The 144,179-nt window shown below is 43.5% G+C and overlaps 4 protein-coding genes and 1 pseudogene across 6 annotated transcripts; 1 reads left to right on the top strand and 4 right to left on the bottom strand.

The window, feature by feature from the left end:
• Positions 1–7,893: 7,893 nt before the first annotated feature.
• LOC120059440 (acetyl-coenzyme A synthetase, cytoplasmic-like) lies at positions 7,894–32,176 on the bottom strand. 2 transcript variants are annotated; one of them, XM_039008485.1, is made up of 18 exons: positions 31,224–32,176; positions 29,547–29,742; positions 17,061–17,256; positions 16,733–16,805; positions 16,030–16,105; positions 15,491–15,602; positions 14,984–15,031; positions 13,284–13,421; positions 12,894–13,064; positions 12,248–12,381; positions 11,715–11,847; positions 11,435–11,491; positions 11,257–11,337; positions 10,998–11,106; positions 10,753–10,821; positions 9,558–9,734; positions 9,300–9,374; positions 7,894–9,181 (listed from the first exon to the last, which is right to left on the bottom strand). In XM_039008485.1, the coding sequence occupies exons 1-18, from the start codon at positions 31,348–31,350 to the stop codon at positions 9,054–9,056; spliced, it is 2,100 nt and encodes a 699-aa protein (XP_038864413.1). In that variant the 5' UTR covers positions 31,351–32,176; the 3' UTR covers positions 7,894–9,053. The 2 variants fall into 2 exon arrangements, with proteins under 2 accessions (XP_038864413.1, XP_038864414.1); XM_039008486.1 differs by having other exon boundaries at positions 14,984–15,028.
• Positions 32,177–43,024: 10,848 nt separating this feature from the next.
• Positions 43,025–50,588, bottom strand: LOC120059439 (microtubule-associated protein RP/EB family member 1-like). The gene is made up of 7 exons (XM_039008484.1): positions 50,351–50,588; positions 49,503–49,626; positions 49,155–49,300; positions 45,677–45,869; positions 45,238–45,347; positions 44,957–45,109; positions 43,025–44,484 (listed from the first exon to the last, which is right to left on the bottom strand). Exons 2-7 carry the CDS (start codon positions 49,621–49,623, stop codon positions 44,434–44,436), a joined length of 774 nt encoding a protein of 257 aa, XP_038864412.1. The 5' UTR covers positions 49,624–49,626; positions 50,351–50,588; the 3' UTR covers positions 43,025–44,433.
• A 3,323-nt stretch (positions 50,589–53,911) lies between these two features.
• LOC120059438 (DNA (cytosine-5)-methyltransferase 3C-like) lies at positions 53,912–60,903 on the bottom strand. The gene is made up of 4 exons (XM_039008483.1): positions 60,773–60,903; positions 59,128–59,213; positions 58,026–58,095; positions 53,912–56,226 (listed from the first exon to the last, which is right to left on the bottom strand). Exons 1-4 carry the CDS (start codon positions 60,785–60,787, stop codon positions 56,092–56,094), a joined length of 306 nt encoding a protein of 101 aa, XP_038864411.1. The 5' UTR covers positions 60,788–60,903; the 3' UTR covers positions 53,912–56,091.
• A 7,748-nt stretch (positions 60,904–68,651) lies between these two features.
• LOC120059437 (DNA (cytosine-5)-methyltransferase 3B-like) lies at positions 68,652–134,107 on the bottom strand. 2 transcript variants are annotated; one of them, XM_039008482.1, is made up of 22 exons: positions 133,955–134,107; positions 127,890–128,000; positions 120,897–121,032; positions 119,848–119,939; positions 118,310–118,486; positions 116,787–116,954; positions 116,072–116,230; positions 112,654–112,761; positions 105,322–105,463; positions 104,342–104,464; positions 104,013–104,057; positions 103,000–103,079; positions 101,163–101,275; positions 97,106–97,289; positions 96,795–96,879; positions 96,516–96,661; positions 88,361–88,451; positions 86,692–86,840; positions 86,368–86,453; positions 85,978–86,047; positions 78,542–78,660; positions 68,652–70,821 (listed from the first exon to the last, which is right to left on the bottom strand). In XM_039008482.1, exons 2-22 carry the CDS (start codon positions 127,947–127,949, stop codon positions 70,680–70,682), a joined length of 2,475 nt encoding a protein of 824 aa, XP_038864410.1. In that variant the 5' UTR covers positions 127,950–128,000; positions 133,955–134,107; the 3' UTR covers positions 68,652–70,679. The 2 variants fall into 2 exon arrangements, with proteins under 2 accessions (XP_038864410.1, XP_038864409.1); XM_039008481.1 differs by lacking the exon at positions 133,955–134,107 and adding an exon at positions 133,822–133,931.
• Positions 134,108–142,882: 8,775 nt separating this feature from the next.
• LOC120058720 overlaps positions 142,883–144,179 on the top strand; it is a 10,318-nt pseudogene continuing 9,021 nt past the window's right edge.

Genomic DNA, 144,179 nt, shown 5'->3' with positions numbered 1-144,179 from the left:
GACGTGCACTACATTAACATGAAGAGTATATATTCACACACACACACACGTTAGCACGTACACACACACACACACACACACACACACACACACACACACACACACACACACACACACACACACGCCGTCAAGTCAACCACACATCCATTTGTGGATTGACTCTAATGAGGAGGAGTAAGGCAGCAGTGATATGAGAGGCAATCAGGGAGTAAAAACACGATGCTCGTCTCTCATCTCTCTGAACCACTGCGTGATCATATGAGAGCAATATGTAATTGCCCATATGGCTCTTCCATGTGTGTCATGATAACTGGGTTGCTTTACCCCTCGGAGATGGTCTCTGGTGAGCAGGATTAGGAAAAGTGGGTTAGCGGGGGGTAGATCAAGAAGAGAGGGCTAGATCAGGTGGTGATAACAAAACTACTGAACTGAACTGCCTCTGTGTCTATGGTGATAACCATGGATCAATCATCGAACAACCACGGAGCAACCAGTGTAGAACCACTGGTAAACAGGTGGATAGTGAGGAAAAAAGACAAGCTACATACAGAGAGATACAGAATGATACTGTCAGATTTGAGACTGACAGTTTGGGATTTTTTTTACAGCCACGGTTGACAAGGGACAAACGGAAAGTTGAAGCACCTCGACACAAACAACCTGGAACAAAAGAAGAGAGAGGTACAGGAAGACACACACAAGTCAGAGGACAGCGAACAAATAAATCAACGGAGGAAGAGGAGACCGATATGAAGAGCAGGAGCGGAGTACGCTACACTCCTTCAGTCGACTCGTCTACAACTGTACTGATTGAGGACCGAGACTGAACGTGAACTAAGGTCTGCTAACCATCAACAGTACAGAAGAGCTATTCAACAGCTTTGCATGTACAGTATCTTCTCCAACTATTCACCAGAACCATAGCGCCACACATTGGTTGATGTACCGTATGTTGCTGTACGAAGATGCCACTAATGGCCAAAAAGGTTATGGCCTTAGGCAGAGGGGGATATGCAGAGTCAAACCAACGGATGAGGTGGAGAGGAGGTGGGCTGGGCAGACCATTGAGGAATGGGCCTCTTTGGTGACTCTGGGTGTGTAGATCAGAGGACTAGGACAGGCTACTTAAGTCACACTCATTGATTCTATGTTGCAGAGATGGAATTACTTACTAAGTGACTGACTGACTGACCGACAGACAGACCATCTGCAGTGCTGTATGGGAGCAGTATGCAGCAGGGCAGGGCAGTGACGGCTGGGAGCTGCAGCATTAGAAACAGAGTATCTTAAATAATCCCACAGCACCCCTCCATGGCCTGCATACTCACCAGACATCACCCGTTGAGCATGTTTGGGATGCTCTGGACCGACGTGTACGACAGTGTGTTTCAGTTCCCGCCAATATCCAGCAACTTCGCACAGCCATTGAAGAGGAGTGGGACAACATTCCACAGGCAACAATCAACAGCCTGATCAAGTCTCTGCAACAGAGATGATTTCCTTATATGAACTGTAACTCAGTAACATTTTTGAAATGGTCGCATGTTTCGTTTCTATTTGTGTGTAACACCGGCACTTGACTAGTTTCACCCTTACTAGCGCTAACTCTGCTGATAGCTACTTTATTCTGGAAAAATGTACTTAGTACGCCTGCGATGTGATTGTCTCAACCTACCTATCTTACTGTAAGTCATTCTGGATAAGAGCAAATGACAAATGTAAAAGATAAAACAAAACCAGTTAGGGCTGTTGAGGCTGGCGGTACCAAACGAGGAGGGGAGGAGCCGTTAGCTAGAGAATCGCTGATAACCCTGAAGGCTGCGGGCAGATGGTGCTACTGCTGCTTCTAATTACACAGGATAACTAGTGTGTGTGTGTGTGTACATACACACCTACGTGCGTGTCAAAAGGAACCTAAGCAAGATGTCACTCTATAGCGAACAAGTCAGATTTAGCAAGAACGTTACTGTGAAAGAATGTATTGTTTACACTATATACCCTTATCAGGGGTATGAGTTTAGGATAAGCATAGCTTTGGGTCTTCTCTGGTGGTTCTAATCTTGTCTAGTGGTTACATTTCCCCACTAAACATATTAAACAGAACTGTGGCATCCCAAATGGTACCCTATTCCCTATTGTATGTAATGCCTTAGTATTGACAAGAGCCCGGTTCAAAATGGTCACCATCAGTCAGCTGATTCTAGCCATACTTCCTGTTAGTTCTAGTCGTGTCCCATTCAGAGGACCCCCACCTTTTGTTAGGCTGAACGAGATGACCAATAAGACACTATGAGTGGCCTTGATTCCTGGGACTTCAGTTTCAGTTAGTCTATGACCCCAGTGCGCTGTGTGGTCAGAAACATGCTTTCCCCATCCTGGTGAGCATTTCCACAGTTTTCCCCCCTGCTGAACTTTCCCTCCTGTGGACTGAATCCCTCATGCTCACTGTATTTATTTGATGCATTATGTAAACATTTCAACATTACTGTAATGTTTATTTGAGCATATTTGCCTGAGTTTCATGTGTACAAGTCCAATAGGTTGTTTAGTCTATTGCCATGTGACAAGGCCTTATGCCTGCTGTAGTGTATATCCCTTGCGGTTCATTTATTTGTATGTTATTTAACTAGGCAAGTCAGTTAAGAACAAATTCTTATTTACAATGACGGCTAACCCCGGCCAAACTCGGACGACGCTGGGCCAATTGCGCGCCGCCCTATGGGACTCCCAATCACGGCCGGCTGTGATACAGCCTGGATACGAACCACTGCGATGCAGTGCCTTAGACCGCTGCGCCACTCGGGAGCCAGGTATATACACTTACCTGTGCTAGCTCATGTCATTCATATTATAGCAGTGCTATAGCCTGGGTTCTTTCTCTGCTTTCCTTTCAGAACCAGAGTTAATGTCAGTTCTCACTGGACATGATTCTCAGTTATCTGACACAATGAGTGGTCAGATGTGTGAACATCCTTCCATTAAACTCCCCTTAACCTGGACATCCGCCTCATCCATGTTCTGACAGTACATTCCGTAGTGGTTGCTACCGGCCTTAAGCAAGCACCTAAGATTTCTTATTCATTCATGGTCCTTCGATTCTTGACAACCCTACCCCTATTTTTCAAGCCCTATGGGTCTTTGTCAAAAGTAGTTCACTAAATAGGGAATAGGGTGCCATGTGGGACTCAGGTGAGAGAACTTCAGATTATTAGAAGGGATGTAAGGTCCTGGGGTAGACGGAAGGTGACACTGAGGTAGCCCAGTAATGACTTTTTAAATTGCATTTGTTCCCTGAAGAACGCCCATAAAGTTAAACTTTAACCCCACACAAACACATTTGCCCTTCATGCACCAGTGGGAGGGTAGCAGTGCCTGCTTTTTCCTGATTCAACTCCAGTCTGGATACAATCTGGTTTTTACTTGTGAGTAAACACTAGCAGATATGCTCACAAGCAAATATGCTCACAAGCAAATATACATGAACCAGCATAATTTCCAACGCGCGCACACACCAATTAGGTGGTTGGTTTATGTTGCTGTGTCATCAACTTAGCGAGAGAGCTCTACTACTTCTTAGCTCTAGGAGCCATGTATTACTGAACTACATTTTCCTGTCAGATGTCATTTTATGATACTTACTTATTATCCATGTGCTGTGCCTGATGCAGAACAATTGCATACAAAACACTTGATATGTTGTAGGCAAAAAAACGACAAAGTGCACAGTGACTCTTGGCTGACTTCTCAGACTTGTTCATCTAAGCCGGTCTGGGTGCAGGTCAGCTCTAAATGGGTGTCTGAGCTGTACGGAATTGGCAGGTCACTCCAGTCAGATCAGTCCACTGGACAGGCTGACCACAGACACTGTGACAAGAGGCTCATTCCAAAGTTCTGATGTGTTCTGGTCATTACCGAAGTCGGTTAGAAAGACGGACGGACGGGGGGGGGGCAGAGAGAGAGAGAAAAGAAAGAGAACAGAAATAATTTGAGAGAAAGAAAAAGAGAAGAAAGAGTGATTAGAAACAATTTGAGAGAGAGAGAGCTGACAGAGGAGAGAACAACAGAGCTTCATTGTGATGACAGTCATAGGGGTTATTGTGTGGAGATGAGGCTTCACATTCCTCCTTCATCTGATCTGTAATAACATGGATTTACTCAGCCTGGGCCCACACAGATCTCTAATTTACTCAGTATGGACACACCCTTACATGCTAGATCGGAATGTAAAACCCCAGCTAGAGAGGGAGAGACAGACCGACACAGCTAGGTAGATGGAGTGAGTGGTAAATCCTGTAATTTGACCAAATGAGAGAAGAGGGAAAAAGTAGGAGAGGTAGAAACAGACAGATATACCATTGGTCAGATGGATAGATCGGTAAGGAACGATAAAAATACAACATCTGTTCTTATACATTAGTCTCATGGCATAGTAAACATTGAGCTCAACAGTGAGCTTTGAACAAACAGAAAGAGACTTTTCCCTGGAGGCAATCTGGTCAGTTGATCGTAGTGCAGATCTCTAGCAGAGATCACCACCTGCTGTCTTGTCTCTGAGCTGCTCAATAGCTTCTGCTCCTCACCCACCCGACCAACCAACCACCACACTCAAATCCCCTTGGACCAGAGCGCACAGCCCAGGGAGGTGTGATGAAGGGGGTGGGGGATGAGGAAGAGAAGAGGGACTTAGGGAGAGGTTACTGGCTAGTTCTCTATTTCCCTTGCTGTCTTCCCTCCTTCCTCAAGCCCCAGGGGCTGTATGGAACATCCAGCCTGAATGAACCATGTCCCATAGAAAGGGACTTTGAGGGGAAAAGTGTCACTAAGGTGCTGGAGTAGATTTGCCAGGCCATGATCAAGGCTAATCAAGCCTCTCTTTCTCCATCTGTTACTTATTTCCCACCCTTTGTTTCTTTCTCTAGTCTCTTTAGACAGACGGGTTGCTTCCGGCAATGTACCAATGCTCCAGCTTACACGTCTGTAGAAGTTCTGGCGTAAGTTCAGACATAGAGGACGAGTCGGAAATGGGAAGCACATCGGCGGTAACGTCACTGCCGTATCCGCTTGTCGACCTTGCGTAACATGAGCACACTTCCTGCCCACATGTTAAGCACTGCCTACCCAAACTCATGATTTGTTGTTGTCTAAAAGAGAACCCTCCCAGGATTTAAAAAAAAATGTCTGAAAGAAGCAGACATCCTCCCCAGATCTTGAGCCGTTGCCTAGCTAGCTTACGTTGCTCCAAGGCATGGGATGTCTGAGACTACTTTCTCCCTCTCTATATTTGCTCCTCCCTTCCCCACTTTCTTTACCTACATCCTCAAATTCTCCTGTCTTACACCACAAATCTAAATTTCTCTCATCACTTTCTCGGTCATATTCTTTAGCTCCTTCCAGCTCTCTGAGATCTCAAGATCCTTCTTTCCCACCTGTCCTGTGCAGTCTCCTCCTGTCACGGTTGGCCCACTGCGTGCACAAACAACAGCGGCCTCTCCACAGCACATATGCTCACAGGGGTCAAGCGGCTGAGACAGCTGGGCCAACACGCCCAGGCAGCACACCCAGGGGACCCCCAGGGCTGTCCCCTCATTCTGCCTCCCATCAACAGGCCATGATGGGGGTGATGTAACTGACTCTGCTCCAGTCCTACAATTACACATGTATGGGTGCAATACACCCAAGTACACAAACAACCACGTACAGTAACGCTAAGGCTGGGAATTACCAGGGACCTCACGATACGATCACAATACTTAGGTGCCGATACGATATATTGCGATTCTATATATCACACACACAGAACGATTCAATACTGCAATTTGATGTTCCAAACTTATTGCTCACTATAGAGATAGATATTTTTTTTGATCAGTCAGGGAAATATGTGCTGAAAACATGTTGCCTCGCTATTTCAAAACATGGAGAACAAGCTATAGAATGAAAAATACTAGCGTTTTAGCGCAGATACAGCCGACTAGTGCCAGCTAATGCTACATACAGTAGGAAATAAATACTTAAAAAAAAAAATTTTTTACACACACCGATAATTGGAGTCAAATATCATCCAAAAATAATATTGTGATGTGTAACTAATCGACCCCCCCCCCCCCACACACACACACAAATGCACAGTGTGAGAGGGAGTGTCCTATGATTTACATAATGTCTCAGCAGAGCTGCACTTACTAGTCAGACTGCAGCACAAACAAGAACAGCTCCATCCCTTCACAGAAACTGCAAGTAGGCAATATAACTGGATAGCCAGGGTCTACCTTTATTGACCTGAATATATCTATCACCATGCCCAGAAGAAGGTTGCGAGGATGAAAGGATCAATCTGAGATTGCTCAGATTTCATGTGTGGAGGGAATGCTCAGAGAACAAAGCATAGAGGCAGATACTGTAGGACCCATGCTGTTCATGTGCACTAGTTATGGATTCTGATGCACAGGAAATACAATAACCTGACATAAATGGGGTGTCCCTGACACTTTTCTTTCACATGCATGCGCACACAAACCACACACACAACCCCCAAAACAAGGACAAACCCCTTAGCTTCACCTGTCCGTGTGATTAACGACCACGGCGTCGTTAGTGTTGTTCGCAACACTGAGATGGAGGGGATCGAGAGAGACATGAACACACATGCTACTGGCTGGCCCAAAAACAAGCACAACGCCATCAATTATTCAGTCCCAGCCATCCCCATTGGCAGCAGATGGCTCATCTTACTGAGCAACGTGGCAGATCATACAAGTGCATATTTAATTTCTATACTAGATAAGCATGATTTCTAGTACAAAGACGAAATGGAGACATCAGTTGAAGAATCAATACCAATATATTCACAGTATATCCTCTCTCCAGTCTACACACAATGACAAAGGCTTACCAAGTCTTATCGATGCTCCAACACTGCCAACTTGAGGGTGGTACTGGTTCCATTCAAAACAGATAGTAGGTTCCCTTCTAGGGGAAATCTAAAGAGGAATCAAATTGAACACAATGGAGGGGGTGTGGATCATTAATATATGTATTCATCCTAGAAGATATGGTCTGGTGGCTTCCAGTAAACTAGGCAGTTGATGAAACACAGAGCATCAACAACGAACATTTGGGCAGCTACTACAATTCAACAAGCCAGACAATACGCTTTTTATTTGACCTTTATTTAACCAGATGAGTCAATTGAAAAAAGAAAAAAAAAATCTCATTTACAATGACGACCTGGCCAAGATGCATGTACACACACACACAATCTGCAAAATTATTTAAAATTTACAGCAGCAGCATACCGGTATTCTATAATACATTCACACTTTTAAATAATACACGTTATTTTCTGACCAAGTCAAACTATATGAAAAACGGATGCCATACAAAAACAAAAAAAAACAGGGAACGACTAAGGACTTTTTAACTCATCTTACGATAATGTATCCAAGTGCACTCGGAAGAAAAAGAATGCCAATTATCGACAAGAAAGATAAGTCGTCCACGGATTTGTTGACAGGCAGCAGAGCATCAAGTAGTATTTCTGTGATACTCATGTCTCCTAGAGTATTCTGCTTCTAACTAAACAATTCCATCACATCCATGCTATGCATCATGTCACGTTCAGTCAGACACTGAACGTGGACACATAACTGGACACAGTATAGGTCTATCATCGTGTGCATATAATATCTGTCTGCTGACTGACAGATCAAACTGGCTATACGGAAGAACGCTACAGGGAAAAGACGTAGTAGAGTTGAGGAACCTGAGGATTTCAGAAAACATGTTACAGCACCATCTACTGGAGAATGTAAGCAAGGTCAAGACAAAATGCACAAAGAGGTGCGAGATGAGAGATGCAAGTGAATGAATAAGATGATTTACAGCACTCCAACATGCCCAGGACAGGGTTGTATTCATCTGGGTATGCAACAGAAAACATTTGAAACATTTTGCAAGAGGACAAAATTGAGCATTTCTTATTGGACAAATAAGTTTGTTCTTAACTGACTTGCCTAATAAAATAAAGGTTAAATTAAAAAGTCCTAGTAATCCCTCTCCGTTTGTTTTCTACAGTTTAGTGCCTAGTGAATACAACTCAGGTTCCATTCAAAATAATGACCACTAAAACTAGATGAAGTAGTCAAGTCAAATTAAAATGAGTTATTGCATGTCGCTTTGATACAAAGGGGCAACAAAAAGATAAAATTGCAAAGCGTAAAAACATTTTTTGCCCAGGCCCTAATACCAGAAGTTATTTCAAAACAAAACACCTACACGATTATAACATCCAGCTTCAAAGTTATGTTGGCACATGAACACAATGATAGTTCTGTTATTAAAAAAATTATTATAATAATAATAATCTAAATGGGTCCTGCATTTTATGTTTGGTCCCACTTTTAAATAAACAACAAGTCTTCATTAGAACTACAATCATGTATAAGCGAAGTCCTATGACATAAAGGACAATAACAGGTCCTTGCATCTATGCCAAATATGTCCGCCCCGCCCCCCATGACATTTGTTCATGAATGACAGCAACGTTCTACCACAGCACCGGGAGCTGAAGTCCACTAGGTAGGCGCCATAAAAGGTTTGAGCGTCCATAAGTTGTTTTTTCAAAATGTGACCTTTTCTTTCTAGTACAATCATCCCACACTCACAGACTAAAAGAGATGTACACACTAACAAACTCCCTCTGTCTCTAGATTACAGAGGGAGTAGAAAATACATCAATAACTTAAAACATTACAAGCATGCAGACACAAACACACATAGCGATCCTGTCAACCTGCAAAGAAAATAAAACAAAATGACAAAAGTCTACATAGTTCAAATGAAAAAAAGCAAACTTTGAATCTAATAGTACATCAACTGTACTTTATAACTGGGGAGAACAGAACTCCTGACAAACTAGAGGGATGTGTTTCCTCAAACCCAGTTTTGGCTTGAGCCGTGAAGGCTCTACAGTTCAAAGCATGCATCTCCTTCTGCAACTCTTCCTCCCAGCTTTGCCCTGGCAGGGCTCTCTGGCTCCCTCTGCAGGTGGAAGCTCACACTGCGCCACAGCAGTGGTTCAGGAAGAGCTGCTCGATGACCGAGGAGTCAGCTAGCGTGGACAAGTCCCCCAGGTCCCGCTCGTTACGGGCAATCTTACGTAGCACGCGCCGCATGATCTTACCTGTATACACAGAGAGGAAGAAAGGCAATTTGGTCAATAACGCAATTACAAGCTCTCATTCAGAACGGCTTTCAAAATCATAGTGTAAAATGTTGCATCATATGTGCTATTCTCTCACCTGATCTGGTCTTTGGAAGGCTTGGGGCATTCTGTATGAAGTCGGGGGTGGCAATGGCACCAATCTTCTCTCTCACTGTCACAACAGATAATACACAGCATTAGTCATCTGAACATCCTCAATCCCAGTTATAATTCATCTGCTTCAACACAGGAACCTATCGTCTCTGAGATGCATGTAAACAAGGATGGTGCCTTCGAGGACAATCCCTTTAGTCATGTTCAGCGGCAGTACTTGGCCTAAGACGCATGCAAACACCTTGTTTTTTGAGCTCGGCCTCCAGGGTACGGTTGAAGCCGACTCCATCGGTGAGCGTGACAAAGCAGTAGAGACTCTCCCCCTTGACAGGGTGCAGCCGGCTCACCACTGCTGCCTCGGCCACCGCCGCGTGCTCTCCCAGGGCTGACTCCACCTCTGCCGTGCTCAGCAGATGGCCTGGTATGTGTTCAGTAGGGAGAAAACCTTTAGAAACGGGGAGGTACTAGCTAAACTTGTCCAACACAGATATTAATTTTCTGTTGCAAAATTTTGTGCTACGGTGTGCCCTACTTAACATGACCCAGATATGCATAAACTCCATTGACAGGAATATAGTACAACAGTCTACTTATCTCTGAATCATATTTCAGTGCTGGAGCATGTAAGGTAACATTCTCTATCAATCAGTCAGACCTTCTTGGAGGACTAACTTTACCTAATATTTCACAACAGCAGAACACTATTCATGATTCTGAAAATGAATCAGACAATGAGGAAATCCTTGATTTAGTTAAAAACATTTTTCATTGAACCAGACATTGTAGATTCTTCTGATAACAGCTGTGGGAGGAAACTGTGCCGTTGTCACAGGAAAAGTTGGCCCGAGTTTCTAAATCAGTGGAATGCCCAGCGGAAGCAGAGAGGAGTGCCATATGTGGAGTGTCCAAACGAGAACGCAAAGGCTGTTATATAAAACACCTGTCTCCGGATTACATCTTCAAACTAAGGGCATCCGTGACAGAGGGGGAGAACTGGCAACTCTTAAAAATACTAGTTCAAATCACGACGTCAGAGATCTATCTTCAGGTCGGAGCTCTAGTTCCCGAGTTGGATGACCGTTCAAATAGATTTTCCCCAGTTGGAGCACGTTTTTTACCCCGAGTTCACAGTTGTTTTGAACGCACTGAAGTCGGAGATTTCCAAGTTCACAGTTGTTTTGAACTCTGCATTAGAGTTGGAATCATGGTATATTGTTTAGCTAGCTAGCTACAAGTCTAAAACAAAAGACTCCACTATGCAAGCAACCATTTCACTGTACAGTTTACATCTTCTGTATCCCGTGCATAATGTAATATGTCCTACAACACAAAGGGGAAATCCACCATTAGCAGCAGGGCAGAACAAGAGACCACATAGTACAGACATAGCAACACTACGCATTACATTTCACAGAGCTCCAGCTGATAGTACTGACCTGAGACATTCAACATGTCATCCATCCTCCCTGTGATCCAGTAGTACCCATCCGTGTCCCTACGACAACCTGGGGGAGAAACGGTAATACATAAGTGCCGTTTACAGAGGGTCCTGATTTAAACAAGTATACATAAAACAAATTGGAAGTCTATAAAATGATGCCACTTAAAGAATACATATTTGTGCGGTATTCTAGAAACATCAGTCATGATGGTGCTCAGGACCATGTTAGCCTCATCTTACCATCACCGCTGACGTAGTATCCAGGGAATTTCTTGAAATAGGTGGTCTCAAACCTCTGGTGGTTCCCATACACAGTCCTCATGACTCCTGGCCAGGCCTGTTTGAACACCTGAGGAGGAGGACAAGATGCAAGGATGTCCAAAGTCAAAAAAGCATTGAAAATCCAATTCATCAAATGCCGACAACATATTGCATATAAGAGAATTAATTACTTTTGCCGCTAAATTAAAGTACTGGGTAATTTCTACAGTTTTCTTACTAGGTAACCCTCGCATGGTCCCTCCAGCTCCTCCCCAGACTCATTCAAAATGGCTGGGACAACTCCAAAGAAAGGGAAGGTCTGGTGGTGGAGGGGAAAGACCAGAGAGCAAATTAGCCCGACTCGGCCCTCATAATGACAGGAATGGAGAACTTGATAGAATCAACGTAACACTTACAGCAGAGCCAGGCTTCATGGGCGTGGCAGCGGGAAGAGGAGTCAACACGTGGCCACCCTGAGAGAAAAACAAATGGAAAGAGAGATTCAGTCACACACCAAAAGGACAAAATGAAACTACCTTTCAGTATTTACAGTGACAGAAACAGAGGAGACATGTCGATGCCGCAAGGCAGCTACCGTGGCCCGTTATTGTTTTCTATTTTTACTAATAGAAACAGCTGTGTGTGCTGAATTCAGAGAAAGACCAATGCATTAAAAACAAACAAGTGGGTACTGACGGTCTCAGTCTGCCAGAAGGTGTCGACCACGGGGCACCTCTTCTCCCCCACCACGCTGTAGTACCACTGCCACGCCTCTGGATTGATGGGCTCCCCCACCGTCCCCAGCACCTTCAGAGACTCCCGATTGTACCTGACACACACACGGGGAGGGAACGTGTTAACCTGGAAGACACACTCCCATAGACTCACACAAAAGGACAAAACCAAACATGCAGGCATTTATGTATATAGCAGTATATTGAGAAGGCAAAAACAGACCGTCTACTGTACTTAAAGGATAATTTAAGCAGATGGAACACTCAATAGCCCCATCTGTAGACACTGACCCTTTTTCTGTATGAAGTCCTGTCATATTCAGGTCTAGGTTGTGTTCAATGGGGCAGAAATGGTTGAAACGGTGTCAAACCATGAAGAACTGTCCAACTAGAACAGTTTTGTTTTCTGTTGCAAAACATTTTGCGACAGTGTGCCCTAATGAACACAATCCTGGTTAGGAACAGGGTGTATGAGCCAAGTGTGTGGAGACTCACTTCTGGACGGGCTCGCTGCCATACTTCATGAGGAGGCGGATGGCTGTGGGCGCCGTGTAGAACTTGGTAACTTGGTACTTGTCCACTATCTCCCACATGCGGCTCACATCCGGGTAGGTGGGCAGACCCTCGAACTGGACACCGATCAGATTCACATCACAACAGAGTCAGAGGCAGTCACAAAATGAGGCAGATTATGTCAAAACAACTCTATGATCATAAACTAAGTCATAATTGGCTGTCTGATATCAAAGAGAATGCCGTCTCAACTACGTGAGGAAGCAGAGGTGGAAAATAACATCTCCTTTGATCGCTCTCGTCCGGTTTAGACAACTTTTTTTATGAAAAGACATTTTAATGAGTCGCTGTATGAGATGAGTCACAATAAAACCATGACTTGGTTACAACAAATATCTCTATACAGTTTGTCAACATGGACTACGGAGGTTTTTGACACCATTTAAAATCATACGATATTATAAACCTGTTGCACAAAACTTGAAGCGGAAGACCAGAAAAGCAACAAGTTCCTCATAATTAATCACAAAAAGCATCGGTGTCTAACTGGCACCCTACTCCCTATATAGTGCACCACAACCCAAACGGAACTAATGACAGTAGTAAGCCTTTGGGGCCCGCCACTCACCAGGACGCTGGTGGCGCCGTTGGCCAGGGGTCCATATGTGATGTAGGAGTGGCCCGTGATCCAGCCGATGTCGGCCGTACACCAGTACACGTCGTCAGGCTGGTAGTCAAACACCAGCTTGAAGGTGGTGGCCACGTAGAGCATATAGCCACTGACGGTGTGTAGAACACCCTGACGAGAAGAGACACACATGATCATGACAGCAGCACTGACGTGCATGTGAAGAAAGACAAAAAAGCAGAGTGCAAAAACCTAGAAGACACAGAGAGAGGGGGAGGCCAACAAACTGGAAACGTGACCGAGAAAGATGAAGACATGTACTTTCGGGTTTCCCGAGTGGGGACACACAGACAGAAACAGAGTGTAATTTTTGCGTGTGATATTGTGCACCTTGGGTTTCCCCGTGGATCCGCTGGTATACAGGATGAAAAGGGGGTCCTCAGAGTCACACCACTCCGGCTCGCACTCGTCAGACACGCCACTCAGCAAGCTGTGCCAGCACTGATCCACCTCAGGGTTCCACGGCACCTGGCGGAACCACACACAGAATAACTGACTGGGTGACACGGATAGCTGAATGTTCACAGCCCTTGCGAGAGACCGCATCAACAATAATGATTAATTCAACTGATTCTATTCAGTCAAGAGCAACATCCAAGCCTAACAGACAACACTCATATTAAGCAGTAGGAAGAAGTATTAAATGCTTTTAAAATCGCTTAAATCAGAAGTCAGCTCAAATCAAACCTGCCGCTTCGACGAGAAAGAATAGAACAAACGAGAGAATAAGAAAGCGAGAGGCCAGGGAATCAGCAGTGTTTACACTTGAGCAGTCTGTGAAACAACAGTGAGAGAAGTTAGCAAATAATGTAACTTCCAGAATTCATCATCAAAAACGCATCTCCCAAGCTGCTGTTCTTGGGGGTTAAACGTCACTGGTGGGGTTAATGAAATATACTGTACAGATGTTCTGAAACTATGGGTAGGGTCCTGCGTTTTCAGCCAACTTTTATCGTCGTAGCATTTCTGAAAAATGCCATACATGTGCATCACATTGATAGCGTTGCACATATACTGATATACACCGAGTGTACAGAATATCGGGAACGCCTTCCTAATATTGAGTTGCATCCCTTTGTGCCCTCAGAACAACCTCAATTCATCAGGGAATGGGCTCTACAAGGTGTGGCAAGCGTTCCACAGGGATGCTGGCCCATGTTGACTTCAATGCTTCCCACAGTTGTGTCAAGTCAGCTAGAGATCCTTTATGTGGTGGACCATTCTAGATAGACATGGTGAAACTGTTGAGTGTGAAAAACCCAGCAACGTTGCAGTTCTTGACATGTTAAAACCAGTGTGCCTGGCACCTACTACCATACCCCATTTAAAGGCACTTAAATATTTTGTCTTGCCCATTCACCCTTTGAATGGCACACATACACAATCCATGTCTCAATTGTATCACGGCTTAAACATCCTTACTTAACCTGTCTCCTCCCCTTCATCTACACTGATTGAAGTGGATTTAACAACTGACATCAATAAGGGACCATAGCATTCACCTGGTCAGTCTGTCGAGGAAAGAGCACGTGTTCCTAATGTTTTGTACACTCACTCAGTGTATATTGACAGTGCTGCACAATCACAGTAAGAGAAATATTGCCATTATCTATAGCAGGAAACGAAAGGCCCCACTGACGGCACGAGAGATCAATATTGATACACTACATCTACATGGTGAGTCAGGGGTCAATTACCATTTGAAATCTTCTAGTCATTGTTGATTCTTCAGTGTTGCTTTCAGGTCAATTCAAACCCAATGATCTTATCATCTTAAGTATAGGTAAAAGTAAAGGCTCAAGCCAGGCAGAGAAGGTAAGGGACCCCAGACCAGTTGTGAGCAGAGTGCTGTTAGTAAGACCACTGACAGAGGGAGACCCTCTATAGACAGCAGTTAAGGTGTTAATATCGGTGTAACACAGGATCGAGCCCAGGGTTAGGCTACCGCTGAGAAGAGGATCAGACAGAAAGGTGTTTAAAAAACAACAACAAGGAAACAAGAAATTCAAGCTCAGGGAAATCTGAAATACCTGAGGGACGGGACGGATTTTCTTTACGCCGTCTTTCTGTTTCTCCTGCTAGAAGGGGTTAATAGAAACGGTTATTTCAACAGACATAAAAAAAAGGGGGGTGGCGTCATGTCATTCGAACTGTGACATCTGAGACAAAGCCGTACAGGCTTTGCAGAGGGACTATCTATACTTCTCATCTTATACAAACATCAAGGAAGAAGGCAAAAGCGTCGACTGGTTCAGGAAATACAAGTGGAAAAACAAAACACAGGAGGGAGTTAACATTAAAGGGATAACGACTTAAGCCATTATTAACTAAACAGTAGCCCCCGTAGCATGTGGTAAAGTTGATAGACCTGCCCTATGAACAAATGGGTCGTATTCATTAGGCACCAACTGGAAGAAAAGGGAGGGACTACCTGAACTTCTTAATAAGCGACACCCATTTTTATTTTCCATTGCAAAACATTTTACTATGGTGTGTCCTGATGAATAGGACAGTGGAGCTTCTGCTGCTGGTCTCACCTGCAGGTCAGGACAGGGCCGCTTGGCAGGGGGGGACTGGGAGACCAGGGGAGTGGCCTCCGCCTCCTTGGACAGATGTTTCAGCATGATACACCTCTGAACTGGGAAACTCCTGGCAGACGGAGAAGAGGGGGGAGTAGGAAGACGAGGAAGAGAGAAAGAAGAGAGAGTCGTGATTTTCACATGAACAAAGTCGTCACAGCCCTCTCTAGGTAAACACACAAAGGAGACATCTAATGGAGGCAAGCATGGGCATGTGTTGTTGTAAATACCAAGACAAACCATCTCTTCAGGAACGGCAAACGAGTAGAAGTGTGTAAATGCGACTAGCTAGTCCAGAGGAGGCTGCTGAGGGGAGGACGGCTCATAATAACGACTGGAACGGATTGCATAGAAACCATGCGTTTGGTGTATTTGATACCATTCAACCGATTCCGCTCCAGCCATTACCACCAGCCCGTCCTCCCCAATTAAGGTGCCACCAACCTCCTGTGAGCTAGTCAGATAAAGCAGTGCGTCATGAAAAGCTTGGCCCTTACTGGTCCCTGCATTTCTTCAGCGCGTCGTCAGCGATCACCTTCAGGTTGATCAGCTTATCTCCTCTGTAGAAACCATCTGAGAGAGAGGGGGGAGTTCAGAATGGATGAGGTGAAAGGGTGCACACCGAACAATGCCATAGACAGGACGTTACTGGTACTGTAAGATGTGACTGTCAGTGAACTGGCATGAACCGGTCACAGCCTGGGAACAATCTTCATCTTGATATTTTGAAACTGACTGACTATGAAAAGGAAATGATTCCGTCTTAGATTATATGTATAGCTAAGTGGCAAAACATTTGAGTATTGAGGGATTTCAGATGGCAAACAATCCCAAAATGCACATCTAGGGTTTTAGTATAATTTAATAGTAAAAAAAATAAAAAATAAAATAAAAACTTATAGTCCCCTTAGCAACAGTCTTTATTAGAGGGGAGAAATTGCCAATGACCACCCCACTGGCGCACACAAAGGAACCCCATCTAAAGAGGTTATGGTTATAGCGGTTATACAATTAAGATTAGCGTCACTCCAGATCAATATCTGTAGAGTGATGCGGCAAGCCTATACACTGGGCTCTCTATGAGAAAAATAAAGCAGGGCTAATTAAAACCGTGGATTAGGAGGTCATGGGATAATCTATGGCACTATAATCCAGCTAATAAGAGTTTCATTATTACTGCAGTTTAGTTTGCAGTCTCACCGGCCGTGATCAGCAACGAGCACTGGGAGTTCAGGATCCTATCGCACAGCGACTCTGCCGAAAAGCCTGCAAACTGGAAAGCACACAAATAAAAACACAAGTACACTAATCAAATACACTGTGCAGTGTGTGCGTAAGTGTTTGCCTTGTAGGGTGTGGGTAGATAGATTTGTTCCTTCGAAATCTGTACGAGGAAAAGCTGGTAAAATGGCTATTCCATCCATTTAGCACTTAAGTGACTTAAGTCGGCGTCTAAATCAGGCTGGTATGATATGTACCTAAAGGCCACATCCAGACATGGTTGAGATGGTGGCTGTTAGCTACTCACCACGATTGAGTGCACGGCACCGATGCGGACGCAGGCCAGCATGGCCACCACCAGCTCCACCACCATGGGCATGTAGAGGGACACGCGGTCACCCTTCTTCACCCCCTGGGACTTGAGCACGTTGGCAAACTGGCACACCTGCTGGAGCAGCTCTCCGTAGGTCACCTTCATCATGTCGCCAGGCTCATTCCCTTCCCTGTGATGGGACCAACAACAGATGTATCATACATAATGTTTGTAGAGATGTTTTCCCGACTAAAATGACCATAGTTTTAGTCATGTTGCCGGGATGCCAATGTCCAGTGCTCAATTTAACCACTGGCCGATTAATTAGGGTCGATTTCAAGTTTTCATAACAATCGGTAAATCTGCCTTTTGGACGACGATTATATTGCAATCCACGAGGAAACTGCGTGACAGGCTGACCACCTGTTATGCGAGATGACCTTGTTATGCAAAAGGACCTTGTGGCTGCAAGGAGCCAAGGTAAATTGCTATCTAGCATTAAACTTATCTTATAAAACAAATAATCAATCTTCACATAATCACTAGTTAACTACACATGGTTGATGATATTACTAGGTTAACTAGCTTGTCCTGCGTTGCATATAATCAATGCGGTGCCTGTTAATTTATCATCGAATCACAGCCTACTTCAACTTCGCCAAACGGATGATGATTTAACAAAAGCGCAGTCGCGAAAAAAAGCACAATCGTACCTAACCATAAACATCAATACACAGAAGTATATATTTTTAAACCTGGATATTTAGTTAAAATAAATTGATGTTAGCAGGCAATATTAACTAGGGAAATTGTCACTTCTCTTGCATTCAGTGCAAGCAGAGTCAGGGTATATGCAGGAGTTTGGGCCTCCTGGCTCATTGCGAACTGTGTGACCGTAATTAATTTGCTAGAATTTTACATAATTATGACATAACATAGAAGGTTGTACAATGTAAGAGCAATATTTAGACTTAGGGTTCCCACCCATTCAATAAAACATGGAACGGTTCCGTATTTCACTGAAAGAATCAACATTTTGTTTTCAAAATTATAGTTTCCTGATTTTACCATATTAATGACCAAAGGTTCATATTTCTCTGTTTATTATATTATAATTAAGTCTATGATTTGATAGAGCAGTCTGACTGAGCGGTGGTAGGCAGCAGCAGACTCATAAGCATTCATTCAAACAGCACATTCCTGCGTTTGACAGCAGCTCTTCGCAATGCTTGAAGCACAGCGCTGTTTATGACTTCAAGCCTATCAACTCCTGAGATTAGGCTGGCAATACTATAGTGCCTATAAGAACATCCAATAGTCAAATCAAATGTACTTAGAAAGCCCTTCTTACATCAGCTGATATCTCAAAGCGCTGTACAGAAACCCTGCCTAAAACCTCAAATAGCAAGCAATGCAGGTGTAGAAGCACGGTGGCTAGGAAAAACTCCCTAGAAAAGGCCAGAACCTAGGAAGAAACCTAGAGAGGAACCAGGCTATGAGGAGTGGCCAGTCCTCTTCTGGCTGTGCCGGGTGGAGATTATAACAGAACATGGTCAAGATGTTCAAATGTTCATAGATGACCAGCAGGGTCAAATAATAATAATCACAGTGGTTGTCGAGGGTGCAGCGGTTCAGCACTTCAGGAGTAAATGTCAGTTGGCTTTTCATAGCCGATCAAAGGTATATGAAATGAAATACAAATGGTATAGAGAGAAATAGCCGACACGTCATATTTCCTATAATAACTACAACCTAAAACTTCTTAACTGGGAATATTGAACCACCAGCTTTCATATGTTCTCATGTTCTGAGCAAGGAACTTAAGAGTTAGCTTTTTTACATGACACATATTGCACTTTCACTTTCCTCTCCAACACTGTTTTTGCATTATTTAAACCAAATTGAACATGTTTCATAATTTATTTGAGACTAAATTGATTTTATTTATGTATTATATTAAGTTAAAATAAAAGTGTTCATTCAGCATTGTTGTAATTGTCATTATTACAAATATATAAAAATCGGCAGCGGCTTTATTTGGTCCTCCAATAATCGGTATCGGCATTGAAAAATCATAAATCAGTCGACCTCTACTCAAAACATTCCCTCATACCAACATGCTCACAAAGCTCGTGCTCACGATGGATCTATTCTAGCTAAGTCTCATGTGCCAAAAGGTTGAAGTAATAAACTGACATTTTGCCTCTGCTTTACTCAGCAATGTGCCTGAGCTGTGTAATAATTTATCTCTTGAAATATCCTCTTAAAACGAAAAACGCATGACTGGCAAACTAAGGACAAGCCCACTGATTTGGTTTGTTGCACCACAGTTTACAGGGAACATTTCTCACAGGGCGTTGGCTAGTTTATATTGTCAGTTATTTTATCATCAATTCATCGAGCCTTGTGTAATATTAAGCAATCTAAGTTTCACAATCTGCTTTCCACCCCCCGTAAAAGTATGTTTTAGGATGGCACAGTGATTGCTATCCTTAGGCATGGAATGTGGGATAGATGGGTGAAATTGATAAGTGACCTTTGCTCTGACTTCTCAGCAGTCTGTTGGGGCTCCTGTTATGGGCCAGTGTTCACACAGAGGTATGACATGGCCAACTGTGTTAGGAGGGACATAGTGCTTTAACAGAGAAACAAACTTGCCCAGTAACCAGACTTTAAAACAGAATTGGTCATTTTTTTGTTGGCTGAGGAGCGCATCGGAGTAGCCTTGTTCTATTTCACTGGCACGAGCGGTCTTTCCATCACCTGCAGTCCGAGAGTACTAGTAGATGCGCATCTGAGATCACATAGCATTTTACATTCACGTCATTTAGCAGAAGCTCTTATCCAGAGTGATTTACAGGCGCAATTAGGGTTAAGTGCCTTGCTCAATGGCACGTCGACAGATTTTTCACCTAGTCATCTTGGGGATTCGAACAAACTACCTTGCGGTTACTGGTCCAACGAACTTGAACACTAGGTTACCAGTGTTCTTGTAGAAAGCAATGACTCCCCCATTGCTGAGTAAAATTTGCTATAAGTGGGCTAGAAACGAACTAGCAAATAATATCAACAAATGTGCAAACTTGCTTTCTACAAGAACACAAATTTGTACATAGTCTATGAAAAGCGAGCTTTTGTCTTAGAAGGGCAAAAAGTGTCCTATTTTGAGACCGGCTTGAATTTGCAAATAAGCCAATAGGCAGATGGTCGCATACATTTTTGTATGATTCTCTGTATGGTAATAATACATTTAAATTTGTAATAGAACACAATAGCGCAATTTCAAGTCACCTATAATTTGAGCTTTCGGACAAGTAAAACATTCATACAAGGGTTCATGTCAAGCCACGCATAACGCTAAAAAAAGAAAAAGTGTAGGCCTACATTGAACATCACACATTGGCCATTGTAAGCCATCAAAGAAGTCAACAGCTATATCCATGTGGAAATGTTACGGCATTTCCTCCATTGGTTTTGTTGATAGGCCTTCATCAGGGATGGGCAACCTATGGCCCGCGGGATCAGGACAGAGTTTGAGAAACCCTGAGTTAGCTGGCCGCTACACTATCTAAACTTGTAGTAAGAATGGTCAAATTACCAAAACTGCAAACATATGGCAAAATGTGAAGGAATTGCAGGAACTTTGCTGTAATAATGGTAATTGTTCTATCCTCCCCATGACAAATTAGTAGAACTGCATGAAATTACTTATATAACTAAATATGTTCTCTCTTCGCTGTCATGAAGGGGGACGCTAAGATGTTTTGCTAGCAAGGCTAGGGCAGGCTCTGACAACATGTGTGGATGTGGGTACGCAGACCCACAAGCCACTGCAGCCCCTCGATGAGCTAGATTTTTTGGGCCCCCACCTAGGGCTGTGCTGGTCATGAAATTTCGTCAGCCGGTGATTGTCAAGCAAATAACTGGTCGGCCTCACGATAATTGACCGTTAATTAACATAAACACATTCGGCATCTCCTGGCTTCCACACAGCCTACAGGCCACTGATGCAGACCTTTGGAACATCTACATTTTAAAAAGTCAAATAAATACATGGAATATAGCCTACACCTTCACAATAAATCCATTTTTTGTTTTAGACAGGTCTAAAGAAGCATGATATGAAGAAAATGTAGTCGATTTCAGAAGAACAGAATAGCATACTCCGAGTTGTCCTTATGTTAGGCCCTGATCTAGCGATGCAAAATTGCTGTGGGCTACACTAGTTCATTTAGAATTCCATGACATTATTTTATAGTATGAAGAATACAACAAAGCTGAATAAAATAGGAAGGATATTTTCTCCAAATGATTTGAGGGAGTGCGCAAATGCAGCTATTCTTTGTTGACTGGTTAACAAAGAAATAGGTACCCGTATATGCTTCATTTAGAGTTATGTAACTTTAGATGGAATACAAACATTGGGCTATATGTTTACATTTTTAATACATTGTAAGGCTGCATGATGCGACTAATGATTATTTGAAAAAAGTCGCTTGAAAGGCATGAGCTCTGCTTTGTTTTTTGTGCAGGCTGTACACACTTCATCAGTCTCATTCACAATTTGACAAGCACTTGCTAATGCCTCAAATTTCCTGGCGGCATTCCCCTTTGTGTGACCGTAATGCAGCCTAAAAAAATCCATGCCTTTTGCAGCCAGCAGCCGTTGTGCCCTTGGTCTGGAGTGCTGCCTTGTGCCTTTCTCCCTGAATGCTGCCTGTTCCGAAGCACCTCTCACTCACATAGCTCTCCGTCACGTGATCAGGTATTCCTCACAGGCTACAAGTGAAGACAGATATCAGGGACGCAACTGCGGACATCCTTATCCAATTCCCGAGGTGCATATTGAAGATATTGGAAGAACTGTTCACAGTTACTTTGTCAGCCAACAAGATGAGTAGGCCTAACGAACAGCAAAAGCACTAGCCTGTCAATCTACTGTTCCCCATAGTACAAAAGCTGACCTATTCTGTACGAGAAAGAAATATTCCAAACATAGTCTGGGACAGTTGTGGGATGTGATAAATCCTAAATTAATACAACCACTAGCATCAGAAAAACATCTTTATGAAATGTGGCTGACGCAGCAGATCAAAACATTTAGCTTAAAACGTTGATAAACTATTAGGCTATTTCTTCACATTATAAGCACAGCAATGCGCACGTGGCAGTATGGCTATATGTGCAAATGTTCCACTAGCGGGAAAACATCATTATCAAAAGTGACCGCAAATGCGATTATAGATGTAATGATTTTATTATAAAAAAAGGTGCATTCTTAAGGTGAAAATGATCTTCCCCAAACTTGAAACTCACGTGCTGCTTATGTATGCCAGTTAGGCTCTACACCACTTGTAAAGCAGATTAATCTGCTTAATTTTAACAAGTTATTTGGCAACTTCAGTTATGATACAAACCTTATAAAAACATATAGGCCTATGGGCTAGGCTACACGAGTTGTGCTACGATTAAAATATTTGGCAAAAAAAAGCCATTGTTTCTTACCTTATGCTGGGCATCACTGACAAGTGAATTTATCATTCACAAGTGATACGCTAATATTATCACCTATCAGACTACTTTTTATTTAATCGTGTCTTTACATATACTAAATAATGTGTGAAATTTGTTTTGACTTTTTTTTTTTTGCCAACAAAGGGTATATAACAAAGTATTGAGATAAACTTTTGTTATTGACCAAATACTTATTTCCACCATAATTTGCAAATAAATTCATAAAAAATCCTACAATGTGATTTTCTGGATTTTTCCCCCTCATTTTGCCTGTCATAGTTGAAGTGTACCTATGATAAATTACAGGCCTCTCTCATCTTTTTAAGTGGGAGAACTTGCACAATTGGTGGCTGACTAAATACTTTTTTGCCCCACTGTAGCTACAGTTGGTATTAATCCTGTATTGAACACAGATCATCCCGTCTTCAATTTGATCGATTATTTACGTTAAAAAATACCTAAAGTTGTATTACAAAAGTAGTTTGACATTTTTTGGCAAAGTTTACAGGTAAACTTTGAGATATTTTGTAGTCACGTTTCACAATTTGGAACCGGTGTTTTTCTGGATCAAACGCGCCAAATAAATGGACATTTTGGATATACACTGCTCAAAAAAATAAAGGGAACACTTAAACAACACAATGTAACTCCAAGTCAATCACACTTCTGTGAAATCAAACTGTCCACTTAGGAAGCAACACTGATTGACAATAGATTTCACATGCTGTTGTGCAAATGGAATAGACAAAAGGTGGAAGTTATAGGCAATTAGTAAGACACCCCCAATAAAGGAATGGTTCTGCAGGTGGTGACCACAGACCACTTCTCAGTTCCTATGCTTCCTGGCTGATGTTTTGGTCACTTTTGAATGCTGGCGGTGCTTTCACTCTAGTGGTAGCATGAGACGGAGTCTACAACCCACACAAGTGGCTCAGGTAGTGCAGTTCATCCAGGATGGCACATCAATGCGAGCTGTGGCAAAAAGGTTTGCTGTGTCTGTCAGCATAGTGTCCAGAGCATGGAGGCACTACCAGGAGACAGGCCAGTACATCAGGAGACGTGGAGGAGGCCGTAGGAGGGCAACAACCCAGCAGCAGGACCGCTACCTCTGCCTTTGTGCAAGGAGGTGCACTGCCAGAGCCCTGCAAAATGACCTCCAGCAGGCCACAAATGTGCATGTGTCAGCATATGGTCTCACAAGGGGTCTGAGGATCTCATCTCGGTACCTAATGGCAGTCAGGCTACCTCTGGCGAGCACATGGAGGGCTGTGCGGCCCCACAAAGAAATGCCACCCCACACCATGACTGACCCACCGCCAAACCGGTCATGCTGGAGGATGTTGCAGGCAGCAGAACGTTATCCACGGCGTCTCCAGACTCTGTCACGTCTGTCACATGTGCTCATGTGCTCAGTGTGAACCTGCTTTCATCTGTGAAGAGCACAGGGCGCCAGTGGCGAATTTGCCAATCTTGGTGTTCTCTGGCAAATGCCAAACGTCCTGCACGGTGTTGGGCTGTAAGCACAACCCCCACCTGTGGACGTCGGGCCCTCATACCACCCTCATGGAGTCTGTTTCTGACCGTTTGAGCAGACACATGCACATTTGTGGCCTGCTGGAGGTCATTTTGCAGGGCTCTGGCAGTGCACCTCCTTGCACAAAGGCGGAGGTAGCGGTCCTGCTGCTGGGTTGTTGCCCTCCTACGGCCTCCTCCACGTCTCCTGATGTACTGGCCTGTCTCCTGGTAGCGCCTCCATGCTCTGGACACTATGCTGACAGACACAGCAAACCTTTTTGCCACAGCTCGCATTGATGTGCCATCCTGGATGAACTGCACTACCTGAGCCACTTGTGTGGGTTGTAGACTCCGTCTCATGCTACCACTAGAGTGAAAGCACCGCCAGCATTCAAAAGTGACCAAAACATCAGCCAGGAAGCATAGGAACTGAGAAGTGGTCTGTGGTCACCACCTGCAGAACCACTCCTTTATTGGGGGTGTCTTACTAATTGCCTATAATTTCCACCTTTTGTCTATTCCATTTGCACAACAGCATGTGAAATCTATTGTCAATCAGTGTTGCTTCCTAAGTGGACAGTTTGATTTCACAGAAGTGTGATTGACTTGGAGTTATATTGTGTTGTTTAAGTGTTCCCTTTATTTTTTTGAGCAGTGTATATCGACGGAATTAATTGAACAAAAGGACCATTAGTGATGTTTATAGGAAATATTGGAGTGCCAACAACAGAAGCTCGTCAAAGGCATGAATTATATTTTTATTTCTGCGTTTTGTGTCGCACCTGCAGGGTTGAAATATGCTTCTCTCTCTTTGTTTACTATGGTGCTATCCTCAGATAATAGCATTGTTTGCTTTCGACGAAAAGCCTATTTGAATGCTGAGATGTTGGCTGGATTCACAACCAGTGTAGCTTTAATTTGGTATCTTTCATGTGTGATTTAATGAAAGTTTGATTTTTATAGTAATTTTTATAGTAATTAATTTGAATTTGGCGCTCTGCATTTTCTCTGTCTTTTTGCCAAGTGAGACAGTAGCGTCCCGCCTATACTCAGATTTTTGGATATAAATATGAACTTTACTGAACAAAACATACATGTATTGTGTAACATGAAGTCCTATGAGTGTCATCTGATGAAGATCATCAAAGGTTAGTGATTAATTTTCTCTATTTCTGCTTTTTGTTACTCCTCTCTTTGGCTGGAAAAATGGCTGTCTTTTTCAGTGACTTGGCTCTAACCTAACATAATCGTTTGGTGTGCTTTCGTAGTAAAACCTTTTTGAAATCGGACACTTTGGCTGGATTTACAACAAGTGTATCTTTAAAATGGTGTAAACTACTTGTCTGTTTGAGGAATTTAAATTATGGAATTTCTGTTTTGAATTTGGCGCCCTGCAGTTTCACTGGCTGTTGAGGTACCGTCCCACATACCCTAGTGAGGTTAAGCAGTGAATGGAGGACACATTTCCAGTGGTTCATTTTCATGTCAGCCCAGTAGGCTATACCCCTGGTGTAAAGCAAAGCAATGTGCTTAATATTGGGAAAGTTGAGAAATAAATACAGTAGGCCTAGCCTATGGAAAGCTGATGGGATCCTCCTCTTTTTAATAGAGGCCATCCCTCAGTCCTCACGCAATTGCATAGCCTACAGAAATGTGGCGCAACGTGTGCTCATGGGCTCTCATGAATTGTTTGATTAGATTTCCTATAACATTTGCATTGATGTCAGAGTGATTAGAGGGACAATAGAGTGCTGATTACCAGGCAGTTAGCAAGTTTGGAATGCTACTAATGACCAACAGCAGCATCAGAGCTTGGAGAAGCCTAATTACCGAGACTAAGCGGTCACGTGGAATTTAACTGCCTCCATGACTGACGGTGTGGCGGTAATATGGTCACGGCAACAGCCCTACCCCCACCTCTGGCCTACATTATGCTCAAATAGCCTATTAGACACAATAGCCGACCTAAACCCCCAAGAGTTGATTGACTCATGGGTCAATCTAATTAACATCAGTTAAAGATTCCTCAATCTGTGTTTAAGTTAGAGATGTTTTTTTGTATGGTCTGTGTCTCCATCCACCACACCCGCCGATGTCGGCCTTCCGCATCTGTGGTGGAAAGTGGCAGAGCTAGAGCGCTGTTTGTCGAAAAATTGGTCTTCTCACATCTGTAGCGTCCGAAAGGTTTGGCCTACAAATTAATATGACCACTCTACGGAATGATAAGACTCACGAACAGATGGTGTTCTCTGTTTTGTTCTACGACCCCCCACAAGTGTCATGGGACTCGTCTGAAGTCGGTACCGCTGATGTGTCAACTTCTGTCTATAGCGTCCGAACCGTTTGGGCTACAGACTAATGACCCCACAAACACGATGGCATCCTCCATTTCTCGTCTGAAGGTAACCCGATACCGATTTTAAAATGAATGGAAGTAGTTGTGACCCCCCCCAAAATAGGGGTTAAATATGTGTAAAACTATTTTTACATAATTCCTGAGCTTTTTCATATCTCCTAGGTATAGGACAGACAAAACCTTGTGATTTAACTGAATGCCTCTTTTGCCAGAACGGGGGGGGGGGGGGGGGGCCCACCTACATCAGCACAGAATAAACATAACGAACTACAGTAAAAATTAGGGCATTTAGGGACAAAACCTATTAGGCTGTGTGTAATAAGAAATCTAAAGGAAAGAGAGCACTTCTGGGTCTGGCTGTGAATGTAGATTGAGAAACAATGGGCCTGCCAGATACTGTAGAGGGCCACTGTTGTTATCTCGCAACTGTTTAAGTGCAAGCACGAAAAGACCCATGCAAAGCTCTGCTTTCACACAACATGGATTTCTCAATAGACTGTACACTCCTCCCTTTTAGACTGATGTTTATTTATGAGCTTCACTCTACTCTCTGGTGGAGTCTCACACGACTGCTGGCAGATCAAGGTCATCCAACTAGTTCCCCTCCCCATGGTGGTGACAGTGTGACTAAACACACACAAGTCAAGGCAGCCAGTCCTATGAATACACTTTCAGCACTCAGTCAAGATGATGAAACACTCCACTGTTGTAGAGGTTGGCAGAGGACAGGGAAAAAAAACATGCCTGCCTAGCACCTACATCAGCACAGAATAAACATAACGAGCTACAGTACAAATTAGAGCATTTAGGGACAAAAACAGCTAAAGTAGCCTAGCAACAGACGATAGGCTTTCCTATTACAACGTCAGTCCGAGACAAAAAAAGTAATTCCTAAAGAAAGGACATATCCATTGGACTGAATAAGATAAGTAGCAGGGCCAAAATAATGGTATGAACAGGCTGATGGGACATGGGAACTGATGGGACAGACATTTCACACTTGAGAAGTCATGAGCACAGAGAATGGCATTTCAAGCTACAGCAATGTAAGACAGAACTTTGGACGTTCTGCAAAATCTCTTCTAACTTTAACCAATGTAATGAGTAGCCCGTCAGTACGGAATACACTTCAAAATTCTACGAGTGAGAACTTCTCCTGTAGTGAGAAGTCAGTTTTCTAAAATCAGAGTTGAGACCTCAGTCACCATTGTACAAGTTCTGTGTAGGCCTAATGTTGTTCATCATTAGCCAATATCTGCGCTACAATTTGCAAGACACGCAGACACCTAAATTAATTCAACTTTGATGTGACTGGGAGCTTGGGTGTCCGTAAACCAATGCATTGAGACTACAGAGTTGCAAAGAAAAAGCCATATCTCAGACTGGCCAATAAAAAGAAAAGATTAAGATGGGCAAAAGAACACAGACACTGGACAGAGGAACTCTGCCTAGGAGGCCAGCATCCCGGAGTGGCCTCTTCACTGTTGACGTTGAGACCGGTGTTTTGCGGATACTATTTAATGAAGCTGCCAGTTGAGGACTTGTGAGGCGTCTGTTTCTCAAACTAGACACTAATGTACTTGTCCTCTTGCTCAGTTGTGCACCGGGGCCTCCCACTCCTCTTTCTATTCTGGTTAGAGACAGTTTGTGCTCTTCTGTGAAGGGAGAAGTACACAGTGTTGTATGAGGTCTTCAGTTTCTTGGCAATTTCTCACACGTAATAGCCTTAATTTCTCAGAACAAGAATAGACTGACGAGTTTCCGGAGAAATGTTTGTTTCTGGACATTTTGAGCCTGTAATCGAACCCACAAATGCTGATGCTCCAGATACTCAACTAGTCTAAAGAAGGCCAGTTTTATTGCTTCTTTAATCAGAACAGTTTTCAGCTGTGCTAACATAATTGCAAAAGGGTTTTCTAACGATCAATTAGCCTTTTAAAATGATAACTTGGATAAGCTAACACAACGTGCAATTGGAACACAGGAGTGATGGTTGCTGATAATGGGCATCTGTACGCCTATGTAGATATTCCATTAAAAAAACAATTCAAGCCATTTCCAGGCACAATAGTAATTTACAACATTAACAATGTTTACACTGCATTTCTGATTTTATGTTATTTGAAATGGACAGAAAACGTGATTTTCTTTCAAAAACAAGGACATTTCTAAGTGACCCTAAACTTTTTACAATAGTATGTATGTATGTATATATCCTTTATTTAACTAGGCAAGTCAGTTAAGAACAAATTCTTATTTACAATGACAGCCTACCCCGGCCAAACCCGGACGACACTGGGTCCTATGGGACTCCCAATCACGGCCGGATTTGATACAACCTGGAATCGAACCCGGGACTGTAGGACGCCTCTTACACTGAGATGCAGTGCCTTAGACCACAGCGCCACTCGGGAGCACTGGCACTACAGAGATCAAAATTAAAAAGTGAAACATTGTTTCCCGAAATCAGACAGCGAGGCTTGTATTGATTAAGCCCCGCTGTACCAAACTAAATGCTAGGTTGGAAGCAAGAAGAAATAATCCACGAGATGAGATAAATACAAGAGAGGATTCGGACAGGAACATATATTCTTATGGCGGCGCAGTGATCATTTTCAGATTTAACTATTAGCAGGCATAGGTCTGCAACGCTAACACAGAAAGGCTTGGAACGCTGCTCGTCCAATCAGCAGCCAGGATCCAAACAACCAATTTTATATGTGTATTTTTGCATCTCAACTTCAACGCTCACTTATACCAACATAACACACAAATAGCTAACACATCCCTAAATAACCCATCCAGCACTAGAAGCCCATTCGTCCTCATGGATTCACTATTCATTCATGGGGACATCTTTGAACTGAGGCTAGCTTTCACAAAGGAGGGGGGAAAAAATATTTGATGTGAGTAATGCGCAATGAGGCAAGAGACGAAGGACCAAGGATCACTGTTGAACCATTTAGCCTCCTCTCCTAGCATTCCATCCCATTGTTCCTGAGGGACACCCCCTCTCAAGCAGAGAACCATAGAACGACCAACAAGAGAGTGCTTTGATAACCTCCGTAATCCCCTTGACACACGCACACACTGACCAGTAGAATGCCACTTTGTCCCCAAGCTTCCTCTCATGAACGTTGCGGTCAAGGACGTTGTAGCAGATGTTGGTGGTGGCCCCCTCCATGCACTTGATGTAGATCTCCCCCTTCGTCACGTCAAAGTTGTAGTCCAAGAACTGGCCCGTGTGCTTCGACTTCCAGTAGAAGTCTTTCGCAATGTCACCCCAGAATTCTGGAATAAGGAAACAATGAGCCATTATGATGACCACTAACAGGTGGTTGAAAGGGACAATCATGCAAGGCCACCTGCAGCCTCCACCACCAGGAAGAACAGAAATGTCAGACAGATGCATTTCTTGTGACATTTCCAAATGTGTAAACACTCATGAACTGCCATCCATGTTATACAGATAAAAAAAACAGTATTACTGCATGATGTTGGCTAGCTATCCTTATCCACCCCTGCAGATATGAGAGAGCCTGAAGCGAGGCAAGTAGGGAAGGGGTGTTTTATGCACATTAGCACAGAAATATTAAGGATATGCTGGCAAAATGTATACATTGTTGGGTCCCAAGTAAAACAAGACCTACTGGCATAAGTTTAGTTTATTAGGATCCCCATCAGCTACTGCAAATGCAGCCGCTACTCTTCCTGCGGTCCACATAAAACAAATACACAAAGTACAGAACAGCTATAGACAAGAAGATAACATTCAATTCAAAATAAAGTCACAAAGAAACATATAAACTATTTACACACTATTCATATATAGAGTATAGTTAAATATTTTTCTAAAGAGTATAGGCGCTGTGATACAAGATGTTTGTTTTTGAAAGCTAAACTGGCTTTTTGACTGAGTAACCTCTGGCGGCAGAGCACTCATGGCTCTATACACAACTGAGCGACTCATTAAATCTGTGTTTGGTTTGGGTATCGTGAAGAAATCCATAGTGGTGTGTCTGGTGGGGTATGTATGTTTGAAGTGTATGCAAATACATTATACAAGGGGTTAGGCATTTACACATGTTTTTCTTAAAGACTAGAAGTAGTTAACTTCTCCTCACCCATGTAACACGGTCATGCATGGTTGTTATTTCTTGGTATGCAGTTAAGGGGAAGGCGTGCTGCTAGGACTTTTTCTGCAACTTAACATATTACTGGATTGTAATCAAGATGGGACAAGATCAGGGCCTGAACAACTAGCTAGTACAGTTGCTCTATGTATCAAAAACACAGATCTATGTATAAGCAGACTTGACTTGACCATGATAAATGACCATCCAATGTTACTTCTAGTTCAGTTTCTTCAACTTGTTCAATGGTCACACCCTTTATACACAACTCCAGGTGAGGTTTAGGTCTAAGAGAATGCTTTGAACCAAATACAATGTTTTTGGATGTAGAGGCATTTATGAACAGTTTATTGTTAATTACCCATTCTGAAAATAACTAATTTCTATGAGTCAGTGAGCTCACTGGCAGTAGGTGCTGTGTGGAGTGTGCAATCAGTATACATTCATTTTAGCTTCTTGTAAGACAAGAGGCACATCATTTGTAAAAACAAAAGTGAAAAGGTGTCCGCTCATGCAATACTTGTACTTCCACAAGTTGTTGACAAGGCTTTGATACGCGTATTTGTAGAAATCAAATCAAAAATATGGGTCACATAAACATATTTAGCAGATGTTATTGCGAGTGTAGCGAAATCCTACCATCTGGATTTTCAATGGATTTCAGGTAGAGTTCTTTGTAATTTTCAAAGTTGGGAACATGAGCATTCTTCTTCAAGGCTCCTCCTGCATGAAAAACGTCCTCCTTTGGTGCTTTGTCTGGAATCATTTTGCCCTCGAGTCAGCTGCCTAACTAGCTAGCTATCCTACCTATCGATTAGCTGTCGAAATACGAGACAGGTGGAAAGTTACCTAGAATAGTTTGAGGATAAAATGTTGATATTTGCTCGTGCCCAATGCAGCTCTAGTAACGTACAAATCTAACCAGCCTCCAGTGAGTCACCCTCTCATTGGTCTGGCACAAAAACAAGGGCTAGTTAGCCAAATTAATGTACTTCCTTGTTTGACTGCGGATGCATCTTTAGCCTCCTACTAGCTACTTCCACGTTAATGCTTGGAACTATGGTAGCTAAAGAAGCATAATAAAGCAATGTAGTTAGCTACTGAGAAAAAGACAGCTAGCTAACGTATTACTAGGCAGTGGAACCCGAAGAAATGAACTAGCAGCGAACTACCTACATCAGCTAGCCATCTCTAGAAAATAGTTAAGTTCAAATATAAAATATACTTTTTGGCTAAGAAAAATGTTTCAATGTAACTGCATTTTGAGTTTGAGCTGGCTAGAGTTCAAATCCTTGTAAGTTTTAGCTAGCATACAATAGCTCCCTAGCAGCTAGGAAAGTAGCAAGCAAACAAGATTCACTGGGACTTGCGAGACAAGGCCTTTCTGTTCGACGTGCTAGGTCGAACACCACTTGACTTGATATGCCCTTCTTCCATTCAAACAAAATCTATTGCGTTCATACTGAAATATGACATTTTTATCTGCAAGGGTATCCGTTTTGCCCTGAAGTGAAAGTGGTCTACCGTTCGTCCAAAAACCTCGTTCGTTTAACCGCAGAAACAACGCTAAGGTAGAACGCATGGGAGCGCAGAGGTGTACTCCGTTTGACCCACAACCACCGCAGTCGATCATATTTGAGCAGGCAGGTTTTAAAGGGACCACGAGTCAGAATTTAAGATCCACGGCCACTTATTAACTTATATTTTTAGAAACTCAGTCGGGGTCTCAATTTACTATTGAGAGTAAAGAATAGTAGAATAAACCAGGTTAAATTTCGAAATTTGGTTGTGTAACAGCAGTTTTTCTCTTATGTCAGTCACTGACAGTCCCTCAATTAGCCATGCTAGCTAACACTTTTTGGTAACACTACTTGACGCCTAGCATCATCACACTTTATGGCAGGGTCATAACCATGTCATAATATCTCATAACAGCTGACATAACTTGTCATAACCTTTATAATATGGTTATAACACTGTCATGACATATTTAGACCTGTTGTGCCATATATTGCATTGTTTTATGGCTGGTTATGACACCTATATAAGAGTGTCAAAACCCACAAAATCTACCACACAAGGCAAAATATTACATTACTTACACCATAGCCTACTTGTCAACAGTATGTTCATGTTATATAAAAAATTTCTGAAATTGACCATATTAAATTATCATTGTAATTGCACACATCGTTGTCGGATATGCACCTACCCCAATGCTCTGTTTCTGATGACTGGGATGAATGCAGGAGCATATTTCAGGAGCAGGACATTCTTTTTAAAAATGTATTTAACCTTTATTTAACTAAGCAAGTCAGTTAATTACAAATTCTTATTTACAATAACGGCCTACCCCGACCAAACCCGGACGACGCTGGGCCAATTGTGCACCGCCCTATGGGACTCCCAATCATGGCCAGATGTGATGGAGCCTGGACAAGACACCCCCTTTGTGACTGATGACTGACATAAGGGCATGTACCTGATAGGCCTATCTGGCTTATATGATTATGATGGTCATAAGGCTTCTTGACAGTGTGATAAAGTGTATTTTCTTAGTCCAAGTAAAGTGACACAAGATGGTCATAATGCTTCATGACATTTCATAAGGTGCATTTTCTTAGTCCAAGTGACACAGGATGGTCATAATGCTTTATGACAGTGTCATAGTGTATTTTCTACAAGTTATTTAAAAAATCCTAGGGTCGATTGACGTGCCGGTGCTTCAATCTAAGTAACACAATAAAAAAATCCCCATTAAAATCTGTCAATTTAAGCTAGAAACATCTGTTGTGCCTGGCAGGGGCACAACTTTGGTTTTAGAAGTGGGGGAACATAATATATATATTTTTTTTTATCCAGTTGGATAAACACTCCAAACAGCATACCCAACCGCTTGGAGGCGTCCGCATGCTCCTAAAGCACACCGTTGCCTCATTTTGTATCACATTCCAATGATAAAACTGGGCGGGACAAAAATGCAATTTCAGAATGTGGGGGGGATGTCCCCACACTTCCCCAGTGAAAGTTGCGCCCCTGGTTCCTGGATAAGAACTACTATGTAAGCAGGGGAAGCATACTGTATTTTATCCTTCTGAGAGTGGGGCACAATGGTGAGCACTAGTGAAGTTTGGTCAGACGCACAGCAGGTGGCGACGGCGTTCAACTCAGGTAGGAAGCGGATCTGATGGCGGGTGGGTGGGTGGGGGGGGTGAGGCACGAGAAGAAGAGATACAGTAATACTGTGAGAATAGCTACAACATGGGTGGGATAATGAAAACATAGGGAGAAAAAAATACAAAGAAATCAAGACCAAGGTAATACAAATAGGCAATAGAGTAGTATAATGAAGGCTGTTGAGAGGGAAATGAAGGTGTACGTGGTCTAATGGAAGTAAGAGGTCTACTGCAGTCAGTCAGTCCATCTTCTCTCCTCCCTGCCATGCATTAGCATCTCCATCCTGTTCATTATCTAGGTTGAAGATGACAAAGGTTAAGACAACAGGATTCTAATATCTCATATCTATTTGAAACAATGGGACCAGCTATGCTAGCTAGCAAATGTGCTGTTAGTTTGCAACGGCGCTGGTCCCAGATTTGTGACAACGTGGTCTTAACCTGTATATTTTCAACCTAGTTCAGTATGTATTAGTCAGTGATAGGGGATACGTCCCTTTCCTTTGACAACTCTATTCTATTTCCTTCCTCTCCAACAGGCGAACAAAGAGCCAAAAATAGTTTCGCTACCAAAGGAGATGTAAAGCTGTCGACTATTATAACAATAGATAGCTTATCACTGACGTTAAATCCTTTACAACATCTCTGCTAGACTCTGGAGCAGGAAAGAGGTCCACCCAAATCTCCACCACAGTCCTAATGATCTACTGATCATATCAGTTTGCAAACAATGTAATATATGATTGAGTTAATAAAGCCGCATACAAACATGGTCTCTTTTTTGTTGTCTTGAGTAAGCAGTTCCAAAATGCAGGTGTTTCAGCCTAGTTCCAGTGCTTTCTGTGGTGGTGGGGCAAGCCAGCAGAAAATACAGAGCGTTGCGCTGTGATTGGCTCAGTGTTCTGTCACTCATGGGGACACTACGTAACCGGCAAGTCTAAGGGTAGACTTAAAAAATTCTAGACCCTTGGGTGCTGCCATAGAGCTAATTAGAAACGCCCATCCAAGAAGGCTAAAGGTCATTGGACACAGATAAAATTAGGTCAAATCACGTTATATCTACAGTAGCTTTGATTGGACTGATCATGTCAACATCATACTTTCAAAATCTTAGCTAGCAGTCATCATGAATCAAGTCGACAATCTACTGGCAAATCCTTTTTAATCCTTGTCATATGAAGAGAAATTATGGATAAAACATATCGGTGCTCATCGGCCATTGGAGATAAACATTACACAATAAGATGGAAATCGCAAATTCAACAATGAGTGGTTTGGAAGGAATCCATGGCTAACTGCAAGCAGTGCAAAGCAATCATTAGCCTGCTATTCCATAGAGTGGCTGAGTGGTCCCAAGTCTAAGATTAAGGGTCTATTTTCCTAGTTTAAAATTATAAACATTCAACATTGGCCATGCTGTCAATGAAGCATTATTTGTGCCCTGCTCAAAACAACTTAACTCTGAACTGCAAAATCTGACTTTAGTGAGTTCAAGACATCTGGAAACTCAGGAACTTTCATCCAACTCAGAATTGGAAATCAGAAACTCAAGCATCTTTCTAGAGCTACTACCTAAAGATCACAGACGTCATCATGATTCACCCCCCCCCCCCCCCCCCCCCCGAGTTCCCAGTTGTCCCAGTTACTGTTCAAATGAGCACAGCACAACAAGGTGAGTCCAAAAATGTCTTGTATGCTGGTGGATAAATTATATAATATGCCAGGAAGATATGTATACTGTAGCTAAAAAAGTAATACTAAGTTTATGTTGTGTAGTAAGCTGTTAGTAGCCCATGTGCCTCAGCCTAATAATTTGGTATATTTTCACCTCTTAATTTCAGCTACTGTTCTGACTTGGCGGTGCACATGTAGCCTATAACCTGTTTTTGAGAAATGTAATCATTGAATATTGTAAGAGCTTTCATTGTCTGCTTATACGCCCCCTTCATTTATCCTACGGTTCTGACTTGGTGTACAGGGAGAACACTGTAAGAACGGACATATTCTGTCGCTGTACATTTCAAAAGTGCTGAATAAATAGTTATATTGACTACGTCCACTTGTCGTCCACCTAATGCCATAGTTTGTACATCTCAATTGTCAGTAGAAACCAAATTTGTTTAAGTAAGTCAGCCATATCAGTAATGCTTTTCAAACGGCATTAAATGAGGCTGAATGAACAGACAAGGCTCCACTGATAGCCAAGTGTAGCAGTAGTAAGGTGTTGGGACTGCTGTTGGGACTCTGCTGTTGGGACAGCTTTATGTAAGCCCTAACAGTTTGTGGGTACCGTTTGTCACCATTATAGTGCAATTAACGTATTGTTTAGTGTTGTGTTGAGTAGTGGCTTTGCTGGCATGCATCCCACTTTTTTTTTTTTGCCCCACCAAGATTTACATGCTAAAAATCACCACTGGTGATGTTAAATAGGTGTCCTGACTCTCGGTGGTCACTAAAGATCTCATGGAACTAAATGTCCAATCTGGCCCTCATACCATCATGGCCAACTAATCATCCAATTGGCTCATTCTGCCCCCCTCCTCTCCCTTGTAACTATTCCCCAGGTCATTGCTGTAAATGAGAATGTGTTCTCACTCAGTCATTTCACCTGGTAAAATAAGGGTAAAATTTTTGGGGCAATTGCTAATATCAAATCTGGTCTGAGGCATGGACGCATCTCTGAACAAAGTGCCGGACGTAATTTGCAAACCGAGTGTAAACCGATTCAACATCTAGAAACAGGTGAACATTTTCGGTCAGTCAGACGACTACCAGCAGGTGGTCCCTAAAACACACCGCGCAAACAGCAAGCGAACGAACAGTGAACAAATGCTTCAAGTGGTCCAACTAATGGGGGACAAACAGAGGAGGAAGGTCAAAAGTCAAAACCTGGTACAGTCGACCCAGGACCATATACCTATCTTATACCTATACAATCACAGATCTACAGTACCAGTCAAAAGTTTGGACACACCTACTCATTCAAGGGTTTTTCTTTATTTTTACTATTTTCTACATTGTAGAATAATAGTGAAGACATCAAAATTATGAAATAACACATATGGAATCATGTAGTAACCAAAAAAAGTGTTAAACAAATCAACATTTATTTTATATTTGAGATTCTTCAAAGTAGCCACCCGTTGCCTTGATGACAGCTTTGCACACTCTTGGCCTTCTCTCAACCAGCTTCATGAAGTAGTCACCTGGAATGCATTTCAATTAACAGGTGTGCCTTGTTAAAAGTTAATTTGATCATTTCTTTCCTTCTTAATGCATTTGAGCCAATCAGTTGTGTTGTGACAAGGTAGGGGGGGGGGGGGGGTGGGGGGGGGGGGTATACAGAAGATAGCCCTATTTGGTAAAAGACCAAGTCCATATTATGGCAAGAACAGCTCAAATAAGCAAAGAGAAATGACAGTCCATCATTACTTCACGACATGAAGGTCAGTCAATCCGGAAAATTTCAGGAACTCTGAAAGTTTCTTCAAGTGCAGTCGCAAAAACCATCAAGCTCTATGATGAAACTGGCTCTCATGAGAACCGCCACAGGAAAGCAAGACCCAGAGTCACCTCTGCTGAGTTACCAGCCTCAGAAATTGTAGCCCAAATAAATGCTTCACAGAGTTCAAGTAACAGGCACATCTCAACATCAACTGTTCAGAGGAGACTATGTGAATCAGGCCTTCATGGCCAATTTGCTGCAAAGAAACCAATACTAAAAAACACCAATAAGAAGAAGAGACTTGCTTGGGCCAAGAAACATGAGCAATAGACATTAAAAATGTCCTAAATCTGGTCCAAATTCGAGATTTTTGGTTCCAACCGCCGGGTCTTTGTGAGACGCAGAGTAGGTGAACGGATGATCTCCGCATATGTAGCTCCATCCGTGAAGCATGGAAGAGGAGGTTGGATGGTGCTTTGCTGGTGACACTGTCTGTGATTTATTTAGAAATCAAGGCACACTTAACCAGCATGGCGATCACAGCATTCTGCAGTGATTCGCCATCCCATCTTGTTTGCACTTAGTGGGACTGTCACGGCCGTTGAAAGAAGTGGACCAAGGTGCAGCGTGGTGGCGTACATATTCCTCTTTATATGAATTTCGCAAACAAAACAATAAACAATACAAAACGACCGTGAAGCTTAACAGGGCTATGAAGCCTCTAACAAAGTTAACTTCCCACACTGAAAGGAGGGAAAGGGCTACCTAAGTATGGTTCCCAATCAGAGACAACGATAGACAGCTGTCCCTGATTGAGAACCATACCCGGCCAAAACATAGAAATAAAGAAACATAGAAAACAAAACATAGAATGCCCACCCCAAATCACACCCTGACCAAACCAAATAGAGACATAAAAAGGCTCTCTAAGGTCAGGGCGTGACAGGGACTATCATTTGTTTTGACCCAACACACACCTCCAGGCTGTGTAAGGGCAATTTGACCAAGAAGGAGAGTGATGGGAGTGCTGCATCAGATGACCTGGCCTCCACAATCACCCGACCTCAATCCAATTGAGATGGTTTGGGATGAGTTGGACCGCAGAATGAAGGAAAAACAGCCAACAAGTGCTCAGTATATGTGGGAACTCCTTCAAGACTTTTGGAAAAGCATTCAAGGTGAAGCCGGTTTAGAGAATGCCAACTGTGAAAAGTTGTCATCAAGGCAAATGGTGGCTACTTTGAAGAATCTAAAATATTTTCATTTGTTTAACACTTTATTGGTTACTGCATGATTCCATATGTGTTACTTCTTAGTTTTGATGTCTTCACTATTATTCTACAATGTAGAAAATAGTAAAAATAAAGAAAAACCCTTGAATGAGTGGGTGTGTCCAAACTTTTGACTGGTACTGTACATGGCTAGGAAGGAGGGGCTTGGAATCTAGTTGGAATTGAGGGAGAGGGAGAGTCTGGCCATTGAGCTTTTAATTAAAAGCATTATGATACGTTACATGCTGTTTATAGACACCTGGCTGGCGCTTATGCCGATTGGATCACATTACTGAGATGGCATCCAATACACGATTAAGAGGGTTGAGAGATGTTGCAACATGAGATGTTGCTAATCTCAGTCAGGCTTTACAGAAGCACAGAGGTTAACTGAGAGACCATGGATAGACTCGAGGTAATCCGCCTGACAACTGTGTCCACAGCGGCCCACCCTACTCAAGCAGGTGCTAAGTGTAGCGCCCCCTGTCCCCCGCGGAGCTGAACTACGTGGTCTGATTTATTGCCATGACAGGTGTCTACCATATATCCATGGATGAGTCATAGTGGCCCACTTTAGAAGAGACTAGGTGGTGACGGGACATCCATCCATCCATCCGTCTCTATGGAAGCGCAGCATTGACTCTCTCCTCGCTGAATTCCTCTCTCCTCACTCAGTCCAATCCCGAAAGTGGAGTGTTCTGGTGTTTTCAGTGCGTGCACACTCATAAAGAAGAGAGTGTACACACACAAGCGCTAACACACACACACACACACTACACAGATGGCCGCGCGTGTCAGTTTGAACCTCTCGCTCCAGTAGTTGAGGATGCCGTCTCGGCTGATGGAGAGGTAGCATCCCAGCTGGGTGCGGGTTTTGGGCACGGCCCTGATCCCTGTTCCTCTCCGCCTGGGGTGTCTGGAAGGGGTAGCACTGCAGCCGGACGATGGGCTCACTGTGGGCACTGCAGAGAACCAGACAGAGAAATCGCACAGACCACCAAGACATCAGTCAAAGAACAAAACCTGTGTGTGGATAATGTGTTGGACATTTAAGAATCAGAATATTTTTTGTTGGTCAAAATCCGTATGTGAGCAAATGTGGCAAGCTGCAACATTTCTAAAGACCTATTCTACGATGATTCAATTAGATTATCTTAGCCAAGTCTAATGATCCATGGGTTTCATGAGCAAGCTGCCTGTGGATGTATTCATATAAGATAGAAGACTGTAAAATCATGGGTGAGGAATGATGAATCATACATATTATTCCATGTGAAACAGAAACAATGGGATCATGTATTATTCAAATAAGTCCCTGTGGATGTTGCATTCCAGTCTAGTAGAAGTCTGGCATGTATCAGTGTGTGTGTGAGTAGTCCTTCAGTCATTTCAGATAGGAGATTCCCACCACAGTCTTCCTCTGTGTCTCAGCACACAGACACCCCTGGTCGAGCCCTCTCTGTCTAGTAACAGGGCAGGGATCCTCATAAATAATCGTTCTGGGTGGCGGCTGGGGGTTTGAGTCAGAGGGGGCTCACTGTCTTGTGAGGGACACAAGTGGCGTTCTATGGGACGCGCCCACGCAAGCATTTCAAAAGCCTGAGGACAGAAGGATTTGAAACTCTATTTATCCCCGTAATTCTAATTACCCACCAATTAACCCCTGCCCTGAGCAATAAAATAGACAACAGCCTTTTTCCAGGATCCTCAAAACTACCAGCTTGGCCAGACAGACACCCACCTAGTCCACACCGCCGTCACAGTTGGTGTCCACCTTCATGAAGATGATGTCCACATCTTCATCAATATCACCCATCATCTTCTTGATAGCCTCGAGAAACTCATCCATATACCATCCTTTGAGAGAGGGAGAGAAAGACAGAGGTGGGCAGAGAGAGAGAGAAAGAGAGAGCGAGGAGAAAAGAGGGTCATTAGGATAATATAAGAGAGGGGTAGAGGTGGAATCTATGTAAGGTTTTCAACAATGGACTTTCACGGAAAATGATTGGCCTTCCAGAAAAGCTAATGCCCTTAATGTTACAGCAGTGGAATTCCAATCTGAAAGTTTGACCTGGAAATGGTGTAATGTGAATTTCACATTCTGAACTAGGATTGTGTTTGTCAACACAATAACCTTTTCTGATAATCTTCACACATGGCACCTTTATATTAGAGATAAAAAGAAACAGCCAACAGAAAACATTTACATGGAAATACTGTTTTATTGTTTGTAAGAAACTTGATTCAGAAAATAGGATAAGAAACTAATTAAGAACAAAATAATGAATTTCCTGCGAAAGCAACAAAAAAAGAGAACAAAAAGGCGGCACAAGGCCCACAGTGTACAAGAATGTCAGCACAGATTGTTGAGAAAGTCACAGTGGATATCTGATGAGCACCACTGATCTTTTGCACCCCCAAAACATAAGGGCTGCTTACAGTGTGTGCTGTGAGTAACATCCTTCCAATAACCACTCTAATCATTGAAAATATCAAAATAAACCATTTTAAAAAATGGGAATCAAAAGGCAAACAGAAACTTGATCGAAGTTAGAGGTTAAGATTGGCAAAAGGTTAGATGAAGAGACCATTGAGGGGTTAAAACGCACTTTACAAAGACAATGAAAGCGTTCCAAGTTGACTACATTGTAGATGCATGCCAGACCTCAGAACGCCTGGATAGGTGTTTATTATCAGCAAACCACATCATATGACATAGCAAACTGAAGCCCGACTGCGCAGACGATGACGTGGCACACAACCATTAGTTGATGCAATAGAACACCTTTAAATGCAGTCAGCCTGGAACAGACCAGTGTTTTTAAGATTTGTCTTGGCAAAACCCACATACCCACAATATCAGCCATCAGACTAGTTTAGTCATCAAACCACAAGCTAGATGTGTTTCAAACAAGAGAATGTGAAGTTCTCAAACTTTCAAGCCTATATCACTCAAAGTTGTTGGAATTTTAGTGCGGAGATACTAACCGAAATTTGGGTTATTTTTCAGTTTTAAACAACTAATTGCCCGACATCGCTTCAATTATTTGAATTACATTTAGTTTGTTTTTCTTCCTTTGATCTCAACGTGCACATTGCAGTTTCTCTATAAATAATTAACGTGGTAATCAACGACAATTATCCATTGCGCATAAACTTGTCCGTTCTGTTTCTTTTAGAATGCGCGATCGTGAGGGATATTGCGCAGCTGTTGCTTCGAGCAGTATTTCTACCTGAAAATACATGATCCGAGTGATTGATAGTTGGTATTCAGCGGTCAAAGTATGCCTTATTTACTTGGAATAACTACAAAATAGTGATTTTTAGACCGCATATGCAGCAGAGCTGAGATGACTTGGAATGAAATGAAGTCATCAAATAAAACCAATGTAATATACACACACACAACTGAGATATTTAATTAAAGGAAAGTAATGTTAATTAAGCAGTAACGCATGGGGTGTGGTATATGGCCAATATACCATGGTTGAGGGCTGTTCTTAAGCAGACGCATCGTGAAGTGCCTGGATACAGCCCTTAGCCGTGGTATATTGGCCATATACCACAAACCCCTTATTGCTATTATAAACTGGTTACCAACGTAATTAGAGCAGTAAAAATAAATGTTTTGTTATACCCGTGGTATACTGTCTGATATACCACAGCTGTCAGCCAATCACCAGTCAGGGCTCGAAATAACCAGTTTATAAGTGATAAACAGTAATGAGCAGTCACTACCATCATGGGACTTAATTGTTTTATTCTGTGTTGTTACAGGATTCAACCCAAATAATCAAATCCGAAATCTGTGATTGTTTTCTAATAATCGAACCGACCCTCAAAAAGCTCTAAATCGCTCAGCACTATGGATTCTGCTAAAAAGGATCGTCACAATTAGCATCTCTGTGTATCAAATATACACATTCATGTCCCAGTACGTTCCGGTAGTGGATTTATGCCAAAAAAGTTGACACATTGAATTAGGGTTGGGATCCTGATTAAGCAGTAGACAAACATAACAGAAAATGATAATTATGATACCAGGCATGCGTAAGGATTTTGCATGACATTCAAACTTGGCCTGTCAGTGTCGAAGGCATAGAAAGGGCCTGTTTTAGTGCCAGATAACTGAAGTACCCTGCAATGTTAAAATGTGTGCTGCTCCCATGTGGACTCCAAAATGGGCAACTACCTAATCAGCATCAGAAAATCCCCATCATGAAAAGCGAATGTTTCCTCGCTAAGCGCAACCAATTGATCCTATTGCTGCTCCCATTGTCGCATTATTATACAATTTAAAACTCATTATTTAACGAGCCCTGCAAGGAGGCAATACCTTGGACTGAACAGTTATGTATTGCTAATCATTGGAGGTGTCATTTCTACGAAGGTATTTCATTCAAAAGTTGGGCGGCACCAGTTAGATTAAGTACACCAATAGGTTCATAACACATCAATGAACCATCAACGGTATAAAAATGTCATTGGCTTTAGTATAACCGGAAGACTGAAAGTCTATATAAACAGCTTAAAATACCCAAGCTTCTGCCAGATTCTCTACACATCTTTATTTCAGAGCAGCAGAGAAAAAAAACTGATAAGAGCTTAAATTACAATTCTTTAAATCATATTACAAACATCTGCAAAAAAATAAAAAAAAAAGTACATCAAAGTCACATCTACGTAGGTTATGAAAAGTATTATTTATTTTTTTACTCATTAGGAATAAAGCAATTCAAAAAAATAATCTGATCTTCTAGTGCAGACTAGCTATTGGCATATCAGCGTTTTGGGCCTTAGAACCTGTCACTGGTGCAGTTGCTACATGATCAAAACAGATTCAAACTCACAACTGGAGTGTTAAAACATGCTACAGAACCAGGAGTATTTTGTTTTTTTGTTGAGTAAGTAGAAATGAAAAAGAAAAACAACAGCAAAGTCACTCACCTTTCACATTCCCTAAGAGGATGAATTAGACACTAGAGGCTAAATCAAGTTAAAACTTCTATCCCCTGCCAACTGACAAATGATATATCGGGAGAAAAGCCAAAAAACCCAAAGCAGGTAGTTTGGGATGGGTTGGGACCAGGGGAGTTTCTGGCATCCACAGTGCACATGCCTTCCAACAGCCAAGAGACAAACAAAACAGATAAATCGCGCACAAAGTATTCCACCGTAAACTTGTAGTTCTAACATGTTTCTTCAGCATTAAATATTGTCATGTTATGAGCTGTCCTGTATCTTTGAGAAAAATAATAATATCCACTTTCCTGGAATAAAGAATAGCACTATTTAAAACAGGTTAATCTCCAAACTGGATGAGACCAAATTAAAGAATTTTGAAAATATGAGTTGTGGTTAGTGAAGAAAACAATTCTTCCACAATAAGTACATTAACCATCCATTGAACCCATCTAAAACACTTTCTCTATTGAAATTATTAGGAACTTAGTACATTTTCTCAGACCCAAAAAACAATATACATATGGGAAAGACTATGACAATTTGGGAAACAAGTCAACTAAGAAAAATACAATGTACAAAAGTGAGTGCAGGTGCCAACGAACTTTTAACTCCAATTCCCAGAAGAGACAGAAAGTTAGGGAAAAGACCAAGAAAAAAAGCAGAATCTTACAGACTGACAGGTCACTCTTCTGGACCCAAATAGAGAGCCAAAATAGTCGCCTTCTTCCAACATGATGCCAAGACCGCCCCTGGCACAGGCCAATAGGATGAACCGAAGAAGGGGCTTCAGAGGTACTTCACACTACTTATTTGAACTTGATTTGACAGACCACCAAAAAATATTTTTGATATATTCTATTCAGAGACCAAGCAATAATAACATGATCTGGATGTTTAGGGTGTGGTACGCAGGGTGGGGATGGGAGCTGTTGTAGCTGATTGAAGGGGCTGGGGGGGGTAGTATTAAAAGTTGCATGATCCAGTCTTGAACATTAGAACTCCTCGTGGTCCTCTGACTCAGCGTCCGGTATGACGAAGCCCTCCTGAAAACACACAGACAGACAGATAAAGAGGAGGATATTATCTGCTTAGATATGTTACAGGACTCTGCATAGTCGAAATACTCACATTTTGATCTAAACCTGATGTGTCAAATATTTTTTTTTTTTAAACACTTGCGCAGCGTTTGATTTGCCTGGTAGTCACAAATGGAATAGTGCCAAAAGTGTAAACCACACTAAATCAAGCGCACCAGTGTTTTGACATTTATTTGACTCAGATGAACGAGTTTTGAACAGACTGAACCAATCATGCATGGCCTGCTGGAGGGAAACAGCACAGTTTGTCCAAGCTGTACGAGCGTACTTAACATTCCGCTTGAGCTACATTACATGCCATTCCACGGATGGAATTTTAGAAGGCATCAGCAGTTGCTTGAACCAAAACACAGGCTTAAAATCTAAGAAAGCAGAAGTTGACTCGCGAGGCATTGCGTGTAATGTTTACTAAACTCACGTCTGTGGCGTAGAGTATATCTACAATCCTCTGCAGTGTGGGGTCGCCCTCGCCTTCCTTCTCTTGGCAGATGAGCTCAATGTTCCTCAGTTTGCCAAAATAGAAGTCCCGCTCCTTCTCCATGTCCTGGATGGTGGACTTCAGTATATTCACCTGGGAGGGAAGGGGCAAGATGTATATCTGAACTTTTGCTACAACTTCAGTCAAACCATATGTGAATACAGCAGTTGTTTTTTCTAATACATGTCAAGGCACATGAATGGAAGGATGGATGACAGTACCTCCTGGATGAGTTCGGCCCGCTCCTCGTCACCTCCGCCAGCCCCTGGTCTTCGTGCCGAGCTGGGCGCCATTTTGGGTGCTACCTTGGCAACTGCTGCCCGCTGGGGTGCTGAGGGGAACAAGCAACTAATTAGAATGAGATGGGGAGAGGTTGTTATTGACAAGCTCAGTAGATTTCAATATGGAAAGAGTCATCTCTAGACTGCTTACAGCAGTCAGTTTGTCTCTTAGTGTTTTTATTCTCCCTACACCCAAAACAATTTGGTTTTCGTTGCTTTCGATTGACAATTTTAGTTCAAAAGGTCTCAAGATGTTGATTTTTGGGGCCTTTGTGCCCTGCCTGGAACATTACCTAGGGGAACCACTCCTAAAAAAGAATTGTAGTATAGTGAAAATAAAATAAATACAAATCATGGCATAGGCTGAGCCACCACTCACCAGCATTGAGGATCTTCTTGGGTTTGTTGAGAGCAGACACGGCAGGGCTGGGCATGGTGTCTTGGCCCTGGCGAGCCTCCACAGGGTCGTACTCCTTCCCATCGTAGTTGGCATCAAAGAACTTCTTGAACCACTGCACAAACTCAAAGTTGTCCTGGAACTTGCCTTTAATCAATTTGTCAACAGGGATGATCTTGAGAGGAACAAATCACCATGTTAGTGGATTCAACACCACAAAAATGGGTTAGATAAACACTAGTGGATGGCAACACCAGACAGTTGATTTAGCCTAAACATGCATTGCAGAGGTGACTACCGTTAAATGCTGAATGAATATGGATAGAACACAGACTAGGAGGATCGTCTGAGCCGTTGAATTGCGACTCCACCTTGTCCCTGTACTGGCAATCAAACAAGCAAAATGCCAGTTCAGGGACAAGATGGAGTCGCAATTCAACGGCTCAGACACCAGACGTATGTGGCAGGGTCTACAGGAAATCACGGACTACAAAAAGAAATCCAGCCACATCACGGAGACCGACGCCACGCTTCCAGACAAACTAAACACCTTATTTGCCCGCTTTGAGGATAATACCGTGCTACCGTCGCAGCCCGCTAACAAGCACTGCAACCCCCCCCCCTCCTTCGCCATGGCTGACATGAGTAAAACATTTAAATTTGTTAATCCTAGCAAGGTTGCTGGCCCAGACGGCATCCCTAGCCGCGTCCTGAGAGCATGTGCAGACCAGCTGGCTGGTGTGTTTACAGACATATTCAACCAATTCCTATCCCAGTCTGTTGTCCCCACATGCTTCAAGATGGCTACCATTGTTCCTGTACCCAAGAAGGCAAAGATAGCTGAACTAAATGACTACGCCCCGTAGCACTCACTTCTGTCATCATGAAGCGTGTCTAGAGACTAGTCAAGGTCATATCACCTCCACCTTACTGGCCACCCTAGACCCACTTCAATTTGCTTACCACCCCAATAGGTCCACAGACGACGCAATCGCCATCACACGCCCCTATCCCATCTGGACAAAAGGAATACCTATGTAAGAATGCTGTTCATTGACTACAGCTCAGCATTCAACACCATAGTACCCTCCATGCTCATCATCAAGCTGGAGGCCCTGGGTCTCAACCCCGCCCTGTGCAATTGGGTCCTGGACTTTGACAGGCAGCCACCAGGTGGTGAAGTTAAGAAACAACATCTCTACTTCGCTGACCCTCAACACTGGGGCCCCACAAGGGTGCGTGCTCAACCCCCTCCTGTACTCCCGGTTCACCCACGACTGCGTGGCCATGCACGCCTCCAACTCAATCATCAAGTTTGCAGACGACACAACAGTAGTGGGCCTTATCACCAACAACGACGAGACAGCCTATAGGGAGGAGGGGAGGGCACTCGGAGTGTGGTGTCAGGAAAACAATCTCTCACTCAACGTCAACAAAACAAAGGAGATGATCGTGGACTTCAGGAAACAGCAGAGGGAGCATCCCCCTATCCACATCAAAGGGACAGCAGTGGACAAGGTGGAAAGTTTTAAGTTCCTGGGCGTACACATCACTGACAAACTGAAATGGTCCACACACAGACAGTGTGGTGAAGAAGGAGCAATAGGGTCTCTTCAACCACAGGAGGCTGAAGAAATTTGACTTGTCACCCAAAACCCTGACAAACTTTTACAGATGCACAATCGAGAGCATCCTGTCGGGCTGTATCACAGTCTGATACGGCAACTGCACCGCCCTCAACGGCAAGGCTCTCCAGAGGGTGGTGCGGTCTGCACAACGCATCACCGGGGGCAAACCACCTGCCCTCCATGACACCTACAGCACCCGATGTCACAGGAAGGCCAGAAAGATCATCAACCACCCGAGCCACTGCCGTTTCACACCGTTATCATCCAGAAGGCGAGGTCAGTACAGGTGCATCAAAGCTGGGAACGAGAGATTGAAAAACAGCTTCTATCTCAAGGTCATCAGACTGATAAACAGCAATCACTAACTCAGAGAGACTGCTGCCTAAATTGAGACCCAATCACTGGCCATTTTAATAAATGGATAGTCACTTTATACAATGCACTTTAAATAATGCCACTAATAATGTTTACATATCTTACATTACTCATATCACATGTATATACTGTGTTTTATACCATCTACTGCACCTTGCCTATCCAGCTCGGCCATCGCTCATCCATATACTTACATGTACATATTCTTATTCACCCCTTTAGATTTGTGTGTATTAGGTAGTTGTTGGGGGATTGTTAAATATTACTGCACTGTCGGAACAGAAGCGCAAGCATTTCACTACACTCACATTAACCTCTGCATGTGACAAATAAAATTTGATTTGAGGGACTTTGTCATGACACCTAAAGGGAGAAAATCCAGACTAAATGTTTTGCTCTCCATCTCACACACTCGACTGTGCAGTAGCAGATGCCAACAAATACGCCATCCAACTACTGGATGAGAACTAATGACTAACTAACAGAGTGGAGTCTGTATAGGATGCCAACAGTCCCCTCGCTTCTGGCACAGGAAAGTAAATATCAATATCAGAGCCACAGTAGACAGAGGCCATGCTAGCTCAGCAGGAAACAATTAGCAAGCAGTGCCAGAGAAGTATAAAGCAGGGAACTGCACAGTTTAAATTCCAAAACGGAAGCAAACAGAAAAAAACGGGGCGGGACCTACCTGAATTTCTCCAATAGAAACTCGTTTGCATTTTCCGTTTGGAGTAAATGGTTTGTGCAAAACGTTTTTCAACAGAATCACCGTAATGATTACACACACACACTATGGGCAACTCAGATGTCTAAATCCAAATGAGAAGCCAAAGATTAGGATATTAGGTTTAGAGAACATCTAAGAGAGACAAGTAGGCCATGTCTTTCGATTGTATTAATTCCTGTACGCACTTGGTGGTGATATTGAATGGTTAATATATTGCAAGACAACACATGGTAAAGACAGGAAGCAAAAGGATTAATAGATACATATGCTTCTAAAGCAACCGGTTCAACAGATGAAAAAACAAATATACGTAGCCCGGCAAATAGGTACAGCTCTGGATGTAGACTAGAACAGTGGCATTCAAAGTCACGGTCACGGGGGAACTGCAGTGGGGTCGCCAAAATTATTATTTTTAAACTAAGGGACAACAAATGTTTTTTTTTGTAGTATATATTTGTTTTTTTACTGAGGAAATTTGTTTATTTTCCTTTTGATATGAGATTAAAATGCAATGATTTGAAGGTTATTTGTTGATGTAAAGATCAAAATGTATATATTTTATGGTTGTATTATTAGATTTGGGGTGTGGTTTTGGAGAAATTATTGGGGAAAAATTGGTTCCCCATAAATTCTGCTGGGGAAAAAAATGGAGTCCCCACTGAAAAAGTTTGAATACCACTGCTCTACAGCCTAGGCTATGCTGAGAGGGAAAATAGAATAGCCTACTTACTTTGTCAACACCCATTCTTTTGAAGCCAGCTTGCAAGATCTTGTAGTTGTGAATGAACTCGTGCTCTAGTTTTGCAGCAAATTTGACTTTCTTCAAAGGCACACAGCCGGGAAAAAGCATGTCCATGAACTGGCAGTAGGCCGCACCTTCAGAAGACAGACACACCGGGGGTCATCACAAATCCTATTGAACTATTCCTCTTTGATCACACAAAAGGAAATTAGGCTAAACCTTTAGGCTACATCAATTATAGGATTTACTTTCATTTACTCAAGTAGAAGCAATCTCTGCCGTACGATGTAATGCAAGAACAAATGCATTTTGTGCCATCCATACCCTGCCACTCACCTGAACATAACAGCTCTATCTTGGTAAGGTTGATCTGTAACGATTCATTAATCCATGCAAGCATGTCATGACGACTCAAATTGTCACTGCACACCGAGGTTGAGTAAACGTTCACAGCCATTGTCTGTTGAAGCACAATGGAGAGATTTGTTTTCAAGTTTATGTCACGTTAGAAAAAGAACAAAGTTACTAGCTAGTAATCATGTCAGAGGCACAACAGGTGGGGACCTAGCACTGGTTCAGTGGGGGACGATAATTTCAGGACAAAATGAGTGGACGAAAGCTGCAGCCAGTTTTGCCTAATAAAATCAGTACTACTAGCTAGAGATTGTACCGTCTCTGACCGGTCTTGCATGCCAGATACCGTTAGTTAACTAGGTAGGGTGGGCCTGAAAAGGCTAACAACAGTAGTCAGCTAGCCAGCTAACACTAATCAGAGCCAGCGTTAGCTTACTAGCTAGTTATAACACCACCAGCAAGCCTGCTAGTATGAGCTAAATAGCTAGCAAGGTAGCTAACTTAGCTAAGTTACTACATAGCTTTTTGAACTAGCAAACGTCACTGTATCAAGTTAGCGGACGTTTGAATATTAGACATGTTAGCTAGTTATATTTCAATAGTTAGCTAACTAGTGAGTAAACTAACGTTAGCTAGTTAGATAACTGTCAGCTGACTTATACTGGATGGCTAGCTACCAACATTTCCCCTGCCCAACTCAGAAGGCTAGCGTGCTACAGCTAGACTCTCAACGACAGACGCATTCAAGCCTCCCCGGCCTCTGCGCCCCCGCCTAGGCATTAACTGTACAGCTAGCTAGCTAAATGCAAAATGGCAAGCAAACTACTTACCTTGTTTTGGAATGGCTTTCAGAAATCTAGGTGTTGCTAATATATTAATTGAACGTAAACTGTTTCTCATATAAATACAGACGTCAATGTTTCAGACTCTTTTCTTCTCCTGGTAGCCAGTTCCGAGTTCAATATGCCGGCGACAGCGGGTTGATTCCTGACTGCGTGCGTAGAGATGGGGAGCAGCTTGGTCGGTGCTAACTGGAATCCTTGGGACGTCCCTACCACATCGAAGTTTGCAATTTAAAATGGTTAGGGACGTCCCAAGGATTCCAAATAGCACTGATCGGAGCAGCTTGGGCGAGGCTGTCATTGGGCTAGAACAGGGTTTCACAAACTCGGTGCACGTTTCCCCCCCCAGCACTACACAGCTACAACACTGGGCTAGACTAACGCTTTCTGTATCAACCAACCTTTATACATTATTATTACTACAGGCAACATAGTAATTTGAAACACTGGCATCCAGGACCTCTAAAACAGGCTGTGTCAGAGGAAGGCCCTAAAGATTCTCAAAGACTCCAGCCACCCATGTTATAGACTGTTCTCCCTCCTACCGATCTGCATGGCAAGTAGAAACCAATGCACCAAGTCTCGAACCAACAGGACACTGAACAGCTTCTAACCCCATAAAACTGCTAAATAGTTAACCAAATAGCTACCTGGACTATCTGCATTGACCCCCCCTTTTTGCACTAACTATTTTGACTCATATGCTGCTGCTACTGCTTATTATTTACCCAGTTACCTAGTCACTTTATCCTTACCTATATGTACATATCTACCTCAATTTCCTCATACCCCTGTACATCAACTCAGCACTGGTACCCTGTGTATAGCCAAGTTATCATTACTCATTGTTGATTTATTCCTTGTGATATGATTTCTGATTTGCTGGTTAGGGCCTGTAAGTAAGTATTTCACTGTTAGTCTACACCTGTTGTTTATGAAGTATGTGACAAATATGATTTGAAACACTTTTACTTTACATAATTTCTTTACACTTTACAACTGTGGCACAGAGTTTGACAGTGGTCTAATTCTACTTTATGTTGGGAAAGGCATGCATGCTTCCCTCCAATCCTTGAACTGCTAAAGTTGTATTAAATGTACTATCACAGTGACTTCATCCCTTTCAATCCTTTATTCACCTATTTGGTTGTAATGTAGTCACCAAAGGCTCCTTTGTGCTATGAAAGGGACATTTCATCTGAATGGCCTCTTTTCACGAGACATGACCCTACACACTCACAATGCAATGTATGCACGCATGCACAAAACGAGAGAGAGAGAGAAGAGCAAGAGAAACACACAAATTAGATAATTATCTACATGGACATTGGGACATTTCCAGTGAAGACATTCCATTTGGAGCTCATTATGATGAAAGAACAGTGGTTGTTCCCAGTTCTGCACGGCTCGCTGCTTTGAGGTAGGCCAGGCTCAAATGTGAATATTTGACCCAATGATCTTGTGAGCAAGTATAGTAGTTTAACTTGTAAAAATATAAATGCAACATGTAAAGTGTTGGTCCCATATTTCATGAGCTGAAATAAAAGATCCCAGAAATTATCCATACTCACAAAAAGCTTATTTCTCTCAAATTTTGGCATATCAAGAAGCTGTTTAAACAGCATGATCATTACACAGGTGCACCTTGTGCTGCGGACAATAAAAGGCAACTATAATGTGCAGTTTTGTCATACAACACAGTCACAGATGTCTCAAGTTTTGAGGGTGTGTGCAATTGGCATGCTGCCTGCAGTAATGTCAGAGCTGTTGCCAGAGAATTTAATGTTAATTTCTCTACCATAAGCCATCATTTTAGAGAATTTGGCAGAACGTCTAACAGGCCTCAACTGCAGACCACGTGTATGGCGTCGTGTGGGTGAGCGGTTTGCTGATTCCAACGTTGTGAACAGAGTGCCCCATGGTGGCGGTGGGGTTACGGTATGGGCAGGCATAAGCTACGGACAACAAACACAATTGCATTTTATCGATGGCAATTTGAATGCACAGAGATATCGTGACAAGATCCTGAGGCCCACTGTCGTGCCAATCATCCGCCGCCGTCACCTCATGTTTCAGCATGATAATGCACGGCCCCCTGATGCAGGCATCAGTACACAATTCCCGAAAGCTGAAAATGTCCCTGTTCTTCCAAGGCCTGAATACTATGTCACCCATTGAGCATGTTTGGGATGCTCTGGATCAATCTGTACGACGGTGTGTTCCAGTTCCCGCCAATATCCAGCACAGCCATTGAAGAGGAATGGGAGAACATTCCACAGGCCACAAGCAACAGCCTGATCAACTCTATGTGAAGGAGATGTGTCGCGCTGCATGAGGCAAATGGTGGTCACACCAGATACTGACTGGTTTTCTGATCCACGCCCCTACCCTTTTTTTAAAGGTATCTGTGACCAACAGATGCATATCTGTATTCCTAGTCATGTGAAATCCATAGATTAGAGCCTAATTAATTTATTAATATTAACTGACTTCCTTATATGAACTGTAACTCAGTAAAATCTTATAAATTGTTTCATGTTGCGTTTATATTTTTCTTCTGTATATATTAATTACTATAAGAATATATTTGGATTATTACATTTATATCACAAAGTTGCCATTTGTTATATCATAATGTTGCCATTTGTGGAATTACCCAATGCAATTGATTTATGTTACCATAAAATACAGCCATGGCATAAAAAATAAATACAAATATTTGTATTAATCATTTCAATTAACAAAATAGGACATATAGTTTAACGCCATAGCATAGATTTTGTGAATTACACATGATTCGGTCAAATGCCTTCTTTCACACAATCAAGGAACCATTTAAAAACACTCAATAGTTGTCCAAATTATTTACATTATTATCATACAATAACAATTGCAGTTCTATTTAGAAAGATATACTGTGCATTCGGAAAGTATTCAGACCCCTTGACTTTTTCCACATTTTGTTACATTACAGCCTTATTCTAAAATGTATTAAATAGTTTTTTCCCCTCATCAATCTACAGCCAATACCCCATAATGACAAAGCAAAAACAGTTTTTCAGAAATGTTTCAAATTTATAAAAAATACAAAACATAAATATCACATTTACATAAGTATTACCCTGTGAATCATTACCTGAAGAAACTTTAAAAAGACATTAACATAGATTGTACTTTTTGTGTTGAGCATCCAGAAACAGTTTCACATTTATTTTGGCATTGTCTACATGTAAAACAATTTTGGAAAGATATTCACAGTTTTATAATTGTTGATATTCTTGATGACTTTTGTTTGTTATGGGAGAATGGGCTGCTCGGTTTCCTTAACCATAATAAAGATAAAGATTTTTTTTTTACCTCATAAATCTAATTGTGCTAATGGCAAAATGTCATATTCATAAATGTAAATTCACTAATAAAAAAAACACTCTTCCGTGTTTTCTTGTCACGACTTCCACCCGAAGTCGGTCCCTCTCCTTGTTCGGGCGGTGTTCGGCGGTCGACGTCACCGACCTTCTAGCCATCATTGATACATTTTTCATTTTCTATTGGTTTTATCTTGTCTTCCTTCACACCTGGTTCCAATCCCATCAATTACATGTTGTGTATTTAACCCTCGGTTTCCCCTCATGTCCTTGTCGGAGATTGTTTTATTGTATGTGATTGTGCTAGTATGTGTTGGTGTGCGATGGGTTTTGTACCCACTTTGTTATTTTTATATATTTTGGTTTTTGGAGTTTGGTCAGCACTTATTAAACGACTCCGTTTATACCAAGTTCGTTCTCCTGCGCCTGACTTCCCTGCCACCAACACGCACCCATTACATTTCTATAAGGAATTTGAGCAGTACATTAAGACCATACTACATCCTTCTAATAAGAAAGTTGTTAAAACAATCAATGTGTTTCTTTTAAGGTCTTTGTATAATCTGTAATTTGTTGTACCCCCTAGCATATGTTATCATTGTCTATTTATGAATTTATTGTATGTATACAGACTTTTCTACATTGGTAATTAAATGAAAAAAAAAGAGCACACCGGTCACAGACTTCAGGATGACAAGATTATGCAGACAATTCCCATAATGGGAGTGCTCCCAAGATGTCAAGATTTTTGTCGTTGTCTAATGTATGTCTAGTTTAAGCGTCCTTGCTGAACCCAACTGTCACTCCTGGGGATTACACCATGAAGGGCCAGCCATTGACCTCTCCCCCATCTCTGTTGCTGAGGAACTAGATGTGCTTGGGGAAGCCGAAGATCCTTGAAGTGACAGGCAGAAGAGAAAATTGTTAAAGAGTGACTGCACTTCCTGATTAGGCCTCGTTTTGAAGATTGCTCATTAAGAAATGCTAGCGGCCATGACTGAAGCCAAACAAGAGTTGTCTTGGGGTGAGGTTTGATGTGGAATGTTCACATATTGTACCCTGTCGTTTGTCACCGTAGCAAGCAACAACATAGCCACTTCCTCAAAATAGTCACTTCCTCAAAATAGATAAATTAAATCTGTCTTTAATTTCGATGTTTTTGCAGAAGAGGTGTTAGTCGTGCAATTCTAGCTAAGGTTTTTGGTGTGGTATTTCTCAGGTAAAAACATGTGCATGAAAAACGAGTCAGGCTGCATGCAGTGCACTATCGAGTCAGGAAAGTCTGTCTGCGTGCTCAGGACTGATTTCTGAGAACAATAACATATCTACAACGTCATCATCTGCAAGCTGTCAAACTATCGTAAATAAAGTATAAGCTGTTCATCAGTGCCCAAAATCACTTGCTAGCTAGCTAAGATCCAACTCTGTGTTTGGCAATGAAGCTTACAAGTAGTAGCTAACAGGCACATCGAGCAGCCAGGCAACAATTAGCTTATCAAGTCACTGGCGAGTGGTGACGTGTGTGCTGCAGTGCCGTTTTGTTTTTTTACAACCTTCTCACTATCTATTACCAAAGTATGTGTCTCTCTAGCAGTGTTTCACAAGGAATCATGTTACAAAACAGGTTGTGGGGGACATAAAATGCTCACTAATGTGTTTTGCAATATTGACATGTTGCATTTGGGAAAAAAGTGCGCTTAGATAGTCTCAATTCTAATTTTGCCCAAATAAGTGGCAGACTGGAGTGATTGACACTATCAAACATATCAGCAAATGGCCACTCCATAAAGGGCTTAGGGCCAAGGGTTATTTCAACATAACGTTGGCGACGTGTTGTCTTATGTAAACAAGTCTTAGGCTATGTGTAATGCGCAGGTTTGTCTCACTGTCTGGAGGTTTTGGCTGCTCTGATTGGATAGAGTGCACGCAGCACAGATGCTTCTCCCGTGTTAGTGGGCACTGGGCAAGTGGCCATGATCATAATCCATAACTAACCTCCAGTAAAAGTACTTTATGACCAAAATTATCCTATTTACACTTTGCAGTCAATTTTGACACTACACTCTAGAACTTAAGTGTTCTTCAGCTGTCCCAATAAGAGAAGCCTTTTGAAGAACCTATTTTGGCTTCAGGTAGAACCCTTTCCACAGAGGGGTCTACATGGAACCAAAAAGGGTTCTCCTATGGGGACAGCCGATGAACCCTTTTGTAAAAAAAAGTCAGAGTGTAGAATTAATGTTTCTGACTCATATCGATGCGACATAGGCCGTTCAAAACCAGAGAAGTTGGTTCTAAGGGGCAGTTGACCTTTCATTTCAACTGAATTTCAAGAAATAAAAGTGAGAATCAATTAAATGCTACATTTCAAAATGCCTCCTTCTCTAGCACTGTGATCCACATGTTGTCATCCACGCCTTTCTCTGATACCGGGAGCTTGCCCACATCCTTGTTCTGCTTGAGAGAGTTCGAGTTGGTGGGGATTGTCCTCACTTTTGTGAACTGTGCAATGGAATACAAACGAAACAAAAGGAAACAAGAACGTAAGACACCAGGAAATGCTTGGAAACAGACAGCTACAGGTTACAAAGAAAGAGGGTTAGAATACAGTGGCTTGCGAAAGTATTCAACCCCTTGGCATTTTTCCTATTTTGTTACCTTACAACCTGGAAATAAATAGTTTTTTGGGGGGTTTGTATCATTTGATTTACACAACATGCCTACCACTTTGAAGATGCAAAATATTTTTTATTGTGAAACAAACAAGAAATATGACAAAAAAACAGAAAACTTGAGCATGCATAACTATTCACCCTCCCAAAGTCAATACTTTGTAGAGCCACCTTTTGCAGCAATTACAGCTGCAAGTCTCTTGGGGTATGTCTCTACAAGCTTGGCACATCTAGCCACTGGGATTTTTGCCCATTCTTCAAGGCAAAACTGCTCCACCTCCTTCAAGTTGGATGGGTACCACAGATTCTCAATTGGATTGAGGTTTGGGCTTTGACTAGGCCATTCCAAGACACTTAAATGTTTCCCCTTAAACCACTCGAGTGTTGCTTTAGCAGTATGCTTAGGGTCATTGTCCTGCTGGAAGGTGAACCTCTGTCCCAGTCTCAAATCCCTGGAAGACTGAAATAGGTCTCCCTCAAGAATTTCCCTGTATTTAGCGCCACCCATCATTCCTTCACTTTTGACCAGTTTCCCAGTCCCTGCCGATGAAAAACATGCTGCCACCACCATGCTTCACTGTGGGGATGGTGTTCTCGGGGTGATGGGAGGTGTTGGGTTCGCGCCAGACATAGCGTCTTCCTTGATGGCCAAAAAGCTACATTTTAGTCTCATCTGACCAGAGTACGTTCTTCCATATGTTTGGGGAGTCTTCCACATGCCTTTTGGCGAACACCAAACGTGTTTGCTTATTTTTTTCTTTAAGCAATGGATTTTTTCTGGCCACTCTTCCGTACAGCCCAGCTCTGTGGAGTGTACGGCTTAAAGTGGTCCTATGGACAGATACTCCAATCTCCGCTGTGGAGCTTTGCAGCTCCTTCAGGGTTATCTTTGGTCTCTTTGTTGCCTCTCTGATTAATGCCCTCCTTGCCTGGTCTGTGAGTTTTATGGGTGGCCCTCTCTTGGCAGGTTTGTTGTGGTGCCATATTCTTTCCATTTGTTAATAATGGATTTAATGGTGCTCTGTGGGATGTTCAAAGTTTCTGAGATTTTTTTATAACCCAACCCTGATCTGTACTTCACCGCAACTTTGTCCCTGACCTGTTTGGAGAGCTCCTTGGTCTTCATGGTGTCGCTTGCTTGGTGGTGCCCCTTGCTTAGTGGTGTTGCAGACTCTGGGGCCTTTCAGAACAGGTGTATATATTTTCAGATCATGTGACACTTAGATTGCACACAGGTGGACTTTGTAACTAATCATGTGACTTCTGAAGGTAATTGGTTGCACCAGATCTTATTTAGGAGCTTCTTGGAAAAGGGGGTGAATACATATAATACCACTTTCCTGAATTTTTTTAAACAAGTTATTTTTTTCATTTCACTTCACCAATTTTGACTATTATGTGTATGTCCATTACATGAAATCCAAATAAAAAATCTATTTAAATTACAGGTTGTAATGCAACAAAATAGGAAAAACGCCAAGGGGGATGAATACTTTTGCAAGGCACTGTAACTCAAAATAAAATGGAAAAACTGGACAACAATGTTTGAAAACAACTAAAGAGGATCAGATTGGGACTTCCTAGTTAAATAAAGGTTAAATAGAAAATACACTTGACAATTTGTCTGACCTTGGCAACTCTGCCCCTTTCAAGGCAGTCTTGGAGATTGACCTTGTCGTTCTGTGATGTGATGATTGGCCTAGAACAGAATCAGATACATTGAACAAAACCTAAGGACATTTCTGAAGACAGGAAGCAGACTCATCACCAAGGAGATAATCATCACATTCGCTGTTGCTACTGTTTATTATCTGTCACTATATTCCTAGTTCTTTGCACATATCTACCTCAAATACCTCGTAGCCCTGCACATCGACTCGGTACTGGTACCCCATGTATATAGCCAAGTTATCGTTACTCATTGTTTATTTAGTATTGTGTTTTACTTTTCTATTATTTCTCTCTGCATTGTTGGGAAGGGCCTGCAAGTAAGCATTTCACTGTTAGTCTACACCTGTTGTTTACAAATCATGTGACAAATAACATTTTATTAGAATTTTGATTTGAATCAGTCAGACAGGGCCGCCAGTGAGTTATTCTTATGAACAGAGCGAGATGAGCCTAAAGATCATGTCACACTGGTGTGGTCCTGGGTTTTTCCGAACACCCACATAACAGCAGACTATGTATTGGTACCGGAGTGCCAAGTCTAGGACCAAAAGGCTCCTTAACAGCTTCTACCCCCAAGTCATAACACTGCTGAACAATTAATCAAATGGCCACCGGACTATTTACATTGACCCCCCCCTCCATTTGTTTTGTACACTGCTGCTACTCGCTGTTTATTATCTATGCATAGTCACTTCACCCCTACCTACATGTACAAATGACCTCGACTAACCTGTACATTGACTCGGTACCGGCACCCCCTGTATATAGCCTCGTTATTGTTATTTTACTGTGTTAATTTTTATAATTTTTTACTTTAGTTTATTAGGTAAATATTTTCTTAACTCTTCTTGAACTGCACTGTTGGTTAAGGGCTTGTAAGTAAGCATTTCACGGTAAGGTCTACACTTGTTGTATTCGGCGCATGTGACAAATAAAGTTGGATTTGATTAATTGCATTGAATTCACTTTTCATCTGAGGTTTCAAGAATCAATGTGGTTGATGAGAAAGGATCAAGGACCAGCTGAGTGGTTAAGTTTGGTCCAGGGTGGAGACACATACCTGTTCGTCCCAGGGATGCTGCCCCAAAAGTTTTGCGCTTTATGGGCTGGGCTCACTTTCACCGCATCCACCAGAACCGGGTTGCACTGACAACAGAGTATCAGTCAGTTGGGTTCTAAACTACAGAATATTTAGACAGTATGATTTGCATCCAAATCGAGAGATCTGATGCTGTGTTCATGTGCTCTCGAAATTATAACAGTTTCCAACTTCAAAACCATTCAGAAACCCAGACCAAGACTCATAAATATAAATAGGAAACGCTTGTTTTAAGCTTGAACCCTGAGTTTCACATGAACGCAGCACAATACAACTGTTCTGAGGAGAGTGAGTGAGTGGGGCTAGCTAACCACCAGAAAGCGGAAGATGTTGGCCTTGTTGTTCATGAACACCACGTTCTCAAACAACCAAAAGAAGGGCCGCCCGTCCTCTACTGACAGAGATGTAATAAGCACCCATAACACAGGGGAATAGTCAGGGAATAGTCGGGTTATGCACTGTAGCTAGGCAGTGAACAATGCCATTTTGACCTTGCGCAACACTTAAACCACACTGCAAAACTGATAACCACATTAGAGCTAACAGACCGATGTTGCACTATACTTGCCTATTTGAACTGCACCACATTTTCATACACTGCCCTCTACTGGTAATGTCTACAAGCCGCACTAAACCTGTGTTTCCCCTATATTCATTTAGAACCTTTGCCAAATTTTTGCCACCGCTGTAAAAAAAGATTGTCATTTAAAAAAATATATATATATTTCTGGCGAGACGCACTTTTAAGTGGATCATCGTTGGCTCAATGACTAGTGGTCTATGGGAACAGCTAGCATGTCATTGCGCTAACACTATTAGCAATGCCCCCCCCCCTCCCCCGCTAGCCTTGCCGCCACTGTTGCGTATGGAAATGTGTATGGAAATGCATTTTTTTTTTAAAAGTTTGTTGATCTATTCAAGTCCCGAACATACCAAACAGTCCCTTCCGTGCTAGGGTTCACGATGGACAGATGGTTGCAAGAGCTCCCACCAATGAGCAGATCGACCGGACCCCACTTCCAGATCTGTATTGGATAAGAGTAGTGCGGTTTTAGTACTACAATGTTTCAAATCGTCGGTAAATGCGCTGTGCCCACATTACCAGACAACAGAATTGAAGTCCCCATACTGTACGTGCCAGACAACAGTATGATCTTGACTTCGTGGTTGATCTTGGAGACAGCAATGAACTCTGAACAGATCTCTGAGGCCACGTATTTGTCCACCTTGAATCCCAGCTCTTTCAGCACCAAGTAACCCGAGAGTCAAATGAGAACACATTAACAACCATTCTGACGCACGGCTTCCTTCACAATCTGGTTACGTGTTACTGTGCAAAGTCTCAGAAGTTCCTCTTCTCGTTAGACCTTAGAGGAGTGTAGTAGAATTTTCACCGTAGAACCAGAACAGTACAAAAACAGTAGAATTAGAACAACATAGAATAGAATAATCTTCACAGTAAGATCTTCATAATAGAACCAGAACAAATAATAGCGGAGTCAGAACAGTAAAACATAGAAATTAGTAGAATATTTTCTGGAAAATCAGGACAACACAGAGTAGAATAGTAAAATCAGAATAGAGGAATTCCGGCACTGCAGCTAACCTGTGCCAATCCCATCAAACAGTGAGTGAACCTTGATTGGTCGACGCAGGTTGGCAGGGATGGACGGGTATACCCGGTGGAGCTCCTAGAGAGAGCAAAGGTCAAACTCTCTCATTCGGTTATGGACCAATAACAGCAGTACCAGATTGTAAATTAATATTACTAATACGACAAATCAAAACAGAGAGCATTCCACCCGAAGGTTGTGTTGCAAGAAAATATGGATTAAGGGGCCACTCACAAACTGAAAGGCACTATCATTTGCAAAAAAACTCCTGGACATGGATGCTCCAGTCCAGACGGGGTTCCAGGGCACCGTGGGCATGGTGTGGGTGGCACAGGTAGCAGATCCATGGATCCACCTCCTTCAGAGAGTCGAAGGTACCTGGACCAACCAAGATGTTTAGGCAGTCCAAACAGTAGGAGCTGTGGAGAAGAAATATGTTCGAACATGACCCATGTCTGGAAGGTTTACAGTAGACAATGGCATAGGGAGCATCATTGGAGGCTGGTGGAGGGAGAAATGGGGAGAACGGTCCCTCCTACCACTAGCCTCCATTGGAGTGAGAGAGTAAGTAGCAAAGACTGTTTCTCACCGGCAGCAGCTGTCGTTCCAGCAGAGGATGACCTCCCGGCCAGCACAACACACTTTACAGTATGACTGGTAGCCATCCTCATCGTACCGATAAAGAGTCTCAGTGAAGTTATCCTGTAGGGAAGAGTAGTCGTTACAACTTCCCGTAAAAAGATTGAGAAATTGGCACAACTAGGGTAGACCTGAACATCTGAAAAATTGGACGCAACACACACGATACATTTTGTGTAACATATATGTTTTTTGGAACCTCTGTGACCAGTACTACATGGTAAAATGTAGAAAGGAACCATATGAGGAATATATGTTTGGCTTTACCTTGCATTAAAGGCAAAAGCTTCCTTCAAATAGTGGATGGACAATCTCTACATCGTCAGTCATACAGCACATGCAGAAAGCTTTGGTGTCACGCCCTGGCCTTAGTTATCTTTGTTTTCTGTAATATTTTGGTTAGGTCAGGGTGTGACAGGGGGGATGTTTGTGTATAGTTGTCTCGTCTGGGGTGGTTGTATGGTATAGGGGGTTTTGGTAGAGTGTATGGGTTTGTGTTGAGTGTAGGTGTCTAGGTAAGTCTATGGTTGCCTGAATGGTTCTCAATCAGAGACAGCTGTCATTCATTGTCTCTGATTGGGAGCCATATTTAAGGCAGCCATAGGCAGTAGGCTTTTGTGGGTAATTGTCTATGTCTAACGTCAGTAGCTTGTGTATGCACTTTCGTTTGTATCTTCACTGTTGTTTTGTTTTGTAAAAGTGTTCGTTTCGTGTTTTGTCTTCTCTAAATAAAAGAAGATGTATTTGTATCACGCTGCGCCTTGGTCCACTCTTTCACCTCAAGACGATCGTGACAGAATTACCCACCATACAAGGACCAAGCAGCGTGATACAAAGCAGCAGCAGCGATCGCAGGAATTATGGAATTGGGAGGAAATTCTGGACAGCAGAGGACCCTGGGCACAACCGGGAGAATATCGCCGCCCCAAAGCTGAGCTGGAGGCAGCGAAAGCAGAGAGGCGCCGGTATGAGGAGCTAGCACGGCAGAGCGGCTGGCAACCCCAAAAATTTCTTGAGGGGGGCTCTCGGGGAGTGTAGCTGGGTCAAGTAGGAGACTTGATCCAGCTCCCCGTGCTTACTGTGAGGAGCCGAAGATGGAACCAGAGCCAGTCGAGGTGGAATTGGAGGTGAGTAAGGGGAGTGAAGCTGAGACTGTGGATGAATTAATGGGGAAATTGGAGGAGAGAGAAATGAGGGATTTGCTGGTGTGGAGCATAAAGCACCGCATCCGCTTGAAGGAGCATGTGCGGGATTTGATGCCACCTGAGTCTGCTCTCCATACTCGTCCTGAGGTGCGTGCTAGCAGTCTGGTGAAGACTGTGCCTACACCACGCACCAAGCCTCCTGTACGTCTCCAGAGCCCTGTACGCACTGTTCCTTCTCGCCCTGAGGTGCGTGCCCTCAGCCCAGTACCACCAGTGCTAACACCACGCACCAGGCTTCCTGTGCGTCTCCAGAGCCCTGTTCCTCCTCCACGCACTCTCCCTATGGTGCGTGTCTCCAGCCCGGTACCACCAGTTCCGGCACCACGCACCAAGCCTCCTGTGCGTCTCCAGAGTCCTGTGCGTCCTGTTGCTGCTCCCCGCACTAGCCTTGAGGTGCGTGTCCTTAGCCCGGTACCTCCAGTTCCGGTACCACGCACCAGGCCTACTGTGCGCCTCAGCCGGCCAGAGTCTGCCGTCTGCCCAGTGCCGCCTGCACTGTCCGTCTGCCCAGAGCCGCCTGCACTGTCCGTCTGCCCAGAGCCGCCTGCGCTATCCGTCTGCCCCAAGCGGTCAGAGCTGCCCGTCTGTCCCGAGCCGTCAGAGCTGCCCGTCTGTCCCGAGCCGTCAGAGCTGCCCGTCTGTCCCGAGCCGTCAGAGCCGCCCGTCTGTCCCGAGCCGTCAGAGCCGCCCGCCAGACAGGGGCAGCCAGAGCCGCCCGCCAGACAGGAGCAGCCAGAGCCGCCCGCCAGACAGGAGCAGCCAGAGCCGCCCGCCAGACAGGAGCAGCCAGAGCCGCCCGCCAGACAGGAGCAGCCAGAGCCGCCCGCCAGACAGGAGCAGCCAGAGCCGCCCGCCAGACAGGAGCAGCCAGAGCCGTCCGCCAGACAGGAGCAGCCAGAGCCGTCCGCCAGACAGGAGCAGCCAGAGCCGTCCGCCAGACAGGAGCAGCCAGAGCCGTCCGCCAGACAGGAGCAGCCAGAGCCGTCCGCCAGACAGGAGCAGCGAGAGCCGTCCGCCAGACAGGAGCAGCGAGAGCCGTCCGCCAGCCATGACCAGCCAGAGCCGTCAGCCAGCCATGACCTGCCAGAGCCGCCAATCAGCCAGGATCTGCCAGAGCCGCCAATCAGCCAGGATCTGCCAGAGCCGCCAATCAGCCAGGATCTGCCAGAGCCGCCAGTCAGCCAGGATCTGCCAGAGCCACCAAAGCGGGTATTAACTATGGTGGAGTGGGGGCCACGTCCCGCACCCGAGCCGCCGCCGTAGGAAGGCCCACCCAGACCCTCCCCTTCTGTGTCAGGTTTTGCGGCCGGAGTCCGCACCTTTGGGGGGGGGGTACTGTCACGCCCTGGCCTTAGTTATCTTTGTTTTCTGTAATATTTTGGTTAGGTCAGGGTGTGACAGGGGGGATGTTTGTGTATAGTTGTCTCGTCTGGGGTGGTTGTATGGTATAGGGGGTTTTGGTAGAGTGTATGGGTTTGTGTTGAGTGTAGGTGTCTAGGTAAGTCTATGGTTGCCTGAATGGTTCTCAATCAGAGACAGCTGTCATTCATTGTCTCTGATTGGGAGCCATATTTAAGGCAGCCATAGGCAGTAGGCTTTTGTGGGTAATTGTCTATGTCTAACGTCAGTAGCTTGTGTATGCACTTTCGTTTGTAGCTTCACGGTCGTTTGTTGTTTTGTAAAAGTGTTCGTTTCGTGTTTTGTCTTCTCTAAATAAAAGAAGATGTATTTGTATCACGCTGCGCCTTGGTCCACTCTTCCTCATCAAGACGATCGTGACATTTGGAAGATAGAAAAGGAATTAGTGAGTGATTCATGAGTGAACAAAACAATGAATGAGCCAGACTTCCAACACAATACTATTATTTAATACAAGGCCGAGGCTGCAGATCCGACTTTTCTGGACCTTTCTTCCCAAAAGCTAAATGTCCTGAAGCTTCTGCACATCTGCAGTCTGCTCGACTCATAGACAACCCCCCTTGTGCATTTCTCACTGTCAATCGAGAATGACAATTCTTCAAGTTTTCCCAGTGAATCGTCCATGTAGCATCTGCATACCGGTCCATTTGATCTCAAATCAGTTACATGGGATATGCATTTAGATCTTCTTGAGTTGTAGGCTACAGTTTCAAAATAGTGTTGTTTTTTAAATGATTATTGTGAGCGAATTTCAGAGTAGATGGTAGCATAAACATGGTTAACATGGTAGCATAAACATGTAACATAGCCTACATGGGTTTTGTTTCAATCAAAACACATATTTTGCATAGTGGAGTGGCTCTTGAGTTTTGGCCACATGAGAGAAGAATGTGACCATTTGATCGCAATCATCCCAAAATCTCATAAGAAATGTGTTGGTGTTTCTTGACTTAATCTGGAGGCGAAAGAAACACACACCTGTTTAGGCAGAGGTGCTGGCAAGCGGAGTGGAACACTTGGAAAAAGAAAAGGAGAGCTGCACACTCTAGGAGCTAAGATGCAATAATTGAATAACCTAATATCCAACGTTTCAACAGACAAGCTATCTTCATCAGGGTATCACCACAAACACTGCAGGTCACAAGTTTATGTAGTGGCAAGGGAGACACACAGGAGTCTGTAATCATGGCTGGGTGTGGCTTGATATCATTGGTTAATTCTCAGATATAAAAATAACATTGAATGGATAGCAACATGAATGGATAGCATAAGGTCATATATACAATTTGGCTACATAGGCCTACAAACATTTACAATGAATAGCAACATCACAATGGCTTCAGATCAAAGTCTATGTTAAGACCGAAGGGAGCAAGGGTCTTTAAATGAAAGATCCAGGCAGCCTCTCGTTTTAACAATAAATTGTCGATGCCGATATAACATTTGGACGAAATCGAGTGGTTCGCTTCCAAAAAAGTGGGCCGCAACTGGGTATGTGAAGTGGTGCTACGATGCTCCGAGATTCGTACTTTTAATTCGCGCTTTGTTTTACCCACATACTTTTTACCACAAGGACAAGTTATAAGATAAATAACTGCCTTTGTGGAGCACGTGATAACACCTTTGATTGGGATCTGTTTCCCTGTTTGGGGGTGTTTGAAGGATCTACATTTGTAAGAGCCATTGCATTGAATAGTTTCCATCTGGTAGAGGCGCAAATAGACGTGGTGTAGAGATATTTTGTGGTGGTAAATCAGAGTTTACCAATTGATCTCTGAGATTTCTGCCCCGCGAGAATACGACCAAGGGAGGGTCGGAAAACACATTACCGATACTGTTATCGGATCTTGTTTGTGAACGATTCCCTTCATTTGTTCAGAGCACTTTGAATAGCAAATAGTTAGAACGCAAAAAATACTTATTTTTGCGAGACTGTCCTGTTTTGATTTTTTTCAATGGCAGTATTAATCTGACCATTATTGTACCCACTCTCCTTTAATTTTCTTTGCGTCTCAGGCATATTTCTGTCGAAATCTGATTTGTTTTTTGCAAATTCTTTTGATTCGACAGAATTGGCTGTAGGGAAACTGTTTTTCAAGATAAGCGGGTGACAACTATCAGCCCTCAACAAATTGTTATGATCAATAGGTTTCCTGTAAAGATCAGTGTATAGAACATTATCCTCACACAAAATCAGAAGATCAAGGAAACGGATTTGACGTGTGTCAGATTGCATAGTAAATGTCAGGTGCTCAGAACGAGAGTTAAGAAAAGCCTGGAGCTGTTTTGCATCACCCCTCCATAGAACAAAAATATCATCAATGCACCGTTTCCAAATAATTATGTTAGGCAAGAAAACATTTTTGAGAGGGTTGAAAATAGACTGTTTCTCCATGTAACCCACATTCAAATTAGCATAGTAAGGAGCCATAGGGGATCCCATAGCAGTACCCTTCGTCTGAATAAATAAATAATTTAGAAACATGAAGTAGTTGTGTGTGTGAGTATTATTTCAGCCAATAATGCATGCACTGGAAGGTCATTTCTTAGGGTCACGTTGCAGAAGAAAATGTTCCATGGCTTCAATACCGCCCTCGTGTGGAATATGTGTGTATAACGACTCAACATAAAAAGTAACTAACAAAGTATTATCAGGGAGAGGATCAAGATATTCAATAATTGAGATCATACTGCTGCTGTCCTTTACAAAGGAGGGGAGCTGTTCTGCGACTGGTCTAATAAAAAAGTAAACAAAAGTCGATAATGCCCATCAATCATTTCACTACACTCGCAATAACATCAGCTAACCATGTGTATGTGACCAATACAATTTGATTTGATACAATAGGGCGCCCTGGAGGTTTTGTAACATTCTTGTGTAATTTCGGCAAAGTATATTATGTGGCAATTTTAGGGTGTTGAATAGCCAAAAAGGCGTGTTCTTTTTTGGTAATCTGACCAGAATTTAAACACCCATCTAGGACAGGAAAGTAAGTTGACGGTGCCTTTAAACAGCTTGGACAATTCTAGAAAATTATGTCAGGGCTTTAGAAGCTTCTGATAGGCAAATTGACATAATTTGAGTCAATTGGAGGTGTACCTGTGGATGTATTTCAAGGCCTACCTTCAAACTCAGTGCCTCTTTGCTTGACATCATGAGAAAATCAAAAGAAATCAGCCAAGACTTCAAAAAATAAATTGTAGACCTCCACAAGTCTGGGTCATCCTTGGGAGCAAATTCCAAACACCTGAAGGTACCACATTCATCTGTACAAACAATAGTACGCAAGCATAAACACCATGGGACCACGCAGCCGTCATACCGCTGAGGAAGGAGAAGCGTTCTGTCTCCTAGAGATGAACGTACTTTGGTGGGAAAAGTGCAAATCAATCCCAGAACAACAGCAAAGGACCTTGTGAAGATGCTGGAGGAAACATGTACAAAAGTATCTATATCCACAGTAAAACGAGTCCTATATCGACATAACCTGAAAGGCCGCTCAGCAAGGAAGAAGCCACTGCTCCAAAACCGCCATAAAAAAGCCTGCAAACTACTGTTTGCAGCTGCACATGGGGACAAAGATTGTACTTTTTGGAGAAATGTCCTCTGGTCTGATGAAACAAAAATAGAACTGTTTGGCCATAATGACCATCGTTATGTTTGGAGGAAAAGGGGGAGGCTTGCAAGCCAAAGAATACCATCCCAACCGTGAAGCATGGGGGTGGCAGCATCATGTTGTGGAGGTGCTTTGCTGCAGGAGGGACTGGTGCACTTCACAAAATAGATAGCATCATGAGGACGGAAAATGATGTGGATATAATGAAGCAACATCTCAAGACGTCAGTCAGGAAGTTAAAGCTTGGTCGCAAATGGGTCTTCCAAATGGGCAATTACCCCAAGCATACTTCCAAAGTTGTGGCAAAATGGCTTAAGGACAACAAAGTCAAGTTATTGGAGTGGCCATCACAAACCCTGACCTCAATCCTATAGAAAATTTGTGGGCAGAACTGAAAAAGCGTGTGCGAGCAAGGAGGCCTACAAGCCTGACTCTGTCAGGAGGAATGTGCCAAAATTCACCCAACTTATTGTGGGAAGCTTGTTGAAGGCTACGCGAAACGTTTGACCCAAGTGAAACAATTTAAAGGCAACGCTACCAAATACTAATTGAGTGTATGTAAACTTCTGACCCACTGGGAAAGTGATGAAAGAAATATAAGCTTAAGTAAGTCATTCTCTCTGCTATTATTCTGACATTTCACATTCTTACAATAAAGTGGTGATCCTACCTGACCTAAGACAGGGAATTTTTACCGGGATTAAATGTCAGGTTTTGTGAAAAACTGAGTTTAAATGTATTTGGCTAAGGTGTATGTAAACTTCCGACTTCAACTGTATATATATATATATACACACATTCTTACATTTCCTAGATCTAAACATTTTTGAATGTGTTATTCAATGCATTTCTATGGGCTATAGTAGTAAAGGCCAAATTCAATATTTTATCGAATTTTTGTATATATTTTTTGATGCCTAAAGGGGTCCTAAAATTCTAAATCAAATAGCTAAATGATCCACGGTATGACCTTCTTAAAACAATTCCATATGTCAGCTTAGAATGAAGGCTTTTTATTGAATAAAAGTAACATATACCGAGTACACAGAAATAATTTCTTGCTGCTTTTTCAAAAAATGCAAAAATAGCAGACTGGTCTTTTTGAATTGCTTGCACTTCAAATCACAAGTGTAGATTTAAAAAAGGTTAATATTTTTTTTTGAAAGCACAATGAAAGTACAGTATTATTGGAGAAAGTATTTTTCACAAAAGATAAATCAAGCACATCTAACAGTTGTCGAAGTTGCAAATCTAACATGCACTGACAATAAAAAAATCCTATTGATTACAATCATGTTCTAAAATGCTCTATAAAATGATAAATGTGAAGCAAGCCTTATATACAGTATGTTGTGCTACTATTTCAGATACTGTTACAAGTAAGCAGAATATCTGAGTATATAAAACTAAACATTTTAAAGGTAGTCATAAAATGATAGAAACAACTTTTAGAATATTCAAAATCATAAGCATGACATTCAGCAAACTTTAAACGATACAGTAGTGATAAAGCATGTAAACGATTTATGTATTTTGGCATCTTAGTAAAAAATGACCTTTGAAGTAAAGCAACTGCTGGTTATGTCATGGACATACAATCAGTGTGTAACTGAAGTAGCTCTTTGAACATACTGATAAAAGGCACCCTGAATGAGTGAGTATTATTGAGTAGTACTCAGTGAGTACAGACAACTCAAAAACAAATAACTGGCAGGTCTCCACTGTGCACATATGATATGTAAAATCTGTTACATCAGTATTTAAAAAACTGAATAGCAAACTGTACACATTCAATTACCAAAACAAAAAAGGGCTACAAATGTAGCCAAAATAAGTAGACAAAAAGTGTATATTGTACTTCAATCTGAAGTCCAGAGTACTTTAATGTGAGGTGAGGCATATCTATGCCCCATACTGGGGGTTATCAACTGCTGAAATTCACAGATTTAAAAAGATCAATTTAAGATGACATTAGGACAGTCAAACTCCCAGTCCAATCAAATACTGTTAAATCCTGTAAACATTTGCATATATACAGTATAACAATGAAGTATAAAAGTTCTATAAAACATTCCAGTGACTAAAAAACAAGTGTAAATTGCTTTTGTTGTTGTTTTTGCACAGATGACCAAGGTGTGTTTTTAGATGCCCTGGATGATGAGGTAATGCCCACTTATTTTTGGTGAAATAAAAAAACTTCCAGTTAAAAAATATGGATATCTTAGAACAGTAGCAGATGACAAATGTTAAAATGTCCAATATTGAGATGTCTTTACATGTCTTTGCATTGATTTTACAGTATTTAAAAAATAATAATATTTGGATATGGCTGAGAATGGATTCTTCCTCAGTCCATTGGCATTTGGGAGAAGAACATGTATATTTCCCAACCCTGACTATGTTGACATAAAAATGAAAAAATAAAAATTCTGCTCATTCATAAAGAGATCTATATCAATTTAAGAATTTATATATAAATCAGCATGGCATCAAAATATGTTTGATCAAAAAAAAAAAAAAAATGGTGATCCCAACAAAACCAGTCAAAGACAACATAAGGGGAAGTCATTAATAAAAATAAAATAAAAGCAGTGTTTAAAACCTTAAAACCCTAAAATAACACTTTGGCTGCCAGCGGATAACAAGATGGTCTAACTTGGCATTGGCACTTCTGATTGACGATCAGTGGTATTTTCCATGCCACACTCAGCCCAGCCTTTTGCTACAGGGAAGGCTATAGGAGCAGGACCCTCAAATGATTCCCCTATGGCAGGGCTGGTTTCGCTCAGTAGAAGCAGGTCTGACTCCTTGATTGTAGGGTATTTTTCAAGTGTGTTGTATGAAAACAGCTAGGCTGAACGGAGAGTGGTCAGAGCAAAGTCATCATTTGTACTTGCCCAGTCTTGTGTCCTCCTGCTCTTCCAGGAGGGGCCCTCCCCTACCATTACCTACACAGCCTCATGATTGGAGAAGGTCAAGGTGAGGTGTGGAATGGATAGAGTGATGGATCAGGGAGGGAATTATTCACATGCAAAGTAGTCCTTCAGTGGGGCAAACAGGTGTCTGATGACAGGCACGCTCCAGGATCTGCCCAGCAGCTTCTGCCTGGCACCGCGACCCATGTTTGACACATCTGTATAGTGGACTGGGAAGCCAAAGATCCTTGAGGAAACAGATGATCAGAACAATGGTGTATCACAAGTTGTCCCACAAGGCTCAGTGTTAGGTCCATTACTGTTTAGTATTTGAATTCAGATTTCACTGTTATGCAGACATACATCTACATCCACACAAAACACCACCACTCTGCAACCCCCCTGTGTTGTTGACTATCTCTGTGAAGTGAAAACTTTTAAAAACTAAATGGCGACAAAACTCATGGGCCCCAACTCCCTCATCAAGAAACTGGGTGAACTCAAAATCGAAATTGACGGCTTCACCATCCACTCCAACTCCACAGTCAGGAACCTTGGTGTTACATTTGACCCCACTCTGTCATTTGTACCCCATATCCGAAACATCACTAAGTCAGCCTTCTTCCACCTCAAAAACATCTCACAACTCAGACCCTCTCTCACTGACCCCAATGTTGAAACCCTCATTCACACCTTTGTTTTCTTACGCCTGGACTACTGCAACGCTATTCTCTATGGACTCCCCGCCAAAACGCTGGACAGACTTCAACACATTCAAAATTCAGCTGGACTATTCCTCACACACACCAGACCCTGGGACCACATCACTCCCACTGGCTCCCAATTCAATACAGGATCATCTTCAAATTGCTCATGCTCACCTACAAAGCACTCACATACCTCACTTACAATGGACTGGCACCCACCGACCTCACTTACCTCCTGCACCCCTACACTCCCATATGTTCATACCAAAGACACACCTCTTCAGACAGGCTTACCCAGATTCTCTGTTGTCTTAGCTTTTATCCTCTGTCTAGTTCACATCCCTGGTTAGTCGGTCATCATGTTTAGTGTTCTCCCTGGTTAGTCTGTCATCATGTTTAGTGTTCTCCCTGGTTAGTCTGTCATGATGTTTAGTGTTCTCTATGGTTAGTCTGTCATCATGTTTAGTGTTCTCCCTGGTTAGTCTGTCATGATGTTTAGTGTTCTCCCTGGTCAGTCTGTCATCATGTTTAGTGTTCTCCCTGGTCAGTCTGTCATCATGTTTAGTGTTCTCCCTGGTTTGTCTGTCATCATGTTTAGTGTTCTCCCTTGTTAGTCTGTCATCATGTTTAGTGTTTTCCCTGGTTAGTCTGTCATCATGTTTAGTGTTCTCCCTGGTCAGTCTGTCATCATGTTTAGTGTTCTCCCTGGTCAGTCTGTCATCATGTTTAGTGTTCTCCCTGGTTAGTCTGTCATGATGTTTAGTGTTCTCCCTGGTTAGTCTGTCATCATGTTTAGTGTTCTCCCTGGTTAGTCTGTCATCATGTTTAGTGTTCTCCCTTGTTAGTCTGTCATCATGTTTAGTGTTTTCCCTGGTTAGTCTGTCATCATGTTTAGTGTTCTCCCTGGTCATTCTGTCATCATGTTTAGTGTTCTCCCTGGTTAGTCTGTCATCATGTTTAGTGTTCTCCCTGGTTAGTCTGTCATCATGTTTAGTGTTCTCCCTGGTTAGTCTGTCATCATGTTTAGTGTTCTCCCTGGTCAGTCTGTCATCATGTTTAGTGTTCTCCCTGGTCAGTCTGTCATCATGTTTAGTGTTCTCCATGGTTAGTCTGTCATCATGTTTAGTGTTCTCCCTGGTTAGTCTGTCATCATGTTTAGTGTTCTCCCTGGTCAGTCTGTCATCATGTTTAGTGTTCTCCCTGGTCAGTCTGTCATCATGTTTAGTGTTCTCCCTGGTCAGTCTGTCATCATGTTTAGTGTTCTCCCTGGTCAGTCTGTCATCATGTTTAGTGTTCTCCCTGGTTAGTCTGTCATCATGTTTAGTGTTCTCCCTGGTCAGTCTGTCATCAAGTTTAGTGTTCTCCCTGATCAGTCTGTCATCATGTTTAGTGTTCTCCATGGTCAGTCTGTCATCATGTTTAGTGTTCTCTATGGTTAGTCTGTCATCATGTTTAGTGTTCTCCCTGGTTAGTCTGTCATCATGTTTAGTGTTCTCCCTGGTTAGTCTGTCATCATGTTTAGTCTGTCATCATGTTTAGTGTTCTCCCTGGTTAGTCTGTCATCATGTTTAGTGTTCTCCCTGGTTAGTCTGTCATCATGTTTAGTGTTCTCCCTGGTCAGTCTGTCATCATGTTTAGTGTTCTCCCTGGTTAGTCTGTCATCATGTTTAGTGTTCTCCCTTGTTAGTCTGTCATCATGTTTAGTGTTTTCCCTGGTTAGTCTGTCATCATGTTTAGTGTTCTCCCTGGTCAGTCTGTCATCATGTTTAGTGTTCTCCCTGGTCAGTCTGTCATCATGTTTAGTGTTCTCCCTGGTTAGTCTGTCATGATGTTTAGTGTTCTCCCTGGTTAGTCTGTCATCATGTTTAGTGTTCTCCCTGGTTAGTCTGTCATCATGTTTAGTGTTCTCCCTTGTTAGTCTGTCATCATGTTTAGTGTTTTCCCTGGTTAGTCTGTCATCATGTTTAGTGTTCTCCCTGGTCATTCTGTCATCATGTTTAGTGTTCTCCCTGGTTAGTCTGTCATCATGTTTAGTGTTCTCCCTGGTTAGTCTGTCATCATGTTTAGTGTTCTCCCTGGTTAGTCTGTCATCATGTTTAGTGTTCTCCCTGGTCAGTCTGTCATCATGTTTAGTGTTCTCCCTGGTCAGTCTGTCATCATGTTTAGTGTTCTCCATGGTTAGTCTGTCATCATGTTTAGTGTTCTCCCCGGTTAGTCTGTCATCATGTTTAGTGTTCTCCCTGGTCAGTCTGTCATCATGTTTAGTGTTCTCCCTGGTCAGTCTGTCATCATGTTTAGTGTTCTCCCTGGTCAGTCTGTCATCATGTTTAGTGTTCTCCCTGGTCAGTCTGTCATCATGTTTAGTGTTCTCCCTGGTTAGTCTGTCATCATGTTTAGTGTTCTCCCTGGTCAGTCTGTCATCAAGTTTAGTGTTCTCCCTGATCAGTCTGTCATCATGTTTAGTGTTCTCCATGGTCAGTCTGTCATCATGTTTAGTGTTCTCTATGGTTAGTCTGTCATCATGTTTAGTGTTCTCACTGGTTAGTCTGTCATCATGTTTAGTGTTCTCACTGGTTAGTCTGTCATCATGTTTAGTGTTCTCCCTGGTCAGTCTGTCATCATGTTTAGTGTTCTCCCTGGTCAGTCTGTCATCATGTTTAGTGTTCTCCCTGGTCAGTCTGTCATCATGTTTAGTGTTCTCCCTGGTTAGTCTGTCATCATGTTTAGTGTTCTCCCTGGTCAGTCTGTCATCAAGTTTAGTGTTCTCCCTGATCAGTCTGTCATCATGTTTAGTGTTCTCCATGGTCAGTCTGTCATCATGTTTAGTGTTCTCTATGGTTAGTCTGTCATCATGTTTAGTGTTCTCACTGGTTAGTCTGTCATCATGTTTAGTGTTCTCCCTGGTTAGTCTGTCATCATGTTTAGTGTTCTCTATGGTTAGTCTGTCATCATGTTTAGTGTTCTCCCTGGTTAGTCTGTCATGATGTTTAGTGTTCTCCCTGGTCAGTCTGTCATCATGTTTAGTGTTCTCCCTGGTCAGTCTGTCATCATGTTTAGTGTTCTCCCTGGTTAGTCTGTCATCATGTTTAGTGTTCTCCCTTGTTAGTCTGTCATCATGTTTAGTGTTTTCCCTGGTTAGTCTGTCATCATGTTTAGTGTTCTCCCTGGTCAGTCTGTCATCATGTTTAGTGTTCTCCCTGGTCAGTCTGTCATCATGTTTAGTGTTCTCCCTGGTTAGTCTGTCATGATGTTTAGTGTTCTCCCTGGTTAGTCTGTCATCATGTTTAGTGTTCTCCCTGGTTAGTCTGTCATCATGTTTAGTGTTCTCCCTTGTTAGTCTGTCATCATGTTTAGTGTTCTCCCTGGTTAGTCTGTCATCATGTTTAGTGTTCTCCCTGGTTAGTCTGTCATCATGTTTAGTCTGTCATCATGTTTAGTGTTCTCCCTGGTTAGTCTGTCATCATGTTTAGTGTTCTCCCTGGTTAGTCTGTCATCATGTTTAGTGTTCTCCCTGGTTAGTCTGTCATCATGTTTAGTGTTCTCCCTGGTCAGTCTGTCATCATGTTTAGTGTTCTCCCTGGTCAGTCTGTCATCATGTTTAGTGTTCTCCATGGTTAGTCTGTCATCATGTTTAGTGTTCTCCCTGGTTAGTCTGTCATCATGTTTAGTGTTCTCCCTGGTCAGTCTGTCATCATGTTTAGTGTTCTCCCTGGTCAGTCTGTCATCATGTTTAGTGTTCTCCCTGGTCAGTCTGTCATCATGTTTAGTGTTCTCCCTGGTCAGTCTGTCATCATGTTTAGTGTTCTCCCTGGTTAGTCTGTCATCATGTTTAGTGTTCTCCCTGGTCAGTCTGTCATCAAGTTTAGTGTTCTCCCTGATCAGTCTGTCATCATGTTTAGTGTTCTCCATGGTCAGTCTGTCATCATGTTTAGTGTTCTCTATGGTTAGTCTGTCATCATGTTTAGTGTTCTCACTGGTTAGTCTGTCATCATGTTTAGTGTTCTCACTGGTTAGTCTGTCATCATGTTTAGTGTTCTCCCTGGTTAGTCTGTCATCATGTTTAGTGTTCTCCCTGGTTAGTCTGTCATCATGTTTAGTGTTCTCCCTGGTTAGTCTGTCATCATGTTTAGTGTTCTCTATGGTTAGTCTGTCATCATGTTTAGTGTTCTCTATGGTTAGTCTGTCATCATGTTTAGTGTTCTCCTTGGCTAGTCTGTCATCATGTTTAGTGTTCTCCCTGGTTAGTCTGTCATCATGTTTAGTGTTCTCCTTGGTTAGTCTGTCATCATGTTTAGTGTTCTCTATGGTTAGTCTGTCATCATGTTTAGTGTTCTCCCTGGTCAGTCTGTCATCATCTTTAGTGTTCTCTATGGTTAGTCTGTCATCATGTTTAGTGTTCTCCCTGGTTAGTCTGTCATCATGTTTAGTGTTCTCCCTGGTTAGTCTGTCATCATCTTTAGTGTTCTCCCTGGTTAGTCTGTCACCATCTTTAGTGTTCTCCCTGGTTAGTCTGTCATCATGTCTAGTGTTCTCTATGGTTAGTCTGTCATCATGTTTAGTGTTCTCTATGGTTAGTCTGTCATCATCTTTAGTGTTCTCCCTGGTCAGTCTGTCATCATGTTTAGTGTTCTCCCTGGTTAGTCTGTCATCATGTTTAGTGTTCTCCCTGGTTAGTCTGTCATCATGTTTAGTGTTCTCTATGGTTAGTCTGTCGTCATGTTTAGTGTTCTCCCTGGTTAGTCTGTCATCATGTTTAGTGTTCTCCCTGGTTAGTCTGTCATCATGTTTAGTGTTCTCCCTGGTCAGTCTGTCATCATGTTTAGTGTTCTCCCTGGTCAGTCTGTCATCATGTTTAGTGTTCTCCATGGTTAGTCTGTCATCATGTTTAGTGTTCTCCCTGGTTAGTCTGTCATCATGTTTAGTGTTCTCCCTGGTCAGTCTGTCATCATGTTTAGTGTTCTCCCTGGTCAGTCTGTCATCGTGTTTAGTGTTCTCCCTGGTCAGTCTGTCATCATGTTTAGTGTTCTCCCTGGTCAGTCTGTCATCATGTTTAGTGTTCTCCCTGGTTAGTCTGTCATCATGTTTAGTGTTCTCCCTGGTCAGTCTGTCATCATGTTTAGTGTTCTCCCTGGTCAGTCTGTCATCATGTTTAGTGTTCTCCATGGTTAGTCTGTCATCATGTTTAGTGTTCTCTATGGTTAGTCTGTCATCATGTTTAGTGTTCTCACTGGTTAGTCTGTCATCATGTTTAGTGTTCTCCCTGGTTAGTCTGTCATCATGTTTTGTGTTCTCCCTGGTTAGTCTGTGATCATGTTTAGTGTTCTCCCTGGTTAGTCTGTCATCATGTTTAGTGTTCTCCCTGGTTAGTCTGTCATCCTGTTTAGTGTTCTCTATGGTTAGTCTGTCATCATGTTTAGTGTTCTCTATGGTTAGTCTGTCATTATGTTTAGTGTTCTCCTTGGCTAGTCTGTCATCATGTTTAGTGTTCTCCCTGGTTAGTCTGTCATCATGTTTAGTGTTCTCCTTGGTTAGTCTGTCATCATGTTTAGTGTTCTCTATGGTTAGTCTGTCATCATGTTTAGTGTTCTCCCTGGTCAGTCTGTCATCATCTTTAGTGTTCTCTATGGTTAGTCTGTCATCATGTTTAGTGTTCTCCCTGGTTAGTCTGTCATCATGTTTAGTGTTCTCCCTGGTTAGTCTGTCATGATCTTTAGTGTTCTCCCTGGTTAGTCTGTCATCATCTTTAGTGTTCTCCCTGGTTAGTCTGTCATCATGTTTAGTGTTCTCTATGGTTAGTCTGTCATCATGTTTAGTGTTCTCTATGGTTAGTCTGTCATAATGTTTAGTGTTCTCCCTGGTTAGTCTGTCATCATGTTTAGTGTTCTCCCTGGTTAGTCTGTCATCATGTTTAGTGTTCTCCCTGGTTAGTCTGTCATCATGTTTAGTGTTCTCCCTGGTTAGTCTGTCATCATGTTTAGTGTTCTCCCTGGTTAGTCTGTCATCATCTTTAGTGTTCTCCCTGGTTAGTCTGTCATCATCTTTAGTGTTCTTCCTTGTTAGTCTGTCATCATGTTTAGTGTTCTCCCTGGTTAGTCTGTCATCATGTTTAGTGTTCTCCCTGGTTAGTCTGTCATCATCTTTAGTGTTTTCCCTGGTCAGTCTGTCATCATGTTTAGTATTCTCTATGGTTAGTCTGTCATCATGTTTAGTGTTCTCTATGGTTAGTCTGTCATCATGTTTAGTGTTCTCCCTGGTTAGTCTGTCATCATGTTTAGTGTTCTCTATGGTTAGTCTGTCATCATGTTTAATGTTCTCCCTGGTTAGTCTGTCATCATGTTTAGTGTTCTCCCTGGTTAGTCTGTCATCATGTTTAGTGTTCTCCCTGGTCAGTCTGTCATCATGTTTAGTGTTCTCCCTGGTCAGTCTGTCATCATGTTTAGTGTTCTCCATGGTTAGTCTGTCATCATGTTTAGTGTTCTCCCTGGTTAGTCTGTCATCATGTTTAGTGTTCTCCCTGGTCAGTCTGTCATCATGTTTAGTGTTCTCCCTGGTCAGTCTGTCATCATGTTTAGTGTTCTCCCTGGTCAGTCTGTCATCATGTTTAGTGTTCTCCCTGGTCAGTCTGTCATCATGTTTAGTGTTCTCCCTGGTTAGTCTGTCATCATGTCTAGTGTTCTCCCTGGTCAGTCTGTCATCATGTTTAGTGTTCTCCCTGGTTAGTCTGTCATCATGTTTAGTGTTCTCCCTGGTTAGTCTGTCATCATGTTTAGTGTTCTCCCTGGTCAGTCTGTCATCATGTTTAGTGTTCTCCCTGGTCAGTCTGTCATCATGTTTAGTGTTCTCCCTGGTTAGTCTGTCATAATGTTTTTTATACTTATTTAAAATGTCATTTTATTGCTGTTTATCCTGCTGATTTTCTTGTGTATGTAAAGTGACTGGGTGTCATGGAAAATAAAATGTATTATTAGTATGGCATCAGAGGGCAGTGTGGGCAGAGTTTGGTCTTATTTATTAGTTCACACAGTAGCAAAACATTTTGCAACAGAAAACAAAAACGGGCTTAAGACAAGTTCCGGTAGTCCCTCCCTGTTTCAGTCTGTTTTCTTTTGTTTGGTGCCTAGTGACTATGACCCAGGAATGTGATTTGACATTGTTTTTTAACAGAGCCACCACAGAGTTAAAAAAGGTAGAGGGCACACTTGGGACAAATTAGTCCCAAGAGTGGCACAGTCAGATTAGAGTTGTGGGTCTAGGTCTCACCTCTCCAACTCGGTGCACCACAGGATGTCCTCTTTGCCGTTCATCATGACGGGGAAGTGCTGGTCTTTGCCTTGCTTGATGGAGTTAGAGCGCGTGGTGATGGTGCGCACCTTTCCAAACTACCAGACAAAGAAAATGCACACTCATATTAATACACTATGTGTGCATATATATATATATATATACACACACACACACGCTGCAATCGGAAAGTCTTTAGACGCCTTTACTTTTTTCACATTTTGTTACAGTACAGCCTTATTCTAAACGTTATTAAATCGTTTTCCCCCCCTCAATCTACACAAAGCGAAAATGAGTTTTTAGAAATTGTTTCAAATGTATGAAAAATAAAAAACAGAAATACCTTATTTACATAGGTATTCAGACCCTTTGCTATCAGCCTCGAAATTGAGCTCAGGTGCATCCTGTTTCCATTGATCATCCTTGAGATGTTTCTACAACTTGATTGGAGTCCACCCGTGATAAATTCAATTGATTGGATATGATTGAAAGGCACACATCTGTCTATATAAGGTCCGACAGTTGACAGTGCATGTCAGAGCAAAAACCAAGCCATGAGGTCGAAGGAATTGTCCGTAGAGTGCCGAGACAGGATTGTGTCGAGGCACAGATCTGGGGAGGGGTTCCAAAAAATGTCTGCAGCATTGAAGGTTCCCAAGAACACAGTGGCCTCCATCATTCTTAAATGGAAGAAGTTTGGAACGACCAAGACTCATCCTAGAGCTGGCCACACGGCCGAACTGAGCAATCAGGGGAGAAGGGCCTTGGTCAGGAAGGTGAACAAGAACCCGATGATCACTCTGACAGAGCTCCAGAGTTCCTCTGTGGAGATGTTAGAACCTTCCAGAAGGCCACCATCTCTGCAACACTCCACTAATTAGACCTTTATGGGTGGCCAGACAGAAGCCACTCCCCAGTAAAAGGCACATGACAGCCCGCTTGGAGTTTGCCAAAAGGCACCTAAAGACTCGGACCATGAGAAACAAGATTCTCTGGTCTGATGAAACCAAGATTGAACTCTTTGGCCTGAACGGAGCTAAGTAGAGAGAGATCCTTGATGAAAACCTGCTCCAGAGCACTCAGGACCTCCGACTACAGCGAAGGTTCACCTTCCAACAGGACAACGGCCCTAAGCACACAGCCAAGACAACGCAGGAGTGGCTTCAGGACAAGTCTCTGAATGTCCTTGAGTGGCCCAGCCAGAGCCCAGACTTGAGCCCGATTTGAACATCTCTGAAGAGACTTGAAAATAGCTGAACACCGACTCTCCCCACCCAACCTGACAGCTTGAGAGGATCTGCAGAGAAGAATGTGAGTAACTCCCCAAATACAGGTGTGCCAAGCTTGTAGCGTCATACCCATGAAGACTGGAGGCTGTAATCGCTGCAAAAGGTGCTTCAAAGTATTGAGTAAAGGGTCTGAATACTTATATAAATGTCATATTTCAGTTTTTTTTTTTTTAAATCTGTTTTTGCTTTGGCATTGTGTGTAGGTTGATTCAATTGTTTTCCCCCCCTCAATCTAAGAATAAGATTGTAACGTAACTGTCACGCCCTGGCCTTAGTTATCTTTATTTTCTGTAATATTTTGGTTAGGTCAGGGTGTGACAGGGGGGATGTTTGTGTTTTTGTCTTGTCTTGGGTGGTTGTAGTGTCTCGGGGGTTTTGTTAGAGTGTATGGGTTTGTGTTGAGTGTAGGTTTCTAGGTATGTCTATGGTTGCCTGAATGGTTCTCAATCAGAGACAGCTGTCATTCATTTGTCTCTGATTGGGAGCCATATTTAAGGCAGCCATAGGCATTGGGCTGTTGTGGGTAATTGTCTCTGTGTAGTGTTTAGTGTCAGCACTATTTTGTTTGTAGAGCTTCACGGTCGTCTGTTTGTTGTTTTTGTTCGTTTGTCGTCTTCATAATAAAAAGAAGATGTATTTCTCTCCCGCTGCGCCTTGGTCCACTCTGCCTCATTACGACGATCGTGACAGTAACAAAATGTGGAATACTTTCCGAATGCACTGTGAATGTGACATTTCAGTTTGTTATTTTTAATACATGTGCAAAAATGTCTAAACCTGTAGAAAATGTAGAAAAAGTCAAAGGGTCTGAATACTTTCCAAATGCACTGTATATACAGTACCAGTCAAAAGTTTGGACAAACCTACTCATTCAAGGGTTTTTCTTAATTTGTACTATTTTACACACTGTAAAAGAATTGTGAAGATATCAAAACTATGAAATAACACATATGGAATCATGTAGTAACCACAAGTGTTAAACAAAACATATTTTAGATTCTTCAAAGTAGCCACCCTTTCCCTTGATGACAGCTTTGCACATGCTTGGCATTCTCTCAACCAGTTTCATGAGGAATGCTTTTCCAACAGTCTTGAAAGAGATCCCACATATGCTGAGCACTTGTTGGCTGCTTTTCCTTCACTCTGTGGTCCAACTCATCCCAAACCATCTCTATTGGGTTGAGGTCGGGTGATTGTGGAGGCCAGGTCATCTGATGCAGCACTCCATCACTCTTCTTCTTGGTCAAATTGCACTTACACAGCCTAGAGGTGTGTTGGGTCAAAACAAATGATAGTCCCAACTAAGTGCAAATCAGATGGGATGGCGTATCGCTGCAGAATGGTGTGGTAGCCATGCTGGTTAAGTGTGCCTTCAATTTGAAATAAATCACAGACAGTGTCACCAGCAAAGCACCCCCAACACCATCACACCTCCTCCTCCATGCTTCACGGTGGGAACCACACATGTGGAGATCATCCGTTCACCTACTCTGCGTCTCACAAAGACACGACAGTTGGAACCAAAAAATCTAAGATTTGAACTCATCAAACCAAAGGACAGATTTCCACCGGTCTAATTGCTCGTGTTTCTTGGCCCAAGCAAGTCTCTTCTTCTTATTGGTGTCCTTTAGTAGTGGTTTCTTTGCAGCAATTCAACCATGAAGGCCTGATTCACGTAGTCTCCTCTGAACAGAAATATGCTTCTTTTATTCTCTGTTCCCAAAGCACTAGACGACCAATTCTTATAGCCTTTACCGTACCCTTATCCTACTCCTCCTCTGTTCCTCTGGTGATGTAGAGGTTAACCCAGGACCTGTGTGTCCCTAGGCGCTCTCATTTGTTGACTTCTGCAACCGTAAAAGCCTTGGGTTCATGCATGTTAACATCAGAAGCCTCCTCCCTAAGTTTGCTTTATTCACTGCTTTAGCACACTCCGCAAACCCTGATGTCCAAGCCGTGTCTGAATCCTGGCTTAGGAAGGCCACCAAAAATTCTGAAATTTCCAGGTACAACCCCAAATCCGTAAACATGGGCACCCTCATAGATATCATCCTGACCAACTTGCCCTCTAAATACACCTCTGCTGCTCTCTAAATACTCAGAGATCACTGCCTCATTGCCTGCGTCCGTTATGGGTCCGCGGTCAAACGACCACCTAAAACACTTCTGCGAGCAGTCCTTTCTAATCGACCTGGCCCGGGTATCCTGGAAGGATATTGACCTCATCCCGTCAGTAGAGGATGCCTGGTTGTTCTTTAAAAGTGCTTTCGTCACCATCTTAAATAAGCATGCCCCTTTCAAAAAATATTGAACTAAGAACAGATATAGCCCTTGGTTCACTCCAGACTTGACTGCCCTTGACCAGCACAAAAACACCCTGTGGCGTACTTCACTAGCTTCGAATAGTCCCCGCGATATGCAACTTTTCAGGGAAGTCAGGAACCAATACACACAGTCAGTTAGGAAACAAAGGCTAGCTTTTTCAAATAGAAATTTGCATCCTGCAGCACTAATAATATTTTGGGACACTGTAAAGTCCATGGAGAATAAGAGTACCTCCTCCCAGCTGCCCACTGCACTGAGATTAGGAAACACTGTCACTCACCACTGATAAATCCACGATAATCGAGATTTTCAATAAGCATTTCTCTACGGCTGGCCATGCTTTCCACCTGGCTACCCCAACCCCGGCCAACAGCTCTGCACCTCCGCAGCAACAGTGTGTCAAATCGGAGGGCCTGTTGTCCGGACCTCTGGCAGTCTCTATAGGGGTGCCACAGGGTTCAATTTTCGGGCCGACTCTTTTCTCTGTATATATCAATGATGTCGCTCTTGCTGCGGGTGATTCTTTGATCCACCTCTACGCAGACGACACCATTCTGTATACATCTGGTCCTTCTTTAGACACTGTGTTAACAAACCTCCAAACGAGCTTCAACGCCATACAACACTCCTTCCGTGGCCTCCAACTGCTCTTAAATGCTAGTAAAGCGAAATGCATGCTCTTCAACAGATCGCTGCTCGCACCCACCCGCCCAACTAGCATCACTACTCTGAACGGTTCTGACTTAGAATATGTGGACAACTATAAATACCTAGGTGTCTGGCTAGACTGTAAACTCTCCTTCCAGACTCACATTAAGCATCTCCAATCCAAAGTTAAATCTAGAATTGGCTTCCTATTTCGCAACAAAGCCTCCTTCACTCATGCTGCCAAACATGCCCTCGTAAAACTGAATATCCTACCGATCCTTGACTTCGGCAATGTCATTTACAAAATAGTCTCCAACACTCTACTCAGCAAATTGGATGCAGTCTATCACAGTGCCATCCGTTTTGTCACCAATGCCCCATATACTACCCACCACTGCGACCTGTATGCTCTCGTTGGCTGGTCCTCGCTACATATTCGTCGCCAAACCCACTGGCTCCAGGTCATCTATAGGTCTTTGCTAGGTAAAGCTCTGCCTTATCTCAGCTCACTGGTCACCATAGCAACACCCACCCATAGCACGCGCTCCAGCAAGTATATTTCACTGGTCATCCCCAAAGCCAACACCTTCTTTGGCCGCCTTTCCTTCCAGTTCTCTGCTGCCAATGACTGGAACGAATTGCAAAAATCACTGAAGTTGGAGACTTATATCTCCCTCACTAACTTTAAACGTCAGCTGTCAGAGCAGCTTACCGATCATTGTACCTGTACATAGCCCATCTGTAAATAGCTCATCCAACCAACTACCTACCTCATCCCCATATTGTTTTTCTGTTCTTTTGCACACCAGTATTTCTACTTGCACATCCTCATCTGCACATATACCACTCCAGTGTAAATTGCTAAATTGTATTTACTATTTACCACCACTATTGGCCTATTTATTGCCTTACCTCCTTGCTTTATTTGCACACACTGTATACAGATTTTTCTATTGTGTTATTGACTATACGTTTGTTTATCCCATGTGTAACCCTGTGGTGTTGTTTTTGTCGCACTGCTTTGCTTTATCTTGGCCAGGTTGCAGTTGTAAATGAGAACTTGTTCTCAACTGGCCTACCTGGTTAAATAAAGGTGAAATAAAATTTAAAAAAATAAAACAGTTGATGTTGATATGTGTCTGTTACTTGAACTCTGTGAAGCATTTATATGGGTTCTAATGAACTTATCCTCTGCAACAGAGGTAACTCTGGGTCTTCCTTTCCTGTGGCGGCCCTCATGAGAGACAGTTTCATCATAGCGCTTGATGGTTTTTGCGACTGCACTTGAAGAAACCTTAAAAGTTCTTGAAATTTTCTGGACTGACTGAACTTCATGTCTTAAAGTAATGATGGATTGTCGTTTCTCTTTGCTTATTTGAGCGGTTCCTGCCATAATATGGACTTGGTCTTTTACCAAATAGGGCCATCTTCTGTATACCGCCCCTACCTTGTCACAACACAACTGATTGGCTCAAACGCATTAAGAAGGAAAGAAATTCCAACAAGGCACATCTGTTAATTGAAATGCATTCCAGTTGACTACCTCATGAAGCTGGTTGAGAGAATGCCAATAGTGTGCAAAAAATGTCATCAAGGCAAAGGGTGGCTACATTGAAGAATCTCAAATATAAGATAAAGTGTTTAACACTTTTTTTGGTCACTACATGATTCCATATGTGTTAATTCTTAGTTTAGATGTCTTCACTATTATTCTACAATGTAGAAAATAGTAAAAATAAAGAAAAACCCTTGAATGAGTAGGTGTGTCCAAACTTTTGACAGGTACTATATATATATAAGGCCAGAGGGGGTGTGGTATATTGTATATGGAGAATATACCATGGATAAGGGCTGTTCTTACTCATGACGCAACGCAGAGTGCCTGGATACAGCCCTTAGCCAAGGTATATTGGCAATATACCACAAACCCCTTATTGCTATTATAAACTGGTTACCAACGTAATTAGAGCAGTAAAAATACATGTTTTGTCATACCCATTGTATATGGTCTGATAACTTTTTACTGCTCTAATTACTTTGGTAACCAGTTGATAATAGCAATATGTCACCTCGGGGGTTTGTGGTATATGGCCAATATACGACGGATAAGGGTTGTATCCAGGCACTCATTGTTGCGTCATGCAAAAGAACAGCCCTTAGTTGTGGTATATTGGCCATATACCACAAACCCCCGAGGTGACATATTGCTATTATAAACTGGTTACCAAAGTAATTAGAGCAGTAAAAAGTTATCAGACCATATACAATGGGTATGACAAAACATGTATTTTTACTGCTCTAATTATGTTGGTAACCAGTTTGGGGTCACTCATAAATGTCCTTGTTTTTGAAAGAAAAGCACATTTTTTGTCCAGTAAAATAACATCAAATTGATCAGAAATACAGTGTAGACATTATTACTGTTGTAAATGACGATTGTAGCTGGAAACAGCTGATTTTTAATGGAATATCTACATAGACGTACAGATGCCCATTATCAGCAACCATCACTCCTGTGTTCCAATGGCGTGTTGTGTTAGCTAATCCAAGTTTATCAGCATTGTACGAGATCTTCAGTTTCTTGGCAATTTCTCACAAGGAATAGCTTTCATTTCTCAGAGCAAGAATAGACTGATGAGTTTCAGAAGAAAGTTATTTGTTTCTGGCTATTTTGAGCTTGTAATCGAACCCACTAATGCTGATGCTCCAGATACTCAACTAGTCTAAAGAAGGCACGTTTTATTGCTTCTTTAATCAGGACAACAGTTTTCAGCTGTGCTAACATAATTGCAAAAGGGTTTTCTAATGATCAATTAGCCTTTTAAAATGATAAACTTGGATTAGCTAACACAACACGCCATTGGAACACAGGAGTGATGGTTGCTGATAATGGGCATCTGTACGTCTATGTAGATATTCCATTAAAAATCAGCTGTTTCCAGCTACAATAGTCCTTAACAACATTAACAATGTCGACACTGTATTTCTGATCAATTTGATGTTATTTTAATGGACAAAAAATGTGCTTTTCTTTCAAAAACAAGGACATTTCTAAGTGAACCCAAACTTTCGAACAATAGTGTATATTCAAATAAAATCACTTAGTGATTCCTGTCCAGTTCCACTGAATGAAGGAGAGCTAGATAGTGTTACCTTAGCCACACGGCCATGGTCCAGACAGTCCTGTAGCTCTAGCTTGTCCATTCCAGATGCACACCGAGGCCTGACAACAAGAATGGGAATTAGAAATGGAATCCTCCAAGAGATCCGTAAAGTGAAGTGGCTAGTACTTTATTTTACTGTACGGTTTCCACTAGTATTCAACTGGTAACAATGTGTACTTCCTAGCATTTACTTACTAAACACATTTGGCAACTATCAAATGGTGTCATGTGGTGCGTTTAATGAATCCCAAATGAACAAACAAGTAAAAGTCATTCATAAGTTATTACTGTGTAATTACCATTAGATTTTATTGTAAAGTAACAGCAGGAATATGAAAGATTGTGTTAGTATAGGAAACACACTGTGGTCATCACACACCTGTTCATCCCTGGTAGGTTGCCCCAGAAGTACCTAGCCCTGTGAGCCGCAGACACCTCAATGGCGTCGATCATCACTGGATTGCACTGTAGGACACGCACGCACACACACACACACAGGTTGGTGTTTGATTGAACATACCGCTGCTACCGTGGGTTACACATTTTCACTCCTTGTGTTATGTTGCGAGTCAGTAACGATAAATAAAGACTAAGTAGACGAGACGACTTCTCAAGCTATCTCACGAGGTAATGCCAAAGACCTCTGAGGTTGTCACTTGTATTGATCCATTGATATTGAATTGATATTGTGGACACGACAAACCTCGAGGAAACGGGAGATGTCTCTCTTGTCGTTGACGCCCATGGCGACCACGTTCTCGAACATCCAGAAGAAGGGGCGGTCCTCGGCCTCCTTGGGCTTGGCCTCACTCAGCAGACGGTAGAACTCAAAGAACAACCTCCCTGTGCCCTCTGGACAGACAGACAGGGGATGAGGAGAACACGCTAGGAGATTCCTACTACAGTCCAATGTAAACTGAATAATAATGTACATCAATTGCAATTAGGGCTGGGCGATATGGCCAAAATATCATATTACTGTATTTAAACATTTATTTTTACTGTATTTTATGTTGTGGAATAATAAAAGTTTAAAATTTGCTTTATGAGTAATGTGTGACCCTAGGGTGCCAACACATACGTTCTAAGTGATTCCAATGGGTCTATCTATCTCTATTCGGATTGTTTTATACTGTTCAATTAAACTTCAACCAAAAATACATTTCTGAATTTTCATACATTTCTGCATTTCCTGCACTCATTTGAGATCATTTCCACACTGCCACATAGGACTGCACGATATGGGTAAGAACACTAGGCCTTATTTTTAACCAAATGTTGTGATTTGACTTGCGATTTAGATCAAAACACTTGGGTGAACTGATGGGATGATGGAAAAATAATGTTTATTCAAATTCTACAGTTAGAAGATAATAGTGGGCACTTTGAATACAGTTTTATTTGATATGACAACGAATGAAAATGGCAGGGAGGAGTTATTGTGACACGGTAGGAACCAAAGTGTTAGTCAGTGTTTCCTAGGGGACACTATAATCTTTGGCTACATTCAATGATTTCTCTTAGCTACTTCATGTAGCTAACATATTCATGCTCTTTGATTTAGAAGATATTGTTACACAAACAACATGCTGATTGAAGCCTACACCAACACTGGTATCAGGCTGTATTTCTCTGACTAACTAGTGATTAGCATTAGTGGCTAACACGACTTAGCCACAACCTGCTAAGAAAAGACAAACTAGCTGCTTGCAGATGTAAGAAACACTAAATAATAGTGTAATTATATAACACTTGAGGACTTATATTAAGAAGCAAAGTGGAAACAGCATCGTAGTCATCAACACGTGTGCTGCATTGACCATGCAGACTGAACGCAAGAGTCTCGTGGTCGAGCAACAACAAATGCGCTCCTTAATCGACGGGGCCGAGCTCGGTCTAGGTGCAAAACAGCGTGGAGAGAGAGAGCGGAGAGAGATGACTCAAGTAGCGGAGTAAACTATAAAAATGGACATTACACACCAGCGTATCACATTTAACAAACCAAACATTCAAACACCGTTACAGAAGGTAAAGTAAAAACCCAAACCAGTCCGTGCATCAATACCGGTCTAAAGTAAAATACGGTATACCGCCCAGCCCTAATTCCAATAATACATCTGTCATTATGAGTTTCAAATATCCCTGATTCTTATACCTTACATGTTGCCCTGGACGTTTAGAGGTACAAGTCTATAATGTACATGTAAGAGGGAATGTATATACATGAAATTTCATAAGAACTACTTCACTGGAATTTTAGCCTGTAACACTTGGCATGAATTCTAAAGTGTAATTGGAGTGAAGTGAAGCATGCTTATTAATACATTTAACGAAGTTTGATTAAAATTCATTATTTTGATTCGATTTCTTACCGTACAATCCCTTCCTGGCGGGGTTGACGATAGACAGGTCATTACAGGGGCTTCCTCCGATCACCAGGTCAAATGGGCCCCACTCTTCTATCTGTGTGAGACAATCCCACCACCTACTGTCAGACTGAGTGTAACACACGTCAATGCCCCAACATCTGCCCCCATCTGCCATTCCCCATTCCCAATCCCCCCTATCCTATCCCCACAGTGTCACCTCCCCCCATCACCTCATCCATATTGCCCACCACCCCCAACGCAGGGTAGTACAGTGTCTTCAGAAAGTACTTAACTTATTCCACATATTACAGCCTGAATTCAAAATGGATGAAATATTTTTTTTTCTCACAAAATACCCCATAATAACAAAGTGAAAACATGTCTTTAGAAATGTTAGCAAATTTATTGAAAATGAAATACAGAAATATCTAATTTACATAAGTATTCACACCCCTGAGTCAATACATGTTAGAATCACCTTTGGCAGCGACTACAGCTGTCAGTCTTTCTGGGTAAGTCTCTAAGAGCTTGGATTGTACAATATTTGCACATTATTCTTTTTACAATTCTTCAAGCTATGTCAAGTTGGTTGTTGATATATTGCTAGACAGCCAGGACAATAACCTAAAACACAAAGCCAAATTGTTGCTTACCAAGACAACATTGAATGTACCTGAGTGGCCTAGTTACAGTTTTGACCTCAATCGGCTTGAAAATCTATGGCAAGTGAATTTGTCTTCCAGTGGAAAGCAGACTGAACCATGTTTTCCTCTAAGATTTTGCCTGTGCTTAGCTCTATTCCGTTTATTTTTTATCCTAGAAAAACTCCCTAGTCCTTGCCGATGACAAGCATACCCATAACATGATGAAGCCACTACCATGCTTTAAAATATGAAGAGTGGTACTCAGTGATGTGCTGTGTTGTATTTGCCCCAAACATAACGCTTTTATTCAGGACATTAAGTTAATTTCTTTGCCACATTTTTTCCAGTTTTACTTTAGTGCCTTATTGCAAACAGGATGCGTGTTTTGTAATATTTTATGCTATACAGTCTTCCTTTTCTTTTTATGCTGTCATTTAGGTTAGTATCTTCAGTTTTCTCCTATCACAGCTCCTTAAACTCTGTCACTGTAACTGTTTCAAAGTCACCTTTGGCATCAGGGTGAAATCCTTCATGGTGAAATCCACCATACCTTCCTCTCCAGCAACTCAGTTAGGAAGGACGCCTGTATCTTTGTAGTGACTGGGTGTATTCATACACCATTCAAATTGAAATGAATAACTTCACCATGCTAAAATAAATATTCAAGGTCTGCTTTTTTTTTTACCCATCTACCATTGGAAAAGATCCTTGGTCTTTGTGGTTGAATCTGTGTTTGAAATTCACTGGTCGACTGAGGGACCTTACAGATAATTGTATGTGTGGGGTACAGAGATGAGGTAGTCATTTAAAAATCATGTTAAACACTATTATTGCACACAGAGTGAGTCTATGCAACGTATTACAGTGCATTCTGAAAGTATTCAGACCCCTTAACTTTTTCCACATTTTGTTACATTACAGCCTTATTCTAAAATGGATTAAATTGTTTTCCCCCCATGATCAATCTACGCACAATAACCCATAATAACAAACTAAAAACAGGTTTAGACATTTTTGCAAATAAAATATATATATATATATCACATTTACATACAGTATGTGACTTCTTAAGCAAATGTATACTCCTGGACATATTTAGGCTTGCCATAACAAAGGGGTTGAATACTTACTGACTCAAGACATTTCAGCTTTTCATATTTAATTTGTAAGAATGAAACACAACACAACAAAATGTGGAAAACGTCAAGGGGTGTGAATACTTTCTGAAGGCACTGTATAAACACCAACCCCCCACCCTACAGAACGACCCATACAGAACCCCCCCCCCCCCACGCATCCATACCACCCACCCCACTTCCCTACAGAACACCCCCCTCCTTCCCAGCTCTACATAGGGGCCTTTTCATCTGTGACAAAGGCCTTGGAAAGAGAGAGAGAGAGAGGGTGTAGCTTTCCCAAGCAGGGCCAGAGCAGACCCTCTCCGGGCCCAGCCCCTCTTTGAGGAGTGCTCTGAGTCGCTGACAAAGGGGTGAATGGGTTCTGGGGGATTTACTCTGACAAGAGGCTGTGCTTTGTCCTCTAAACCAGATGACCTCACGGACTCTCATGCAACCCGCCAGCACGCCCCTCTCTGCAGCTGTGGTGGAGCTATGTGTTTACGTTCGACTTGGGAGTGGTTAATGTTGTCTGTTGGTGTGTTTGCATGTTTGTGCTCTTGTGTTGAAGCTCTCAAAAGAGCCCTTGCGAGCCCATGAGTCTGTATAGGTTTCATTGTGAATCCACATAATGTAGGTCAGGGGGGAGGGCATTCACTATAAGGTGAGGCTCATTAGGCTACAATAAGGTACTACTGTCCTGTCTGGACAGGCAATGGCCTGGTCCAGACAGAACAAACCAGTAACAGGTGTGTGGTATGAATGTGTGCAATTGTTTGATTTTCCATGACACTGACGAGGACTACTCCTTATGACCAGTGTTGGGGGTAATGCATTACAAAAGTAACACTATACAGTGGCTTGCGAAAGTATTCACCCCCCCCTTGCCATTTTTCCTATTTTGTTGCCTTACAACCTGGAATTAAAATGGATTTTTGGGGGGTTTGTATCATTTGATTTACACAACATGCCTACCAGTTTGAAGATGCAAAATATTTTTTATTGTGAAACAAACAAGAAATAAGGCAAAAAAACAGAAAACTTGAGCGTGCATAACTATTCACCCTCCCAAAGTCAATACTTTGTAGAGCCACCTTTTGCAGCAATTACAGCTGCAAGTCTCTTGGGGTATGTATCTATAAGCTTGGCACATCTAGCCACTGGGATTTTTGCCCATTCTCAAAGGCTAGACTGCTCCAGCTCCTTCAAGTCGGATGGGTTCCGCTGGTGTACAGCAATCTTTAAGTCATACCACAGATTGAGGTCTGGGCTTTGACTTGGCCATTCCAAGACATTTAAATGTTTCCCCTTAAACCACTCAAGTGTTGCTTTAGCAGTATATTTAGGGTCATTGTCCTGCTGGAAGGTGAACCTCCGTCCCAGTCTCAAATCTCTGGAAGACTGAAATAGGTTTCCCTCAAGAATTTCCCTGTATTTAGCGTCATCCATCATTCCTTCAATTCTGACCAGTTTACCAGTCCCTGCCGATGAAAAACATACCCACAGCATGATGCTGCCACCACCATCCTTCAATGTGGGGATGGGTGTTCTTGGGGTGATGAGAGTTGTTAGGTTTGCGCCAGACATAGCATTTTCCTTGTTGGCAAAAAAGCTACATTTTAGTCTCATCTAACCAGAGTACGTTCTTCCATATGTTTGGGGAGTCTCCCACATGCCTTTTGGCGAACACCAAACGTGTTTGCTTATTTTTTTCCTAAAGCAATGGCTTTTTTCTGGCCACTCTTCCGTAAAGCCCAGCTCTGTGGAGTGTACGGCTTAAAAGTGGTCCAATGGACAGATACTCCAATCTCCGCTGTGGAGCTTTGCAGCTCCTTCAGGGTTATCTTTGGTCTCTTTGTTGCCTCTCTGATTAATGCACTCCGTGCCAGGTCCGTAAGTTTTGGTGGGCGGCTCTCTCTTGGCAGGTTTGTTGTGGTGCGTTATTCTTAAAATGTTTTAATAATGGATTTAATAGTGCTCCGTGGGATGTTCAACCCAACCCTGATCTGTACTTCTCCACAACTTTGTCCCTGACTTGTTTGGAGAGTTCCTTGGTCTTCATGGTGTCGCTTGCTTGGTGGTGCCCCTTGCTTAGTGGTGTTGCAGACTCTGGGGCCTTTCAGAACAGGTGTATATATACTGAGATCATGTGACAGATCATGTGACACTTAGATTGTACACAGGTGGACTATATTTAACTAATTATGTGACTTCTGAAATTAATTGGTTGCACCAGATCTTATTTAGGGGCTTCATGGCAAAGGGGTGAATACATATGCAAGCACCACTTTAAGGTTTGTAATTTTTTTCATTTCACTTCACCAATTTCGACAATTTTGTGTATGTCCATTACATGAAATCCAAATAAAAATCTATTTAAATTACAGGTTGTAATGCAACAAAATAGGAAAAATGCCAAGGGGGTGAATACTTTTGCAAGGCACTGTACGTAATCAGATTACATTATTGATTAATGGAGTAAAGTAACGCATAACCTTTTCAAATTGGGTAATATTATTACAGTTAATATACCTGCCGCATGTGTCCATAATCCAATGATTTTGTATTGTTTATAAAATAGCACCAACAATCATTTTTAGAGAGGTTGCACCTCTGATCTTTGCCATTGATGGCTTCTGTGATAGCAAAGCCCATAGAGGGCTTTCCTGTCTAGTGGCAAGTGTTCCCTTTATACATCTCTACATCTCTACGTCTCTACATCTCGAGAGAAAGATTTGGAATGAAAAGATAGGAAATCTGTACAGATGTTTGACTGACTTCAACTTAAATATATACACTACCATTCAAAAGTTTGGGGTCACTTAGAAATGTCTTTGTTTTCCATGAGTTGCAAAATGAATAGGAAATATAGTCAAGACGTTGACAAGGTTATAAATAATACTTTTTTATTGAAATAATAATTGTGTCCTTCAAACTTTGCTTTCTTCAAAGAATCCTCCACTTGCAGTAATTACAGCCTTGCAGAACTTTGGCATTCAAGTCGTCAATTTGTTGAGGTAATCTGAAGAGATTTCACCCCATGCTTCCTGAAGCACTTCCCACAAGTTGGATTGGCTTGATGGACACTTCTTACGTACCATATGGTCAAGCTGCTCCCACAACAGCTCAATAGGGTTGAGATCCGGTGACTGTGCTGGCCACTCCATTATAGACAGAATACCAGCTGACTGCTTCTTCCCTACCCTAAATAGTTCTTGCATAGTTTGTAGCTGTGCTTGGGTCATTGTCCTGTTGTAGGAGGAAATTGTCTCAAATTAAGCGCCGTCCACAGGGTATGGCATGGCGTTGCAAAATGGAGTGATAGCCTTCATTCTTCAAGATCCGTTTTACCCTGTACAAATCTCCCTCTTTACCAACACCAAAGCACCCCAGACCATCAATTTGCCTCCGCCATGCTTGACAGATGGTGCCAAGCACTCCTCTAGCATCTTTAATTTTTTTCTGCATCTCACGAATGTTCTTCTTTGTGATCCGAACACCTCAAAATTTTATTTGTCTGTCCATAACACTTTTTTCCAATCTTCCTCTGTCCAGTGTCTATGTTCTTTTGCCCATCTTAATATTTTCTTTTTATTGGCCAGTCTGAGATATGGCTTTTTCTTTACAACTCTGCCTAGAAGGCCAGCATCCCGGAGTCGTCTCTTCACTGTTGACGTTGAGACTGGTGTTTTGCGGGTACTATTTAATGAAGCTGCCAGTTGAAGACTTGTGAGGCGTCTGTTTTAGAGGACGACCGATTAATTGGCATGGCCGATTAATTAGGGCCGATTTCAAGTTTTCATAACAATCGGTAATTAGTATTTTTGGACGCCGATTATGGCCGATTACATTGCACTCCACGAGGAGACTGCGTGGCAGGCTGACCACCTGTTACGCGAGTGCAGCAAGGAGCCAAGGTAAGTTGCTAGCTAGCATTAAACTTATCTTATAAAAAACAATCAATCTTAACATAGTCACTAGTTAACTACACATGGTTGATGATATTACTAGTTTAACTAGCTTGTCCTGCGTTGCATATAATCAATGCGGTGCCTGTTAATTTATCATCGAATCACAGCCTACTTCGCCCAAACGGGTGATGATTTAACAAAAGCGCATTCGCGAAAAAAGCACAATCGTAACACCAATGTACCTAACCATAAACATCAATGCCTTTCTTAAAATCAATACACAAGTATATATTTTTTTACCTGCATATTTAGTAAAAAGAAATTCATGTTAGCAGGCAATATTAACTAGGGAAATTGTGTCACTTCTCTTGCGTTCAGTGTAAGCAGAGTCACGGTATATGCAGCAGTTTGGGCCGCCTGGCTCGTTGCGAACTGTGTGAAGACCATTTCTTCCTAACAAAGACCGTAATTCATTTGCCAGAATTTTACATAATTATGACATAACATTGAAGGTTGTGCAATGTAACAGCAATATTTAGACTTAGGGTTGCCACCCGTTAGATAAAATACGGAACGGTTCCGTATTTCACTGAAAGAATAAACATTTTGTTTTTGAAATGATAGTTTCCGGATTTGACCATATTAATGACCAAAGGCTCGAATTTCTGTGTGTTTATTGTATTATAATTAAGTCTATAATTTGATATTTGATAGAACAGTCTGACTGAGCGGTGGTAGGCAGCAGCAGGCTCGTAGGCATTCATTCAAACAGCACTTTCCTGCATTTGCCAGCAGCTCTTCGCAATGCTTGGAGCATAGCGCTGTTTATGACTTCAAGTCTATCAACTCACGGGATTAGGCTGGCAATACTATAATGCCTATAAGGACATTCAATAGTCAAAGGTATATGAAATACAAATGTTATTGAGAAATAGTCCTATAAATTCATATAATAACTACAACTTAAAACTGGGAATATTGAAGACTCATGTTAAAAGGAACCACCAGCTTTCATATGTTCTCATGTTCTGAGCAAGGAACTTAAACGTTAGCTTTTCTACATGGCCCATATTGCACTTTTACTTTCTTCTCCAACACTGTGTTTTTGCATTATTTAAACCAAATTGAACCTGTTTCATTATTTATTTGATTATATCATATATATGTATTATTTTAAGTTAAAATAAAAGTGTTCATTCAGTATTGTTGTAATTGTCATTATTACAAATATATATGTAAAAATCGGCCGATTAATTGGTATCTTTTTTTGGGTCCTCCAATAATCGGTATCGGCGTTGAAAAATCATATTCGGTCGACCTCTAGTCTGTTTCTCAAACTAGACACTCTAATGTACTTGTTCTCTTGCTCAGTTGTACACCGGGGCCTCCCACTCCTCTTTATATTCTGGTTAGAGACAGTTTGTGCTGTTCTGTGAAGGGAGTAGTAAACAGCGTTGTATGAGGTCTTCAGTTTCTTGGCAATTTCTCGCATGAAATAGCCTTAATTTCTCAGAACAAGAATAGACTGACGAGTTTCAGAAGAAAGTTCTTTGTTTCTGGCCATTTTGAGCTTGTAATCGAACCCACAAATGCTGATGCTCCAGATACTCAACTAGTCTAAAGAAGGCCAGTTTTATTGCTTCTTTAATCAGAACAGTTTTCAGCTGTGCTAACATAATTGCAAACAGGTTTTCTAATGATTAATTAGCCTTTTAAAATTATAAATTTGGATTAGCTAACACAACGTGCCGTTGGAACACAGGAGTGATGGTTGCTGATAATGGGCCTCTGTACGCCTATGTAGATATTCCATTAAAATAAATCAGCCGTTTCAAGCTACAATAGTCATTTACAACATTAACAATGTGTACACTGTATTTCTGATCAATTTGATGTTATTTTAATGGGAAAAAAATTGCTTTACTTTCAAAAACAAGGACATTTCTAAGTGACCTCAAACTTTTGAACGCTAGTGTATATGGCTAACTAAGCAGCCCATATGATAGCGCAGTACTTGTAGACTAGTACAGGAAAGCAGCGCCACCGATGAAAGGAGAAACCAGCGATCAACCCCGAGTTAGTAAGTAGCCTATCTTTGGTAGAGTGACACGGTTCGCCTTGCTCCCTCCGACAGTCAAACAGGGAGATTGAGATTTTCTCCATGAAAGTAAAACGAAGTAATATAACTTATCCCTTTCCACCCAAAGTAATATTGTAAAGTAACGCGTTACTTTTGCTAAATATAACGATAGTTCGTCATATGTTGAATTAGGAGAAGGAAAAGAAGCACCTGCTTTACACAACATAATGAGTCATTGGGGAAGGGATTGGATCTTTGCTTTAGAGACAAACCTAGTACTCTACTCTCCCCTCTCTCACCCCTCCATCTATATGATTTAACTCAGATTCAATTTGTTCTGCCCACCCATATGTAAAGACTGTGAAGAGAGAAGAGAGAGAGAGAAAGAGGGAGATTTGATCTGCTTACATTCTTCCTGGAGATGTTGCGCACATCGTGCACATACTGGATTCTTCCTTCATGTCGGACGACCCCCACCGATATGGAATCTTCACACACCTCTGATGCAATATAATGGTCCACTTTGAATCCTAGGTCTCGTAGCACTAAGTAGCCTAAACACACACAGGTAAACAGATATTTTTTTGCGGGTTCTGAATATTACACTTGAGTAATGCATTGACACACACACACACACACACACACACACACACACACACACACACACACACACACACACACACTTACCAGTGGCGATGCCATCGAACAGTGAGAGCACGCGGATGGGGCGCCTCTGTTCTGCAGGGACAGCCCGGTAGATCTTTGGGCTTTCCTGAGAAACATATAGACCAAATCAAAATGTTTATATAAACAAACACAGACACTGTATGTACTGTAGTAATGTTGCTATGAGTGGGACCCTGAAGTTTTCCTGTCCCTGTGACCTGACCAAGAAGAACGGCAGGCCCTAGATACTGTATGAGCTAAGTTAGTTTGGCCTCGGTAGTGGGACAAGGGTCAATGTGAGGAGTTAACTAAAGCATCTTGATGGGACTCACAAACTCCTGGCCGTTGTCGTTGACGAAGAACTCCTGCAGCTTCATGCTCCAGTCGTGGCGTCGTTTGAGCACGCCGTAGTTCTGCAGGGGCTGGCACATGAAGCAGCGCCACGGGTCCAGGTTACGGGCACTGTTCGACGCCCCTGCGCCCACCAGCATGTCCAGACAGTCGACACAGAAACACCTGTAGGGGAGGAGACAGAAGTGTATGATAAGGTTGAGGGGGGAAAAGGGGAGATGGACGAGTAGGGGAGGGGAGAGGGAAAGGGTGGAGGGAAGGCAGGGGGAGAGAGGGAGAGGGATATGGGGAGGGAGTGGGGGAAAGAGGGAGACGAGAGGAAAGGCAGGGAGAGAGAGGGATATGTGGGGGAGGGAGAGAGAGGGATATGTGGGGGAAGGGGAGAGAGGGATATGTGGGGAAAGAGAGATACGGGGGGAGGGGGAGAGAGATATGGGGCAGGGGGAGAGAGATATGGGGCAGGGGAGAGAGATATGGGGCAGGGGGAGAGAGATATGGGGCAGGGGGAGAGAGAGATATGGTGCAGGGGAGAGAGATATGGGGGGAGAGAGAGAGATGGGAGAGGGAGAGAGATATGGGGGGAAGGGGAGAGAGAGATTTGGGGGAAGGGGCGGAGAGATATGGGGGGAGGGGAGGAGAGATATGGGGGGAGGGGAGGAGCGATATGGGGGGAGGGGGAGAGACAGAGAGAAAGCAGAGAGAGAAAGCAGGTGGAACTAGTGAAAATAAAAGGTGACACCGAGAGGAAACATATACAGTGCTGTGAACAAGTATTTGCCACCTTTCTGATTTTCTCTATTTTGTATATTTTTTATACTGAATGTTATCAGATCTTTAACCAAAATCTAATATTGGATAAAGTTGACAAATAATTGTAAAAAATTATACCTCATTTATTTAATTGACAAAGTTATGCAACAACCAATTCCCTCATGTGAAAAACTCAATAACTGGTTGTGCCACCTTTAGCTGCAATGACTGCAACCAAATGCTTCCTGTAGCGACATTAGAGATCAGTCTGTGGAGGAATTTTGGCCCGGTCTTGCATGCAGAACTGCTTTAACTTCTAGTTCCTCCCAAACCCGGATCCGGGAGCACCCCCATCAGTAAAAAAGCGGACTAGCATAGCCTAGCATAGCGTCACAAGTAAATACTAGCATCTAAATATCATTAAATCACAAGTCCAAGACACCAGATGAAAGATACACATCTTGTGAATCCAGCCATCATTTCTGATTTTTAAAATGTTTTACAGGGAAGACACAATATGTAAATCTATTAGCTAAACACCTTAGCAAAAGACAACACTTTTCTTACTCCACCATTTTTTTACTGCATCAGTAGCTATCACAAATTCGACCAAATAAAGATATAAATAGCCACTAACCAAGAAACAACTTCATCAGATGACAGTCTGATAACATATTTATTGTATAGCATATGTTTTGTTAGAAAAATGTGCATATTTCAGGTATAAATCATAGTTTACCATTGCAGCCACCATCACAACTCTCACCAAAGCAACTAGAATAACTACAGAGACCATCGTGTATTACCTAATTACTCATCATAAAACATTTCTTAAAAATACACAGCGTACAGCAAATGAAAGACACAGATCTTGTGAATCCAGCCAATATTTCAGATTTTCTAAGTGTTTTACAGCGAAAACACAATATAGCATTATATTAGCTTACCACAATAGCCAGAAACACAACACCATTTACCAGCAGCAAAGGTTAGCGATCGTAACAAACAGGCAAAAGATATATAATTTTTGACTAACCTTGATATTCTTCATCAGATGACAGTCCTGTAACATCATATTACACAATGCATATAGGGTTTGTTCGAAAATGTGCATATTTAGCGGCACAAATCGTGGTTATACAATGTGATTAGTGGCCAAAACTTCAAGCAATCTGTCCGGCGCCATCTTGGAGAGGCACCTATTCTAATCGATAAGTAATCATAAACTTGACTAAAAAAATACAGGTTGGACAGCAAATGAAAGATACATTAGTTCTTAATGCAACCGCTGTGTTAGATTTTTAAAATTAACGTTACTGCGCAATACAGCGTGCGCTAAAGCGAGACCGCACCGAAATTCATGGCGGAATTATTATTTGACATTTGTCAACATAAATACGAATTAACAGCATAAAGACTGCTTACTATTTGCTGAGCTTCCATCAGAATCTTGGGCAAGGTGTCCTTTCTCCAGAACAATCGTCTTTTGGTTGAAAGATGTCCTCTTCTCCTGTAGAAATAGCAGCTAATGCTAGCCATCCACTGGAGAGGTGTCCAACTCGTGGTAGCGCGTCACAAAGAAATCCCAGAAAATCGCAATAAACTGATATAAACTGCTATAAGTCGGTTTAAATTAACTACCTTATGATGTCTTTAACACCTATAACGAATAAAAACATGACCGGAGATACAGAACTGCTAAAACGAAAGCTTTTCAGGACGCCATTGTGATGTCCCTCTTGCGCCAGGCGCCCCGTTGAAAAGAACGGTACTTCCGTTCCATGAGCCTTTATAGTGCCCCAGATTGTGCAATCCACTCCATTCAAATTCTCACCGCTTACTGACATCTAGAGGAAGGCGTATGCAGTGCATGTAGCCCCATAGCTTACATGGGGACTTATAAACTGACCCCAGAACAGGGACCTCGATTTCAGAAATCTCACTTCCTGACAGGAAATGTGCTGCAGAATGAGTTCTGTTTCACTCAGAGAAATAATTCAAACGGTTTTAGAAACTAGAGAGTGTTTTCTATTCAATAGTAATAATAATATGCATATTGTACGAGCAAGAATTGAGTAAGAGGCAGTTTAATTTGGGAACGAATTTTTACAAAGTCGAAATGGCGCCCCCCTATTGCCAAAAGGTTAACTCAGCAACATTTGTAGGTTTTCAAGCATGAACTGCTCGTTTCAAGTGCTGCCACAACATCTCAAATGGGATTAGGTCTGGACTTTGACTAGGCCATTCCAAAACTTCATATTTGTTGCTATTTAACCATTTTCATGTAGACTTGATTGTGTGTTTTGGATCATTGTCTTGCTGCATGACCCAGCTGCGCTTCAGCTTCAACTCACAGACAGATGGCCTGACATTCTCCTGTAGAATTCTCTGATACAGAACAGAATTCATGGTTCCTTCTATTAGGGCAAGTCGTCGTTCTGAGGCAGCAGAGCATGCCCAAACCATCACACTACCAACCCCATGCATGATATGGTATGAGGTTCTTACTGTGGAATTCAGTGTTTGGTTTTTGCCAGGCATAATGGGACCCATGTCGTCCAAAAAGTTATACTTTTGACTCATCTGTCCATAGAACATTCTACCAAGAGTCTTGATGATCATCCAGGCGATTTCTTTTGGCAAACTTGAGTCAACATTTTGGATGAGATGGGTCCCATTACATCTGGCAAAAACCAAACAGTACATTCAGTATAAAAAATATGTAAAAATAGAAAACAAATACTTTTTCACAGCACTGTACTTCTAATCAACAGGTTAGAGAGAAAGGAGAGTGAAAGAAAAAGTAGAAGCTGACTGAGAAGGCAGCACGTAAAAGAGGGTTGAAATGAACTAAGATACAGCAGATTACAGTTAAGACGCAGAATATTACACTAATGACACAGTATAGATACAGCCCGTGTCCCAAATAGCACCATATTCCCTAGTGCACTACTTTTGACCACAGCCCATAAAGTAGTGCACTGCACTTTTAGAAAAAAATGGTTCCAAGAGCGTTCTTCAGCTGCCCCCAAAGGAGAACCCTTTTTGGTTCCACGTAGAACCCTTTTGGGTTCCATGCAGAAACCTCACTGGAAAGGGTTCTACCTGGAACCCAAAAGGGTTCTTCAAAAAGATTCTCCGATGGGGACGGCCGAAGAACCTTTTTCGGTTCTAGAAAGCGCCCCCTTTTTTCCCGTAAGACTGTATAAAAGGGACAAGGGCAACATTTGGGCTACACTCGCAGAAGATTACCGCGATACGGTTAACGAGGTGAGTGTTGAGTCCCACCTGCAGCAGTTGGCGTTCCCACACAGTAGCACCTCGCGCCCCCCGCAGCACACCGTGCAGTATGATTGGTAGCCGTCGTCATCATACATGTAGGAGATCTCCAGGTACACGTCCTACAACACGCACGCAACAACAGTCATTAACAACAATATCTAGACGCCAGTCTTGATTTACAGAACAAAACAATAAAAAATACCACATTTCTTGACACCAGGATCTTTAATCAGTTGGAGCATGTATGGTGAGGCAGGAAATCAAACAAGAATGCGAATACCGTCATAGGATGCCACCTTTCCAACAAGTCAGTTCATCAAATTTCTGCCCTGCTAGAGCTGCCCCAGTCAACTGTCAGTGTTGTTATTGTGAAGTGGAAACATCTAGTGGTAACAACAGGTCAGACACGAAGCGGTAGGCCACACAAGCTCACAGAACGGGACCGACGAGTGCTGAAACTCGTAGCACGTAAAAATCATCTGTCCTCACTCCCAAGTTCCCAAACGGCCTCTGGAAGCAATGTCAGCACAAGAACTGTTCATCGGGAGCTTCATGACATGGGTTTCCATGGTCAAGCAGCCGCACACAAGCCTAAGATCACCATGCGCAATGCCAAGCGTCGGCCAGAGTGGTGTAAAGTTCGCCGCCATTAGACTCTGGAGCAGTGGAAACACGTTCTCTGGAGTGACGCTTCACCACCCGGCAGTCCCGACGGACAAATCTGGGTTTGGCGGATGTCAGGAGAACACTACCTACCTGAATGCATAGTGCCAACTGTAAAGTTTGGTGGAGGAGGAATAATGTCTGGGTCTGTTGTCTGTTTTCATGGTTCGGTCTAGGCCTCAGTTCCTGGGAAGGGAAATCTTAACATCTGTGTATTTTAAACACAGAGACCAAAGTCCACAGACACAAAGGCACCGCTCTGGGACACATTGTATAACACATTGACAAAGCTGTAAACTGACATCAACATCACTGCAATTGTACCAGTCACTCACCATGCACCCATTGCACTTAACAAGGGGCTGAACCATAGCTATTTGAACTATGATGGCCCATAAAAACAAAGCTGCTAATAATAAAGAGAATCCTTGAGCCAATAGTTTCTATAAGAACAACCTGAGACCTCCGTAAATCTGGATAAAGGCCATTGCTTCAGAAACCCAATAAGATGATGTGATTAGACCTGGGTTCAAAAATGATTTGCAATCCTTACAAATCTTTTAGCTGGGCTTAATTGAGCTTTCCTGGAGCAAATAGAATAGTCGCAATGCCACAAACCTGGCCCCTCTGGCACTCCATACAAGCTAAAGCAAACGCTAAAAGTATTTGGAAAATTCCAAATAGTAATTGAACCCAGGTCAGGATGAGATGACGTAATATGATCATGTAGGGAACATTCACGCCTGTGGTAATGATCTATTGGACTGGGGGTATGTCAATAGAAGCAGTCAGCCAGGCCTGGTATCGATGCTTCTAGTCCCTTACACAAGAGAGACAGGCCTAGGCATGTCTCACTCTTAAGTTCTGAACACAGTGGTTCTATTGACAAAATAGCTCTAGATGACTTCTGTGGAAAGTCTTCTTCCAGAGAGCCGCACAAACACATGGATAAACACTATCACCCAGCGCAGGGATTCAGGATTGGATTATATGTTTAGGTAGGTAGGTGTCATTCACCTCAGGGTGTCCTGACTCTTTCAATGGGATCTAGACTCAGTGGCGGTTGGTAAAGATGGCTGTGTGAGACTGATGACAGTGATGACAGTGTAAATGTAATATAGGTGTATTTCTTGCCAGTGTGCCATTTCTGAATGAGAGGGCATTAGAGAAGTGCACTAACCTTGCATGCTTGGCAAAGGCCTCCTTCAAAAAGTGGGTGGAAGGTTGCCACTCTTGTCTTCCCGCAAGAGATGCAAAAGTCTGCACGAAACAAATATGAGATGGACAAAGACTTTCGACGAAAACACTTTTCGCAGCTCATGTTCAACAGCTACGGTGTCTTCAGAAAGTATTCAAACCCCTTGACTTTTTCCACATTTTGTTACGTTACAGCCTGAATTTAAAACGGGTTGAGGTGTTTTTTAGTCACTGGCCTACACACAATACCCCATAAGGTCAAAATGTGAAGGGGGAAAAAAGGAATACAAAATGAAAAGCTGAAATGTCTTGAGTCAATAAATAGTCAACCCCTTTGTTATGGCAAGCCTAAATAGGTTCAGGAGTAGAAATGTGCTTATAAGTTGCATGGACTCACTCTGTGTGCAATAATAGTGTTTAACATGATTTTTTAAATGGACTACCTCAACTCTACCACACACATACAAGTATCTGTAAGGTCCCGAGGGTGGAGCAGTGATTTTAAAACACAGATTCAACCACAAAGACCAGGGAGGATTTCCAATGCCTCGCAAAGAAGGGCACCTATTGGTAGATGGGTAAAAAAAAAGAAGCAGACATTGAATATCCCTTTGAGCATGGTGAAGTCATTAATTCCACTTTGGATGGTGTATCAATACACCCAGTCACTACAAAGATACAGGTGTCCTTCTTAAGGATTGCACCATGAGGTCAAAGGTGATTTTATAATAGTTACAGAGTTTAATGGCTGTTATAGGAGAAGACTGAGGATGGATCAACAACATTGTAGTTACTCCACAATACTAACCTAATTGACAGAGTGAAAAGAAGGAATGGGTGGGTGAGGAAGAAAATAACAATTGAATTCATTTTGAATTCAGGCTGTAACACAACAAAATGTGGAATAAGTCAAGGGGTATGAATACTTTCTACAATATCTGAATGCCCTTGTATGTCAACTAGAAAGAAATAACTGAAACTAAAAGGAGAACGTACCTTCTATACTTCTGTTATTCTTCAAAACTTCATGCACCATTTGTTCTGAAGGGCAGAGAGGAGAGAGAGACACATGCAGGTGAATAATTAAAGACAGGTCTTGAGTCACATGAATAATAACATGCCATAGCAATAAATCACAGACGACTCCAGGATCGTATTCATTAGGGCATAAAATGTTAGAAAAATGTTGCAACGGAAATGGGAAATTAGTGTTTCTTATAGGACAAATCCAAGTAGTCCCCTCCCTGTTTCTGTTTTCTTCCGTTTGGTGACTAATAAATACGATCCTGATAACCCCAGGTTGACCCGTTTGGTTGACCTCTGACCTCGACTGTAGACCTCCTCTGGGCCGCTTTTGGCCTTACACAGGCTGATGCGGGGCCTCTTGGCTGTCGGGAAATACTCTGGCAGACTGACGTCCAAAACCTGGTGGTTCAACGTGTTGCTATCTGGAGAGGACAAACCCACACACACACAGACAGACAACCGTCAAAGCATGTAGAAGAAAATATACTATACCTAAAATACTCTACAAATATATGTAATATTACTGTATACCAGTTGATATTACTGTGTATTATTGGCCAAGTAATATCGGCCCACTAGCCCCGACAAACCCATTGAACCCTTACCTCTGGAGTATGGTGGATGACATAATGAAACCTACTAAACAGGAGACAACCCTTAACCACCCGAGTGTGAGTACCAGTCTTTTCTGCTAACATTCCACTCCTTGTCATTGCAAAAGAGACTGGCCTTTTGGCAATCTCAACATTCAATATGCGCTGTATTTACTGTGGAGTTGCTCATTGGTTGTTGGAAATAACATTAATATTATCCAACATGTGGAGCTTCGGAAATAGGATTAGAATTTATAACAAAGTCAAAAACAAACATTTAGCTGTTAGCTAGGCAAGTCGTGGTATTTTTAGGTTTGAAATCAAAACTAAGATTACATTTTGGTACAATAAACTGATGGTACAATAAACTGAAAGCACCTGAACTATTAGAATTTTAGCAACAAAATTTCTGCATATTGCACCTTTAAGTTGGGTGCTATAACAGTGATCTATTGGACTACATATGTACTTCCTAGGCACATTCACAATTACTGTATGATGTGAAAACTAAAATATTGCTTCAAGGGATCATTCGCATGAGAAGTTTCAACAACAAATCAATTCTAAAAAGTTAACTATCCCTTTAACGTGCCCATATTAGACAAGACAGGACAGGAGGAGGCAGGAGAAAACACCAGCCATGACATTTAGACCTTATATTGGTGGCTTTGGTTGGTGAGTCTCACCAGGGTTGTCTGTGGGTTTGAGACCTTCTTGGCCCTTAGGCAGGAAGCCCCCAATGGCCCAGTCCAGCATGGGCTTGACTTGGTCCTCTGGCCCCTCTGATTCACACTGAGGGAACGTCTTCTCAGCACGCAGACTTGCCATCTGAGAGCGGGAGGGGGAAAGGGAGGGGGGGAGAAGGAGAGAGGGAAGGGAGGTAGAAGGAGAGGGAGGAGGTTCGGGGGAAGATAATAAGAGATGGGAGGGAGAGAGAAAGTGAGAGGAGTGGGGGGGAAGAGGGGCAGAGAGAAAAATGGAGCTGAGAAGAGTAGTGTCAGAGTGTCAGCCCTGCTAAACAAACAGATGATCAGACAGGCAGGTAGGTACTCTATACAGACAGTCAAGCACACGAGAGAGACCAAACAGACCTGGTAGACAGAGACAACAGACTGAACTAGGCTACTACAAGAAGGGGCTTGTGCTCGCAGACAGACAGACAGACAGACAGACAGACAGACAGACAGACAGACAGACAGACAGACAAGTCTTCCTCTTTGTGTCATGTTTTGTCATTGATCATCATGTCTTGTCCCTGTGCTTCCCTCTGCTGGTCTTATTAGGTTCTTTCCCTCTTTCTATCCCTCTCTCTCCCCCTCCCTCTCTCCCTCTCTCGCTCTCTCTCTCTATCGTTCCGTTCCTGCTCCCAGCTGTTTCCCATTCTCCTAACTACCTCATTTACTCTTTCACACCTGTCCCCTATTTTACCCTCTGATTAGAGTCCCTATTTCTCCCTCTGTCTTCCGCTTCTGTCCTTGTCGGATTCTTGTTTGATGTTTGCTGTTCTGTGTCCTTGTTCCGCCCTGTCGTGTTTTTGCCTTCTTCAGATGCTGCGTGTGAGCAGGTGTCTATGTCAGCTACGGCCTGTGCCTTCCTGAAGCGACCTGCAGTCTGTGGTCGCGTCTCCAGTCGTTCCTCTCTTCTGACGAGAGGATTTCAGTTTCCTGTTTTGGATTTACCTTTGATAATATCCAGGAGAATCATTGTTTGTTTAAGACTGGAATAAAGACTCTGTTTCTATTACGTCGCTTTTGGGTCCTCATTCACCAGCATAACAGAAGAATCCGACCAAGAATGGACCCAGCGACTACGGATTCTCGCAACACTGCCGTCGAGTTCCAGGGAGCAATGCTCGGCAGACACGAGCAGGAATTGTCTGCTGCTCGTCATGCCGTTGAGACCCTGGCCGCTCAGGTCTCCGACCTCTCAGGACAGTTTCAGAGTCTTCGTCTCGTGCCACCAGCTACTTCCTGGTCTTCCGAGTCTCCGGAACCTAGGGTTAATAACCCACCATGTTACTCTGGGCAACCCACTGAGTGTCGCTCCTTTCTCACCCAGTGTGATATTGTGTTCTCTCTCCAGCCCAACACATACTCAAGAGAGAGAGCTCGGATCGCTTACGTCATATCACTCCTTACTGGTCGGGCTCGGGAGTGGGGCACAGCTATCTGGGAGGCAAGGGCTGAGTGTTCTAACGATTATCAGAACTTTAAAGAGGAGATGATACGGGTTTTTGATCGTTCAGTTTTTGGGAAGGAGGCTTCCAGGGCCCTGGCTTCCCTATGTCAAGGTGATCGATCCATAACGGATTACTCTATAGAGTTTCGCACTCTTGCTGCCTCCAGTGACTGGAACGAGCCGGCGTTGCTCGCTCGTTTTCTGGAGGGACTCCACGCTGAGGTTAAGGATGAGATTCTCTCCCGGGAGGTTCCTTCCAGCGTGGACTCTTTGATTGCACTCGCCATCCGCATAGAACGACGGGTAGATCTTCGTCACCGAGCTCGTGGAAGAGAGCTCGCGTTAACGGTGTTCCCCCTCTCCGCATCTCAACCATCTCCTCCCACCGGCTCAGAGACTGAGCCCATGCAGCTGGGAGGTATTCGCATCTCGACTAAGGAGAGGGAACGGAGAATCACCAACCGCCTTTGCCTCTATTGCGGTTCTGCTGGACATTTTGTCATGTCATGTCCAGTAAAAGGCCAGAGCTCATCAGTAAGCGGAGGGCTACTGGTGAGCGCTACTACTCAGGTCTCTCCATCAAGATCCTGTACTACCTTGTCGGTCCATCTACGCTGGACCGGTTCGGCTGCTTCCTGCAGTGCCTTGATAGACTCTGGGGCTGAGGGTTGTTTTATGGACGAAGCATGGGCTCGGAAACATGACATTCCTCTCAGACAGTTAGGGAAGCCCACGCCCATGTTCGCCTTAGATGGTAGTCTTCTCCCCAGTATCAGATGTGAGACACTACCTTTAACCCTCACAGTATCTGGTAACCACAGTGAGACCATTTCCTTTTTGATTTTTCGTTCACCTTTTACACCTGTTGTTTTGGGTCATCCCTGGCTAGTATGTCATAATCCTTCTATTAATTGGTCTAGTAATTCTATCCTATCCTGGAACGTTTCTTGTCATGTGAAGTGTTTAATGTCTGCTATCCCTCCTGTTTCTTCTGTCCCCTCTTCTCAGGAGGAACCTGGTGATTTGACAGGAGTGCCGGAGGAATATCATGATCTGCGCACGGTCTTCAGTCGGTCCAGAGCCAACTCTCTTCCTCCTCACCGGTCGTATGATTGTTGTATTGATCTCCTTCCGGGGACCACTCCTCCTCGGGGTAGACTATACTCTCTGTCGGCTCCCGAACGTAAGGCTCTCGAGGATTATCTGTCTGTTTCTCTCGACGCCGGTACCGTGGTGCCTTCTTCCTCTCCCGCCGGAGCGGGGTTTTTTTTTGTTAAGAAGAAGGACGGTACTCTGCGCCCCTGCGTGGATTATCGAGGGTTGAATGACATAACGGTTAAGAATCGTTATCCGCTTCCCCTTATGTCGTCAGCCTTCGAGATTCTGCAGGGAGCCAGGTTCTTTACTAAGTTGGACCTTCGTAATGCTTACCATCTCGTGCGCATCAGAGAGGGGGACGAGTGGAAAACGGCGTTTAACACTCCGTTAGGGCATTTTGAATACCGGGTTCTGCCGTTCGGTCTCGCTAATGCTCCAGCTGTCTTTCAGGCATTAGTTAATGATGTACTGAGAGACATGCTGAACATCTTTGTTTTCGTTTACCTTGACGATATCCTGATTTTTTCACCGTCACTCGAGATTCATGTTCAGCACGTTCGACGTGTACTCCAGCGCCTTTTAGAGAATTGTCTCTACGTGAAGGCTGAGAAGTGCGCCTTTCATGTCTCCTCTGTCACATTTCTCGGTTCTGTTATTTCCGCTGAAGGCATTCAGATGGATCCCGCTAAGGTCCAGGCTGTCAGCGATTGGCCCGTTCCTAAGTCACGTGTCGAGTTGCAGCGCTTTCTCGGTTTCGCTAATTTCTATCGGCGTTTCATTCGTAATTTCGGTCAAGTGGCTGCTCCTCTCACAGCTCTGACTTCTGTCAAGACGTGCTTTAAGTGGTCCGGTTCCGCCCAGGGAGCTTTTGATCTCCTCAAGAAGCGTTTTACATCCGCTCCTATCCTTGTTACTCCTGACGTCACTAAACAATTTATTGTCGAGGTTGACGCTTCAGAGGTGGGCGTGGGAGCCATTCTGTCCCAGCGCTTCCAGTCTGACGATAAGGTCCATCCTTGCGCTTATTTTTCTCATCGCCTATCGCCATCGGAACGCAACTATGATGTGGGTAACCGCGAACTGCTCGCCATCCGCTTAGCCCTAGGCGAATGGCGACAGTGGTTGGAGGGGGCGACCGTCCCTTTTGTCGTTTGGACTGACCATAAGAACCTTGAGTACATCCGTTCTGCCAAACGACTTAATGCACGTCAAGCTCGTTGGGCGTTGTTTTTCGCTCGTTTCGAGTTCGTGATTTCTTATCGCCCGGGAAATAAGAACACCAAGCCTGATGCCTTATCCCGTCTCTTTAGTTCTTCTGTGGCTTCTACCGACCCCGAGGGGATTCTCCCTGAGGGGCGTGTTGTCGGGTTGACTGTCTGGGGAATTGAGAGACAGGTAAAGCAAGCACTCACTCACACTGCGTCGCCGCGCGCTTGTCCTAGTAACCTTCTGTTCGTTCCTGTCTCTACTCGTCTGGCTGTTCTTCAGTGGGCTCACTCTGCCAAGTTAGCTGGCCACCCCGGCGTTCGGGGTACGCTTGCTTCTATTCGCCAGCGGTTTTGGTGGCCTACTCAGGAGCGTGACACGCGCCGTTTCGTGGCTGCTTGTTCGGACTGCGCGCAGACTAAGTCAGGTAACTCTCCTCCTGCCGGTCGTCTCAGACCGCTTCCCATTCCTTCTCGACCATGGTCTCACATCGCCTTAGACTTTATTACCGGTCTGCCTTCGTCTGCGGGGAAGACTGTGATTCTTACGGTTGTCGATAGGTTCTCTAAGGCGGCACATTTCATTCCCCTCGCTAAGCTTCCTTCCGCTAAGGAGACGGCACAAATCATCATTGAGAATGTGTTCAGAATTCATGGCCTCCCGTTAGACGCCGTTTCAGACAGAGGCCCGCAATTCACGTCACAGTTTTGGAGGGAGTTCTGTCGTTTGATTGGTGCTTCCGTCAGTCTCTCTTCCGGGTTTCATCCCCAGTCTAACGGTCAAGCAGAAAGGGCCAATCAGTCGATTGGTCGCATTTTACGCAGCCTTTCTTTTCGAAACCCTGCGTCTTGGGCAGAACAGCTCCCCTGGGCAGAATACGCTCACAACTCGCTTCCTTCGTCTGCTACCGGGCTATCTCCGTTTCAGAGTAGTCTTGGGTACCAGCCTCCTCTGTTCTCGTCCCAGCTCGCCGAGTCCAGCGTTCCCTCCGCTCAGGCTTTTGTCCAACGTTGTGAGCGCACCTGGAGGAGGGTCAGGTCTGCACTTTGCCGTTACAGGGCGCAGACTGTGAGAGCCGCCAACAAACGTAGGATTAAGAGCCCTAGGTATTGTCGCGGTCAGAGAGTGTGGCTTTCCACTCGTAACCTTCCCCTTACGACAGCTTCTCGCAAGTTGACTCCGCGGTTCATTGGTCCGTTCCGTGTCTCTCAGGTCGTCAATCCTGTCGCTGTGCGACTGCTTCTTCCGCGACATCTTCGTCGCGTCCACCCTGTCTTCCATGTCTCCTGTGTCAAGCCTTTTCTTCGCGCCCCCGTTCGTCTTCCCTCCCCCCCCCCCGTCCTTGTCGAGGGCGCACCTATTTACAAGGTACGGAAGATCATGGACATGCGTTCTCGGGGACGTGGTCACCAGTACTTAGTGGATTGGGAGGGTTACGGTCCTGAGGAGAGGAGTTGGGTTCCATCTCGGGACGTGCTGGACCGTTCGTTGATTGATGATTTCCTCCGTTGCCGCCAGGGTTCCTCCTCGAGTGCGCCAGGAGGCGCTCGGTGAGTGGGGGGGTACTGTCATGTTTTGTCATTGATCATCATGTCTTGTCCCTGTGCTTCCCTCTGCTGGTCTTATTAGGTTCTTTCCCTCTTTCTATCCCTCTCTCTCCCCCTCCCTCTCTCCCTCTCTCGCTCTCTCTCTCTATCGTTCCGTTCCTGCTCCCAGCTGTTTCCCATTCTCCTAACTACCTCATTTACTCTTTCACACCTGTCCCCTATTTTACCCTCTGATTAGAGTCCCTATTTCTCCCTCTGTCTTCCGCTTCTGTCCTTGTCGGATTCTTGTTTGATGTTTGCTGTTCTGTGTCCTTGTTCCGCCCTGTCGTGTTTTTGCCTTCTTCAGATGCTGCGTGTGAGCAGGTGTCTATGTCAGCTACGGCCTGTGCCTTCCTGAAGCGACCTGCAGTCTGTGGTCGCGTCTCCAGTCGTTCCTCTCTTCTGACGAGAGGATTTCAGTTTCCTGTTTTGGATTTACCTTTGATAATATCCAGGAGAATCATTGTTTGTTTAAGACTGGAATAAAGACTCTGTTTCTATTACGTCGCTTTTGGGTCCTCATTCACCAGCATAACACTTTGGCTATTTAAACTCTGAATATCAGCTATCCACCTTTATCAGGAGGAGTTCAGGGGTGGCAGGTAGCCCAGTGGTTAGAGCGATGGGGCAGTAACCAAAAGGTTGCTAGATCAAATCCCCGAGCTGATAAGGCAAAAATCTGTCATTCTGCCCCTGAACATGGCAGTTAACCCACTGTTCCTAGGCTGTCATTGTAAATAAGAATTTGTTCTTAACTGACTTGCCTGGTTAATTTTTTTTTTTTTTTTAAGAAGTTATCCTGAGCCTATTTGCAATGTGTTTACACAGCGAGAAATGCTAAAATATTGAATCAATATTTTACTTTTTCGCTATGATCAGCTTGTCAAAAATATAAGGATACATACTTGAAACCACTGATCATGACAATTTAGCCCACGGGATGAAACTCCTGGACAACAGCTGTGAGTAGCCTGATTGTCCATTTTACCTGTCCTGTGTTTAGGATATGTTGTTTGTTAACATCTCAGCGCATTTTTTATCGGATTGGCCGCCATTTAGGTTAGGCTATTCGATCGGAGAAACATGATGCTTCCGTCTCTTTGCATTGTCATTCATTTTATCTCCAGCCTGTAGGCTACAGAAAAGGCCACATAGCCTACTCTGTCTACCATATGCTATATCCTGATACATGATATATGTCAGATCATTTTTGGGACGGAACGTTGGTGGAGCGCTGCAGAGATGAATCTCTCCAACAGCACTCTGGAGAAGCACGCCGGGAATGGACAAGATAAATATTTTGCGTCCTTGCCTTTGACAAAGTGGGCACTGTTTATCCCAAGGGGGCGTCAGCGCTCACCTAAAAAGCCCATATGCCACTGGTTGAGAGAAATTGTCATCGTTTTTTAGCAGAGTTATGTGAGGTTTCATGTGTTGTTGGAGGTGCTTCTTGGCCAGTTCAGCTCTGAAAATGCTGCCTGATGAGCGGGCCAACCCTACTTATTCTTGTCTCCTTGTCTTGTTCTTTTGTGTGTTTGTTTGACTCTTTTCTCTGGTTAATGATGATCTGTCCGCCTTTGTGAGATAGAGCGAGACAGAGAAAGAGGAAGACTTGTCTGTCTGTCTGTCTGTCTGTCTGTCTGTCTGACTGACTGACTGATAAAGGAACTGCAGGGAAAGCAAGGCCCTTTATTGACTTTATTGTGCAGCTGTCACACACGCACACAGGCAACCACAGTTATATTGACATGCACACAAGCACACACACACACACACCTGACATGAAGGAAGATAGGCACTAGGCAGGTAAGTGTTAAACCACCCACACACACCTGCCACTAAATGAAGGAAGGTAGGCACTAGGCAAGTAAGTGTTAAACCACACACATATAGCCTTTCTCACTCTGTCACATTCTTCTTCAACCCCCCCTCCTCCTCCTCCTTCCTTACCTCCAGCGCCTGGAAGATGGCCCTGCGGTAGGATGTCAGCTTGGCGTAGGAGGCCTGGTTGAAGAACTTGGGGAAAGCAGTGATGGAGTCCAGCTTGTCAGCAGACACCTGGGGGAAGGATGATGAGTGGAGACGTGGAGGGTTAAACGCTCATTCATTGCTTCACTGTAAAACAACGTCCGCATTCACACAGGGGGGAATTCCGCATTCACACAGGGGGGAATTCCGACACAAGTTAAGCATGGGCGTGGAATGGAATTCCCTTTTTTATGCCCTTTTTCTCTCTATGCCCTTTTTCTCTCTATGCCCTTTTTCTCTCTATGCCCTTTTTCTCTCTATGCATATTCGGACCCTTATAACTTCAGCATGAGAACAGCATGCTATTCACTCGCTATTCGTTTGGGATGTAGATCAAATAAATGAAGGTGTGGCGGAGGTGTTGTCTACACATAATCCCTATTCTGACCTTGACTTAATTCCCTAATAATTCCACCACCTTTACACGCGAGGAAACTGTAAATAAGGTCTAGCGAACCGACCGGTTCCAAGTGGGGGAGAAAAACATCTACACCATTCTCCACGCACTGTCATTTACAACTTGATAAGAGCTAGTGATAATAACTAGGTAAATGATAAGGGAATTGTAAATATAAATGACAATTGTTTTAGATCTATTTTACCAAAGCAAAATGTGAAACTAGTCATATGGCAGCTAACGGAAGCATATCAACATATCACCTTTCCCAAAGTAAAGTTTATGAAATCTGTGCATTTCATTTGTACAGCCTTTTAACTTGCAGGGATGGGCACTCTCTAATGTCTTAATTATAATCTACCCTGACTTTCTCTGTTTTACAATTTCTATCATGTTAAATATTAGCCACTATCAGTATTGACTGTCAGCAGGAATAATAACCACAGATATTCAACTGCCAATTTACTATTAGTTCCCTTCAGTTGGTATAGCCTACATGATCATTTTATTACATTGTTTTGTTTACCTTCATTTGCTTCCTCTGTAAACGGTTGTGAGGTCGGTTGGACATACTGCCAAATTCTCTAAAATGACGCTGGAGGCAGCTTATGGTAGAGAAATGAACATTCAATTCTCTGGCAAAAGCTCTGGTGGACATTTCTCCAGTCAGCATGCCAATTGCTCGCTTCTGTGGCATTGTGGCATTGTGTTGTGCTACAAAACTGCACATTTTAAAGTGGCCTTTAATTGTCCCCAGCACAAGGTGCACCCGTGTAATGATCATGCTGTTTAATCAGCTTTTTGATATGCCACACCTGTAAGGTGGATGGATTATCTTGGCAAAGAATAAATGCTCACTAACAGGGATATATAAAACGCTGTCAATCAAGTTAGAGTAGCTAGCTATCTTAGCTGGCATGCCTGCTGGTAAGGCTGGTAGACTTTAGAAAAGCAAGAAATAACTAATGAATAAGACTCGTGTACGTTCCTTTCAATCTTTTACACAGATTTTAGAAGAGATGCAAAGAAGCATATTTAGTTCCAACACAACAACAAAACACCAGTCAGGTGGATACAGACAGCTCAAGAGGTATGATTAGATATGCAGAAAAATATTTTTGTCATAGAATTAAGCAGAATGATTGTAGCTCTAGACGGCAGGAAAAAGCTGCTTCAGGTGTTTGAACAATTCTACAACTTACGAACTGGGGGGTGGGGCATAGCACCCTTCTGGACCCCAGCCATCCTCACGTAGTTGGTGCCCCCTCAAATTCTTGGGGTGCATGATGCCCCTGAGAGCGTGCAAGGTACCCACATCTGCAGAGTGCGTTACCCTACTGAATAAGGTAAGTCTGAATACCAAATACTGAAAAGTCCGTAGGAAAGGCCCCAAGCGTCTTATCTAGGACCAGGTGCCCTTTCCATATAATGTTATTCATTATGATCTAAAACGGATTCTCGATCAGCAATCCGACTCTGTGTCGCATGAGCCTTGTTTACACCTTGCGTTAATACACGACATGACCAAAAGTATGTGGACACCTGCTCATCGAACATCTCATTACAAAATCATGGGCATTAATATGGAGTTGTTCCCCCCATTGCTGCAATAATAGCCTCCACTCTTCTGGGAAGGCTTTCCACTAGATGTTGGAACATTGCTGCAGGGACTTGCTACCATTCAGCCACAAGAGCATTAGTGAGGTCGGGCACTGACGTTGGGCGATTAGGCCTGGCTCGCAGTCGGCGTTCCAATTCATCCAAAAGGTGTTCAAGGGGTTGAGGTCAGGGCTCTGTGCAGGCCAGTCAAGTTCTTCCACACCAATATTGACAAACCATTTCTGTATGGACCTCGCTTTGTGCACGGGGGCATTGTCATGCTGAAACAGGAAAGGGCTTTCCCCAAACTGTTGCCACAAAGTTGGAAGCACTCCAGAGAACGTGTTTCCACTGCTCCAGAGTCCAATGGTAGCGAGCTTTATACCATTCCAGCCGGCGCTTGGCATTGCGCACAGTGATCATAGGCTTGTGTGCGGCTGCTCAGCCATGGAAACCCATTTCACGAAGCTCCAAACAAACAGTTATTGCGCTGACGTTACTTCCAGAGGCAGTTTGGAGCTCGGTAGTGAGTGTTAGAACCGAGGACAGATCATTTTTACGTGCTACAAGCTTCAGCACTCGGCAGTTCCCGTTCTGTGAGCTTGTGTGGCCTATCACTTCGCGGCTGAGCCGTTGTTGCTCATGGACGTTTCCACTTCACAATAACAGCACTTACAGTTGACCGGGGCAGCTCTAGCAGGGCTCTTCAGTACGGGCCATTCTACTGCCAATGTTTTTCCTATGGAGATTGCATGGCTGTGTGCTCGATTCTATACACCTGTCAGCAACGGGTGTGGCTGAAATAGCCGAATCCACTAAGTTGAAGGGGTGTCCACATACTTTTGTATATATTGTGTATATAGTGTATGTGTAGCATCTACACATGGTATTAAAATGTGTCTGTCTGTGTCTGCAGATTTCCTAGTCCCTCCCTGTATGCAATTTATTTGCATACAGATAATATTTATTTATTTTAAGATAATTATGAAGGCAATGGTGCTACCTGTCAACGATTTTAGAAGCCGGTATAATGATGATTTAAATAGTTTCACCATCTAGATCTGTTTACACTTGATTGATATCCAGATACAATGCGTGCCTAACTACCTCCACAGGGAATGCGTCTTTTAATCATCTACACCGGTCTAAAAACGTGGGCACAATCAGAATGTGGACAAGATCAGGACAAGGACACATGTTAGCACCAGGTATAAACAGGGCTTTTGTGCACGCTGGCCCTGATAATACAGCAGACTTTATGACAGACTTACGATAACACCCAAAATATCTCTCTCGCCCAAAACAATGACGGAGGGTTGTGGAACCCACTTCCTCAATGCTCACCTCAGAGAACTTGCCGTCGCCGAACCACTGCAGCCACCTCATGCCATGCGTGGCCTGTCGTTTGCCCGTAGCGCGCCAGGTGACCACGATGCCTGGCCACCAGGAGAAACCCTTAATCTTCCCCCACACTAGCTCCCCAATAGCGAAACCCTTGTTGTCCTGCGAGGGGAAGAGAGAGGAGGGGGGACGTTTAGAGGGGTCAAAAGGGGTGTGAGTGTGAGATCTGGATTTGGAGTTTGAGAAGGGGGAGGTCTTAGCTTCCATGGGACATGTCAGTGCATAGATACACCGCCAGGTGCACATGATCATAATGGATATACCACTGCTAGGGGACTGTGGATACGGGTTGGTCTCCAACCACACATTACAAAGACTCAGTCTTACTATGAGAATGTTACACTTCATTTACTTCATGTGCCACTGACTAACCACACGCCACACAGCTGTGTAGACCTGTGAGGTTGCAGGCATCAAAGGATGCAGAGATGTACAAACACACACACAGTCAGCTACGCACACACTCTCTCTGCAGGTGGACAAACAGAAGACGGGATGAGAGACCTCTTTGATCTTCTCCCCTTTCTTTCTCTGTTTCACCTTCACTCCCTCTTCTATTGGCCCAATATTCACTTTTTTTCCATTTCTCCCTTCTCTCACCCCCCTCCCCCCTTTCCCCATCTTCCTCCTACCCTCTCCTCTATCCCTGTTGAGTTACCTTGTACTCCGGCTGGCAGGCAATCTCTGTGGTATGGGAGATCAGGGAGGTGGAGGAGGTGGAGGTGCTCCGGGCCGAGTCCTTAGAGTCCTGCTCCAGGAGCTCCAGGGAGGGGCCCTCAGGGACCACGGACACCAGGGGCCCGGGGCCGACACCGCAGGCCAGGCTCTGTGGAGCGAGAGAAAAGGGAAGGGAGGGAGATAGGGAGGGGGGAAAGGCAGGCACAATGCATGAAACGTTAGTTGGGGTGTATTGTATTGCATTAGTCATTACAACCTGTCTAACTACAGTGTAAGTACACAATGTTACCAAGTAACTGTTGAACTTGTATGTGTTTTTTGTTTGTTTTATTTGGTCCTGATGTTCTCTGCTCTACCCAACCCTATTTCTTACTTCCATCAGTGTGTGTTTTAGTCCTCTTGACTCAAATGGACTCCCACACCTACACGGCTAATTCAGACCAACACCTTGAAACCTGCTCAAGTGTTCTTCTCTCTTTCCGATTCAATTAAGATTCTCAGTGGTAACTGAACCAAAGCAACTCTTTATGCAGGTACTGTGACAGAGGGACAGACGGAGAGGGTATGAGAGAGGGGGGAGAGAGAGAAAGAGACAGCGAGATAGAGGGAGAGCGAGAACGTCAGAGAGTGAAAGGGAGAAGGAGAGCGCAAGAGGGAGAGAGAGAGAGAGCGAAAGAGAGGGAAAGAGAGAGATCCAGAGAGGCGCCAGGCGTTGTTGGCGCCGTCACGAAGCGGAGACGACAAGGACTTAAGTAAGCACTTCTGAAATCTCATCACGTGACGGACTGCAGACGATCATGTTTTAACTGGCTCTCGCTGCAAAGAAGAGGCTTCAGAAAATAAACACGGAGGAAAAAGTGGGTGAGAGAGAAACAATCACCACAGCCTTTCAAACAAAGGCAGCACTTACGGTTTCTCTGTGTGTGTTATGTCTCCAACGATTTGGTTTGGTTTAGCTCTACCTACCCACTCATATCTCCTGTTTGAGCGTCATATCTCCTGTGTGTGTGTGTGTGTGTGTGTGTGTGTGTGTGTGTGTGTGTGTGTGTGTGTGTGTGTGTTTGACTGTTTGAGTGACAAATCATGTTGGATGGTGTGTTTCTACAGGTGCTGACTCGTCATGTCTCAGAGAACTGAGAGAAGACGCAGAGAGAAACATGTATTGCCTTGTGAGGCCAAGAGTCAGAGAGACAGCCAAAAGTATGACTACCTAGCCATGTCATCGCTAATGGGATTGACACAATGTCTTCTTTAATGTCAAATAATGTCTCAGGTACTGTTGGAACAAAGTAAGACATTTATTAGGGGGTGTCAAATTTGAATGACTTAAAAATATGATTCAGGGGAGGCGGACATGTTTTGTTTTGTGTAAATAATGAATTATAATGTAAAAGATCAGAGCTGAATATTTTTGACAGACTGGATAGGATATGCCCCGGGAGTTATAGTGTCTGTTCATTACGTTGTTGCACATTCAGTCTAGTCTGAATGGTGTGTTCTCACCAGAGAGCTGCTGTGGTGCTCCAGCTTGCTCTGGCATCCTCCTCCTCTCTGCTCGCGGCTGCGCGGTTTGTTGTGAGGGGCCAGCAGACCGGCCTGGAAGATGGTCCTGGGAGAAGGTCTCTGTCTCAGGCCCGAGCCCGACTCCGAGGCCCCCACCCCTGCCATCTTGGCCTTCTGCTGTAGAAAAGACACAACGCAACAACCCTTTCACTCAACCAATAGGTACCAGGGGACCAAGATCCAGGCAAACACAGCGTCAGAGTCGTGTTGAATAGGGCAAATGTTTCCAAAAAAATCTTGAACGGAACACAACAATCTGTGTTCTTATTGGGCAATTTCAGGTATCGCCTAGCCGTTTCAAAACGTTTCTACCAACTGTGCACAACTCAGGTTTCAGCATTACTAGCCGTGCTTGTCTTGGTTCCAGGATGCAGAAGGAATGTGAGAAGAGGGTGTCTGGCTACGAGATGATCATCATCACCGTTCAGGTTTCGGTTGATGAGAGATGTGTGGTTATATCAAAGCTGAGTTGATACCAGCAATGACCCTAACAGTTAGAACCAGTTAGTCCTGCTGTCTGCCAGACAGACTGCCAGTTCTTTTGGTTTACGGGTCACAGGTATGACAGTGTCTGGGGAAGAGAGCTGGAGCAGTGTGTGTGTGTGTGTGTGTGTGTGTGTGTGTGTGTGTGTGTGTGTGTGTGTGTGTGTGTGTGTGTGTGTTTGTGTGTGTGTGTGTGTGTGTGTGTGTGTGTGTGTGTGTGTGTGTGTGTCTGTGTGTGTGTGTGTGTGTGTGTGTGTGTGTGTGTCTGTGTGTGTGTGTGTGTGTGTGTGTGTGTGTGTGTGTGTGTGTGTGTGTGCATCTATCTATATCAGGCAGGGGTCTTCAACCTTTTCTTGACCAGAGACCCCCTCCCAGGCAAACCGGCGACCCATGGACGGCCATCATACGTTAGCAAAAACAATTATAATAATCACAAGTCTCGTCTTATCAGGTGAACGCAAGGAGAAGTAATTCACATTTTAAAATGAATAGATTGGGTAGATAGTTTGTCATTATTTTGACCTCCCCACATTACAATTGGAAGAGTAAGTATAAACTTTGCGGCCTACTCCCAGGTGCTTTTTCAAAGCCTTTGTCAGATACGCAAGTGAGTGTAAATGGCTCCAATGAGTGTAATTTGCTCAATAACAGGAGTTGAGAAAAAACATTTTGGGGGTTAATTCTGTTGTTGCTAGCGATATTCATAAAAACATTGGGAAAAAAAAAAAACAGGGGGGAAAGAAGATATTTGTCCTGTTTCATTGCATGCACAAGTGGGTAACCTGTACGAGCACCTGAGACACCCTTGGAGAGTGTGTGTGTGTGTGTGTGTGTGTGTGTGTGTGTGTGTGTGTGTGTGTGTGTGTGTGTGTGTGTGTGTGTATGTGTGTCTATGTAGTGTGTGTGTGTGTGTGTGTGTGTGTGTGTGTGTGTGTGTGTGTGTGTGTGTGTGTGTGTGTGTGTATGTGTGTCTATGTAGTGTGTTTGAGACTCACCTCACTGTAGGTAGAGTCCCAGCTGCACTCCTCCTCTGAGGGCCTCTTCCTAGTTCTCTTTCTGCTGCCTGACAACTGATTCACATCTGAGTCTGGAGGGGGGGTGGGGGGGGGGGGGGGGGAGCAAGAGGGAGAGGGGGGGGTGTGAGAAAGTGAGAGAGAGACATGGGATACAAGGTAAGGATGGTGACTTAAGCCAAAACAGCTCAGTAGAATTGGTGCATACATTATAATAATACAAAATAAAACAATAGTTAACTAGGCAAGTCAGTTAGGAACAAATTCTTATTTACAATGACGGCCTAGTGGGTTAACTGCCTTGTTCAGGAGCAGAACGACAGATTTTTACCTTGTCAGCTCGGGGATTCGATACAGCAACCTTTCAGTTACTGACCCAACGCTCTAACCACTAGGCTACCTGCCTCCCCAAAATTACGTTGACATTTTGTCACGTATTTTTTTCGGTTTGGACTTCGGTGAGGGTTTTTTCGGCTGTTCGGACACACAACATTCTTTCTGGAGGCAAGACGAAGTTCGGAGCCGAAGTCTACGCCCCTTCGACTGTGATTGGTCAACAGTAGGGATTCTTCAATAAAGTCTTTGTCATTCAATGAAAGACCACTCATTTTCAGACACCAAACGACTTAGTTAGATGTAAAATAAGATCTCTTCGGCAAAAACTGAAAAATGAATGACAGATTTCTTGAGTTATCTTAGATTAATTTGGACTATTTTGAGGGAGTGTATATACTGGTTACGGCGTCACAAAATGGACAAACAGTACGATTGGTGCTTTTTCTTGTTTTTCAAGCGAAGGTCTTTCCAGGGAGTATGCGAGCACACTCGAACTGAAGCATGCTGACGCCTTTATGCAAACACAGGTTTCAGAGAGTGTGTGAGAAGGTTGAGGGTTGAGAGGTGAGAGAATGATGTAACTTAACGCGGTCGGAAGGTGTGATGTGATAACGAGAGCAAAGGCCTGAAGTCAACTGAGAGGGGTGAAAGCTTTCCGAGAATGTCCAGTGTGTGTGTGTGTGTGTGTTCCGGACCTGCAGGTGAGGCAGCATCTCCATTCTGCTTGGGGCTGAACGGGGAGTGCGGTTCGGCCAGGGTGAGCGGGCTGTTCTCCTTGGTCATCTCCATGCCACTGTCGTCGGCTGCAGCCATGTCCCCATTCACCTCAGCCTGGGGACGACAGGAGAGGAGCTATCAACAAACAGCACTCAACAACACTATGGAACACAGTAGCAAAATGTTTCATTTTTTTTTATTTTAACAATTCTAATAAATACAACAGTTGGACAATGGATGAAGAAACTCCAAACTTTTAGCATTTTTATAATCCATCAGATATTGACTGAATTGTAGCACATAAAACATTTTACTGGCATGGACAAATAATGAGGGATTTTGGTGGGAAGGTATTACATTTATTGTCAAATATTTCCTTTTTTTAAATTTTAGAATGCATTCATATATAAATGTTCATATTGTATCAGGTACTGTTTTTATATGGTGTGTTAAAATAAAGAAAATTATATGTGCCTAATTTGCGTAAATACATTGGGCATATTTGCATATATGACTAAATTAACATAAAGGGTGGAGGAGGGCTGAAACCACCAAACACTTGCTCTGTCTACCCTACCTGCACTCACCTGCTCTGTTTACCCTACTTGCACTCACATGTGCTGTCTAGACTGCCTTATTAACTACTGTTGTTGTCACGGTCTTTTGCATAATTCAATAGCAGGATATGCTATTTAAAAATCAACACGCTTGTCTCTAGATAACACCTATCTAAACATACTTTACATTGTTTGCGAGATCAGACATAATATTACTATAATCCAAGTGTACATTTTAGGAAGTTGCTTTCATTTCAGCGCATATAATTTGAAAACATTTAATCTGTACTAAATTATTATTTTGTTAAACTTCACAAAAAATGTACACCCATCAAAATAAAGTTATCTTTCTTCTCTATTTGGTGATGTATGTCTCGAGATGTTGCGATAAATCCCAGACAAGCTTTAGCGTTCTTATAGATACAACGGAAAGACAATGTATTCCATTGAGCCCATTTCAGCCATTACCGGGGTTTGTTTGACAGGTCATTACAAACATTTCCGCGGACGTAATGTTTACGGGTAAAACGACAGGCACAAGCAAAACTATGTTAGTGTTACTTGATTCAATTCAGCCACAAGAGCATTAGTGAGGTCGGGCACTGATGTTGGGCGATTAGGCCTGGCTCGCAGTCGGCATTCCAATTCATTCCAAAGGTGTTCGATGTGGTTGAAGTCAGGGCTCTGTGCAGGCCAGTCAAGTTCTTCCACACCGATCTCGACAAACTATTTCTGTATGGATCTCGCTTTGGGGCATTGTCATGCTGAAACAGGAAAGGGCCTTCCCCAAACTGTTGTCACAAAGTTGGAAGCCCAAAATCGTCTAGAATGTCATTGTATGCTGTAGCGTTAAGGGGCCTAGCCCGAACCATGATAAACAGCCCCAGACCATTATTCCTCCTCCACCAAACTTTACAGTTGGCACTATGCATTGGGGCAGGTAGCATTCTCCTGGCATCCGCCAAACCCAGATTCATCTGTCGGACTGCCAGATGATGAAGCGTGAATCATCACTCCAGAGAATGAGTTTCCACTGCTCCTGACTCCAAAAATGGAGAGCGTTACACCACTTCAGTCGACGTTTGGCATTGCGCATAGTGATCTTAAGCTTATGTGCGACTGCTCGGCCATGGAAACCCATTTCATGAAGCTCCCAACGAACAGTTCTTGTGCTGACGTTGCTTCCAGAAGCAGTTTGGAACTTGGTAGTGAGTGTTGCAACCGAGGACAGATGATTTTTATGCGTTACGTACATCAGCACTCGGCGGTCGCGTTCTGTGAGCTTGTGTGGCCTACCACTTCGCGGCTGAGCCGTTGTTGCTCTTAGATGTTTCCACTTCACAATAACAGCACTTGCAGTTGACTGGGGCAGCTCTAGCAGGACAGAAATTTGGCAAACTGACTTGTTGGAACGGTGGCATCCTATGACAGTGCCACGTTGAAAGACACTGAGCTCTTCAGTAAGGTCATTCTACTGCCAATGTTTCTCTATGGAGATTGCATGGCTGTGTGCTCAATTTTATACACCTGTCAGCAATGAGCGTAGCTGAAATAGTGGAATCCACTAATTTGAAGGGGTGTCCACACTATATAGTGTTGCTCCGAATTTGTATTATTTATTTCATACAGTCTCTTTTGCTCATCTTTATCAAGGGTGCCAATAATTATGGACGTGACTGTAGATATAGAGATTACAGAATGGACTGAGAAGAGTGTAAGCATCTATCTGACATCTTTAGATTGTCACACCTCTGTTGCAATGACAGGGAACGCGGGGCTCGGATGGGAGGAGGCTGAGAGTAGAGGGTGAGAGAGGAGGGAGAGAGGAGGGTGAGAGAGGAGGGAGGAAGGAGGGTGAGAGAGGAGGGAGGGAGGAGGGTGAGAGAGGAGGGAGGAAGGAGGGTGAGAGAGGAGGGAGGGAGGAGGGTGAGAGAGGAGGAAGGAAGGAGGGTGAGAGAGGAGGGAGAGAGAGGTGGGAGGGAGGAGGGTGAGAGAGGAGGGAGGAAGGAGGGTGATAGAGGAGGGAGGAGGGTGAGAGAGGAGGGAGGAAGGAGGGTGAGAGAGGAGGGAGGAAGGAGGGTGAGAGAGGAGGGAGGGAGGAGGGTGAGAGAGGTGGAACGAGGGGTAAGAGAGAGTTAAGGGCCTTCACCAAAGTCAGGCTTCCTCCTCAGGGAGCGTAAGCCCTTGGCCTTGGGAACAATGCCGGCAGCTGTGGGTTATCAGGAATCTTCCTCTGGAATGCCAGACTGAGACACGGTACACTTCCCACCACAGCTGTCCTCCAGTGGCACCGTCACTTGCCAAAGCTAACGAAGCCAGCCAGCAGACACAGGGCAAGACACAACCCAACCTAGGCCAGACTAGCACAGAGCACAACAGCACAGCAGTACAGCAGAGCTGAGTACAGTTCAATTACATACCTAGGGCCCTATAAAATCTGTGTTGTGGAAAACGTGGATGGAATCACGGAATCCAGACATTAAAAAGGAATTTAAAAAAATAGATATATTTTTTTTTGACTTTAGTAGGAAATCAACTAAATGTATTGAACTTAATCAATTGGGTGCACACTGCCTGCCATCCAGGAACCTACAACACCAGGTGTCGCAGGGAAGGCCAAGAAAATCATCAAGGACCTCAGCCACCTGAGCCACGGCCTGTTCTCCCCGCTACCATCACTCAGACGCAGGCAGTCATGGGTAAAACGAACAGACTGGCCAATAGCTTCTACCCCCAGACCATCAGGCTGCTGAATAGCCACCACAAGTCAGTTACCCCCCCCCCTCAACAGACAATTACGCTGCCCACACACCAATGGACATTAATATTCATCACTGTCACAGTTGTAAACATGTATATATTCTACATTTTTTATTTCATTGTTTCATTAACACCTGCACTGTTGGGAGCTCGGAGCTTAGGAATGTCACTGTACACTGCAACTACATCTGTGCATGTGACTAAATAAAAACATCTCATCTCATCGAACATTCATTCATTTGCCCAAGTTAATCATACGACATGAACAAAATGCATCAGTGATTTCTATTTTCCTGCAACTTTGTGGAACGGCACAGGAATAGCCCTGTCTGTGTGTGTCGTGTGGCGCGCCTATGTTTAGTCTACACTTTGAGTAGTTGTTAGTGGTAATGCTAATGATAACCGTTCTGCTGGTCGATGGAAAGGCTTTCCCAAACACCACAAAGTAGCCGGGCAGAATGATATCATGAATATTTGCATTGAATCCAGTAGCCATTTGTGTTGCAAACTCTGCAATCACATGAGAGCTACAGAAACACTGCTGGTGCACACTTGCATTAAAGGGTAACTACACCCAAAATCGAAATTTCTTCGATTTTTCTAGGTCTCAAAAGTGGTCTCCTGAGGTGGTTTAAGATTTGTTGTGGACTTAGAACATTCAATTTAGTTGTTTTTCTGTTTGATTTTGAGAACAAAAACCTGAAAAAAACGGGGGGGCCTGGAAAAAACCCCAGGAGAAAACGGAATTTGGGGAAAGACTAAAAAATTCACTCGATTTTATAGTGCCCTACATGCCACACAGTGTGTTCTCTCTCATTCTGGAAAACCAGCACTACAATAGAAAAAGAACTAAGCAGTTTCTCTCTCTGGCTGCTGTGCCCTTGTGTCCTTCTCTCTCTCTCTCCCCTCTCCCTCTCTCTCCCCTCTCCCTGCTCCTCTCAAACTTAATGGAGGAGAAAAGAGAGCCCTCAGGCTGTGAGATTCATTCTGACGCACATCCAACAGTGTGTCAGCCCAAATTGCAGTTCACCTAAGCCGACCTGGGCCTCACACGCAGGCAGCGCAGCACAGTGTAATACAGTAAAGCACAGTACAGTACAGCCATAGGTCCCAATGAACTCAATTCACGCCGGATACAGCGATTATTAAGCCATACAGGGGGCAGAGGTAGAGAGAGAGAGAAAGAGGAGAGAGACAGAGTGAGGGAGAGAAAGAGACACAGTCAAGAGTGAGAGAGACAGACAAGAGTGAGAGAGAGACAGACAGACAAGAGTGAGAGAGAGCGAGAAAGATAGAGAGTGACACATCCAGGCCGGGAGGTCAGTGCCAGAGTTTCTCTCATTAGTGAGATTAGACCTGAGAGAGCCGCCTTGTCCCAAACCAGGACACCCCTCTGCGTGTGTTAACGCTCCGTCTGCTACCCCACCCCCCTGTCTGCACCCCTCCTCCCCACATCTGGCTAGGAGAGTGCAGACGACTTAGGAAACATATCGGTGCCTGACATAAGACAACGCATGTATGGATTCATTCAAAGTGTGTTGACAAATTGCGGAGCAACACCTTTGGTTGATCTGCCTGTCTGTCTCCAGAGGGGAAGGAGATGTTAGGAAAGACTATGCCGAGTCGGAGAGAGAGATCGGCCCTTTCAATGGACCCACACCCGACCTACAGTATTACACACACACACACAGCATTGCATTACAAGCACACACACCTTTCAGACACATTTACAATATAAGTCACTGGCTTGCCATGTCAAGGTGCTTAGCCGACGTCCGTTAATCTCATTCTCACAGTCTAGACTCGCTCCACTGGCTCGGCACAATGGCACCAAGATAAGAACGTGACAGAGAACCATAAAAGGTGAAGTTTGTCAACAGATATAACACTTAAGACGACATGTCCGTGCTTTAACTGCCTTCCATAGAACAAAAGCTCTGGGATCACAGATTCATATAGCCGAGGACCAGATTGCAAGGCAGACCTAGAAACGGTAGAAACTCCCATTGGAAAAGCATGTAAAAAATCCAAGAGAAAGAGAAAATAAAGAGTAGGTCATTCTGGTTTGAAACTGGTCTCTCTCTCTCTCCCTCGAGCTGTTCCTTGACGCCCTGAAGAACGATCGCACTCCGGGTCACAGCAGCAGACACAGTCCCACAGGCGACGCCACACGCCCACCCTGCTCCAACACAGACTGACACCACAGAAGAGAACTTACTACATGTATTACGATATGCCGATTGATCTAGATATTCTCCCATAACAACATTTTTCAACATAGCCGTGGTTGTCCCATTAGACCGGCTGAGTCTTCGACACAAACTCAAGTAACTGTATAACTACGTAACCATTTGACTCGTCCAGTTACTCAAAGTAACTAATAATATAATCCAGGACTGAAACCCAAAACCTAACAGGCAGAGAATGCTATTGGGGCTGCCTGGAAGTCACATTCTTCTACTCTAATTAACTGGGCAGATAGATTGTCCTACTGAACGGAAAAAGAGGGATTTGAGGGCAAAACCAATACAACCGAAACTATCACAGTCCCAATGTATCATGATCCAGTTCTGTGCGAGATCGTTAGTGGTGGAACCAGAAGGAGTGTTATCCGAGCAGCGAGAAACTATAAGAATCTCAACTCTTGGAGCAGTGGGCATATCACATCTGATATGTGAAAAACCACCTGTTGATGGAATTGCAGAGGGGGGGAAAAAATGCTTTGTAGGGTGAAAACACGGCGGTAATTTGCTGAGAAGTACCAAGCACTGTACCTTGTACCAAGTTCCCCAATAGAGGAGAGGGATGTGTAGACAGGTAACAACACACGAGTAATACTGCAATACCAAGAAATAGCAATGGGCGGAAACAACGGCCACCTGAAGTCCACACTAGAGCGAGTGTTAATTCGGAACATAAAGAGCCCACTGTGATGATGGATCTCACCACACACACGCTCCTCCTCTTTCATTTCCTCTTTCCCTCTCTCTCTCTCTCTCTAAAGAGGCAGCTGCCCTGGCTGCTCCATGAAAGGCTATGACACATCCAGGCCAGATGTACTGTGAGAAGTTGCCTGTTTGCTCTCTGAGGCCAAATGATTATGCACATTCAGCCTGGGAGGCTGGGAGACACAGAGGCAGACCAGTTGAGGGAGGGAGCTGAGGCCTGAGGCTTCTGGCAAACACAGGAGGAGGAGGGGGGGGCAGACACTAAAGCCAGGCAGATGAGTTACCGTGATATGAAGGGTGGGGGTTGACAACATCATGACAATGTGTACGCATCTCGGAGCTGCCACGTGGTAAACCGTAGATGGCTCCCTTCAGCTAGTTTTTATCTTGTTCTTGATACCACGTCTTGTTTTGAGGTGTTTACGACTTATATGCCACGTCTATGCTAATATGGCTCAAATTCGACTAGCTAGCTAGCCAACAACTGTAATGATGCATTTGAGAGACAACAAATGCTTATCGTGCATTTATGTTTTCAATAAACATTTGAGGACAATATATAGTATAGTATAACAGTGTGCAGAACGGTGGTGTGCATTTTGGAGCAAAAACCCAGTGGAAAACGATGTGAACAGTGGATATTTGGTGACTTTGTTGGCAATACCACCAGCAGAAGAGCTAAGCCCCCCCCCCACCCCCCACTTACTGTTGCCGTCATCTTGTCACTCTCCACCATGACGGCTGAAGAATACTTGTTGGATGGCATTACTGTTGCAGTTGTTTTCTTCAGGGATTGTTCTTTTGTTTCTCTTTTAACCTGGAAGTAAACCCAAAAAAACCCGATGTAGCAGTTAGGAGAGTGCACGAAACAGCACATTTAAATGTGCATTATTTCACACAATCGACATACATTTCCCAGACTTCCCTCTCTTACAAGTTCACAAACTAAACAGGTACAGAATCTTGAGTCAAATACAAATTCCTTATCTAATCACACAGAATCACTAGCTAAGTGACCACCTGAATATGTATTACTATAGTATTATAGTATTATAATATTACTATTATACACCAATGCTACATTTTCGACGTACATCTTCTACTCAAACGCCCACCACAAAAGTTAGGTCTCATGTTTCAAAAATAAGCTTTAACCTCGTTGTCTTTAAGCAACAGTCTTGACACTACAATCAGAGCACCAGAGAAGATCCCCACCAAAATAGGCTCTGAAAGCTAATTCACACGTAAAAATAAATTTATCGAAAATAATTTGGATTTGGTGTGAACTTAGTAGCAACAGCTCAAGAAACAACATCAACAATACAGTTCCTCAACATAAAGTGTTCTTCTTCCTGAAGTTCAAGGCCAGGGTTGGGGATACAGGTAGGGATGTAGTGGAGGATAAAACGCACGTAAACGCCATTTAGCACCTTTTGATTTCTGAAATAGCGTTTACTCACCTTTTTATTTTGTTAATGAGCGTTTACACACATATTATTACGTTCCCAGTGTTGATCAAAGCTCAAAACGCTTATATTGTTGATCTTCTTGAGTTGTAATCGCGCCTGCCTCTTTGCGAACGAGTGGAATCATGAATAGTTGTTTGCTCCTTAGAATAGTTGTCCACTCTCTCAAACGGCCCTCTCGCGAGTCGCAGCACCTGCGAAAACAAACTACACCAGCTCGGAGCTGGGCTCAGCAGACCAACGGTTGGCGAGATGCCAGATATAAGGTGTCCGCGACTCCGACTGTGTCTCCAGACATCCCCCAAACAAAGAAAAAACAGACTCTCGGAAATTTAGTGCACAACTGGTAAATAGTCGCTTAGTCAGGTGGCTAGCTGCCAGCAGAGACTTCTATTAATAATATTGCAGGAATGTTAAAGGCCTCTGGTGTTAGGATGAAGTAAGAAGCTCATGTTAAAGATGAACTGAAACATTTATGTAAGTTAAGGTGATTCTGATAACCAAATGTGATAATGTTCATACTCTTAAAACAGCTGAAAAACTCATATTTTGTCACGGATCCCTCCGGAACTGTCATTACGCACACCTGGTCCCTATTCCCATTCATTAGTAATTGTATAAGTGTGTCCTTTGTTCACCATTGTCCTGTCGATTATTGTTACAATGTCCGTTGGTCATGTGAGTACCTGTGCTGTGTTGTTTTGGCTTTTGTGCCACGTGTATTGCGCAGATGATTACGGGTCTCGTCCCGTGTGATAATCATTGTGCGCTTGTGTATTTATTCGAGGTTCTCCTTGCTCTTTTGTTTGGGTTTCTACCCTGTGTTTTGGATACTTGTTTGTTTGGTCTTCGTCCCAATGCCTTTATACGGCACGCTGTAATTTGGGTAAATAAAAAACCCTATTACGCATTCCTGCGCCTGTCTCCCGACCATTTATGCCAACGTGACATATTTATGTTAAAACGTTTGAAAATGGCCTCATCTGACTACTGTGCGCCGCCATTTTGATAATGTGTCATCAATGACATCACTTGAATGGTTCGGCTGAAAGGCAGACCAGACAACATAAAAAAAATCTGAAAACTTTTTAGAAGGCTATCCTGCTAGAGACTAGCCAGGTAACATGGCATGAATGACAAATAGACCAAAAAAGTATTCTGTGCCAGGTGGGCTATCATAGCCAGCTAGTCCAAAACAATGACAAGCTCAGCTATCATTGATGGATATTTTGCTAACGTTAGCTTGTGAAGTTCTAGCCAGCTGTTTCTAGCCCAGATAGCTAGCTAGCCTCTACTGGGTTTGGCACATCTGAAGACCCTCAATACAAGCCATATTGAATAACATTTCCTCCATTGTGTACACGATCTCCCTTCAAAAGTGTCTTTATTATCAGGTGCATGACCATGTAGTTAGCTAGCTTCCTAATCTCGTTTTCTGTTAGCTAGCTTGCTGGCTAACACAGTATGATCCAATGCCCATGTCAAAACTACTGTAACGTTGAACACAGATAGACCTTGCTTGCTGAATGAACACAAAAACATGTGCAAGTGGGTTTTGACTGGACTATTTTTGAGCGGACAATACAGGTTTGTTAGCATGGTTGTGAGTATTTGATCGTTTTTCCATCTCAAATTGATTGTTTAAGGTTAGATTTTACTCACTTCTTGATCAGTCTTGATCAAAAAGTCACGAGTAAAGGGCGTACACTACCATTCCCATGACGTTGTTTAAAATAGTATACATTTTCATAACAAGGTTACCTAACATCGACATGTAAATCAATGGTTCAACAAGGTTACCTAACACTGACATGTAAAATAATGTTATAGGTTGAATTGAGCATTTCAGTTCTAATTTAAACAGATCCTGACCTCAGCAGGAGCAAAAGATAGGCTAGTTCTCATTCTAACTTTGCTTTACAGAGTGTACTAGTGAGACAGACAGTGGTGAGCTTGAGGAAGGCTGCAATGCATGCAGGAGGAGGCAGAGGAGACACAGAGAGATAGGAAGCAAGCAGAGAGGACAGTACAGTGGTTCCAAAACTTGAGGTCGGGGCCCAAATGTTGTGCACAAATTTGTTTACATCCCTGTTAGTGTGCATTTCTCCTTTGACAAAATAATCCATCCACCTGACAGGTGTGGCATACCAAGAAGCTGATTAAACAGCATGATCATTACACAGGTTCACCTTGTGCTGGGGACAATTAAAGGCCACTTTAAAATGTGCAGTTCTGTCACACAACAAACACAATGCCACAGATGTCTCAAGTTTTGAGAGAGCGTGGAATTGGCATGCTTACTGCAGTAATGTCCACCAGAGCTGTTGTCAGATCATTTTATGTTCATTTCTCTACCATAAGCCGCCTCCAACATCATTTTTGAGAATTTGGCAGGACGTCCAACCGGCCTCACAACCGCAGAACACGTGTAACCACGCCAGCCAAGGACCTACACATCCGGCTTCTTCACCGGCTGGATGGTCTGAGACCAGCCACCCGGACAGCTGATGAAACTGAGGAGTATTTCTGTCTGTAATAAAGGCCTTTTGTGGGGAAAAACAAATTCTGATTGGCTGGGCCCGCCACCCCCTCCCATGGCTGCACCCCTGCCCAGTCGTGAAATCCATAGATTAGGGCCTCATTTATTTATTTCAAGTAATATACACAACAACATACACGTTTTTTTACGGATGTCTACCCATTGCGGCCCTGACAGAGACAATACAATATTTTCTATGTTTTGGCAATTGAATGGTCACTATTTTGGGCTTTGGAATTTCCATTAAAAAGCTCTAAAATCATTTAATGTAAAAAATTTAAAAAAAACTACAAAAAACGAACTGACCTCAAAAAGCACTATTCCCTCAACACTACTATAGGCCTACATTAAAATGCAATCAAAATGCAAATAACAGTTTACAAAAAAAAGTTTATATCGGTGGTTGTTCATCTTATCTCGTTAGCCCACTGACTGGAGTTTACAGCTTACCCACCTTTATCTTTACCACTACATCACTGGATACAGGACAATGGGTTCATAATGAGGCCCGGGAGCAGACCAGACATGTCCATACACTTCCCCGGGGGTAAACACACACACAGAGGCCGGGAAGGACCTAACAGGTCAACAGTATTGTCAAACATGCCTCTGCAGAGAGAGAGAGAGGAATTTGTCTCGCAGGATAGTGATCTGACCCCGCTGGAGGGCAATGAGCCAGGTCAGATAAGGCTGGTTGGTGCCTAGTGATCAGGCGGTTACCGATTGAAATCGTGTGTTGGGGCACTGCTGTCGTTTTGTTTGAGAGATAATTTCAGAGAGATAATTTCAGCCATTGGCTGAATGTTATTTTCAACGGGAGGGGCTCAACAGTCAGCCCTGCAGCACCCCATAAACCAAAGAAGAAGTGAAAGATCACATGCAGCTTACTATGCAACATCTACATCCCCATTTGCAAGAATATTCTAGGCATTAAAAGAAGAAGCCCATACGCAAGACCAGAAACAGCCAGGGCCACAGGTGCATCCTGCAAACTACAAGGGACACACACTTGGAGACACACACACACTCACGCACGCTCTCTCTCTCTCTCTCACACACACTCACACACACAGCCAGGGAAAGCCAGGGAAAGTCCTAATGATCCTCTCCACAGTCTGAGTGGTAAATGACTCAAGATTAATCTCTAAATAAAAACCTCTGTTTTTACTGCTTCTTTAGAAACACATTGAAATGCAAAGCCACATTGTGAAGTTAACACTGGGCAAAAGCCATGGCGACTGAGAGGGTGAAGGTAGGAGGTGGAGGGGAGAGTGGGGGGACAATAAGGGGCCACATCAAAGTTCTTTCGGCAGCCTGAATGTCAGAGATTAGGCGCTACAACATGAAAGGGTTTTTTTTTACCCACAGGGGGTGTCACCGCTAACAGCCATTACAATTCTGCAGCCTACCTTTAAATTGACTATTCATAAATTATGTGTGCAAGAAACTGTAAGCCTACGGTATTTGTTATATTTGTAACCTCCAAATAGTTCAAATTGGGGCAGAAAAATGAAAAATGTGGATGTTTTAAAATGAGTGTGTTCACACGTGTGCGTGCAGCGTTTATGAGGGGTCCGAAGAAGGTTCATGCCATCCCTCGCCACTAAGCAGAATGTATAGTTCTCGAGAGATTAACAACAAAGCCAAAGCAACGAGTTTTTGTTCTTAATTAGAAACGGTATCCATGTATGTGTGGTAAAAATGTATCTTTGGAAATCCCACTACGGCGGGCATGCCTTGAGCAGGCCCAAGCGGGTTCACACGGTGCGGTGTCGGCTACAGTCAAATACGCCAATTATCCTATTACTTTCGCGCTGATGAGTGTGAACTCTCAGAGAATAAAGACCCAACTTCAGAGACTCTGCAAACATGATATAAAAATCCACGCAGGTGCACAACAGTTTACGAATTCTGTAACACTCAAACGACTAGGCTAGGGTTATAGGCCTATTATATTAAGTTTCCGCATTACAATGTAGCCCTATTAGGCCTACCACATACAATGATTATGAAGGCACATATTCTTACAGAAAACAATGATTCCAAATAAACGATTAAAAAATATATCTTTCTCTTTGGCACGGCATGGAGTTAGGAAACATGCGCTTGCTTGTATGAAAAACGTCGCAATCGAACTTGAAATGATTTTGAGGAAATTGTGCCAATGCCATAATAACAATGTAACACTTCGTTAGTCAAGTTCAAGATGAACCAACTTTTCAATAAACGTCTAAGACACGCTAAAAATAAATCACCGCCTTCTTGAAAATCACAAACTAGCCTACTCACGCGTAAAAATGCATTAGATTCCACTCGCAACGTCTGTTGCCAACTGTACAGGCTACTAACTGCGCGACGCAGATGAACTCGGTGAATTTAAACTGCAACATTAAACATTCCGATACATAAATAATATAGATTTATTTCACAGTAAATAGCCCTATATTTGCCATGTTTGAGGATATGTTGGATATTTCCCCTTCCTTCCTTGTCTCCAACTTTCATAATAATACATCCGCGCAACCTTGTTGCATCAATTACATCGAAGTGTAGCATGTCTTTAAGCAAAAAAGTGGGAATTAATATGACTCCCAATGGAACAAATGACTGTAAAAGTAAGAAAGTTGTCAAACCTCATGCAGGAATTCTTACTGTCTCAAGCAGCATGCTGTAGGGTAAATTGATCTCCTGGGTGCTGTTTTGCAGAGCACAGCCTATGCTACTTGAACACTTATCATGAGAAGGGCAACTGTACAAAAAAATTACCTGTTGCAGAGGTTGTCATTCGGAAAGAAAGAGGGGGAACAATTTAAATTGATTGGTCCTCTCTCACTGCGTGGCCCACACTCTACTTACTTCAACCTACACACGCCTTTTTTACACTGGGGGAGAATATTTAAGCCGAGTTCTTTACTCCTCAAGCTTGCCTGCTGCAATCTTTTTTCTCCTTTTTTTTTTTTTGCAACAGTATTCAGGCGTAACTTTTCCCGGGTCTCGAATCACGCTGTAGCTGAATGAAAAATATATTTACCTTTTCCAGTGTTAACCCTTAATAGACCTACATTGCATTATACACCATTTATAAACTGCTCTGCCAATGGTATAGTTAGTAGTACCCCACTGGTCCTTGTTAGTAGACAATGTACGTGTAACCGAATGTCCACAAAAACAATCTATCCAAACATTTGAAAAAAGATTGCCCATTCTATTCATTTACTGAAGTCTTATTAAATCCATTGGTATAATAAGAAATGCATCATCATAACTGTGCTCATTTAAATTCTATCGCACATTTGTCTTACATGTTTCTATGTTTTGTATTGTAGCCTATGTAATGTGCTTTGTTCATCCTACCTGCAAACCAAACTTGAATTTGAACTTGATTATTGATAGGGGTGCAATGGGAGGGTATATTACTGGCAACCTTTGAAGTTTAAAAATAAACGACCAGCGTTTTGGTAACTTTCAAGGATTTTATGTAATTTATCACAAGACATCTAGTGGCCTTTTTGGATACTTCAGATTGTCACAGGTGTCTGTAGTTATCGCTGGCCCCCTGTGTGGCCTTATCACATGTAAAATAATAAAATAAGAAGATTTTAAGATAAAAAATAGAATGACAAAGCTGTGAAACATTATCCTAAATTTAACCTATCAACCTTGTGAATACCATTGGTGTTTAATATGAGGGTTTCAGCATGAAATATCCTTTATATTTTGACACACTTTTATTTATTTTACTTGCTACTGCACTGTCATAATGAAGTGTTTTGTAACACTAAAACTAGTGGCAACTGAACTGCCACCAATGTTAAGGAAACAAAACTAACTTTGCTAGAGTTTTGAAACACATGGGTGTAAGGAGTTATGAGACAGATTTAAGGTGTACTGAAACATTCATCCTAAAGTGTTCTGAAACACCACTTAATCAATAGTTGTGGAACACCTTGCAAGAGGCTGGGAGCACGAACCCGGAAAATATTGAAAACACTAGTATGGTGTTTCGAGTCCTGTTTAGTGCAGCATTAGATCCCTTCTTCTGGAGTTCCCAACTACAGTAGAAGGGAGTCCGTGGACTTATTGTGTATTCCCTGTTCTTGTGCTGAGGAACTCCTCATTGGTAATTCCAAAAGGTCAAATGTAAAGTATTATGCTCAAACAAAGGATATGAGAAAATATAGTTTTGTGAAAATACAAATTAATACATTTGTCCAGGAAAATAATTAATGAGTGCAACATCATTTTTTTCAAAACCTGATTTTGAAGCTTCAAATGCCTTATCTTTTCTTTGTAAATTATCACATGACAACAAAACATTGACAGGTCTTTCACCTTTTTATATTGATAAAGTAAGACAGTTCAAAGATCAGTAATATTATCACATGAATATTCTTCAAAATCAACGAAAATGACATATTTCACATTCAAGAGAAAGAAAACATGCAATGACTGCTAATGATAGCAGAAGCACTTACAAAACTTGTACAAAACTTCAGCCCTGGGCTCAATGCGGTCCACCAGTCACCCATTATGCTAATGTCTCAGACCGGAGTCTTTATATTCAGATGATGGTACATGGAAGGTTGTTCAGATGGATTGAATCACAGTACAGTTGAGTTAGATGATATTGAGTTGGCATTAGCCTATGATCCTTTTCTTGATTGGCTTTGGTTAGGATTGGCCAGCCTGTGGGTAACATAGCATGTACACTACCGTTCAAAAGTTTGGGGTCACTTAGAAATGTCCTTGTTTTTGAAAGAAAAGCATATTTTTTGTCCATTAAAATAACATCAAATTGATCAGAAATACGGTGTAGACATTGTTAATGTTGTAAATGACGATTGTAGCTTGTTACGATCAATGAGGACAATTGTAAGGAGTCAGGCGCAGAGAGCAAAGGTAATGGGGAAAAAACACTCTTTAATGTCCAACCAGATGAACAACGGATAACGTCAAAAGCATTTGGCGTAAAAATCCGACTTGAATAAAGTACACACTGGAAAATAAATCCAGACTGTGGAAAACCCCAACATACACGAACAACCTCATACAAAACAGAATAGACAAGCCCGCACAAACAGAAACGGGCTAAACGAACTTAAATAGCACCACCCTAACAACCAAACAATAAACATGTGAAATCAATTAGTCAAAACCAAACGAAAAGGAAAAAGGGATCGGTGGCAGCTAGTAGACCGGCGACGACGACCGCCGAGCGCCACTCGAACAGGAAGGGAAGCCACCTTCGGTAATACTCGTTACAGTACCCCCCTCCTGACGCGCAGCTCCCGCAGCGCGCCGACGCCGGCCTCGAGGACGACCCGGGGGCCGAGGCGCAGGGCGATCCGGATGGAGGCGATGGAACTCTCTCAGCATAGATGGATCCAATATATCCCCCACCGGGACCCAGCACCTCTCCTCCGGACCGTACCCCTCCCAGTCCACGAGGTACTGCAGGCCCCTCACCCGGCGTCTGGAATCCAGAATGGACCTTATCCTGTACGCCGGGGACCCCTCTATATCCAGAGGGGGCGGAGGGACCTCCGGAACCTCACCTTCCTGCATGGGACCAGCTACCACCGGCCTGAGGAGAGACACATGAAATGAGGGGTTAATACGATAATACGAAGGAAGTAACAATCGGTAACACACCTCATTTATTCTCCTCAGGACTTTAAATGGCCCTACACACTGCGGACCCAGCTTCCGGCAGGGCAGGCGGAGGGGCAGGTTTCGGGTCGAGAGCCAGACCCTATCCCCCGGTGCAAACACGGGGGCCTCACTGCGGTGACGGTCAGCGCTCTTCTTCTGCCGTCTACTCGCCTGACGCAGAGACTCCTGGACGGCTCTCCAAGTCTCCTTAGAGCGCTGTACCCACTCCTCCACCGCAGGAGCCTCGGTCTGACTCTGATGCCATGGTGCCAGAACCGGCTGGTACCCCAACACACACTCAAATGGTGACATGTTGGTAGAGGAGTGGCTTAGTGAGTTCTGAGCAATCTCTGCCCAGGGGATGTATCTTGACCACTCCCCTGGCCGGTCCTGGCAATACGACCGCAGAAACCTACCCACCTCCTGGTTCACTCTCTCCACCTGCCCATTACTCTCCGGGTGATACCCCGAGGTAAGGCTGACCGAGACCCCCAAATGCTCCATAAACGCCCTCCATATTCTGGAAGTGAACTGGGGACCCCGATCAGAAACAATATCCTCGGGCACCCCGTAGTGCCGGAAGACATGGGTAAATAGTGCCTCCGCAGTCTGCAGGGCCGTAGGGAGACCGGGCAACGGGATAAGACGGCAGGACTTAGAGAACCGATCCACAACGACCAGGATCGTAGTGTTTCCCTGAGAGGGAGGTAAGTCAGTCAGAAAATCCACCGAAAGATGGGACCACGGCCGTTGTGGAACGGGGAGGGGTTGTAACTTCCCTCGAGGCAGGTGCCTAGGAGCCTTACTCTGAGCGCACACCGAACAGGAAGAGACATAGAATCGCACATCCCTCTCCAAGGTGGGCCACCAGTACTTCCCCCTAAGACCTCGCACTGTCCTCGAAATACCCGGGTGACCTGACGAGAGTATACCATGAGCCCATCGAATCAATTGATCACGAACAGCGAGCGGTACATACCTACGCCCCTCCGGGCACTGTGGAGGCGCAGGTTCCTCCCTTAACGCCCGCTCGATGTCCGCGTCCACCTCCCATACTATTGGTGCCACCAACTTGGCCGCCGGAATGATGGGAGTAGGATCGATGGACCGGTCCTCTGAGTCATAGAGGCGAGACAGCGCGTCGGCCTTAGTGTTGAGGGAACCTGGTCGATACGAGATCGTAAAACGAAATCTGGTGAAATACATGGCCCACCTTGCCTGACGCGGATTCAGTCTCTTAGCTGATCGGATATACTCCAGGTTACGGTGGTCAGTCCAGATGAGGAAAGGGTGCTTAGCCCCCTCAAGCCAGTGTCTCCACACCTTCAGGGCTTTAACCATAGCCAACAACTCCCTATCCCCCACATCATAATTCCGCTCCGCTGGCCCGAGTTTTTTCGAAAAAAAAGCACAGGGGCGGAGTTTTGGTGGCGCACCCGAGCGCTGTGAGAGCACCGCTCCAACCCCAGCCTCGGATGCGTCCACCTCTACTATGAACGCCAAAGAAGGGTCCGGATGCGCCAACACTGGCGCCTCGGTAAACAGCACCTTCAACCTACGGAAGGCTCTGTCCGCCTCTGCTGACCACTGCAAACGTACCGGCCCCCCCTTCAGCAGTGAGGTAATAGGAGCTGCTACCTGACCAAAACCCCGGATAAACCTCCGGTAGTAATTGGCAAACCCTAAGAACCGCTGCACCTCCTTTACCGTGGTCGGAGTCGGCCAATTACGCACGGCTTTTACGCGGTCACCCTCTATATCCACCCCCGAGCTGGAAATGCGATAACCCAGGAAGGAAACAGCTTGTTTGGAAAACTCACATTTCTCCGCCTTCACGTACAGGTCATGCTCCAGCAGTCGCCCAAGAACCTTGCGCACCAGAGACACATGCGCGGCGCGTGTAGCGGAGTAGATCAAAATATCGTCAATATACACCACCACACCCTGTCCGTGCAGGTCTCTGAGAATCTCGTCAACAAAGGATTGAAAGACAGCTGGAGCATTCTTTAACCCGTACGGCATGACGAGGTACTCATAATGGCCCGATGTAGTACTAAACGCGGTTTTCCACTCATCTCCCCCCCGAATACGCACCAGATTATACGCGCTCCTGAGATCCAGTTTCGTGAAGAACCGTGCTCCGTGGAATGATTCCATCGCCGTAGCGATGAGAGGTAGTGGGTAACTAAAACCCACCGTGATGGAATTGAGACCTCGATAATCAATACACGGACGCAACCCACCATCCTTTTTCTTCACAAAAAAGAAACTCGAGGAGACGGGTGACATGGAGGGCCGAATGAATCCCTGTCCCAGAGCTTCCGTGACATATGTCTCCATAGCCAACGTCTCCTCCTGGGACAAAGGATACACATGACTCCTGGGTAGTGCAGCGTTTACCTGGAGGTTTATCACGCAATCCCCCTGTCGATGGGGTGGTAATTGGGTCGCCTTCTTTTTACTGAAAGCGATAGCCAAATCGGCATACTCAGCGGGAATGCGCACGGTGGAAACCTGGTCTGGACTCTCCACCGTTGTCGCACCTTTGGAAACTCCTACACACCTGCCTGAACACTCATCAGACCACCCCTGTAGAGCTCCCTGTTTCTACGAAATCGTCGGATTGTGAATAGCCAGCCAAGGAATCCCCAGCACCACCAGAAACGCAGGTGAATCGATAAGAAACAGACTAATCCGTTCCTTATGATTCCCCTGCGTAATCATCTCCAAAGGAATTGTGGCCTCCCTGACCAGCCCTGACCCTAATGGTCGACTATCTAAGGAGTGCACAGGGAAAGGGGGTTCTACCTTAACTAACGGAATCCTCAACTTCTGAGCGAGTCCGCGATCTATAAAGTTCCCAGCTGCGCCTGAATCGACTAGCGCCTTATGCTGGAGAGAGGGAAAAAATTTAAGGAAACATATTAACAAAAACATGTGACCAACAGGAAGCTCTGGGAGAGTGTGGTGCTGACTCACCTGAGGTGACCGAGGAGTGTTCTGCCTGCCCTCTCGATTCCCAGATGGACTCCTCCAGCACCGACCGGAAGTGTGCCCTCTTCGGCCACAACTGGTACAGGAGGAGCCTCCTCCGATCTCCCTAGATGCTGCCCCTCCTAGCTCCATCGGGATGGGAGCAGGAGGGTCAGGAGGTGGAACGGACAGGACCCTTTCAGAACGTCCGCGAGCAGCTAGCAGATGGTCTAACCGGATAGACATGTCTATTAGTTCATCCAAACTGAGCGTAGTGTCCCGACAAGCCAGCTCTCTGCGGACGTCCTCTCTCAGGCTACACCTGTAATGGTCTATCAGGGCCCTGTCGTTCCACCCTGCTCCAGCGGCCAAGGTCCGGAAATCCAGCGCGAAGTCCTGTGCGCTCCTCGTCCCCTGTCGTAGATCGAACAATCTCTCACCCGCCGCTCGGCCATCTGGAGGGTGATCGAACACGGCCCGAAAACGGCGGGTGAACTCCGGGTAGTGGCCCCTCGCTGAGTCGGGCCCGTTCCATACCGCATTGGCCCACTCTAGGGCTCTACCCGTCAGGCAGGAGACGAGGACACTCACGCTCTCTTCGTCCGAGGGAGCTGGTCGAACGGTGGCCAGGTACAGATCTAATTGTAGCAGGAATCCCTGGCACCCCGCCGCCGCTCCATCGTACTGACTAGGAGGCGTAATACGCAAAGCGCTGGCACCGGATCCCGCTGGAGGAGATGGTATAGTTGCTGGAGGGAGGGTAGGTGGGGTAGTAGGGAGACCACTCCTCTCCCAACGATCCATCCTCTCCATCATAAGATCCATAGCTGATCCGATGCGATGGAGGATGGACGTGTGATGAAGGACTCTCTCCTCCATCGTGGGGAGAGGGGTGGTCGCTGCTCCTGCTGGCTCCATATGAAGGTGCGGGCTTCTGTTACGATCAATGAGGACAATTGTAAGGAGTCAGGCGCAGAGAGCAAAGGTAATGGGGAAAAACCACTCTTTAATGTCCAACCAGATGAACAACGGATAACGTCAAAAGCATTTGGCGTAAAAATCCGACTTGAATAAAGTACACACTGGAAAATAAATCCAGACTGTGGAAAACCCCAACATACACGAACAACCTCATACAAAACAGAATAGACAAGCCCGCACAAACAGAAACGGGCTAAACGAACTTAAATAGCACCACCCTAACAACCAAACAATAAACATGTGAAATCAATTAGTCAAAACCAAACGAAAAGGAAAAAGGGATCGGTGGCAGCTAGTAGACCGGCGACGACGACCGCCGAGCGCCACTCGAACAGGAAGGGAAGCCACCTTCGGTAATACTCGTTACATAGCTGTACACGGCTGATTTTTAATGGAATATCTACATAGGCGTACAGAGGCCCATTTTTAGCAACCATCACTCCTGTGTTCCAACGGCATGTTGTGTTAGCTAATCCAAGTTTATCATTTTAAAAGGCTAATTGATCATTAGAAAACCCTTTTGCAATTATGTTAGCACAGCTGAAAACTGTTGTTCTGATTAAAAAAGCAATGAAACTGTCCTTCTTTAGACTAGTTGAGTATCTGGAGCATCAGCATTTGTGGGTTCGATTACAGACTCAAAATGGTTAGAAACAATGGTCTTTCTTCTGAAACTCGTCAGTCTATTCTTGTTCTGAGAAATGAAGGCTATTCCATGCGAGAAATTGCCAAAATGAAGATCTCGTACAAAACAGTGTACTGCTCCCTTCAAAAAACAGCGCAAACTGGCCCTAACCAGAGTAGAAAGAGGAGTGGGAGACCCCAGTGCACAACTGAGCAAGAGGACAAGTACATTAGAGTGTCTAGTTTGAGAAACAGACGCCTCACAAGTCCTCAACTGGCAGGTTCATTAAAGAGTACCTGCAAAACACCAGTCTCAACGTCAGTGAAGAGGCGACTCTGGGATGCTGGCCTTCTAGGCAGAGTTGCAAAGAAAAAGCCATATCTCAGACTGGCCAATAAAAAGAAAAGATTAAGATGGGCAAAAGAACACAGACACTGGACAGAGGAACTCCGCCTAGAAGGCCAGCATCCCAGAGTCGCCTCTTCACTGTTGGCGGGTACTATTTAATGAAGCTGCCAGTTGAGGACTTGTGAAGCGTCTGTTTCTCAAACTAGACACTCTAATGTACTTGTCCTCTTGCTCAGTTGTGGACCGGGGCCTCCCACTCCTCTTTCTATTCTGGTTAGTGCCAGTTTGAGCTGTTCTGTGAAGGGAGTACGTCAACAGCGAAGAGTAGCAACCCTTTGCCTTGATGACAGCTTTGCACAATCTTGGCATTCTTTCAACCAGCTTCATGAGGTAGTCACCTGGAATGCATTTCAATTAACAGGCGTTTCCTTCTTCATGAGTTTGAGCAAAACTGATGTGACAACGTAGGGGTGGTATACAGAAGATAGCCCTATTTGGTCCAATTTGTAAGTCGCTCTGGATAAGAGCGTCTGCTAAATGACTTAAATGTAAATGTAAATGTAAGATAGCCCTATTTGGTAAAATACCAAGTCCATATTATGGCAAGAACAGCTCAAATAAGCAAAGAAAAACGACAGTCCATCATTACTTTAAGACATGAAGGTCAGTCAAGTGCAAAGGTTCTTCAAGTGCAGTCGCAGAAACCATCAAGCGCTATGAAGAAACTGTCTCTCATGAGGACCGCCACAGGAAAGGAAGACCCAGCGTTACCTCTGCTGCAGAGGATAAGATCATTAGCGTTAACTGCACCCAAATAAACCATTCACAGAGTTCAAGGAACAGACACATCTCAACATCAACTGTTCAGAGGAGACTGTGTGATTTGGGCCTTCATGGTTGAATTGCTGCAAAGAAACCACTACCAAAGGACACCAATAAGAAGAAGTGACTTGCTTGTGCCAAGAAACATGAGCGATGGACATTAGACCGGTGGAAATCTGTCCTTTGGTCTGATGAGTCCAAATTTGAGATTTTTGGTTCCAACCGCCGTGTCTTTGTGAGACGCAGAGTAGGTGAACGGATGACCTCCGCATGTGTATTTCCCCCCGTGAAGCATGGAGCAGAAGGTGTGTTGGTGAGGGGGTGCTTTGCTCTTGACACTGTCTGTGATTTATTTAGAATTCAAGGCACACTTAACCAGCATGGCTACCACACCATTCTGCAGCAATACGCCATCCCATCTGGTTTGCACTTAGTGGGACTATCATTTGTTTTTCAACAGAACAATTACCCAAAACACACCTCCAGGCTGTGTAAGTGCTATTTGCCCAAGGATAGTGATGGAGTGCTGCATCAGATGACCTGGCCTCCACAATCACCCGACCTCAACCCAATAGAGATGGTTTGGGATGAGTTGGACCGCAGCGTGAAGTAAAAGCAGCCAACAAGTGCTCAGCATATGTTGGAAAATGGAAAAGCATTCCTCATGAAGCTGATTGAGAGAATGCCAAGAGTGTGCAAAGCTGTCATCAAGGCAATGCCTCTCAATGGCCAATACATAAATCCAGGATTTATATACACATTGGGCAAACCAGACTTCATGGCTAAAACTTTGTAGGGAATACTGAATGAAGATGTACCCCCTCTCAGGCTCCTGAACCTGTGTAGGGATCTGATGGGACATCTGAATCCGAATTAAGGAGCAATATATATATATATATATTTTTATATATACTGTATTTTGTTTACTTTTGGAATATTAGGAGTATGTTTTTCCCCCTTCCGCTATTATGATCAGTTTTCACCCCATCCAATAGGTGGCGGATGCACTTCTAACGTTTGTTTGCGGACCTCCATAATACAATGGAAGAAACAAGTATGGAACGTGCTGGGTTGAATAGCAAGAAAACGTACTTTGAATATGCTGATCAGTGAACTAGCTGACAGTAACAATTGTGCAACTTCAATTTACTAAAGATACTTTACCAGATTCTGTGAGCAATGACTTACTGAACTTTAACAAATTCAACGAACAGGTGACCATTCGATAACGTGAAATGGTCGTTTTGAGCATGAACTAAGTACAGTGAGCTAAAGTTAACTGTAAACACTGCAGGGGTATATTCATAAGTCCAATTCTGTTGCGAAACGTTTCTTAAACGAAACAGGGCGGGACCTACCTGAATTTGTCCAATAGAAGCTCTCGTTTTTCTCTTTGCTTCCGTGTAGTTCTTAAAAGGTGAACGGTATCCGCAATTAATACACCCCAGTTGCCTGCAAATGTTAGCTGCATGCTTGCTTGTACTTACGAATTGACATAAAGCCTAACTGATTTCGAAACATGCTGCTTTTAGTATGATGCAATGTTTCAAAATGTGTGTAGTTAGGCTATACACGTCCCAGGTCACATGA

This window comes from Salvelinus namaycush, chromosome 14 (assembly GCF_016432855.1).
Source record: "Salvelinus namaycush isolate Seneca chromosome 14, SaNama_1.0, whole genome shotgun sequence".
NCBI classification, from domain to species: Eukaryota; Metazoa; Chordata; class Actinopteri; order Salmoniformes; family Salmonidae; genus Salvelinus; species Salvelinus namaycush.
The sequence above is the reverse complement of the archived record's forward strand: the minus strand, read 5'-3'. Positions and strand labels throughout refer to the sequence as shown.

Bases quoted from the DNA above. Each gene is read 5' to 3' on its own strand.
- LOC120059440 (XM_039008485.1), bottom strand. From the start codon at position 31,350: ATGATTCCAGACAAAGCACCAAAGGAGGACGTTTTTCATGCAGGAGGA. The intron at 15,603-16,029 runs GTAAGGGCCAAG...TCCGTCTGCCAG, and splicing joins CTGAAGAAATGCAGGGACCA to GAGTTTCCCAGTTCAGAGGT. The intron at 11,492-11,714 runs GTCAGTACCCAC...TTTTTCTCTCAG, and splicing joins CCTTCTGGCAGACTGAGACC to GGTGGCCACGTGTTGACTCC.
- LOC120059439 (XM_039008484.1), bottom strand. From the start codon at position 49,623: ATGGCTGTGAACGTTTACTCAACCTCGGTGTGCAGTGACAATTTGAGT. The intron at 45,870-49,154 runs GTAAGTAGGCTA...GTTCCTCTCAAG, and splicing joins AAAGAATGGGTGTTGACAAA to ATCATCCCTGTTGACAAATT. The intron at 45,110-45,237 runs GTACTGTCATCC...CTTCCCTCCCAG, and splicing joins GGGCCGAACTCATCCAGGAG to GTGAATATACTGAAGTCCAC.
- LOC120059438 (XM_039008483.1), bottom strand. The intron at 58,096-59,127 runs GTATGTGTCTCC...ATTCTGTTCTAG, and splicing joins AGCATCCCTGGGACGAACAG to GCCAATCATCACATCACAGA. The intron at 56,227-58,025 runs GTCAGACAAATT...TCCATTGCACAG, and splicing joins AAAGGGGCAGAGTTGCCAAG to TTCACAAAAGTGAGGACAAT.
- LOC120059437 (XM_039008482.1), bottom strand. From the start codon at position 127,949: ATGCCATCCAACAAGTATTCTTCAGCCGTCATGGTGGAGAGTGACAAG. The intron at 105,464-112,653 runs GTAAGGAAGGAG...TCCCGCTCTCAG, and splicing joins CCATCTTCCAGGCGCTGGAG to ATGGCAAGTCTGCGTGCTGA. The intron at 86,048-86,367 runs GTGTGTGATGAC...TCTTGTTGTCAG, and splicing joins AACCTACCAGGGATGAACAG to GCCTCGGTGTGCATCTGGAA.